General features: G+C 37.3%; 5 protein-coding genes across 6 annotated transcripts; 2 read left to right on the plus strand and 3 right to left on the minus strand.

Moving 5' to 3' along the window:
* The first annotated feature begins 10671 nt into the window (after positions 1–10671).
* LOC136237934 (uncharacterized) lies at positions 10672–12602 on the plus strand. The gene is made up of 3 exons (XM_066028243.1): positions 10672–12087; positions 12132–12320; positions 12375–12602. Exons 1-3 carry the CDS (start codon positions 10672–10674, stop codon positions 12600–12602), a joined length of 1833 nt encoding a protein of 610 aa, XP_065884315.1.
* Positions 12603–16011: 3409 nt separating this feature from the next.
* LOC136260228 (uncharacterized) lies at positions 16012–55113 on the minus strand. 2 transcript variants are annotated; one of them, XM_066053905.1, is made up of 8 exons: positions 54804–55113; positions 37693–38073; positions 33666–33926; positions 27217–27501; positions 19172–19324; positions 17734–17767; positions 17261–17606; positions 16012–16370 (listed from the first exon to the last, which is right to left on the minus strand). In XM_066053905.1, the coding sequence occupies exons 1-8, from the start codon at positions 54850–54852 to the stop codon at positions 16278–16280; spliced, it is 1602 nt and encodes a 533-aa protein (XP_065909977.1). In that variant the 5' UTR covers positions 54853–55113; the 3' UTR covers positions 16012–16277. The 2 variants fall into 2 exon arrangements, with proteins under 2 accessions (XP_065909977.1, XP_065909968.1); XM_066053896.1 differs by having other exon boundaries at positions 33657–33926; positions 54804–55111.
* An 8817-nt stretch (positions 55114–63930) lies between these two features.
* On the minus strand, positions 63931–117685 carry LOC136260220 (serine-rich adhesin for platelets-like). The gene is made up of 8 exons (XM_066053885.1): positions 117414–117685; positions 96736–97116; positions 94063–94332; positions 84428–84901; positions 67035–67187; positions 65593–65626; positions 65047–65470; positions 63931–64183 (listed from the first exon to the last, which is right to left on the minus strand). Exons 1-8 carry the CDS (start codon positions 117460–117462, stop codon positions 64091–64093), a joined length of 1878 nt encoding a protein of 625 aa, XP_065909957.1. The 5' UTR covers positions 117463–117685; the 3' UTR covers positions 63931–64090.
* LOC136241741 (uncharacterized) lies at positions 78296–82191 on the plus strand. Its single transcript, XM_066033040.1, has 2 exons — positions 78296–78926; positions 80212–82191. Exons 1-2 carry the CDS (start codon positions 78296–78298, stop codon positions 81237–81239), a joined length of 1659 nt encoding a protein of 552 aa, XP_065889112.1. The 3' UTR covers positions 81240–82191.
* Positions 81165–83677, minus strand: LOC136241750 (uncharacterized). The gene is made up of 2 exons (XM_066033052.1): positions 83037–83677; positions 81165–82756 (listed from the first exon to the last, which is right to left on the minus strand). Exons 1-2 carry the CDS (start codon positions 83675–83677, stop codon positions 81502–81504), a joined length of 1896 nt encoding a protein of 631 aa, XP_065889124.1. The 3' UTR covers positions 81165–81501.
* Positions 117686–121279: the final 3594 nt, after the last annotated feature.

Below are 121279 nucleotides of genomic sequence, written 5' to 3' on the forward strand. Positions count from 1 at the left end.
GAATTCAGCTACAAAGAAATCACCTGTAGAGAGATCAGCTAGAAAACAAGTCACCTTGTAGAGAGTTCAGCTAGAAGAAGTCACATTGTAGAGAATTCAGCTACAAAGAAACTACCATGTTTAGAGAGTTCAGCTGCAAACAAATCACCCCGTAGAAAGTTCAGCTATGAACAGATCACCCTGCAGAGAGATCAGCTAGAAACAAGTCACCCTGTAGAAAGATCAGCTATAAGAAGTTACCTTGTAGAGAGTTCAGCTACAAAGAAACCAGAGTTCAGCTGCAAAGAAATCACCTGCAGAGAGTTCAGCTAGAAGAAGTCACATTGTAGAGAGTTCAGTTACAATGAAACTCCCATGTAGAGAGTTCAGCTGCAAACAAATCACCCTGTAGAGAACTCAGCTACAAACAAATATGCCCTGTAAAAAGATCAGCTAGAAGAAGTTACCTTGTAGAGAGTTCAGCTACAACAAAACCATCATGTAGAGAGTTCAGCTACAAAGAAATCACCTGTAGAAAGTTCAGCTAGAAACAAGTCACCCTGTAGAGAGATCAGCTAGAAAACAAGTCACCTTGTAGAGAGTTCAGCTAGAAGAAGTCACATTGTAGAGAATTCAGCTACAAAGAAACTACCATGTATAGAGAGTTCAGCTGCAAACAAATCACCCCGTAGAAAGTTCAGCTATGAACAGATCACCCTGCAGAGAGATCAGCTAGAAACAAGTCACCCTATAGAGAGTTCAGCTAGAAGAAATTACCTTGTAGAGAGTTCAGCTACAAAGAAACCACCATGTAGAGAGTTCAGCTGCAAACAAATCACCCAGTAGAAAGTTCAGCTATGAACAGATCACCCTGTTGAGAGTTCAGTTAGAAACAAGTCATCCTGTAGAGAGATCACCTAGAAGTATCACCTTGTAGAGAGTTCAGCTACAAACAAATCACCTGTAGAAAGTTCAGCTACAAACAAATCACCCTGTAGAGAGATCAGCTAGAAGAAGTCCCCTTGTAGAGAGTTCAGCTATAAAGAAACCACCATGTAGCGAATTCAGCTGCAAACGAACACCCTGTAGAGAACTCAGCTACAAACAAATCGCCCTGTAGAAAGATCAGCTAGAAGAAGTTACCTTGTAGGGATTTCAGCTACAAACAAATCACCCTGTAGAGAGTTCAGCTACAAAGAAATCATCAAGTAGAGAGTTCAGCTGCAAACAAATCATCCTGTAGAGAGTTCAGCTATGAAAAGATCACCCTGTAGAGAGTTCAGCTAGAAGAAGTCACTTATTAGAGAGTTTAGCTACAAAGCAACCACCATGTAGAGAGTTCAGCTGCAAACACATCACCCTGTAGAGAATTCTGCTACAAACAAATCGCCCTGTAGAGAGACCAGCTAGAAACAAGTCACCCTGTAGACAGATCAGCTAGAAGAAGTTACCTTGTAGAGAGTTCATCAGCTGCAAACAAATCACCCTGTAGAGAATTCAACTACAAACAGATAACCCTGCAGAGGGTTCAGCTAGAGTCAAGTCACCCTGTAGAGAGAATCCTGTAAAGAGTTCATCTACATACAAGCAGATCACCCTGTAGAGAGTTCAGCTACATTTCAAGTCACCCAGTAGAGAAATCAGCTGCAAATTATCCTGTGGGGATTAATTGACATGTAATAAATATATTCTCTCTTTTTATATTATGAACTCTTGATATATGCATTATATATATAATTTGTAGATTTACTGATAAAATCAGAATGAGTTAAAGTATTTATAAAATCTGATTCATCTTTTTCTTTTTCCTGTGGTAAAGAAAAATATATAGGTTAAAAAGCCCCAAAGCTGGCCATAGGCCGGCTTTGGGGTATACAAATACAAAAAGAAGTGAAATCTAATCAAAAACAGCCAAGCTGTAAAAAAAGGAGTGCGGCCCTTGAAAAGGCTATGGTGAAAAAAGATGTGAAATCCAAGTTGGCGGCCAAGAAATGGCTGTGATGGTAGGTTAATGGTAAAAATTTTAATAACAACAATTCAGGTGAATTTTGTGCCAATTGACCAAGCGGCACCAAATTCACCTGAATTGTCGTTATTAAAATTTTTACCATTAACCTACCATCACAGCCATTTCTTGGCCGCCACCTTGAATTTCACATCTTTTTTCACCATAGCCTTTTCAAGGGCCGCACTCCTTTTTTTACAGCTTGGCTGTTTTTGATTAGATACTATAAGCGGCACCAAATTCACCTGAATTGTCGTTATTAAAATATTTACATAAAACACGAATGCGTACTCGGATAGGGCTGAAATTTGGCACACTTGAAGGGCTCATTAAGGCGGATCTCAGTACCAACTTTGGTAGGAATCCAACGAACATACAAGGAGTTATGACCGATTATGTGCGTAAAATAAGGTCGAAGGTCTGTCACGCCTACAGGGTAAACCCCTTGGAGGAATGAGTTGAAAATTTATATGTAGATGGAGTAACCATCGTAGGAGTGCCTTTTTGTGGTTTGAAAGGAATTGAGATAAAGACCATGGAGATATGACACAAAACCCAACCTGTATCAAAATTACGCGATCGATTTTTATGAATAAAAAAAAACTATTAGTTTTCACATCTACCAGGAAAACCGCTTAGAGCAATGAGCTGAAAATCAGTGTGTAGTTGGAATAATCATCATAGAAAGTCCTTGCAGTAGTACAGAAGAATCGGATTACAAACCACTGAGTTATGATTCGAAAGGCAACGACGTGTAGCAAATGCGAGATCGAGATACTATAATAGAACGAGATACTCTAATAGAACAGTCACCCTAATAGAGCATTCAGCTACGTTTATAACTTACTCCATTACTTACATTGCAGGATATTCTGTACGGATTTCAGCTACAAACAGTTAATCTGATAGACAATTCAGCTACATGCAAGTCACCCTGTAGAGAGTTCATCTAGAAACAAGTCACCCTGTATCAGCTAGAAGAAGTCACCTTGTAGAGAGTTCATCTACAAAGAAACCATCATGTAGAGAGTTCAGCTGCAAACAAATCACCCTGTAGAGAATTCAGCTAAAAACAAACATGCCCTGTAAAAAGATCAGCTAGAAGAAGTTACCTTGTAGAGAGTTCAGCTACAAAGAAACCACCATGTAGAGAGTTAAGCTGCAAACAAATCGCCCTGTAGTAAGTTCAGCTATGACCAGATCACCCTGTTGAGAGTTCAGTTAGAAACAAGTCATCCTGTAGAGAGATCAGCTAGAAGTATCACCTTGTAGAAAGTTCAGCTACAAACAAATCACCTTTAGAGAGATCAGCTAGAAACAAGTCACCCTGTAGAGAGTTCAGCTAGAAGAAGTCACATTGTAGAGAGTTCAGCTACAAAGAAACTACCATGTAGAGAGTTCAGCTACAAACAAATCACCCTGTAGAGAACTCAGCTACAAACAAATTGCCCTGTAGAAAGATCAGCTAGAAGAAGTTACCTTGTAGGGAGTTCAACTACAAAGAAATCATCATGTAGAGAGTTCAGCTGCAAACAAATCATCCTGTAGAGAGTTCAGCTATAAAAAGATCACCCTGTAGAGAGTTCAGCTAGAAGAAGTCACCTTTTAGAGAGTTCAGCTACAAAGCAACCACCATGTAGAGAGTTCAGCTGCAAACAAATCACGCTGTAGAGAATTCAGCTTCAAACAAATCGCCCTGTAGAGAGACCAGCTAGAAACAAGTCACCCTGTAGACAGATCAGCTAGAAGAAGTTACCTTGTAGAGAGTTCAGCTGCAAACAAATCATCCTGTAGAGAATTCAACTACAAACAGATAACCCTGCAGAGAGTTCAGCTAGAGTCAAGTCACCCTGTAGAGAGAATCCTGTAAAGAGTTCATCTACGTACAAGCAGATCACCCTGTAGAGAGTTCAGCTACGTTTCAAGTCACCCAGTAGAGAGATCAGCTGCAAATTATCCTGTGTGGATTAATTGACATGTAATAAATATATGCTCTCTTTTTATATTATGAACTCTTGATATATGCATTATATATATAATCTGTACATTTACTGATAAAATCAGAATGAGTTAAAGTATTTATAAAATCTGCTTCATCTTTTTCCTGTGGTAAAGAAAAATATATAGGTTAAAAAGCCCCAAAGCCGGCCTATGGGGGTATACAAATACAAAAAGAAGTGAAATCTAATCAAAAACAGCCAAGCTGTAAAAAAAGGAGTGCGACCCTTGAAAAGGCTATGGTGAAAAAAGATGTGAAATCCAAGGTGGCGGCCAAGAAATGGCTGTGATGGTAGGTTAATGGTAAAAATTTTAATAACGACAATTCAGGTGAATTTGGTGCTGCTTGGTCAATTGGCACAAAATTCACCTGAATTGTCGTTATTAAAATTTTTACCATTAACCTACCATCACAGCCATTTCTTGGCCGCCACCTTGGATTTCACATCTTTTTTCACCATAGCCTTTTCAAGGGCCGCACTCCTTTTTTTACAGCTTGGCTGATTTTGATTAGATAATCTATACGCTGAGCTATTTTAGAATGCTGTGTATACAAATGAATGACCTATTCTGTAATTAGCGTGGGATATACTGGGTGTAACGTAATAGTGTGATCAGGTGCTACTAATTTCTAGCTGAGATGCAGAGTATACATTTGATAGCATATTGTATGCAGTTGATGACCCCAGTTCCATTGTGACCGGTCACATGTTTGTCTGTGTGACCAACAAAGAGGTGGATACTTAGTCTGTGGTAGCATGAAAATGTACAAGTATAAAGTTTCTTGCTGAAAGAGCAACTAGAACAACAATAACACTGGCCAAGAATATTGAAATTTCCTGGACAAGAAAGTTGCAGTATGCAGGGCAGAATTTCCTACAAAATTTCCAACAGTTCCTGCAATTTACAGAAAATTTTCAGGAAAGTCTATAGGAAACTCTGCCCTATACTGGGGCTTTCTTGTTCAGGAAATTTTAATAATGATTCTTCCATTGTATCCCAGCAAAAACGATCCTGCAGGAGTCCTGCACATTCCTGCAAGATCCTGGAACACTACAGATTTTCTTGCAAGATCTTGCTTAGTATTCTTGCAGGATCATTTTGCCTGGGAAGTTTGCACAGCAAAGCATTGAACCTCAAACAATTTGAATATCAAGGTCATAGTTTTGACACACTGTACACAACACAATGCACATTTACTATACATGGTTAACTTTATATATATTGGATACACACACAAATAAAGCCATCTAATAGATTGATTTCATGTGAGAGACAAAGAAAAATCTATGGCTTAAATAATATACACATTATACATTAAAGAATCAAATGGTCTTCATTGAATGCTTAAAATGAATTCCTCAAAATTACCTCTTGTATTTGTGAGGTCAGTTAAAAGATATAAATTATTACCTTTTCATCTGTCAAATGCATCCATGTAAGGTACAGCACAAATGAACTTTTATGGATTCAAGTCAGCATTGAAGCAGTTTGATGGACTGTATGATACATGTACTGCACATACAGCTGTACATATACACAGAATTCAATAGTTTTTGTGTTAGTAATTTTTAAGAGGCACTGGCAACTACCTATACTGGAAAATTATATTCACAACTAGATCATGAAAATAATTAATGTTTTCTTATATACATCATTAATGTACAGATTCCCTTGTATGGTCATGCTACACACTGATTATATGTATCTATGATGGTATACGGCAATCATGCTACACAATATCACACAGACTTCACTTGGCAGATATCTGTGCTATGCAGTTAATTAGTACAGAAGACTCCTCTCTAGTAACCTACAAGTAACTGTACCATCTACAAGGAAATGCATCCCATTAGACTACACTTGTATATATGTGAGACAAGAGTAGTTGGACATTTTCTTAGAGCTGTACCAATGCCACATTTTACAGCCGGTACTGATATCCAATATTTTTTGTCTATTTCCGATACAAGTTTTCTATATATGATACTAAATATTCAGCCGATACTTGAAAAGTGTAACCGATATGTATTATTGTGATAATAATATTACACAGCATAATCACTACGGCTGTGTTGAATTTTCTAAAATTCCTAACCAATGATTGTTCACAAAGTGTTTTCATCCAAACTTGTCTGTTTTGGTCAGTGTATCTAGATTGAAATGTATCACTAAAAAGTGGTATAAAAAACCCTCAAAAAAAGGATTATCACCTGGAGAATTGAAACCAAGGCCAATTCATAGTACTCAAGAACCTTCCCACTTGTTTACAAAGTTTCTTATGAAAGTAAAGTGCTTTTAATAGTACTTACTGTACTTTTACTGGTACATATACACTACTTAAGTGAAGTATCTGTACTATAGGCTTGCAATTAACTGATACCGATACTCATAATATTGGTACTGATATCGATATAATATCGGTACAGCCCTACATTTTCTTCCCCCATATGTAGAGTACACCTACACACATGGTTATTGTGATGTAAAAAGCTTACATATGTGTTTACATAGTTATAGTTAGCAGTATCACACATATTTGGTATAAATCAATATTCACTGAATTTTGTCAACCAACAAAGCACAACAAATTATTGTGCAATTGCTCATGCTCATTGTACTATATAGTATGCAGTAATTAGTCACATGACTGTAAGGTTAATTGTTTAGGAATGGTTTCACTTATATGAAGCACACTTTCCGTGTGAAAAATTAATAGTCTTGTTTATGCATCCAATAAATATACTTTAACAGCTTTATTATAACTACCATAACAACCTATACACCTACATACACTGTTTATTTAAGGATGTTGAAATCTTCCTTTTTATCATATAAAGGTTAAAACATATTCACATATTGTTACTAATTAATTACTACAATGTTTAACAGGTATGCAGTAAACATGTTTCCACTATCACTATAGACACATGGATATCTGGTTCCAGAACTACTTAATTTGCAGATAATGTATAGGTATAAAAACACATGCATACAAGAAACATAATTATTAAAAACAATAAATAGCATTCACATTGATTGATTGATTGATTTGTGACTGGGATAGACAGCTTGTTGCTGATAGTATCCCAGGGAACTGAAACATCACAGCTCCAGTATAACAATGTACAATAACTAAATAGGTACACAAATACAACATAATTATAATTAATACGCATAAAATAATAAGTAGGTCCAGCCTTCGTTGACAGTGAAAATAATCAGAAAATTAATTAAGTGAATCAGATCCAATAATAATTGATTCCCATGCAATCCTTGATACCATTTCAAGTCTGTATATATGCACAGTTTAAAAGAATAAATTATGAAAGTACACATGCGTTTAGATTCTGACTAATGCGCACTCGTGACTACTAGATTGATAATTGAATGGAGGGTGCCCGCACAGTTTGCTTCCATCATTAACCTCGTTTAAATTCTTTAAACTCCATGTAGCATAGAAAGGCAGTTGTACTACCAACAGATCACTCCAACAATTCTTCTGAACTCAACATTGTCAATCTATCACTGCAGCAGTTTGATTTCACAAGTAGTGCTTTCACAACTGCAATGGCTATAAAATATCAGTTACAGAATTCTTTCTTCAGAGGAGAATATTTTGTTGAGCAAAGTGACAGCTTGAAGAGAGTGAATAATACAGAAGATATCAGCAATTTAAACAGTGTGTTTGAGTATCTTCAAACTCTGACTGATATTCTTCAAGATATTGAGGTATACACATAAGCTAGCAGATAGAAAGGCTGTGAAAAATGAACCCATAAAGTAACCTGCATACCTTCATTTCCTCTCGTAAATTAACACGTCACTATATATATAGTTTTGGCTGGTGGTCCACATGGAATCCCAAAGATTGAAACTCCATCTAGATGTGTGTAATGCATCACTTTCTGTCAAGGTAGTATAATGAAATCTCGAATTAAGGACACCATGTGAGAAGTTGATGTTCGTGGCTTTCTAAGTTAGCTGCCTGTGTCTTTCTCTTTGTACCGAGTTCTTATTTGCAATATGCCATGGTTTTCTTGAGTACACTGTTCTTTCACTCAGTAGCCTCAGTCTTTTCACGTGTAGTCGTGTACGCATACAATCACAAAGTGCTCCCACTACACTTATGATTAGTCACCAATCAACACAAATCACTGTATGATGCACTGAGTTATTTGTATGATGCCATAGGACTTTACAGGCTCATTTTTCGCACCATATAGTGCAGTTTGACCTTCTACCTCCACCATTTTATACTGTTGCTTACACACATGCAGTTACATGTTACTTTGAAAAATGCATATACAGTATAACTTCTGTATGTATCCATCATAATTATATGTATATAGCTACTTTGTTGCATTGAAAAAATGTCTTAAAAGAAGGATTTAAGGGGAATTGTGAAATTCAAAGTAAAAATACTGTGTCTTGCATCACAAAATTGTTAATCTATTAATTTTAGTTTACATGATGTGTCTATGCAAGCACAGTTCTTAAAGGCTTTGGCCTATTTTGACATTAAGCTTCAGTAATGTGACCATGTAAAATGTGGCCAGCATACACAAATATGTAGCTACAAAGTATAAAATTTTGTGACCATGACTGCTCTATTAGATTATCTTGCAATATTAAAAATTCAAGCAAAATCTATTTTGCAGCTGCCTTGCAATTGGTTATCTCAGTAGAAGCTTTGCCACAGTAAAGCTATGAAATAGTGGTGTTTAAAAGACACAACAAACCTGTCCATCGTAAGGATACATGCAAGAGACTAGACAAAATTAACTGTGTGGCTTGCTGCTGCTTTTCATACTGTAACCATTGGCTTTTAACTAAGACATTAAACATGGCAAAAATTTTAGCTACCAGTGCTAGAAAAGATTAAGATACTCCAACAGAGCAGTCACATTAAATTACTTGTGTAAAGTAGTTAAGAACTATAATAGGTGGTGATGTAACTATAAAGTGATGATGTAACTGAAACCATATAGAAACAATAAACAATTATTAGCAGTATAAATAACTGATTTTTTTGCTCTGTATTGCTGCTACATTTTATTCTGTGCTGGTATTGAATGAATTGTGCTGAGAGTCAAATTTACAGTAGAGGTCCTACCGAGATCTTGCAGGTCTACTTACTTCATTGAGTACTTTGCAAGAGAACTGGACTTTTTCTTGAGCAAGGAGGGCACTGAGGAAAAGGTCAGACAAAGAGGTACTGTACAACATACAGCCTACTGTAGCTAAACAGCTTCCAGGAACATTTTGGCTTTTAGAACAGAGTGCAGATAGAATGGACTCTGTAGTTGGAACAGTGAAAGGGACACCCTACCCTTTAAATTCAAAAAGGTTGAGACTCTAGCACATGAAGCACTTGGCAAGAGCCCTTGGCTTGCCAGCAGCAGCCCCAAGAAGTGACCTTGAAGTAATGATTGGTGGATGGATAACAGAACTCCATGGTGAAGGAGCACAGGCTCAAGTAGTGATTTCCCTGACTGAGGAGGGGAAAAAATTATCGCTGAGGGATGAAGAAGGGACATTTTTAGTCACTCCACCAATACCACCCTTGTCTAGTAAGGCATCTACTCCTAGCCAGGAGAACTATGACAGTGAGGAGGACACAGGAAGTCTTTCAAATGAGATGACACAGCTACACATAGTCCTTTCAAGGATGGAAGAAGAGAAGACAGCTCTGAAGGTAGAGCTCAATTCAGTGAAAGTAGAGTTTGATCGTGTGAAGGCTGAGCTGGGTAAAACCCATGATAGATTACTGGAACTGTGGCAGAAAAGCTGCCAGCAGTTGATAGAGTTTGATAATGCCCTGGCAGAGAAGGACCAGGAAATACTTTTGTTGAAGGAAAAGTTACAGATACGGGAAATGGGAAATGGAGCTAGCCCGTTGAAAATTATCAAATCTATCAGAGCCAGCGATTCAAAGTGTCAAATCTATCAGAGCCAGCAATTCAAAGTGGAGTCACTAAAACCCCCACTAGGGAGTTGGTAAGTGTGATAGAAGGTAAATCACAATTTGTTTCTGCAACAGGCAAAGGGGTTGATGTGACCAGAGAAGAATACCCTGCCTTTATCTCTACTCACCTTACAGGAACAAGACCATTGTCAGTCACAAAACAAAGAGGTCAGACCTTTGAAACACCAGCAACAACAACAGCTGATGAATCCTTACCTTTCAAATGTGTGAACACAACAACAACAACAACATCACCTGATGAATCCTTACCTTTCAAACAACTTGTTGCAACAACTAACCCTTTTTACACTACAACAGAATCATCTGGAGACCACATGTGTCAACTCCAAAGACAACAGTAATGACAGGTCACATACCTGTGGTGAGTCAGGGACATGTGAGTGAACTTGAAGGTGGTCAACTAAGAGATGTGGCCACTAACACAACAGGCTTGACTTCCAATTTTCAGTCTTGACAACTGGTAACCAATAAGTATGTATCTTTATCTAATACTCCTTTTATTAACAGACCTATCAGTTCTATTGGGGTAGCCAATTGTGACAGAATAGCTCCTGACAATCCTGTTACCACACTTCGTCGTGGAAAGGCATCACCAATAGACTCATTTACTGCTGAAGATATCACAATAACATTTGATGATTAGTTACTGACACTGGAGCGAGCAGCCACTTGGAATGGGTGGACACCAGATGAGACACTCATGCAACTTGCTGGTCATTTGAGGGGTAGGGCTTCACAGGAATGGAAGTTGCTAATACCAGAGAACAGAGCTTCATACCAAGTTGCTGTAAAAGCTTTAAGAGAGAAGCTTGATACAGGCAACCAAACTTTTGCAGCTTTGGATTTCCACCACACTTCACAACAGTCAAGTGAATCAGTATCAGACTATATCACAACGTTAGAGAAAGTCTTCCAGACAGGCTTTGGATGTGAACACCTTTCCATTGAGACTAGAGAGATATTGCTATATGGACAATTGCAGGAAGGTCTTCTGTATACATTGCTGGAGTCCCCATCTATCTCCGGGGCTCAGAATTATAAAGAACTCTGTCTGGCAGCTAGAAGAGAAGAGAGAAGACTTGCTGAGCTTAAGAAAAAGCAACAGTACTTGAGGGTTCAACCACCACCAACTGGCATTCCTACCAACAGTGGTCCTGCCAACAAGCCATCCTCAACAACACAGTACTGGCAAAGAAATTACAGAAGGACAGGAAATTATTACAAATCAAAGGCACAATCAGATAAAGACGGAACAAGACAACAGAAGCAGCTGAGATGTTACATCTGTGATAGTCCTAATCACCTGGCCCGTCAGTGCAAGCAGACTAAGACAGAAAGCACAGGAAAGAAGGAAGCACAAACCAAATCTGGAACTGGGACGAAGATGATTCAAACTGACTCTTACCTGAGTGCAAAGAAGAGTGGATCACGATGTGTAAAAGTGATGGTGGAAGGAGCTCCCATTGTTGGTCTGATAGATACAGGACCTGATATTACTATTATGAGAGGAGACCAGTTCTATGACATGGTGAAACAAGCAAATTTAAACAAACATCACCTTAAACCTACTGAACAGAGAGCCTGCGCTTATGATCAGAAACCTATCACTTTAGATTGTCAGATAGATATGAAGATTACTTTTGGTGAAAAGACAATAGTGAGTACAGTTTTTGTTAAGCTGGTAGCTCCTGATAAGTTGTTACTGTCAGAAAATGTGTGTCGAATGTTAGGTGTAGTGAGCTATCATCCTGATGTACAACCTGTTGATGAACCTGGAAGTGCTAGCACTGTGAATGATCCAGTTACAAAGGATGGACAGGATGCACTTAAACCTGCTAACAGTGGAGTGGTTGAGTCTAATCAGGATTTGCTGGATGATGAAAGCAGGAAGCCTGACCAAGAGGAGCAGCCATTGCAGAAAGTAGTTGTAGAGACCAACACTTCATCAGTTGCAGTGGTAAAATTACTTAGTGCTGTACGTTTACCTGCTTGTCATTCTGCAGTAATTCCAGTACAGGTCAAGGGTGTGACAGGCTCCATGCTAATAGAACAATGTGAGACCCTGAATGATTGTTTATGCATTGACCAGTCCTTGGTTGAGGCGAAAGAGGATGGTGTAACAACCTTGTGGATTACAAACAATGGCAAACTACCTATCAGCTACAAACTGGTGTTGAGTTAGCAGAAGCTTGTGAGGTGGACTTAGAATTAGATAATGAAGTAATAGTCATGCCTGATTGTTGTGAGGAAACATTTTGTGAAGATCATGAGAAGTTGGGACAGACATCTCCTAGATCCACTGGATTGGATACTAGTATACCGATAACTGATGACTTAAGGCTATGGATGGTGAGTTAATTGCCAAATGGCAACACTTTTTCCAAAGAGCACATTACATGGCAGCAGCAACAGTTGATTAGTAGCTTGGTAGGTGTAGAGAGGAAGTTATCTGAAGAGGAGTGCCTACAGTTAAGAGGATTGTTAGCAGACTACCATGACATATTTAGCTTAAATGATGATGAACGTGGCGAAACTGACTTGATTGAATTCAAAATAGATACTGGTGAGGCATACCCAAGGAGACAACCTGCTCGAAGAGTCCCGTTCTCAGCTTGGAGAGAGATAGCCTAGCAACTAGAGAAGATGCGGAAGGATAATGTGATACAACCATCAGAGAGTCCCTGGGCCAGTCCAGTTGTTTTAGTGAGGAAGCGAGATGGATCACTACGTTTCTGCGTGGATTATAGAGCCCTCAACTCAGTCACAAAACCTGATTTATTTCCACTGCCACGGATCAGTGTCTTGTTGGATCAGTTAGGAAGCTCAAAATATTTCAGTACCCTGGATCTCAAATCTGGATATTGGCAAATTAGAGTTTATCTTGATAGTCAGGAGAGAACAGCATTTATTACCCACCAAGGATTATACCAGTTCAGAGTAATGCCTTTTGGAGTTACAAATGCTCCAGCTGTATTTTAGAGATTGATGTAGCAAGTCTTAGCAGGGATGCAGTCAGAATCGGCAAACACTTTTGTTTCAGTTTATTTGGACGACGTGATTGTTTTCTCAAAGTCTCTTGGTGATCACATGAACCGGTGATCACATGAACCGGTGATCTCATGAACCATTTGATGCTGTGTTCAATTAGTTGAGGAAGGCTGGATTGATACTAAACGCAAGTAAGTGCAAACTAATGTGTAGTGATGTTGAATATTTAGGTCATGTGGTAACCAAGGATGGACTTGAACCGAACAAACATAACCTTGATGCTGTTAAGAAGTTTCTTCCCCCTGCCAACTTGAAACACTTACAACAGTAATTAGGACTGACATCATACTACTGTCGCTTTGTGCCAGATTATGCCAAGATAGCATTTCCGTTACATGCTCTCACTAGAAAGAAAGCACAGTTTTTGTGATCTGCTGATTGTGAAACTACATTTGAAGTGTTGAAACAGAAGTTGGTGACATCACCATTACTTGCATACCTTGATTTTGATAAGGATTTTACTCTAGAAACAGATGCCAGCAGGTTAGGCCTAGGAGCCAGACAAGAAGCTACATCCTGTAGCTTATAATTATGCGAGTCGATCTGTGTCTGCATCTGAAGCAAACTATTCCATCACTGATTTGGAAACACTAGCTGTTGTATGGGCAGTCACCCATTCCGGTATTATCTATATGGACACAATGTCAATATCTTCACTGATCAAGCAGCTGTTAAAGCCATCTTAGGTGCTCCAAATTTAACTGGGAAACATGCACGTTGGTGGAGTAAGCTTTATGGTAATGGAATAAAGAACATTAACATCATACACCGATCTGGGAAGCAGAATCTCAATGCTGATTGTCTTTCACAGTAGCCAGTAATGCCTGCTCCACCAACCGATGGACTTAATGAGGAAATACAAGTTGCACTGATTTCTTGTCAACCAGAAACCATAGACAATCTTCTGCATAATGAATCAGAAACTGAGGTTGGCAGCTGCAACAATACATTCTGCAATGAGCAGTTCAAGGACCAGCAACTGCAACCACTTATCTTGTACTTGAGAGATGGAGTGCTACCTGAAGATGCAAAGTCTGCTAAGAAACTTGTTGCTGAAGCTTCATTGTTTACCATTGTAAATGATGTTCTTTATTATGTAGGTCCTACTCAGACTGAGATGTCACGGGTGGTGGTACCACATCATTTGCTTAAGGTCATGCAAGAACACCATGATGGGCGGTTAGCAGAACATTTTCCAGGTCCAAAGCTGTACGAAACTCTAGTGAGAAGGTGGTGGTGGCCCCGTATGTACACTGATGTCCTGGATTATGCTAATAATTGTCCTCAATGTGCCATAGTACGAGGCACCGGAAGATGACAGAAGCCACCACTACACCCCATTGTAACAGAACATCCATTCCAGATAGTAGGAGTAGACATTATGGAACTATCTATCACTACCAGAGGGAACCGATATGTAATAGTGTTCCAAGACGTATTCACGAAATGGCCGATGGTTTTCCCAAAAGGTAGTGCGGATAGCTCAGTATACCTACATTTGGAGTCCCTGAGGCTTTGCTTTCAGACAGAGGAACTAACCTGCTATCATTTCTGATGAAAGACATTTGTAGAATGCTAGGTATTGAGAAGTTAAACACTACGGCAAGCCATTCCCAATGCAATGGAGCTATTGAAAGATTTAATAGAACATTAAAGATGATGCTTCGGAAGCATGCAGCAAAGTTTGTGGGACCAATACCTTAGTGGAGTCTTATGGGCATATCGTAATACACCTCACAGCTCAACTGGGGAGAAACCTTCCTTTTTGCTATATGGATATGGATTTGATTGTTGTACACCCACTGAAGCTGCCTAACTACCTACTAAACCACTTAAAGCTACCAATGTTAGTGACTATCGTGAACAAATGATGTTAATATTGTCATCAGCTAGAAGTTTAAGGAAGTGAACAGAGGCTCACAGAGGAGATACAAGGCCCAACGTGACAGATCAGCTAGAGATTTCAAGATAAGAGTAGGTGATTGGGTGCTAGTGTATTTTGCTCAGGATGAAACTAGGAAACTTTCCCAACCATGGCATGGGCCATATTGAGTAATCTCTCAGAAAGATCCAGACATTGTAGCCTACAAGATCTACTTTCTTGATGACCCACCAATTCAGATTCGTCAGTCCAGGGTTCAGTTATGTCCTACATCTTTTCCTACAAATTTCTGTTGGTATGGAAATAAAAGAGCCAAACCTGGCAGACCATCAAAGAAAGTTATGAAACATTTAAGTGATCTGCGGACTGAAATGAAACACCTTTGTACAGTTAACAGGACTGATAATACTAAACCTGATAATGCTGAAGCTGAAGATGGACTGTCAAGGCAAACTAATCAGACACCTCCACAAATTGATAAACGCCCCTATTTTCTACGAAGCAAGAGAATATCTGAAGAAGCTCGGGTCGAGCTTGCTGATGGGGGAGATGATGTAAAGTACAGTAGTTAAGAACTATAATAGGTGATGATGTAACTATAAAGTGATGATGTAACTGAAACCATATAGAAATAATAAACAATTATTAGCAGTATAAATAACTTGATTTTTTGCTCTGTATTGCTGCTGCATTTTATTCTGTGCTGGTATTGAATGAATTGTGCTGAGAATAAAATTTACACTTGTGTAAAATAAGTTTCATTCGCTGTAATTTATTTTACATTAATAAGTTACCATGAAATTTTTTTGCATGAAAATAAAGTATGCATAAAACAAGGTTATTTAAACATGTATATGTTGATCAAAAGCTTTGGCAGGCCTATATAGCAACCAGTGTATATGCATTAATTTGAGCTTTATGAGCTAGCTATGTATGGTACAACTGCTATAGAACCATCAATGTACTGTATAAAATTATTGTCATGCTATTTACTGTGAGTGCAGAAATTGGTAGAAGTACATAGTTATACCTAGCTGGGTGATTTTATGAGTGTGTGGACTAGTCAACTAATACAATCAAATTGGTGTACTGGACTGTATAAAAAAATAGTTGGTGTTAATCATATTTCTGGTAATTGCTAATTATCATGTGATGTGAACAATCAGAGTTGTGGTTGTCACGTATTGCAAACATAAACTAGTAAGACATCAGTATAATCAAGTACTAAAAACTATTCAGATCTGCACACATTACAGTAAAATGAGACTACAATAAAAGAAGACTATTAAAGGGGTAATTACAAAATTTTTAAAAATTGTTGTGGCTATGGGTGTGCATCTCAAGGTTAAAATAACAAGTCTGGCAATGCAATGTAGTTATGCAATTTGAGCATACGTTGAAGAAAGATCTTTCTCCAGATGAAAGGTATTTTCAGTAGTAGGTATATCCTCTAGAACAGCATAGTTGAGCTAAAGTGGTACACACATTCACATATTACTTGTGGTACTAGGAAATATACAAATACAAGACAAAATACGCTTATTAAAACTGTTATGACATATTTATATTGTCTAGGGGAGGATAAAGGAGTTATCAAAGGGAGGGGCACACCCAGGTAGGCAGTCGGGGGAAAATCTCTAGCTCAGTTTTACACTTACTGAGTGAGATAGCTACTTGAATGTCATTATTGCATTATATCTTCAGTGCCAATGTGCATGCACTTGGATACCTGGAAAGTGGAGGTGGGTGGGAAAGAGACATTTGCCCTAAATACACCATCCTGCATCCATGCACCATTGATTGTGTAGTTTAGACAGTCCATAAATATTGAGCACAAGCCTCACAGGAAAGTCTGTCAGTGGTAGCTATAACAGTGGTGCTAGTTCTCCTGCGCAATCACAGCTGGACCAGATACAAAATAGCTTCTTATGCTCTTGACTTAGCTAACTGATATTTGCTTATCAGACAATTTATAACACCCAACAAATAAACACTAAAACTTGCACAGCCTATACACACTAACGTAGTCACAAAGCAAAAAGCATGTAAACAAGTTGTTTGTGATGATTTAATGTACTGCAAATGTGTTCAGCATCTACTGTGATTAATTTAATTTCAATACTGTGTGTTTCTTTTTTAGGGAATAATATAATGGTACTTTGATACCTCCATGCAGAACATTTCATTATCATAAAACATAAAGGCAAGAGAAAAGGCACATGCTTCATAGAGAATCCGAATCTGAACTACACATAAGCATACTGACAGTATTTCACTTTTTATGTCTAAGCCATCGATTCTTACATAGGAAGTATATTGAGTAAACATCTATTGCTCAACAATGCACCATCATACTTACTCCTTGATTAGCAGGTTTTTTATCATCAACATCATCATCTTTAATTACATCATATCCAGTGACCAGTTGCTGTGGAGGACTCTCAGTGGTTTTCTTTTGTAGATCAACGACAGCATATTCCATTGGTAATGGTGTTGGCTTGGGCTGTTTAACAGAATCATCATTTGTTGTTTTAGTAGATAAAGCATATTCTTCTCCATTAGGTGCAGTTTGATGGGGAACAGTAGCAGTCTTGTTATGTAATTGCTGGATATCAGCATATTGTTCATTAACAAGTGGCTTAGACTGAAGAGCATAATTTTTTGTTGCTGTAGTAGTGCCTTCTGCTGTATTTCCTTCAGAAATACTGTAGTACACAGAAAAAAATAGTTTGTTTATACAACAGTATTGTCTAAAAGGTGAAATGATCAACTTACACACACAGTCTGTACACAAGTATGGTATAGCGTGCAGTGTATTTACTATACTATTACCTCTGAAAAGTTGTCTTCTTATAATCAACTGTATCTACAGAGGAACACATTTACGTCATACTGTAACATAAATTACAATGAATGCATAGCTTCTTGCTAATAGGGGAAGTAATTAAAAATTCTGACTATCAGATATATACATGCACTCAGTACATGCAGTGTACATCTGACTAATTAACTTGTTGAAAACTACACTTTTTGTATGCAAACACTGTGACGCTAAACAGTAGTGTCCTAATTATCAAAGTGTCCTGGTTTTCCAGGTCAATTTTAAGGAATATTTTGGGACCATTACCAAGTGTCCAGGTGTTCTCATTCTGATTAAACACAATTTACCACTGTAAATAAGGTTAACAGACAAGGAAGCCTTGGGTATAGTCAATATTGAATCCCAGTTAATAGAACTGGAACTACAATTGTTAATACTCAACACCATTGCACATGCAAATGGTGATCACACAATCTCTACTTGTGGCAGAAGGAGCGCTATTTGGAATTACTCATACTGAATTCAGTCATAAAGATTGAAGTTGTGCAAACATGCCAAGAACAGTTACCCACCCACCTGCCCTTTTGACTAATCACTGGCATCCACCCTCACTCAACCAATGCAATAATGCATGCTAGCACACTTTGTATAAATACATTATTTCACATTTTGGGCACCCAGGAGGCACAGTCAGGCTGCTTTATATGACTAAAATATAGCAATAGAAATACAGCAGCTAAATTCCTCACTAGAGCAAATGCAGGTGCATTTAGCATTTAGCAATGTCCTGGGCTGCCCCTTTTATCTCCAAACTATGCATAGCTCTAGTGCATGTCATAAAGCAGTAGTGCATGCAGACCAGCTGATGTAGGATGTTAACAGGTCTTATTACTATGTGACACTTTATTAGCATGGACTTAAGGATATCATGTATATCACATCAAACATGTTTACAAGCATTTGTACTTGTTATTCTTTGTGAAGACCTCTTAAGATGTGTGTAGTACAAAAAGTGTGTTCTTATGGCAGGTATCTTGTTTGACTTTATTTTAATTACGTATGCATTATGTGTGTAAGTTTGTTCTGATATAATTTGGCTAGCACAACCTTTATAAGATTGTGTAGCAATAATTATTTTGTGGGTGCCATAGGAACTTCAAGATGAGAAGCTACAAAAATAATATCCTGCTTTATTCAGTTGTTCTTCACTGCTCTTTCACCACACTCATGCTGTGACTATAAAGGTATATGCAACCCATTGCAGTAAGTTAGTTAGACACCATGACTAATGGAAATTAAGCAATTTCATAGTAGTACCCTCGGAATGCTACAGCCTCGGTCCTTCAGGGTTACTAAATCACTTAGATCACTTGGTCTTAGTGTCCGACTATTATTTATCGTTTCATCATGGGGTCAATGTCAACAGAATACACTGACAATCACAATTACCTTTTTTCTTATGATAACAAAACCAATACATGATGATGATGATGACAACTCCTGTAACAACTAGAGCCACTAATATTCCAATAAAAGCTCCAATTATTCCTCCATTGCCACCATCACTGCTGCTACTGTCATTGTCATTGTTACCACCGCTACCTGTACACGAATGTACATTGCAATAAAATCAGTAACACAATGTTATAAAATGTAGCTATTACATACAGTTTTGACAAAAAGGAGTTAGACCATCATTGTATAGTGCACTAGCTGCATTTTGGTAGACCAGTTTTCTCAATTCCATTATTAGTTTTTATTTGTTGAACAAAATATATATTGAAGAACTTTTTGTACGGAAAAGAGCAAATTACAGTATTTCCATTAAGTACAGTTGAGGTGTGATCTGTTATGTATAGATCATGATGCCCAAATGTACTTGATGAAATTTCAAAGCTTAATAAAGTACAGTTATGACTAGGCTTGAGGCAATTATGCCTTGAAAATTGCCTATTAATCCAGCCTATTATGCTCAATATTATGCTCTCAAAATCAAGATTATGCTCCAGAGCTGACTGCTTAACCTGCATTTCCTGACTGCTGTATTAGAGTGAGTGACTGCTCTATTAGAGTATCTCAATCTTAATTCCATAAGTGTGACTAATCAGTCAAGAAAAAGTAAAAATAACTACGATAACACTGCAAGGTTTTTAATGCAGTAATAATGTGCAGTGTATTCATGTTGTGCAGTACTTTTGGCGCGCGCATTGCACGTTTAATTAAATTCTTGAAAATTGTTCTATTATGCTGGCATAATGCTTGATGCTTTTGCTAGCCTATTATACTTGAAATTATTCCGGCATAATTGGCGCAAGCCTAATTATGACAGTAATTTAAATGTAAGGAATTAACAGTTTGTTGTCACAATCCCCAGACATTTGGACATTACCAACATATCTGACAATAGTAGCAGCAAGAGTTCAATGACATTAACTACATTTGCTGTGGAAACTCCCTTGGGGTAAGGCACTTCCTATTTAAAATTTTAGTTGAATCTGCGAGGACATCACCGAGATATGCACCTTCAAAAGTCATCTTATTTTCTTCGTATTTGTCATCTTAATCTTCTTACGAACATACAGTATTCCTAATTCTTTCTTTTTGCACACTTTATTTTTTTAAGGCTTTATAGCACAAGTGCCGAAAGTTTGTAGGACAGCTGGTCCTACAGCCTGTTTAAAGTTATTGCACAAAATGTGTTTGAAAAGGTGGAGAAAGGAGAAAAAAAATCCATGACTGGACCTGGACAGCCTCGAACCTGCAGCCATTCAATTACTGCTTGAATGCTTACAGGAGTCTGCCTGCCAGGTGGTCAGGATGTTTTCTCCTTGTCAATTTCAAGTATCAAGACACACGGTAGTGTGTCGTGCAGCCCAAGAAGCCGGCGCGCCACACTGTGAGTATATTTACAGGAAGAAAGAAAACACAATTTTCACACCTATGTAGCTTTGTGATCCCTTATCCGATTGGAACTAGTTTCACTATAGAGGTGCCTGCCAGGTAGGCCACGCCACATACCAAATTTGAAGGAAATCACCCCAGCTGTTTCTGAGATATGAGTGGCCAAAGTTTCGTTTTAATTTCTTCGTTTTTTTCCTTCTTAAGCCGTAGGGGGGCTACAGGGGCTTTGATTTCTTTTCGTACACTTTGCAAAAACTGCTGTAAAACACAAACTTGTAACTCCGATATTTGGCACAAGTAAAGAGCGTATAAAGGTACATTCGCGTACCAAGTTTGCTATGAATCTGATAAATATCCAAGCAGTTATGAGTGTTCATTCACGTAAAAAAAGATGAAACTTTTGTCACAGCTACAGGGTAAACCGAGTAAAGGAATAACTTGAAAATTCGTGTGTACATAGGCTGATCATCGTAGGAGTGCCTTTTGGTGGTTAGAACAGCAACAGACTTACAGTTACAAAGTTGTAAAGCAAAACCTGAGCAAATGTAAAATCGCGGGATCGAGATACTCTAATAGAGCAGTCACTGGGGGGCAAAAAAAGGTGCATAAAAAATGTCAAAAAAAATGAACTGATCATGACCAGAGTTTGAACCAACGACCTCCATACCTAACCACTGCACCACTGCTATCTCAGCTGATCACTTCACTTATTTTCTACCTTATAAATGAAAATTCTAGCTTAATAAGTAAAACTGATCTACCAATAGAAAATCTAATTGTTCTAGAACATTCTATGTGTGTTCTATTAGGTGATTTCAGCAAAAGCAAAAGCGTGCGCTCTATTAGAGCATTAGCACCATACTATTGTTGCAACACTTTGAGGCTCAGTCTAGTAGCTATTTCATCAAATCGGAGCTATTTTCATATCGATCAGTGGTATATTTGTAGTATTAACTTAGTTTCACCCCCAGGCGGTCTGTGAGCAGACTAATATGACCGACTCGCGCCAACAATCATCATCATCATAATCATCATAATAAGTGCTATGCTAGCAAATCTTGTGATACAACAGTCTGGAAATCATATCCCAGTACAAAGGTGCAGGATTTGCTTTGTTTAAAGTTGAGCAACTGCATCTTTTCATTTTTGCATGAAAAATTGAGATACTCTAATAGAACAGTCACTGCAAAACTATGATTGAATGCTCTGATTGATTAATTTGTGACTGGGATAGGCAGCTTGTTGCTGATAGTATCCCAGGGAGCTGAAACATCACAGCTCCAGTACAACAATGTACAATAACTAAATAGGTAGCTATACATAATTTTAATTAATATATATAAAATAATAAGTAGCTAGGTCCAGCCTTGGTTGTCAGTGAAAATAATCAGAAAATTCATTGAGTGAATCAGATTCAATAATTCAGTGGGGGTAATTTGTTCCAATCTCGGATGGTCTCTAAGTCTATGTCATTAATGTATAGTAAGAACATTAGGGGTCCAAGTACAGTGCCCTGGGGGACACTAAACAATACTTTCTTTGTGCTAAATGTGCAACCTTCTACTATGACTCTTTGTGTTCTGGAGGTGAGCCAGGTAGAAATCCACTTGCTCTAGTCAACACTATGGCCTTGACATAGCGTCAAAACCTTGGTTTTGAAAATACAAAAAGAAGTGAAATCCACTCAAAAACAGCCAAGCTGTAAAGAAAGAGTGCAGCCCTCAAAAGCCTGGGTGAAAAAGTTGTGAAATCAAAGGTGGCGGCCAAGAAATGTCTGCAATGATGTTAATGCTAATAAGTTTTAAAAATGGCTGTGCATTGTTAAAACTTATTAGCATTAACATCATTGCAGCCATTTCTTGACCACCATCTTTGATTTCACAACTTTTTTCACCCAGGCTTTTGAGGGCTGCACTCTTTTTTTACAGCTTGGCTGTTTTTGAGTGGATATGTATCCATACGAACTCTAGAGGGTGGCTTATTGTCTCAAAGTACCCCTTGGTGGAACCAAATGGACATAATAATTTTATTAAGGCTTTACAGACAAGTGCTGAAGGTCTGTAGAACATCTGGTCCTACAGCCTGTTTAGAAAAAATCACATTACTTGCACATGCTATAGTTGATTTGCTTCAAATTTGAAGGGCCATAATGTCTGCGTATTCATAGCACAAATTTTGTACAGGAAAAAGGGAGTTCTATGCAATTTGTTGTCATGCCTACAAGGTAATTCATATACTTGAAAATCAGTCTGTACATGAAATAACTGTTGTAGTGCAAACCTTACAGTATATGGTTTAAAAATATTGAAAGCATAGCTAAGGAGATATAAAGAAAAACCAACAAGTGAGATTGAGATACTCTAATAGAGCAGTCACTGACAAGTAAAAATGTGCACAAATTAGCAGGAAAATTTCTCCAGGGTTTGACTTCAACACCTATATTTCCAAACTCTTTACCACTCTACCACTGCTGTCAGTTGCTCATGTCACTTGATTTCTACCTTATAAATGAAAGTACACTAGAATGATAAAGTTTTATATTCTCAAGGTATCAGTGGAAATTATATGTGACTAAATTTTGGAAAATCACCCATATGGGTGTGCATGAAATAATTAGAATTTTCATGTTTAGTGGGTTGCTAATAAGAGATGAGCACAGTTTTGAAAATATTTCAAGAATTTTCTTGTATTGTAAGGTATTGAGAATGGCTAAAACCATCAATAAGTAGATTTGCACTATAAAGTTTGTGATTTGATCATTAAATATTGTAGGTGTCAAATGCGCCCATATGGGTGATTTTCCAAAATTCGGTTACATATTTGTATTGTATTAAAAGTGCTCAGAAAAAATTACGATCTATTGGAGTACTAAAATATTGAAACAACACACACACACACACACACATGCAGTAGTGTGTCATGCAGCCAAGTACAGCTGGTGTCCAAGTAGAGCTGGTGTGGGTGCATAAAAAAGACAAGTCTGTATTTTACAGCTTATTTTATGGAACCAAGAAAATTCCATTTTCATGTATCCATAGCTTGACAGTGCTTGAACAGTAATTAACCATTTTTGCTGTGGAAACTTCTTCACCTCCCATTCCAAATTTGAGTCGAATCTGCCCATCCATCATTTGGTATCACCTTTGATTTCACATTTTTCATCCTGGATTTTTTGGAGGGTTGCACCCTTTTTTTTTGTTTTTGCAAGGTACATGTAGCAATTGCAGCAATGCATTAGCTTGTGTATAATAAATATGTCACCATAACCATTTCATTGAACGTACAATGAAATGTATACAGTAACCATTCTTGATTAATGATTTTTAAACCAGGCATGCGCCTGGTTTACTGAAATTGTTTTCGTAAAAGTGTGTGTGTGTGTGTGTGTGTGTGTGTGTGTGTGTGTGTGTGTGTGTGTGTGTGTGTGTGTGTGTGTGTGTGTGTGTGTGTGTGTGTGTGCGTGTGTGTGTGTGTACCTATACCTATATTTGTCTGTATGCACCCACACGAGCAAAATTGTTAAATGGTAAAAAGCAGCCAGGGTGTAAGAATTGAAAGCTAAATGTTTATATTAAACTTCCACACACATAAACTTTGCTCTGTAGTGGTTTCTTCTCGGTGGTCTGAAATGCGGGTATGGTGACTCTTCGTGAACAGTCTTCCTTTTTGATTTTATAGACATTTAACAACTTCAAAACAACGTTGAAGGCCTCTTAGGCTACCAGAGATAGTGCATCCTTCAAGTTGAAAGGGGGACATTACATTACCAGTACTTACGCAAACAAAAATGAAGGGCAGCCTTACGGCTATCTCTAAACAATCTGCATGAGAAAACACGATAGACACACTATAAAACAAATGAGAAGATATTTTTGTGCATAATTTGGTAATTACAGAATTACAAAATAATTAATGAATTATGAAATATGCTAAATTACAAATCTAATTATCTAGCTGAATTAATAATAGCAATAGCATGAATAAAATATACATGGTTGATTAATTGCCTATTTAGTTAGAATGGGAAAGTATTAACTGCATCACCGCCTGGTTTTTAGAAGTAGCATAACATCAATTTAGCATCTAAAATCCACTGATAGAAAACTTGAATGACATGCATCTTATGGCTTGCTTCTAATTTTCGACTGCACACATTACGGAATGATGTATAACCAAGAACCTGAAGTCGCATTATTGTATATGTGCACAGAAATTGAATGGCACTCTGCAGAGTGCAACTTGAACATGAAACTCTGCAGCATGGTTCTATGGTAATGTCAAGGTTTATACTCCAACAACAACTAAGTCCTTCAAATGTCAGTAAATTAATTGTTTTACTTATAGGTAGCTAGATGCTAAGATTCTGTAGTACCTTGTACTGGTGAAGTTCAAATTTCATGGTAAATTCCCTGTAGGTGTGTTTTTGTTGTAGTAGCAATCATACTGAGTCATTCACTTATCAGTAAGTGCAGAATCCCACAAATGACCAAGCATTTTATGAGGTGGCATCATTATAGGGGTCGCTTGATCTGCACTTTGCTGTATTGCAAAATATATTAAACTTGCTTGAGGAATGAGTCTGCACCCATTCCAACTGTTGTACTGCTAATTCTCAAATGTTGTATACTTATAAACCAGTAATGAACTCCCTAACTCACTTCATACAGATTTATAACCTGCTGTGGTATAATTTTTAAGCCATGATAAGTTGTATGATTTCAAATAAATTGATACTAGTTACATATGTATATCATGGATATTGACCAGCAATCATAATCAAGACACATGCCAGTGTGTTGTGCGGCCAAGAAAGTCAGCACACTACACCGTGTGCATATTTACAGGAAGAAACAAAATGTGATCTTCATGCATACGTAGCTCTGTGCTCCCTTCTCGAATTGGAATAATTTTTACACTGCTAATGCTCACGACCTTCAGCAGTCCACATACCAAATGTATGCAAGATTGTCTAACGCAACTGTGAAATATGAGCCTTCAAAATTTGGCTTAATTTCTTCATTTCTTTGCTTCATTTAGGGGGTTCAGGGGCTTAGTTATTATTTTTCACACACTTTACAAAAACCATTATAAAATACAAATGTGTAGCTCAATTTTCTTGAGCGTTGGCACACTTTAAGAGCATATTGCAGCACAATCACATGCCAAGTTTGGTGCAAATAGTCATAGAGCTATGGACGATTATTTGCATTAAAAAAGGTTGACTTATTGTCACGCCAATAGGGTAAACCACTTATGGGATTAATTTTAAAATTGGTATGCATATAGGCTAACAAAACCTTTTGTGGTTTAAAATTGCATTGATGGCTATAGTGTTACAAGGCAAAAACCAAACAACTGTAAATCATGGGGTCAAAACACTCTAATACAACAGTCATTACTGCAGGATAAAAAAGTGCATGAAAAATGTCAAACAACTTAGCAGTATTCTAGCCAGAGACCTATATAACTATATGTAGCCATAAACAAGCAAGCACAACAATAATAGTATTAACATAGACCCTTTGGCTTTGATATCGAATCGGTACTGTATTGGTAGAGTACTAGTTTGTCTTACAGTATATCATTTTCATTGCATCTATGGATAAGAAGAACAATGATTTGCGTAAAAGCAAAGCTCAAAACCAGTTTATGGTTAGATTTGAGGCATATTTAAAATACAAAAAGAAATGAAATAACTGCCACCTTTGATTTCAAAACTTTTTTCACCCAGGATTTTTGAAGGTTGCACTTTTTTATGCAGCTTGACTGTTTTGTGGATTCAGTTTTCTCCTGGTACAGTAGAAAACTTTGGTGACAAATTCTGATTGGCAAAAACAACTTGGGAAAATTGCTGTGTTTTGCATGTGTCACTGCACTTTGCATATGGAAAAGACAGCTGTACTGTATTATACTTTGGTGGAAAAAACTTTGGAAAATTAAAGGACAGTTCACCAAAATTAATTTGCCAATGTTTTAATATGCTGCCAAAATTTTTTTCTACTATACAGTATAGAGATTTATTGTTTTAAATTAGGTATGGTGGTCAGTTTTGTATTATGTACGTACTTTATTAATTAATTAATTACTAAAGGTCAAGGAAGAATACATAACTTCAACAAATCACTTTAAACCATCAACAATGCTCAGAACTATCTTCTTGTCTGTTATACAGGTGTTTTCTTATAAACATTAGCCTTGAATCAGTTTAATCTTCATTTTGTACATTACAAGGGAACATGCCACCTTTTGATTTGAAGAGGTACACTACTTCTGGTAGTCTACAAAGCCCTCACTATTGTTTTTCAGTTATTGCAACACTTGTACAACCTATTAGGAAAGCTATTCACGCTATATTCAGAAATCAGTAATGCAAAAATAATGTGCTGTAAGGAAGACAAGAATTGAGACCACATATATATGCTGAGTACAAATTATGTTTTCTTTGGTCCTGTCAACATACCTACAATGTGGCTTACTGGCATTCCTGGCCACAAGACACGCAGTAGTCTTGAGAAAAGCAACAATATATATATATATATATATATATATATATATATCTATATCTATATTATACAATTCCTATGTAATCTTACCAATTGTCTGTGTAACCATTGAACTAGTGGACATCCCTTTTGTGCTCCTAGATATCGCTGTTGTACTGCTAGACATCCCTGTTGTACTGCTAGACATCCCTGTTGTACTGCTAGACATCCCTGTTGTACTGCTAGACAACCCTGTTGTACTGATAGACATCCCTGCTGTACTGTTAGATATCCCTGTTGTACTGCTAGGCATCACTATTGCTCTAGTAGACATCACCATTGTACTGCTAGATGTCACGATTGCACTAGTAGACATCACTGGTGCAGATTCTGAAGCTACATATAGGAATGTATAACAACAGGATACATGAATTTGATGATTGAGTTTGCATGAAATTTTCCAGAGAAATTCCCAATCCCAGATATTGTGGCTTCTTTGGCACTAGATTGCATACAGGTATTTCCTGAGAATCAAACCACTGCTGTCTGGGATTGTTCTCTGTATCCAAAGAAGTTTTATGTCACAGGTTTTGGCAATTGAATTCATTGCTTTGGCAATTGAATTCGTCACTTTGGCAATTGAATTTGTCGCATTGGCACAAGAATTTGTCATAATTAAATTGTCTTCAAGAAAGCAACTACTCATCACGAAGTGAATCATTTTCGCCATGGAGAGTTACGCTTGAGACACTAGAAGGTAATCGGAGCTGGTTGTATGCCTAGCTGATAGCTGTCTGGCAAGTTAATTAGTTTATTCGTGAGTAACCACGCCCATTACTAATGGCGTAGTACAGCTGCGAATGTTGCTGAAGAAGTTGTAGTGGAAGAATTATCACCTTATAAAGTTGTTTATGACAGTTGTACCTGAACAAGATCTTGTAGCAGCTGCTACATCATGTTTTTGTGTTTTTTCCAGCTGCCAATCTTGTTACGGATGAATTTTCATGCCAAAGTAATGAATTCAATAGCCAAAGCGACAAATTCAATAGTCAAAGCGATGAATTTTTTTGCCAACAGGACGAATTCAATTGCAAAAGCGAGGATATCAATTGCCAAAACCTGTAATACTTTGACTCGCTGAATTAACATTGCTGCTTTAGCTTCTCACAGGCGCTTAGTGGGATAGTACTTAGAAATACAAACACTAAATTTACGTTCTTGAGATTGAATGTTGAAGAACTTACACAGAAAATTATTCACTACTAAGTGGTGCTGGGTACTAGTACCAAACATGAAATACATGGATTCTTCTTCCAGTGTGGCACATGCCAATTATACTATGGGTACCTGTGCTTTTGCTTGATACATACAAGCTTGTACCGAGATAAAAAGGGCACAAAATATTTTGATAAAAGTTGTTAGAGTTTGAACCAGGGACACATGCAAATCCTTAACCATGCACTGAGCTACTGCTACAGTATCACAACTGTTCACCTCACTTATAATTTCTACCTTATAAATAGACATTCTAGTTTAAATAATAAAGTTTATAATGTAACAAAGAAAATTATATATAGAACATTCTATGAAGTCTTTGAAAAAAATGTACACTATATTAGATAAAGTCCGCAACACAAAAATTGATATCCACCAATCAGCTACATAACTATTGTCATGTGTTAGGCATTTAGGCAAAGTGTAACTTGAAAACCAAAGTGGCAGCCAAATTTGTCACTTTTGTCTGGTAGAAAGTGATGCAAAAGTCTTAAAATCACGTGATGTTTTGCTGCAGCAGTTTGTAGGTTTCTTCATATACCATGATATTCACTCAACATTGTTCAAGTAGTCTATCATCAACTCAAAGTATCAGTGGTTTGGTTTTATTTGTCATTTTCTGGTAGTAGCACAAACTGTTCAGCTTCTGATGACAAACAATACATTACTTCTTCTGGAACACACGAAAAGTAGAGCAGCAACTGTGACATGGGTCAGCAATGACCAGTACTAGGTAAAGTACCTGCATGTGGAGCATGGTTAAAATTGAAACTAACCATCTGGCTGAGCTATTTATATGCTAAAATTTGGCTAAAATGATGTGATTTTTGTAAACAAATACCAGAATGGTTGATGAATCAGTGAAACAGTCTCCAACAGCAAGGATACGAAGCCTAACAATATGGCTATCTTGTCCAGTAAATGCATAGAGCAACCTAATGCATGAAATAGGCACTAACATGATCGAAATTCAATTTGGAACAAATAAATACCCATGAAATTACCTTCATTTCTGAAAAGGAACCTTGCAGTATGCTTCTTTTGTCTGGGCCTGTGCAAGTGAGTCATACATGTATATTGTGATGCATCATAAAGAGAGTCTTAGACTGCTGGGCTAATTGAGATGCGAAACCCAATGTATACAAATTTATTTCCATTTCATTTTAAGTGATTTTAAAGGTCATTGGAATAGAGTATGGCTGTATTTTCCATGATTTGAAGTTCGATCATGTGAGTGTCAATTTCATGCATTGAATTGCTCTATGTATTTACTGGGAGAGATAGCTGTATTGTTAGGTGTTTATTAGCTTTGTATCTTTGTTGTTGGAAAATTCATCAACCATTCTGGTACAGTGTATTTGTTTACAAAATTTACATCATTCTGGCTGAATTTAAGCATATAGATAGCTCAGCCAGATGGCTAGTAAGCTTCAATTTTAACCATATTCCACATGCAGGTACTTTACCTAACACTGGCCATTTCTGACCCACAGTGCAGTTGCTGCTCTGTTTGTCCTGTGCTCCAAAGGAAGAAACATTTTGTTTGTTATCAAAAGCCACACAGATTGAGCTGCTACCAGAAATTGACCAATAAAACCAAACCACCGATACTTTGAGTTGATGATAGACTACATGAACAACGTTGGAAGTGAATATTTTGGCACACAAAGAGCCCTACGAATCACTGCAGCAAAAATCATATGATTTTCAGACATTTTTATCATTTTCTACCAGAAGAAAGTAACAAACTTGGCTGTCACTCTGGTGTTATACAAGTTACACTTAGCCTAACACATGACAATAGTTATGTAGTTGATTGGAGGATACTGATTTTTTTGCATATATTAGAGTATCACACAGTATGATAGTACTGTATATTAGGGATCATGAAGGTTTGGGTTTTTCTGGCCAAACATATCACTCTAAAACCAGCCCCACAATACCTTAATGGCACCTTGGCAGTGTTGGTTAGGTATAACTAAGCCCAAAAGTGTGATATATTTCCAAAAAGTTGCTATGAAATTTAAAACAAAATACTTGGTGGAGTTTTCCATTGCCTGACTGATTGACTGACTGACTGACTGGCTGACTGACTGACTAATGCCTCAAGGCAAGCATAGCTAAGGATATGAACTTAATTTTTTCACTGTTCAAAACCACTTCAGCTCAACAGGTGCCCTTTGGTATACCACAGTGCATGCTTCATGGACTTAAGTATGCACTATTTTGTGTCCCATTTATTTTTTTCTGAAAGTGCAAGGTATTGATTCATGGTAGCACTGTGCGATGGTTTCTCTACATTTTATGGGAATCATCCGAGTATTCTGTTGTGACTGGATTGATTACAGAGGTCCTTCTCCTAGTGTTCATTTGTAATGCTGTGTAACAGTAACATAGCCAAAAATGAATATAATAGCTACTTCACTAACTCAGTAATTGATAGTTGGGGCAGGCGTTCAGATGAAAACAATAAGCCTGCTTCCATTGTAATACAGTATCATACAGTATGATAGTAACTGTATAGTAGGGACCACAAAGGAGTAGGCATGGCCCACGGGATAACGTCACCCAAAAACCAGCCTCAATTTTCCCTGACGACGATGAGGCAGTATTGGTTAGGTAAAACTAAGCCCAAACAAGCTTTCAGATTGGCCCGAAATGCTTTCAACAAGTTGCTACCGAATATATATTTTTTAATTATTTGACGGAATTTTCTACTGACAGTAAGCAACTGACTGACTGATGCCTTCAGACAAGCGTATCTCGATAACGGCTAAGGCTACGGGCTTGATTTTTTTCACTGTTCGACGTCGCTTCAGCCTGTCAGGTGCCTTTTGGCATACCGCAGTACGTACAATGCATTCTTCATGGACTTACCAGTGTCCTCCTTTGTGTCCCATTCATCTTTGCTGACAGCAAAAGGTGTCTATTTGGCGGTAGCACGTGATGCCTTCCCTTCATAACGGAAATCGTCCATATTTTTCATAGTGGCTATTTTGATTGCAGAGGTGCTTTTCAAACAGTTCTTGATTTGTACTGCTGTGTAATGGGTTGAACATAGCCGACAGCGAAGCGTAATGGATACTTCACTTTTCAGACAATAATTAATATAATTGGGGCGTGCGCGCTATTTCTTTCTTTTGGAATGCATGGATTGTAGAGGTGCTTTTCGAACAGTTCTTGATTTGAAATGCTGTGTAATGGGTTGAACATAGCTGACAACAAAGCATAATGGATACTTCACTTTTCAGACGATAATTGATATAGCTGGGGCGCGCGGTGCCATTTAAGATGCGGTATGTGTGGGTTCACCAGTCACGGTAATAAAATTATTTACAAAAAAAAAGTTAACAAACAAGTACACAAAAAATTTGGAATTTTCAACTAGAGTAGGGACCATAGCACATCGATAAAAAGTACTGAAACAAGTTGGAGTAGTCTATGATATTAAATCACCGTAAAACAATAAGTTATAGTTATATCCCGGTACGAGGGTGATATCATTGTTATTACACGAGTCCGAGGCGGAGCCGAGGACGAGTGTAATAACAATGATATCATCCGAGTATACAGGATATAGCTGTTTTATATCCCAGTGCGCAGAAGTTTACGGATAGTAAATTAAGTTCTGGTTTGAGTTCCTGTCACTGTGCTCAAGATTTCATCCGAATTGTGTGGAGATTCTACTTCGTAGCCACAAGAGAGACCTTACATACTGCCTACAAACTGTAGCGAAGGGCGGTGTTATGAAGCAGCGGTTCCAGGTACGATTCGCCTTTGTCAGAAATTGGTATAGTGTTGTCGCGTGGTATGCAAGAGAAAAATAAAGACCAACAAGTGGCTACCATAGCCCAAGATAGAACGATGAAGCTAGAGGAAGTTAGTTCTTCACCATAGTGACTGTTGGGAGTGATTGCTGGAGCGCAAATCGTCACGTACTATTCTTGACATTTGTTAAACTATCGTATTGGTAACTTGTAGTGTTATTGTGTAAAGGATTAACAGTTTTCTTGTAAGATTTAGCTAGTTTTAAGTGCTGTATTGGTGTGTTTTGTATCAATATTTCCTTATTTGGCTCTTTGTTCCATCGGTAAACAATGCCATTCGCGGTTATTATGATGTCACGGAAGAGACTGAGTGGCTCCGCAACAGGGTGATAAGTTAGTTATCACTGGGTGATAACTAATATATCGTACAGTAGCAGCGCCGCTCTGTCTAGCTGTATGGTAGATATAATCCAGCGCGGCGCTTTGATACTCCCATGCACTGGGGTTTAAGAAGTGTTATATCCCTACTGTGCATTTCCATTATGGTATCTTGAGCACAGTAGGGATATAACACTTCTTATTGTTTTACTGTGATTTAATATCATGGACTACTCCAACTTGTTTCAGTACTTTTTATCGATGTGCTATGGTCCCTACTCTAGTTGAAACTTCCAAATTTTTTCATGTACTTGTATGTACATGGGTTCGCCAGTCACAACAATGTTATAAAAAGGTAAACAAACAAGTATAAGGAAAAATTAATAGTTAAATAAAACATGCAATTACAAAACAGCCATAACTTTTTTCCTTCAATAATCATCATTGTGTCTAGATAAGAAAAAATGTGGGCGAAAACAAACCTCAGGGCCTTACACAGTACAAAATGAAGTGTAATCCAATCAAAACAGCAGGGTGTGGCTTTCAATAGCCTGGGTGATAAAAGTTCTGAAATCAAAGATGGTAGCCAAGAAATGGCTGCAATGATGTTAATTACGCTAATAAATGCTAATAATGCACACAGCCATTTTAACATTAACACCATTGCAGTCATTTCTTGACATCCACTTTTGACTTCACAACCTTAGAATGGACCAAGCATGGAGCTAAGCATGTGTGAAAATTACATATTCTTCTTATATGATTGGTGTTGCACACCAGCTTTCTTGGGCCCCACATGACACACTATCTTCTACAGGGTAAATTGCTTATGGGAATACTTGAAAAATGCTGTGTACATAGTCTAACCACTGTGACAGTACTTTTTTGTGATTTAGAGTAACAATTAACGAAATGCAAGGCAAAAAGTCTTCTATAGATTAGATAGAAATGTAGGTAAAAACAGTCTAAAAGCCAGCTTACAACTAGTTATGAGGTAAGAAAAATTGAAAAGAAATGAAATCCATGAAAAACTAGACATGGTGTGGGTCTTCAAATTGTATTTTGAAAGTCGTGTTGTATTTTCATAGCTGCTTTTTTTGTCATGAATACATTATGTGTATATAAGTGTACCTTCCATTTCTTTAGTCATCACAGTCACTCTAGTAGGTCTACCATTACCAGTTGGGCTTTTAACATGTACAGTGATACCATATGAGGTGTTACTGGTCAATCCAGTGAATGTAATGAATGTCTTGTTGATCATCCTTATTGTACCATGAGATGGTAATATTGTAGCAATGTATCTTGATGAACCACATGATGGAGGAAGTGATGACAGAGAAATTGTAATGGTGCTAGTGTTAGCATCAGTCATTAATATTGTGGGTGGATCAAATGCATCTGTAAAACAGTACATACATATTATAGTAAAATAAAAACATATAGACAATGTTTATTAATTATTCTATTTGGATAGCCAAATTGCAAAAATGATATCACAAAAATAATGTCTGCTATATAGTACACTAATCATGTCCTTTACAACTTCTTAATGTTGGTAGTACAACTAATGGTCCTTGAATATAACTCCCGTCCTATATAGAATGGTGGTTGGGTTTGGTAAATGTACAGGTTCCCATGCAGAGCACTTCCAGTATTCTCAAAGTCCTTTCTACCTTTCTACTGGTATAAAACTGTAAACCTAAGTACCACACTGCATGGTGTCATTTACCAACCAACCTAATGGCTTGGGGATGACCTTTTCATGTTATATGTGCCTTTACTATGCTTACCAAGTGATGTGGTCTTCTGTAATATGCTCCGCACAAAGGATTCAGTACACAAAAAGTGGATTCAAAATATTGTACATGTAATAACTGCAGTTCACACCACCCCAAGAGAGTGGATCCATAATAATAAAAAACAAATTTTATTTTAGGCGCATGCATTATATTATAATCACATTATTTTTTTGTGAAATTTTATTAGGCGTATGCACTTAACAACCAGACTGCATCCTCATCTGGGAGAGTGTATCTTTTGTGCATTCTTGTCAGGACAAAACCTCCAATGTTGTGGTTTTGCACCATACATGTGAACATTGTGTTACAGGTTCCCACTAAGAGGACTGGCTTGGGGGAAAGATTCACTAATCATGCACTCACCATTTTATATTTTGGCTTTGTACTTCATGAAATTTTGCATTGTACACTACTAGCAAACCTCTAGCATTTCTTCTCTTGTATAGCTTCATCTCATGTTGAAGCTTTGTGTTCATCCACATGCGCTTATGAGCCATGATTAAGTATGAGAAATGGGTATGTGCTTAACAGGAAACATGCGCTTAATAGATACGTGCACTTAACAACCAAACTCTACGGTATTATATAGTAAGTAGTAACATCATGGACATATACAGTACTTAAAGTTATAGGTAGCAAGCCTGGGACAAAATTTATAATATAATATGTAATATAATAATTGCAATGATGTTAATACTAAAAATGCATGCAGCCATTATTAAAATTTATTATCATTAACATCATTGCAGCCATTTATTGGCCGCCACCTTTGATTTTACAACTTTTTTCATCCAGACTTTTTAAGGCCACACCATTTTTCACAGCTTGGTGTGGATCTACTATGTGATGAAACATATATACCTTTATGGAAAAGTCTTAATGTATCTAATGTCAAATCTAGCATTAAAACTTAGATCAGGACACATGATAGAGTATCATGCAGCCTAGTACAGTGAGTGCGGATGTGTGACAGACATGTGTGTATTTTACAGGAACCAACAAAATCACACATTCATAGCTCAATAGTGTCTGAACAGAATTTAACCAGTTTTTGCTGCAGAAACTCCCTCGGGGTAGGGCACCTCCTATTTTAAATTTGAGTTGAATCTGGACATCCATTACTGAGATATGTGCCTTCAAAGTTTGTGCAATTTTCTTTGTATTTTATTTCATATTTTTTCTTATTTTTGCTCCACTCACTATAACTTGTGCATACTTTAGTCGATTGACTTCAAGTTTGGAGGGCAGTAAGAAAATAATGCAGCACATTTACAGCCCAAGTTTTGTACAGATATAACTAAGACCAATAGAAGTATGTGTGATTAGAAAATTACTAGGCTTGAGTACATTATGCTTTTTAAATTACCTACCGTATAGTAAAAAACTTTGGTGGTAAAAAAAGTGTGACAAAACCCCTCTGCTGAAAAAATTGGTGGAAAAAACTTTGGCGATTGAAATAATATTCGTCAAAGTTTTTTTTACCGTCAATGTTTTTACTGTACAGTACATAAGGATGACAAGGTGTCAACTTATCAGTTAGTAGTGTAGTAAGTGTATAGGTAGCTAGTGTTGTTTTTGTAGCAGTACTTTTGTAGCTACTGATCTAACGACTTGCTAGCAAAGGCGTGCTTTGCTATCTCCTGCGATGCCGAGAGTGACTGTATTTACTTTTTTATTAGCAGAGGTTATTACGTATATCAAAGTATTTGGCCAAATCCATCGCGAGACGATGAACTAGCTGACGTGCAAACGGGAAGCCGGTTGGAAATTCTATCCCACGGAGTGCTTACAACTGTGGGACACATTTTGAAGATCTTTAAAGTCAACTCGATCTTTATTGCATGGTGGTACGAGCTGACCTTCATCTCAAGGTCTAGTTACTTATTCTGCTTGTGTGATCATCTAAAATAATTGGCAAAAGAAGTTTGGCGAATTGAACATTATTTGCCAAATTTGCCAAAGTTTTTTACCACCAAAGTTTTTCACTATACGGTATTATTCTTTCTGGCAATTCTTTTTTTATTCACCTGTTATTCCCAAAATTATTCCCAAATATTCCTGGAGTAATCCTGGAATTGTAAAAGTCAAATGGATATTCTTCTGCAGCTGAAAATATAACCACTTGCAAGCATAAAAACCATATCCAATTAAGGTCAAGATACTCTAATAGAGCAGTCACAACTATACTTGTCTGACTGTCCTATTAGGGTACGTGACTGCTCTATTAGAGTATCTCGATCTTTTTGCCCAATTTTGTGCTAGCAATGATTGTGGATGTTCCTTTCCTTTATTTTACACGAAAAATGTGTGAATTCTAATTAATTATTCTGGAAGATCACCCTATTATTCCGGAATTATTCCTGACCACCGATTATTCCAAAAATTATTCCGGCATAATGTACGCATGCCTAAAGATTGTAAAAACAACTTGTTGTCCCTACAAGGGTAATCCACTTGACGGAATAACTTGAAAATTGGTCTGCAGATAAAGTTGCAAACCTTTTGTGGTTTGCAAGTACTGAGAGTGTTAGTTAAGGATATATAAAGCAAAACGAAATAGGTGAAAAAAGCGTGATTGAGATACTCTGATAGAACAGTCACTGAGAAGTAAAAAGAATGTGTGCAAAAACGTCAGGAAAATTTCTCCAAGTTTCGAACCTGGGACCTCCACACCTATATACCCAAGCCCTTTACCATGCACTCTGCCACTGCTGTCAGTTGCTCGCCTCACTTAATTTCTACCTTATAAATGAAATTTCAGGTTTAGTATGCTAGAATGATAACTCATAGATCTATTCGATATACGTTGCACTGAAGTGCTCAGAAAAAGAATGTGTGCTACAAAGTACTACAAAATCACTACAAAAATTACTACAACCATTATGAAAATAATCTATATCAAGTGTGTTATGCAGCCAAGTACAGCCGGTGCATACTTGTTTTACGGAACCAAGAAAATGCTGTTTTCATATATCCGTAGCTTAATAGTGCTTGAACTAATTAACCGTTTCTGCTGTGGAAACTTCCTCAGGGTATGGCAATTCCCATTCCTAATTTGAGTCAAATCTGCCCAGCTACGTATCATTGGGATATACGGGCCTTCAAATTAAATTTCAGTCATCTTATTTCAATTCTTCATAAACTATACATATATTATAAGCTACACAGTCCCTTCGACAACTTCTGTAGCAAAGGGGAGAAAAGTTGAAAAACCTACTTTTAGTCAGCCTGCCTGCAGTGAACTGAGTGCAGTAGATCCCATATAATGACTGCAATCTTTACTGAACATGCTAGAGCATAGTACATCAGCACAACTGCTACCATTATTCACAATTGAAGAAGTTATGTATATTCTATACACTCACCAAATAGTGTAATAGTTCCCAGGTTGCTCTTAATGATAGGTTGATCATCTAATAGAAAACTACACTGATATGATGACTGGTTATAACTTTTATCCACTGGACCAATTAACAGTACACTATTGATACTACTGTTAACATCTGGATTGGTCAAATCAGGTACCCACAATAATTTATCACCAAGATTATTATTGATATCAGTTGCATTTCTAGTTACATCACTGATAACAGAACCATCCTCAGCTCTACTAATAATCCTCCAGTTTGGCAGTGCGGTGTTAGGCGGAGCTCCAGTAAAACCACAAGGCATTTGTATGGATAAGGGTTGTTTTTCTTTGATAAGACATTCTGTGACATTATTAGGACCTTTATTGATCAATAAGCCTGTAAAGTTAAGGAAGTAAGTTACAGGTACACTACATAGCTATGTATTTATGGCTACTGTTAAAATGGTCTTTAATATACACTGTACCATATTGTTACAACTAAATCAGGATAATTTACTGTCAAATTTTTTTTTGTTACTGGCTGAATTGACGAAATTAAAATGATGAATAATTTTTAACTATGAACATGTAAATGGTTAGCCAATGTTGTCACAGATAATTTTGTTTAATTACTTCCAATGAACTTTTCTGGACCCAAATGGCCCACTATCTGCAATGATTCCCTCACCGCAGGTGATAACTCTAGCTAACACAGGAGTTGAGGAAGAATTGAAGAAGGCCAAAACTACTAAGAAGCATAGTCTGTATCCCAAGTGAGTACAGGGTATGTAGCTGTTACAAGTAACTTAATTATATCATATAACAATACGTGTGTGGCAAAACCCAGCTACACAGCACCATGAGGTGCTGATATTAACTATATAGCCCTGCACTTACAATTCTATACATGGTAACTAATCTACCCAAGTACTTATGAACATACTTGTCTCTGCAGTATTGCATATTCATAATGCTTGGGGAAGAGTGATGTGTATTGCTACATTTATGAGAATCAGTGTTGCAATGGTACATTAGACTTACCAGCCCATTCCCTGTGATTAAATCCTCCAAACATGACTGATTTACTCTAGCCCATGGATATTTCAGTAAACAAGCCAGCTAAAAAAATCTTGAAAAACCAATTTACTCTGTGGTATTCAGATCAATTGAAGTAGCAGCTAGATGTCCATGGAGAATGTTGTCTTGGAACCTGTCAACTTAAGTATTCCACTAATGAAGGAGCTGGCTTGAGAGAATGGCACAGTAAGTGCTTGACGGGCACACATCTGATGATGAGCTTGATGACTTATTATAATATGAGAAATGTCTCAATGATCATGATATGATCATTGTCCAATGTCCATCATAGGCATAGCCAAGGGTGGGCATTTGCCCAACTATCACATTTTCTTGCCCAACCATCACAAATGTTTGTCCAACCATCACAAGTGGCTTAAGGATTCACACAAGGATTCACAGCAGCTCACAAACAACCCTAGTGTAAACATGTACCTCATTTGTTAAACCATGACTTTGAACAAAGGATCAAGAGATAGAGGGTGCATCACGTGATCCATTAGGCGGAAAACCCTTGGAAAGTCCCCATAAGGACACTTCATTTAGATGCATGTGCCACTCTCCTTGGTCTGGTTTAAACTCGAAATTTAAAATGGAGTTGAAACGTATTACTGTATCTCTAAGCCACAGTGCTAGTGATAAGCGTCAGTAGGATTCACTATGGATAGTGTTGGCAGCAAAAGATTTCGCTACAGTGGACTTGTGAAGCATATTTTTTGATAAGGAAAGTGTATACAGCGTATATAGGCTACTGCTGATGACAGAAAATGGGAAAATGCTCTTCTAGATAACAATAATTAATGGAGGTTGCTGGAGCTGGGAACTGAGAAAGGTCGAGTCATTATGAAGTGTCACGTACACCATTTGTACAAGTTGTGGTTTATTTACCAGATTTATGCAAAATATACATTGGCTGCTACAGTATGACGAAGCTTTCTTGCATGCTGATGTTTGTGATAAGACCTATAATAATTCATAAATTTGCACCCCCGGCATTCACTTGGGGCCGTATGGCGTTTAGTTGGAAAGCATAGCATATCATGGTAGTTGGTCTGTAAGCTATACTGCTAGTTGATTGCAGTAAGTATGTGATGAACTGTTCATATTACATTGTTGGTTCTTGTGGTAGGTCCAGCAGTTTAATGTCACGTGATGCTCAGCTATGATGATTGTTGGTGGATGTCTGGCCTAGGAGTTTAATAGAATAGCATATAGCTAGTAAATGTTTGCATGCATGCAAACAGTATTTGTTTACACTATAGTGCAGGTAGCTATAGGCCACACTTTCATATTTTTCTTTGATGATGCCTCACATGAAAGTGAGTGTGTTTCTTGTGCGTGTAGCTACTAAAGTTTAGGTTATGCCCAACCATCAAATATTGGCTGGCTATGCCCCTGATGTCCATACGAGGCAATGTCAAATGATGACCTCAGCCAATACCTTAAATCACTGAAGCTGGTAACTGGTACTTTGTCCCCATCTAAAGGACAAGTGACTACTCCAGGGCTGCTCAGTCAGTGTACACAAATAGCATCTGGTATGGAGCCTAAATTTCAATCGCAACCTAGCTACAAGGAATATCCTTGTTAGTGAATGGAACCAGGTACTTTTGTATGAGCCAGAATTTATATGACTCAGATTACGGGGACATGCCATAGTACCAATCGAATTGAAATGGACAATAATAAGCAAAATGGACAACCAAAGTGAAATTAACAATGATTATACATCATACTTCATATGGACGATGATCATACCTCAGTATGGATGAGTTTATCCTTAGAGAATGAAGAACCTAGCAATGATGAAGAACTTGCTAATAATGAGGAATTCACTGAAGATAAAGAATCTCAGGACTAGGCTGATTATCAGAACAGCAGAATCTCAAAAGCTGGTGCATAGAATTAAGAGCAAATTTGTCTTAGGCTTTTTTTCTTGTTTTACTCTATTGTATAATATTCTTTCAGTGATGATGATATCCATTAGGCATTAAACAGTATACATAACCATTAAATAAATGTAGAGGCTATTTAACACTGATTGTCGGTGTCAATAAACACCACCAAAAACTATTGACATCGACCAAGCAACTCAAACATCATACACACTAGTTGTATGAAGGTAGGTTTTTTTTGGTGAGTTCAAAGGTTGAAGAAAGCAAAGCGACCATCTCAGTGAAGCTGATAGCTTACCAATAACCATAGATATAATCTATGCAAAAACTTATCTTCATACAGACAGTTGAAGACATTAATAGTGTATAATTATGTCAAAGCTATGATTGTCTGACTCAACAGATGATTTTGTTGCTACACTATTGCTAGCTAACTAGCTATACCATTCAGAAGAGCTATCAACAAGGAGGATATGCTGTCTATGGCTACAGATAAATTATGTGAAAGACTCATCTTCATGGGGTATGGTAATGCCATAAACGGCTTGCCACATTCAGGGCTAAAATTGGCACTGCAGTCTGGCAGTGACTGTACACTATAGTAATAGCTACGTAGTGCTAGCTACCTAGTAGAAATCACCACCCTTTGGTCACTTGGTTTGGGCAAAACACTTGAAATTACACTTATACACAGTGTACATTAGCATTGCCGTTAGACTCCTTGCAGTCTGGAGTACTACTGCCGTAAAATATTTCCATTAATTTTGAAAGTGATGAAAATTTGTTGCATTGAAGGTTTATTAGATGAATATTATTTGAAGAAGTTGAAATTTTCTCTATGAATTTTTATATTATATGACAAGTAGCCTCAAGATTTCGAAAAATTTACCAAAGGTTTTGAAAAAAAATAATACTGAGCAGTTAATTGTAAAAAAAAGAATTTAAAAGGAATTTAAAATACTTTCGGCTTTAAATACAATTTTATTTTGGCTTAAAAATTCTATATGTATATGTAGGTATAGTAGTATTATTTGACATGGCTTAAATATTATACTTTCAGCAAACAATGCCATAGTTACTCTTTACACATGGTATGTACAGCCAAGAAAGCTGGCACACCACACTATGTGAATATTGATCAAAAGAAAGAAATTTGACATTTTCATACATGTGTTACAGTAGCTCCACAGTTCCTCTTCAAAACACAACATTTTTTGCTTTAAATGGAACTTCCTGCCAGGTAGTGTAGACAATGCACCAAATTTGATCAAATTCAGTCCAGTTATTCCAGAGATATGGTGGCCAATATTTCAATGTGAGGGGTTTTATTAAAATGCTATCCCACTAGGGACCTGTGAGAAGGCTAAAGCCTGTGAATACAGGGAGTCAGAAACATGTAACTGAAACATGAACAATGCAGAAAAAAATCCCAGACCTAGTGGTGATTTGATCCCCCGCAACATGCAGTCTAGGCATGTGCCAGAGGAATAACAACAGCTGGGATCTGGGATCTCCTCTGCATTCAACCTGTACTTAATCCTTGACTTCTCGCCAGCAAGAGGGTTATTTTAAATGCTATCCCACTAGGATTTACAGGGACCAATAGTCTCCTACTTCCTTTCACACACTTTGCAATATAAAAAGCAAATAAGCAAGTTGATTGTCTTGAAATTTTATATTGATATAGCTAGAGTGAATAAATTTTGCTACGAACCTGATAAACATTCACAATGTTATGGACATTTCTTGGCATGGAACAACTTGAAAATTGGTGTGTACATAATAATAAATTAACCATCATAGCAGTACCTTTTGAGAAATTGCAGTAACTTACAGCTACAGAGTTACAAAGCAAAGTGTGAACTTGCGAGGTTGAGATTGTCTAATAAAACAGTCACCATGCTATCAATTTCTACCTTATTAAAGTTAAAATTTTAATAAATCATCAGTGGTGATTCTAGAGTGTTTTAGAAAAAATTCTAGGTGCATTTGTTTTAAAAGTCCTAAAAATGTACACTCTATTTGAACATTACAATAATATTAACAATAATTTATAAAAAACATGCAGTACAATGTAGTTATAAATTATGTTTTTAGTAATAACCATCATTATATTTGTAGAAATGTGAGTAAAAACTCCAAAGCCAGTTGATGGCTGGCTTTTGGGGCCACATAAAACACTAAAAGCAGTGAAATGAGTTTAAAGCAACCCTTGACAATCACAACTTACTTTTATACTGAACCGTTATAGTTAGGAGTGTACTGCCTAGTTGTTTTTGTGTGGTGTTAAGTTTCATATCATTTTCAGATCAGCAAACTATAATACCCTGCATTTTTCTACCTTAAAATGTTTGAACTTCCAGTGCATGGAATAAATGTTTAATAATGGACAAGTATAAGGAAAATTAGGAATTTAAAGTTTGATTAGGGATCATAGAAAATAAAAGTATTGGATATGGTAGAAACTAAGGGAAATACAGTAGTTTCTCCATAAATCAGGGGCAGATAAGTACTGAGAATGCTTCATTATAAATGTTTATTTGAGTCCAAATAGAGATCTGTGTGTTTAACATGCTGGCTTGTTTGACTCATGTTTCACTACGTTTTCAGCAATCTCTATTCCCAAGTTGTAATTTTTTTTACACTAGTTTGTTTACTTTGTATAAATCCATTTATACAACATCATACAGTAAAGTAGATAGCTAACATCACACAGTATGGTAGTATTGTATATTAGGGATCATGGAAATTCAGATTTTCTTAGCCAAAAAATTCCCCCAAAAACCAGCTTCACAACTCCATCCTGGCACCGTAGCAGTATTGGTTAGACATAACCAAGCCCAAAAGTGCCTTTAGTACAATCCTAAAGACTTCCAATAAATTGTTACAAGTTTTAAAAAAAATTAATGGGGCGAGCCTGAGTAAGCTCCACAAATGGCAATAGTCACTTCGTACGTCCGACCTGTATGTTTGACCATTCCCGAGAGTTTATGTAATGAACACAGAAGCCCCACACTGGTTGTAATTGCTCACGTACGTACAACCATTCCCAACAGTTTACGTAACGAACATAGAAAAAAGTGCCACATGACTTAGAATTTGTCATTTGGCTCACAACTTCTTATCTATAATTGACATGGACAAAGAAGACCGTCTTGGAAGAATGCCAGGAGAGAACGAGACAGGGCGAGGAGGGAATACTGGTTGGTGAATGGTACGTATGTCGCGTTCACGAAAATTTCCTGTACAAAAAAGGCCGTATTTGCACCACATGGTTTGGAATTTGTCACATGGGTTACAATTTCTTATCTACATACACATGGACAAAGAAGATCATCTTAGAAGAAGGCCAGGAGAGAACGAGACAGGGTGAGGATGGCAGCAGAAATGCCAGATGAAGCAGAAGTAAGTAGACACTTTGTAGATGCTATGCACATTTGCAGAAGAGAGCATGCAGTTGGCCAATGAAACTGCAGAAGACAGAGAGATAAGATTAGACGATCAACACCAGCTCATGCATATAGGTCATGGCACCAGTAGCACCAATGCTGCACAGTTTCTGTTTTAATCAACCGAGTGGCATTGAATTTCATGCATTCATTATGTTATTCTGTTCCTTTTAGTATTTCCCTTTCCATGCCGCTTTAGCTTAGACCTTATGCAGCTTAGGCAGTCGCATATGGCCGAGGTGTTGTAATTGTTTTGTTTTGTAACTCCATCAGTATTGATGGTTTCAAAAGAAATGCATATGTGACTGTCTCTGGGAAACCAGGCTTATTGCCCATTTAAAAGTATCAAGAAATGCCAGTTTTAAATATTCAGAGTGTTGTAGTTGGCCAATGGTGGTAGCTACGCATACCAAATTTTTACACGTTTTACAATTTCTACCTTCCAGATCATCCACTGAAGAAGTAGTCAACAACTAAGTTTCCCGCCATTTTAGATAGTTTTTAAACTGAGGTTGACTCTATCAGGCGAGCTCCAAAAAGAGTGGGAGCTGGAAGGTGGGCAAGATGGTGTTCAAAAATTGAAAAGGAACGCGTTGGGATGAATTAGGCCAAGTTATGGGCCATTCAGGGCTCAGAACTGGCTAAAATGAAAGGAAATTTACAGCACAGGTCATTGTCCAATACCATGGAGCTGTATAGCCACACACAGCCATCTCCTGGTGGCCAGAGCTCCAACAAGACCCCAGACCACTCGTACAATTTGCCACTGTGCTTGAAAAAAGCAGATCACTTTACTCTGGTCGACTGTGAAAGTGAAATTTGATAGTGCATTCATTAAGCTTTGTGTTTGTGTGAAAAAATCAAACTTCCTGTCTTGGGCGATAAGACCGGTTTTCGCAGATCTAGTCACATATGTGTAAATTGTAGTGAATTAAATGTGAAGTGTACTAAAAACAGCTAGCAGTGAATACATTTTAATGCTAGCTAGCAAATTTTCAATCTTGCTCAAATTTGCTTTCTGTTTCACTTACAAAACAAAAACACAACATATCTCAACCATGCACACAATATTGTGCAACTCAACTTGCTCAGGCTCGCCCCATGATGTTTTGAACATCTGTATAATTCAATGGAATTTTCTACTGCCTGCCTGCCTGCCTGCCTGCCTGCCTGCCTGCCTGCCTGCCTGCCTGCCTGCCTGCCTGCCTGCCTGCCTGCCTGCCTGCCTGATGCCTTCAAGCAAGCGTAACTCAATAACGGCTAAGGCTATGGGCTTGATTTTTTCACTGTTCAATGTTGCTTCATCCCAAGATGTGCCTTTTGGCATACCGCAGTACATACAATGCACACATCATGGACTTACCTTTGTCCTCCTTTGTGTCCCATTTCTTTTTGCTGACAGCCCAAGGTGTTGATTCACGGTAGCACGATGCATGGCTTCCCTACAGTACGTTTGTAAACAGGAATCATCTGTATTTTCTGGGACAACTGGATTGATCACAGAGACGATCCTTCGTTTGTAATGCTGTATAGCTAACAGGCTGAAAAAAGCTGAAAGTGAAGCATAATGATGGCTACACTTTTGAGGCAGTAATTGATAGTTGGGCGCACACGAATCGTCGTATTTTTGTGTTGACTGGATTGTTGCAGAGGCACTTCTTCTACTGTTTTTCATCTGTAGCACTGTGTAACAGGCTGAACACAGCTGAAAGCGAAGTGTAATGGCCACCGCACTTTTGAAACAGTATTTGATAGCTGGGGCACGCGTCATTCAGACAAAAACATTTATTCTGCATTAGCTGGTGCCATCCTTTCTTTTGATGCGGTATGCATGGGTTCACCAGTCATAATAATGTTACAAAATAAGTAAACAAACAAGTTTAAGGAAAAAGGAATTTTAAGTTCAACTAGGGATCATAGCAAAAAAAAGTAGGGAAACAAGGAAGGTCACCTACACCTGCAGATATACTAGTGAACATTTAATCCCTAATTCAGTCTTGGTCTTGGGATATAGACTGAATTAGGAATTAAATGTTCATTAGCATATCTACAGCTGTAGGTGACCTCCCTTGTTCCCCTACTTTTTTTCTAATTGAACATAAAATTCCAAAATTTCCTTAAACTTGTGATAACAAGAGGTGCTGATGGTTGTGGGTACTCAGGCAGTCTACCTTGAAATCTCAACTACAGCAGATCCAATGCAGAGCATCACACTTTGTAACAAATACATGAACTTGTAACCAACAAGTATAAGAAAAAAATCAGGAATTTTAAATTAGAGTAGGGACAGTGTATAGTGCTGCAATAAAAAGTACTGAAACAAGCTGGATCGGAGTAGTACGTAATGTTCAAATACTGTAAAACAATAAGAAGTGAATATCTCTACTGTGCATCGAGTGTAGCACAGTAGGGATATTCACTTCTTATTGTTTTACAGTATTTGGACATTACGTACTACTCCAATCCAGCTTGTTTCAGTACTTTTTATTGCAGCATTATACACTGTCCCTACTCTAATTTAAAATTCCTAATTTTTCTTATACTTGTTTGTGAACTTTTATTGCAAGTTCATGACCACTAAATAGCCTGCTTTTCACAAAACCAGTCATAATATTTTAAAAGAGTTAATCACAGCACTATTATACTAGATTATGACTCATACAATAACAACTGATCAGTGGGCGTGGCTCTACATAAGCTTGCAGACAATAATGGGCGTGGATTTGTGCATACCTACGGACTGATGAATGGGTGTGGCTACCATATGTCTACAGACAGCAATTTATGTAAGTGGGCATGGATTTGTGCATACCTACACTGATGAATGGGTGTGGCTACTATATGTCTACAGACAGTAATTTACATAAGTGGGCGTGGCCCATGAAAGAAACAGAGCTACACTATGATGTGTAGTAACACGTCCACTTTTAATTTAGCATGTGAAGTCAGACCTGAATAATCTGTAAAGCAGGACCTGGATGACCTGACTCGGTTTAACATTGTTACTAATTAAACTATATTTATTGACATACACATTGCTATATAGTTCGCCGTGAGTTGCTCTCTCTGATCGATATCAACAGCGAGTCATGTATGCATGTGTTTTTGGTGCAACCGGCGACCACTTGTATTCGAATAGTTTGATGAAATATACACTGGTAGATGGAAGCCGTACTGTAGTCTATTAACACTCAGTGGTAGAACCTTGACTGATGGCCATGCATGGTAAAGAAGGATAAAAGGTAAGACAATAGCACAAGCATGGTATGTTTATCAATATACCAAAGATTTTTTCTTAGTGAAATAGAAACGTTTCTGTGAAAGCATTAGGGCTGTAGCTGTAGCCAGTTTTCCGCTACGCTTGACTGAAGGCGTCAGACAGGCAGGCAGGCAGGCAGTAGAAAATTCTGTTGAATTAAAAAAAAAATTTTGTTGCAACTTGACGGAAATGTTTCAGGTCGATCTGAAGAAAATTTTGGGCTTGGTTTTACCCAACCAATACTGTCATGTAGTTTGGAGGAAAAATTGTGGCAAGTTTTTGGGTTATATTATATCACGGATCGTCCCCACACCTTCAATGTCCCTACTATACAGTACTATTGTACTGTATGATACTGCCAAGTGCCAGGAAGGTATTGCGAAGCTGGTTATATTTTGGCCAGAAAATGCACACCTCTGTGATCCGTAATATGCAGTACTACCGTACTGTATGATATTAATAGTGACATGCATTCCCATACATCTATTATGTTTTGCAAAAAAATCTTTATGGATTGGCAAATAGTGGCATAAATGATATTTAATTAATTATTATCCCTTTTACGTCTGAATTTCCCTGCGCACTTTACAAGGCGCCGAATCATGCTGCATAAGCCTCACTGTACACTAAATCATTTGGTTACTATACCTCTATGTAAACACTGTGGACTAATGATCTTGACTAGGTTGTTTTGTTTATGTAAATAAAACCACAAAGTAATTATAAGACAACAAAACTACAAAATATGCTAAAAGCAGCCTTGAGAAACAGGTGTCCACTAATAAACTATCTACAAATAAGTGTTACAATGTATGAAACTACAGTACTTTATATTGTTTCCTTACTAAATCATCATCTTCATGGCTAGTTTCTTTGAGTTTTATCACAAATCCAGTGTCACGCATGCGTATATGCACACAATTGAATTATGCCACACGTCTGAAAAACCATCATCAGCTATTTGCTGGTTGTCTTAGCCTATCTATAATGATATATCTTTGTTCAAAACATTACTATTAACTCAAATATAAATGAAATAGCCCTATTTTTGAGAGAAAAGTTTTACCGGGTTATGTAATAAACCCACAATAGTGCGCAAACTATCTGGTTATCCCAGAAACAGGACCTCTGTGGACGTACCCACTTCAGGGTTAGCGCATCGTACTATGAAACACACAATAGAAGCACTAGCATGTTGGAATTGCACTCAGCGCGTGTTTTATATTGTCGTGCCAGAAAAATCCGGTTACAGCCATGAAAGGGTTTTAATGGCAGTCATTTAAATTTCTGACAAGCCCTAGCTAGTCTTACAAGATGTGTGCATAGCAGAGTGGCCATGAACCTGATGGCCATATTTGCCTGTGAAGGAGAAATCCATAGCTTTTGTGTACAGGCTAAATGTCTTTCTATACTTCATATATGTAGTAACTGCATACAAGTTTTGAGGGTACCCAAATTACCACCTGAGCACATTATAATACTAAAAGTAGACATGATTCTTATTAGCAAAAATAACACGACTTCACATCAAATAATACTAGTTACACTTTTTGTAGCTGCAATTGTATAAACTCTTTGAATTAAACCTTTAGGAAGAGTCCTCCCCACATTGGCTTTCTGCACTTCACAGAACAATTCACAGTCTGTTTTGGTGTGAATATTTTCTGATATATCCCAGGGGGAAAAAGAAAAAGGAAACGTACACTAATGGAATCAACAACCACTTTCTCATAGCTTTGGTTGCATTCAACAATCAAAGTTACGAGAAATTGTGTACTATTGAGTTCCATTCTTCTCCTCCTCTAACCAGGTATATGCACAAACACTTAATGGAATTCATAGAATATGATTAAGAAAAGATGAAGGTAGTTATAAAATAGCCCAGAATGTGTAACAAGAGTTCAATTGAGATGATTTAACAGAATAACTATTTTGAATGAAAAAATACGTACTATGAGATTAAAAACAACAACAAAAAAAACCAATAAAAACAAACAATCACCTTGTCTGTATCAATTAGCAAATTAGGTACTAATAACAATGGACAATATCTGCAATGATGATGGGTGATGTCATAATTGATAAAAGGCCTTGATATAGTAGGGGCTTCAGAGAATTTGGTACAGCCATGGAAATGCATATTGTTTGCAGTTTTTTACACATGAAATCAGGAGATGATAAAGGTAAGAAGTTGCAAATGTATTGTGATAATTCTAAATGGGTTCCAACAATGAAAGCACACTGAAATTCTCAACTGTGTATATTGCATTATATTCTATATGTCTCCTGTTTAAATGCTATCATAATAAAATTAATGCTACCATCCCAGTACAAAGTCCCTACAATAGCATGGCTTTTGTGCTTATCAAAAAATATCATTGCAGATGTTGCCCATTGATGATGGAAATGTTAATGATGTACATGCTTGAATTCCATATTAATTTTTAGCATGGAGTTCGCAATAATTAAACATAAAAAAATGTACACAAAGAAGTGCAGACAAAATATTGAATTGATTCATAGACGTCCAAATAAACATTCCTCTTTAGGCTTGAAATTAATTTGCTCACAAGCATGGATATGGACAGACACAAAGAGACACGTACACGTAATCACAAGGTTTTTCCTGAACTGATTACGGTATATACAGGGTACATGACAAGCTTGGGCTTGAAGATATAAAAGTAATTGATATACTAACCAAAACAGCTGAGCTGTGAAAAAACAATGTGGCCCTTAAAAGAATTCCTGCATGTTGTGAAAAGATATGGTATCAATAGTGGCAGCCAAGAAATGTCTAGTGATATTTATGTCGTTAACATTAATAATGCTGCACTTATTCTTGGTAGAACAAGTACACAAAAAATTAGGAATTTTCAACTAGAGTAGGCATAGGCGGTGGAGATGGGGGGCAGGGGGGCCATGGCATAACAGAAATGCACAGTAGGGATATAACACTTCTTATTGTTTTACTGTGATTTAATATCATGGACTATTCTAACTTGTTTCAGTACTTTTCATCGATGTGCTATGGTCCCTACTCTAGTTGAAAATTCCTAATTTTTGTGTACTTGTTTGTTAATTTTGCAAATAATGATTGTAACTGGTGAACCCATGCATGCCACTTCTAAAATGGTACCACGCACCCCAGCTACATCAATTATCGTCTGAAAAGTGAAGTACCCATTACGTTTCGTTAATTGTCAGCTATATTCAACCTGTTATGCAGCATTTCAAATCAAGAACTGTTCGAAAGGCACCTCTACAATCCTCACAGAAATGGCACCGTGCGTGCCTCAGTTATATCAATTATCATCTGACAGGTGAAGTATCCATTATGTTTTGTTGTCGGCTATGTTCAACCCATTACACAGCAGTACAAATCAAGAACTGTTTGAATAGTACCTCTGCAATCAAAATAGCCACTATGAAAAATACGGACTATTTCCGTTACGAAGGGGAAGCCATCATGTGCTACCACCAAATCACTGTCAGCAAAGATGAATGGGACACAAAGGAGGACACTGGTAAGTCCATGAAGAATGCATTGTACGTACTGCGGTATGCCAAAAGGCACCTCTTGGGACAAAGCGACGTTGAACAGTGAAAAAATCAAGCCCATAGCTTTAGTTGTTACCAAGTTATGCTTGTCTGAAGGAATCAGTGAGTTACTAAGTCAGTAGAAAATTCCATTAAATAATTTTTAAAAAAACTCCATAGCAACTTGTTGAAACATTTTGGGTCGATCTGAAAGCTTGTTTGGGCTTAGATTTACCTAGCCAATACTGCCTCATAATCATCAGGGAAAATTGAGGCTGCTTTTTGGGTTATGTTATTTTGTGGGCCATGCCTACTCTTTTGTGGTCCTTACTATACAGTACTATTGTACCGTATGATATCACATCTTTTCACATCAGCAATCTGTAAAGGCTACACCCTGTTTTACAGCTCAACCATTTAGAGCTAGTTGCATCAGACAGTATGGTAGTACTGTTTAGAATGGTTCTTCCTTAAAAATGAATGGTACAGGCAGCCTACGTGACTACAGTTGCATGGCTAGAGGCCAAACAAAAGAGTGCATGCCACGTGCAGCCTTTCTGATTCCGATAAGTGTCTGTTCTCTAGCTGCACTCTGCCTTTCCTTTTATCTTTGATTACATGGTCGTCTTCTTCTTCATGCAACAAAACTATACAAAGGTGTTAATATTCCATATTGACACTTTGCATATTTGGATGCCACAAAACTATTTGAAGTGTTTAAACTACACTGTAAGAGAGAAAAAATAGTATTTATTTATTTAATTAATTATTACTGGACAGGCAGCAGAGCTGCTGTGCCCAGGAGTAGAGATACCTGTAGCTGCACTTGTTACTTGTTTTGCCAGTAGTAAAACAATCCATTTGTGACCACACCCTTAACAATCAGAACACATCCTTACCATGCCTCTTGTGATGCCCCTTACTGACCTAGCTGCAATCAGCTGCAGTTTTGCTATAGAAGCACTGAAACATGTCTCTTAATCTATTGCCTAGTTTGCTTGAGGTAAGCAACAAAATCATGATGCATTAATGAAGCAGTCATACCCACACATACATACTAGTGTATTTAAACATTATTATTTTAATCACGAAGTAGGATTCCAGTGATAAAAATAGTGATAAGGATGATGGTAGCTATTACACCTATGTGGGAAAATCCTTTGAACATTCCCATGTAGAGATTTTCCCACACAGATATATAGTGTAATGCTACTATTATCGCATTTTGCTTTTTATTGTTGGAACCCTACTGTACTTTATTTTAAATTAATAAATATCATTGATTGTACTAGTATTATTTTATCAAAATTAGCTGGACTTAAATGACCTATGGTGATGAAGGACAAAACAATTAGTATAATATAATACAGGTAGTCTAATAAATCTATGAATGGACATAATTATATCTTATGCTTTAATAAGCATGGGTAAGGTGGATGCATACTAGCATAGCCTCTACATAGCCAATAGGGATGGGCAATTATCATGATAATCGAGATTATTTTATTGGCAATAGTCGGCATTGTGTATTTTTCATTGACTAGTGATATTCAAAACCGGCAATTATCATGCAATAATCGTGATAGTCAGAGAAATATTTGTAAATTTTCGATGTAATTCTACCACTTAATTAACAACTCATAATGTGTTTAGTGTTTTTCATTACAAGAGTTGAGTGGACAATAACTGTGATAATCGTGATATTTGTTCATGACAATAATCGTATAGCAAAATATCAATATCACCCATCACTAATAACCGACATACTGTATAGTATCACATGGCATGCACAAGCTGGAGTGCTTTTCTATGTTACATGTATTTGCCTGTATCACACTGTTAAAATTATGTGCATTGCCATTAATTTTGATATCAAGTGAGTAATGTCATTTTGGTGCAACACCCATGTTTACAGGATATACACAAGTTGATAACATTTTGATACTCATTGAGATACTCAAATAGACTGTGTATAAAGCCACACTAGTTGTATGGCTGTTAACAGAAGCCAAGAAAGTATCACTTAAGCATTACACACACACTATATATAATATTATTACCTAATCTGTCCATAAGACAGGTCTATAAAAGGCTTAGCCAGTACAAGGGTGCTTCCCTAAGATACCAAGTGTATGCAGACACATGGCTGGTAAGGTAATAAAAAACTGAAGTTGAAATGTAATATTATATATATCACAGGTAGCTAGAGTACAATGATAAGAGAGAAGTGACGCATCAAAAAGAGCAAAGAGCACTCCACTTTTGTTGAAATAATGAATACCAACATATGTATTACCAATAGTGGCCTACAGCATGCTGTCTCCTTCATGTACGTACCTGTGGACAAGTTGATCACATTAAATTACATTTCTATATAATTCAGTATTCATTGCATATAGTGTAATATTTTATATTTAGCCAGCAACTGAAATTATACTGGCAAGTAGCTAAAGGTGTAGCTTGCCTCCATAAGATCACTATAATATTGTCTTGCATCTATAATGATTGACTAGTACAAGAAGTAGCTACATCCAGCAGCTATAAAATTTAATAGTGAGTCATGTTTGGGTCATGCATACGTATGTGTAAATATGTTTGTTTATACTCTATGTTGTAGCACTGATAGTTGGAGCCACTAAATTACAGTACCACAGGAGCTCATAAACACCACAAGTTCAAATCTATCTATATCTGAGACCACTAATTATATTCATACAGGTACAACGCCTAGGGTGTGTTTATAATTTATAAACAACCTATTAATAATTTTATCACTAATTACATTATTTACTAATTGCTCATAGACCATTTCCCATAAGATTAATATTCTTAATAATGTTTGACCAACCTACATCTCATGTGTCTGAGTAGTGTTATTTATTAGCTATTAGTCACTATCCCACTAAGGACCTGCAAAGAAGGCCTGTGTCAGAAACATGTTTCTAAAACCGGCAGCTATTGAATGCAGAAAAAAAACAAAACAGAGCAGGTGGTAGTCTCGCGTGGCCAGACCGCTTTTTTCCGTATATTGGGTGGGAAAAAAGGGTCTGGTGCAACTCCAATAGCTGTTTACTTCTGAGCCGTCCCAACAATCTGGGGATGCTAATTGAATAACATTGGTCACAAAGGAGGTGCCATGACGTCAGTAAAACTATGAATTATTCCTACACTCCTGCTCCGGTTGTCAGTCTTGTTACACGATGAGGATTAACTTTCAAGACGCTATAAAAGAGACATCGGAGCAAATTAAGATTCGTTTAAAGGATAAACAGATCTCTAGTTAACTTACTGACGTCATGGCACCTCCTTTGTGACCAATGTTATTCAATTAGCGTCCCCGGAATGTGGGGACGGCTCAGAAGTAAACAGCTATTGGAGTTGCACCAGACCCTTTTTTCCCCACCCAATATACGGAAAAAAGCGGTCTGGCCATGCGAGACTAAGCAGGTGGTGATTTGATCCACACAGCTTGCAGACTAGGCAAGTGCCTGAGCAGCCACACAGTCTTCATTCAACCTGCTGCGGTATATATACATCAAGACTTCAGTCTGGTGTAAATTTGACTGCGACTAGATAATTAGACCACCAACACGCTTAGCTGTAGCTAGCTGAGTGTACGCAGCCAGGATGGATGCCAGACTTAATCACATGCAACAGCTCAGCACTCTGCTGAGAGTTTGTAAAAATCAGAGTAGCTACCTTTAACACACATCATAATTTTATACTAAAGTACGGTGTAAAACGACATAAAACGAATATTAGCTAAGTGCTGGAGCAAGACCGGTTACCAGAGTGCACATCACCTCGTAGCTAACTATATATTATTTTAATTTTATTATTAGCACTTTACAGTGACCAGCACTGAAGGTCTGACAGCAACACATGATACGTAGCAATAGCTCCATACCTGCTGAGGTAGAGTAAAGTAGAACGACGACAAAGAGCACAAACATCATGATGAATGGCGCTTTCTTCAATCTGCTAGCCAATGTATCCACAGACTTCAACTCGGGCTTGCTTCAACTTGAACTCGGCTAGTAAGGTCCGGATCCTGATTGTGTGCGGAAAGGTATCCGGAATAGGAACGGACAACGGACAACGGAGGCTAAGCCGGTGTCGAAATTTCATCAGTCATGACCTGTGACTAAGACTCCCCGCTAGGACTAGTAAGAGCCTGAGTGGGTGAACGATGTGCCCTAGCCAAGGACACGACTTAGTGACGAGAATCAGCGAGGTGGCGAGGAATATTTTGTCCTTTTCGACTGTGGGTTTGAAATTTTCGTCCTTGATGGTTGATGTGGCATAAATTTTTGTAATGGCCTTTTTTGCAATTGTTATTCATCAAGGAGGCAGCACACGCCCTGCACACCGTACATCATAAACACACACACACATATACAGTAATTACTTAAATATGTACGAACTAACAGGGTCCGCAATCCGAAAAATCAACTTTCACAAATCGATCCCCCTACCATTGTGGGATGTTCATTGTAGTATCCCATTGCTAGATCCACCATGAAACCGGAGGCACGGTAGTTGCCTTCACAGAACTATCGATTTTAGTATTTCGTGAGATGCAAAAATTATTTTTTAAATTTCGGGTTCCACACAAAGAACAGGATAGAACTTGCTGCTTAGCTAGATATTATCTAGAGTTAATGTAGTTAAAAAGTACGCACAGTAATAAGCAAATGATTCACTGGGTTACCGGTACAGGGTTGCTTTCTCTCAAAAATCAGAAAACGAAACACGAATTTTCGAATTCAAACTGCCCTACCAGCCAAGACAAGAAAAGCCAACTCTTCCTCATAGTGATGTGATAAGGTTGGATGCATAGTCTGTCTATGCTGTTAGTTTGGAAAGGATCTGAGACTTCTCACCATCTGGGTGAAGAACGTCAAAATTTTCGTGCGTCATTTCAAGGGATTCTCTCAATGGTACCAAAATGCTTTCCGGTACTTCTGATGCCACACTGGTCACTTAATTTTGTTTAGAATGATGATAAATGATGGTTCAAAACGTTTGGTAGTAGTAGTAGTTGGTGTTTCTGTGATTTCATATGATGCAGTATACCAGGAGCTCCACCCAGCTCGGATAAAAAAAATGAAAAATTTTGTGCATTTTTCGGTTTGTTTTGGGATGTTTTGCAGCATAATGGTGATGTAGGGTGATCTAGTGAAGATTTGAAGCTGCTGTGGAGCGTTAGAGGTGAAGTCAAATTTGGACGATTTTGCTGCCTCCCTTGATGCATAGCTTAGAACGAGGCGTGGAAGCTGTGGATGAAATAACAATTGACAACCGCTGTTACCAAACGTTCAGGGACATCTTTTGCCATAGTTATAGTCTATAATTGATGATTGTTGTGGCTGCAAAAGCGCTGGAAATGGGTAGAATTCGCAACACAATTCTTTGATGCTGCAAAAAATTTTGAAGCTCGTCACCCAGATGGTGAGAAGTCTCAGATCTTTTCCAAACTAACAGCATAGACAGACTATGCACCCAACCGTATCGAAACACTATGAGGAAAAGTTGGCTTCTCTTGCCCTGGGTGGTAGGGCAGTTTGAATTCGAAACTTCGTATTTCTTGTCCGGTTTTTTCAAAGAAAGCAACCCTGTGCCGGGCACCCAGCAAACCATTTACTTATTTCTGTGCGTAGTTTTCAACTACAACAACTCTGGATACGATTTGGCTAAGTAGCAAGTTTCATCCGGTCCTTTGTGTGGAGCACGAAATTTTAAAAATAAATCTTGCATCTTGTGAGATACTGAAAATGATATTTCTGTGAAGACAACAATCGTGCCTCCGGTTTCATGGTGGATCAAGCATTGGGATACTACAATGAACATCCCACAATGGTAGGGGGATTGATTTGTAGAAGTTGATTTTTCGGATTGCGGACCCTAACTAACATCACTAAAATGGTCTTATTAAATAAATTATAAACTATTTCGAAATTGAGTAAACGTTTTTGGGTTATATAAGGCTGTTGGCAGAGCATTCCACAAGGTGGTTCCACGATAGTAGAACTGCGTTTTCCATAATTAGTGTTTGTTTGGCCTTGTGTTTTAGCCTTGATTTGTGACTTTGAGTAGATTTACCTAAAGTGAATACCTGTGTATGTGTGTCACCATAGGAAATGGAGAGACAATGATAAGAACTTATATTCTTGAACTTAATTTAGCCGTACAATGCAAACATATGTATACCGGGTATTTGATGAAGAGTACATAATGAAGCTACAGTATAATGTACTCTTGACATTATCTATAATGGTCAAAACAACCAATTCCGCTTTCTTGGGTCATTCGGCCGCATTAGTAAGTGACTATCCAACTACTGATCATGATAGGTGTTTAGCCCAAGCAAACTTGATTAGCTATTTTGTTTCTCATCCCTGCCTGCAATACTTTTCACCTTACTGCCTCAAATTTTATCATTGCTACTTGTCTCATGTGTAGCTGAGGGAGTAGTTTACAAAAGGGATCTCCAATGGCAGCACTATAACTACCAACACAGTTACATGTACTAGATGTGAGGGCCTGGGGACACAGTTGCCATGTGGCCACTCAATGGTTTACAACTTGTTGCTGTAGACCTTCAGTGCTGGTCACTGTAAAGTGTTAATAATAATAACTCAACAGTTTGTCATAATCATTTCATCATGTGGAATATGATTATGGAATAGTAAATCAGTTACTGTATAGAGGGGAACTTTGGCAATTTGCTACAAATTCACCACAGTTTAAACCACCAAGTATGTATACTTTTAGCACCTGAGATTAGCATTTTTATAGCTAAAAGATTGAGCTTGAATTTGCCAAAGGTTTTTAATTTATTTTGTGAAATGCAATTTATCTGGTTAGTTACCATAGTTTATCCCCACCAATGTTTCCCTTTATACGGTATATTTGCAAAACCCTGACAGCTACCTAGTAGGTCTACACATTATTTTTCATGAAATTCAGGCCAGAAAGTCTACCTATTCCCATGAGCAAATAACTGCAAACTAGCAGTACAAGCTAATACCTCAGGTTTCCACAATGTCAATTGTTCTCTACATCTCCCAAAACTCCATTCAATGTTCTGTTTTATTTCCTAACAATAAGAAGTCCACATGGATATTTTTAATGGTTGGACAACTAGGCCATACTTGACCACTCTATTAGAGTATTCAATCTCTTAAAAACAACTTATAAGAAGGCCCATGTTCCCTTTGTAGACACTTCCCTGAGAGATGAATATTTACATTAATAAATTTTTATGCTGTAGTGCATGCTGTGTCACTAACTTCTTTCCTGTGCCAAACTAATTTGTGTGTTAGGTTCCTCATGCAAACTTAGAAAAGGAGGGTTTCCTGAATCCATGCACTGGAAAACCCCTCCCTATTATGCTCCTGTAGCTACTCTATTGTGGTGCTGAGAAGACTGACCATAATTAATTCAGCACAGAAAACCTCTCTTGTTTCTTGTTCAAAAAGCATGATATTAAAAATGCTCCAAATCACAGCAACATTAGTCTATAGTTATCTGTTACTTAAAAGGTTAGCTAAGGTCTTGTAAAAGCTATAATAGTTTTGAGCATTTTTTGCTCAAAACTGCACTAGGTACCTTTTACTACTTACAGTAGGTACCTATAATTTCCTACTACAGTTGTGCTGACATGTAAAATGTGTGGAAAAGGTACCTTTTTTGCAAATCCGGTCACTAGAAGATGAATAACTATATACATATATAGCTATTATTGTATGAGGCTACAAAAGAGTTAGAACAAATAAAGGGCTTGGGCTATAATACTGAAAACTTATGAAGCCTGACACAATCACACAACCTGTGTTACCCTCCTTATGAAGTTTAAATTCTGGGAATAAGAAAACAGGTTGTCAAGCCTCAGAAAACAAATCATGAGACATTTACTGATTAAGCTTAATAGTAACAGACTTGAGTGCCACATCCATACCTTTATTTGACATGTTGTGTCAAATTATGGTATCATTCCAATAGTCCTAGTGCTGTTTCCATAATACCCACCACTATATAAACACAGTTATTATTTTAGATATTTAACATAGTCCATGTATGTACATGTTTTGTATGTCAGCGATATTGAAAACCAATATGTACACGTGGATAGTTTATTCATAGGCACTGTGATATTCAATACATGTGCATAGCTTATTCACAGCCTCATTGAATATTATATTTCATGCTTTTCAAGTCTGTAAAGGGAAATGTGTAACTATATCTACTGGTACACTAATTCCTGTTCAGTGTGTTACTATAGTTTTCTTAGAAACACATCTACTGAAGTGTAAATGCTCTATGTATGATATGTAGCATCTAAATAACCTCCTACATATGTAGGTTAAAATGTACATACTTACACTAATAACCATCAAAAATGCCCTAATCTGGCTCAGGCATTTTCTTCCAAATAGAATCTAAAATGTACACATCAACAAAATATCTTGTGTATCATAGAGTCCTATATCCATTCAAGAAAGAAGTCCTAGAAAAAGTTAAATTCTAAATTAAACTTCTTAATTGCCAAGATCCACTGTACTTTCCATTGATAGTGGTAACAGTGCTCATTTCATGATCAAACCTTATTATATTTATGCACTATATAGTTTTGTAAACAAGTCAAGGTAGGATACACACTGATGCAACAACCGACATTTTTTGCTTGCTGGCTACATCTGATAACACCTGTGTCATGTATCAAGCCATCCATCTGGTAATAGCTCTTTATTAAGCAAAATAATCTTTTTGGTATACAATTTAGTGTATATATCTAGTAATTTTTACACTGATAGCTCCATGTACGCATGTAGAAACACTTCTATGATATCACACTGAATATAATCTGTCACTTATGGATTTCCTTGCTTCCATGAATGATCCGTGATTACCAAAATTTATGTTTATTATTTGTTAAGATTATTATCATGCACCAGTAGCATGTGAATGGAGGAATTTAAAACATGTGATAGGAAATATAGTTGGTTTAGTATCACATGTGAGCAGAGATTGTTAATTCATATTTATCTAAAAGGTATATATCCTATTTCAGTAATTGATGTACTGATGTCATGAGTACATCAACTAAGTAATGAAACATGCCATCATTGACATCATATGACATCACATCACACATGGCAACACTAATGGTGGATATTAAGTGCTCATTATATGTGTCCTTTTACAGCACACATGCAAATAGATGTGTGATAACTGTGTGGATACTACCACAAGTACAATACTATTTGTGTGATTAACGTTTGCATATAGCATAATATTTATTTATTTATTATCTAATTCATCCAAATAGGAAGGGGTGGTACCAAAAGGCTAGGCCTGCACAGGGGTGCTTCCCCTATTATGTACTAGAAAAATCTTCAAGTGACAATTTTTAAGAAAACATTCAGGGACCTAGATTGGACCTGTCACAGAAATTTTGTAGATTTGATTAGTGGAATTGTTCTCATAGCAAATATTTTTCAACCCCATGCAGTCATATGGAAAAGACTGCTGTTTACACACACTTTTGTTTAAAATAACACTTGCAATTAATTCCATGCACATGCAGCACTAGATGTTTTCATATTCAAATGGTTTCAATTAAGATTGTATGGAATGCTAAATTGCTTTGAGGACATCTACATTTAGTATACATTATTTGTTACCCAAAACTTGATATTTTTAAAATCTCTGATCTTGTATATACCTGTGCATGCATTTCATTGCACCTCTTAGCATGTACATGCAGCTGTGGATATAATAATTATACAGAATTCAATAGTTTTTATGTTAGCAATTCTTAAGAGGCATTGGCAACTACCTATACTGGAAAATTATATTCACAACTAGATCATGAAAATAATTAATGTTTTCTTGTATACATCAAATGTACAGATCCCTGTGTATGATCATGCTACACACTGATTATATCTATGATGGTACAAGAATCATGTAAAGCAATATCACACAGACTTCACTTGGTGGATATCTGTGCTATGCAGTTAATTAGTACAGAAGACTACTCTCTAGTAACCTACAAGTAACTGTACCATCTACAAGGAAATGTACTTGAAACATCCAACTAGACTACGCCTGTATGTATGTGAGACAAGAGTAGTTGGAAATTTTCTTCCCCATATGTACAGTACACCTACACACATGGTTATTGTGATGTAAAAGGCTTAAATATGTTGACTACATAGTTAGCAGTATCAATCGTATAAATAAAAGCACAACAAATTGTGCAATTGCTCATGCTCATTGTACTATATAGTATGTGGTAATTAGTCACATGACTGTAAGGTTAATTGTTTAGGAAATGGTTTCACTTATATGGAGCACACTTTTCATGTGAAAAATTAATAGTCTTGTTTATGCATACTTTAACAGCTTTATTATAACTACCATAACAACCTATAAACCTACATACACTGTTTAATAAGGATGTTGAAATCTTCCTTTTTATCATATAAAAGGTTACAACATATTCACATATTGTTACTAATTAATTACTGCAATGTTTAGCAGGTATACAGTAAACATGTTTCCACTATCACTATAGACACATGGACATCTGGTTCCAGAACTACTTAATTTGCAGATAATGTATAGGTATAAAAACACATGCATACAAGAAACATAATTATTAAAATAATAAATAGCATTCACATTGATTGATTGGACTGGGATAGGCAGCTTGTTGCTGATAGTATCCCAGGGAGCTGAAACATCGCAGCTCCAGTACAACAATGTACAATTACTAAATAGGTACACAAATACAACATAATTATAACTAATTTGCATAAAATAATAAGTAGGTCCAGCCTTGGTTGACAGTGAAAATAATCAGAAAATTCATTGAGTGAATCAGATCCAACAATAATTGATTCCCATGCAGTTCTCTTGATACCATTTCAAGTCTGTATATATGCAGTTTAAAAAAAATAAATTATGAAAGTATGCATGTGTTTAGATTCTGGCTAATGTGCACTCATGACTATTGGATTGATAATTGAATGGAGGGTGCCTGCACAGTTTGCTTCCATCATTAACCTCGTTTAAATTCTTTAAACTCCATATAGCATAAAAAGGCAGTTGTACTACCAACAGAGCACTCCAACAATTCTTCTGAACTCAACATTGTCAATCTATCAATACAGCAGTTTGATTTCACAAGTAGTGTTTTCACAACTACAATGGCTATAAAATATCAGTTACAGAATTCTTTCTTCAGAGGAGAATATTTTGTTGAGCAAAGTGACAGCTTGAAGAGACAGAAGATATCAGCAATTTAAACAGTGTGCTTGAGTATCTTCAAACACTGACTGATATTCTTCAAGATATTGAGGTATACACATAATAGCTAGCAGATAGAAAGGCTGTGAAAAATGAATCCATAAAGTAACTGCATACTTTCATTTCCTCTTGTAAATTAATATGTCACTAAATATATAGTTTTGGCTGGTGGTCCATATAGAATCCCAAAGATTGAAACCCGTATGCATCACTTTCGCTAGCAGAACTGTCAAGGCAGTATAATGAAATCTCGAATTAAGGACATCATGTGAGAAGTTGATGTTCATGGCCTTCAAAGTTAGCTGCCTGTGTCTTTCTCTTTGTACTAAGTTCTTATTTGCAATATATGCCATAGTTTTCTTGAGTACACTGTTCTTTCACTCAGTAGCCTCGGTCTCTTCTCGTGTAGTTGTGTATGTATACACTCACAAAGTGCTCCCACTACACTTATAATTAGTCACCAATCAACACAAATCACTGTATGATACACTGAGTTATTTGTATGATGCCATAGGACTTTACAGGCTCATTTTTCAATTTTCACACCATATGGTGCAGTTTGACCATCTACCTCCACCATTTTATACTGTTGCTTACACACATGCAGTTACATATTACTTTGAAAAATGTACATATAGTATAACTTCTGTATGTAACCATCATAATTATATGTATATAGCTACTTTGTTGCATTGCAAAAATGCCTTAAAAGAAAGATTTAAGGGAAATTATGGAATTCAAAGTAAAAATACTGTGTCTTGCACCACGAAATTGTTAATCTATTAATTTTAATTACATGATGTGTCTATGCAAGCACAGTTCTTAAAGGCTTTGGCCTATTTTGACATTAAATTTCAGTAATGTGACCATGTAAAATGTGGCCAGCATACACAAATATGTAGCTATAAAGTATACAATTTTGTAACCATGACTGCTCTATTAGATTATCTTGCAATATTAAAAATTCAATCAAAATTTATTTTGCAGCTGCCTTGCAATTGGTTATCTCAATAGTAGCTTTACCACAGTGAAGCAATGAAATAGTGGTGTTTAAAAGACGCAACAAACCTGTCCATCATAAGGATACATGCAAGAGACTAGCCAAAATTAACTGTGTGGCTTGCTGCTGCTTTTCATACTGTAACCATTGGCTTTCAACTAAGACATTAAACATGGCAAAATTTTTAGCTACCAGTGCTAGAAAAGATTAAGATACTCCAACAGAGCAGTCACATTAAATTACTTGCATAAAATAAGTTTCCTTCGCTGTAGTTATTTTATATTAATAAGTTACCATGAATTTTTTTTGCATGAAAATAAAGTATGCATAAAACAAGGTTATTTAAACAGATATATGTTGTTCAAAGGTTTTGGCAGGCCTATATAGCAACCAGTTTATATGCAATAAATCAGTTTGAGCTTTATGAACTAACTATGTATGGTACAACTACTATAGAACCATCAATGTACTGTATAATATTATTGTCATGTTATTACTGTAAATTTAGTGCAGAAATTGGTAGAAGTACCTAGTAGGTGGTTTTATGAGTGTGTGGACTAGTCAACTAATACAATCAAATTGGTGTACTGGACTGTATAAAAAATAGTTAGTGTTAATCATATTTCTGGTAATTGCTAATTATCATATGATGTGAACAATCAGAGTTGTGGTTGTCATGCATTGCAAACATAAACTAGTAACTAAGACATCAGTATAATCAACTACTAAAAACTATTCAGATCTGCACACATTACAGTAAAATGAGACTACAATAAAAGAAGACTATTAAAAGGGTAATTACAAAAATTTCAAAAATTGTTGTGGCTATGGGTTGTGCATCTCAAGGTTAAAACAACAAGTCTGGCAATGCAATGTAGTTATGCAATTTGAGTATAAGTTGAAGAAATATCTTTCTCCAGACGAAAGGTATTTTCGGTAGTAGGTATATCCTCTAGAACAGCATAGTTGAGCTAAAGTGGTATACACATTCACATAACACTTGTGGTACTAGGAAATACAAGACAAAATACACTTATTAAAACTGTTATGACATATTTATATTGTTAGGGGAGGATCCAGGAGTTATCAAAGGGAGGGGAACATCCAGGTAGGCAGTCGAGGGAAAAATCTCTAGCTCAGTTATACACTTATTGAGTGAGATAGCTACTTGAATGTCATTATTACATTATATCTTCAGTGCCAATGTGCATGCACTTGGATACCTGGAAAGTGGAGGTGGGTGGGAAAGAGACATTTGCCCCAATTACACCATCCTGCATCATGCACGATTGATTGTGTAGTTTAGATAGTCCATAAATATTGAGCACAAGCCTCACAGTAAAGTCTGTCAGTAGTAGCTATAACAGTGGTGCTAGTTCTCCTGCGCAATCACAGCTGGACCAGATACAAAATAGCTTCTTACACTCTTGACTTAGCTTTTGCCTACCAAACAGTTTATAACACCCACCAAATAAACACTAAAACTTGCACAGTCTATACACACTAACGTAGTCAGAAAGCAAAAAGCATGTAAACAAGTTGTTTGTGATGATTTAATGTACTGCAAATGTGTTTGGCATCTGCTGTGATTAATTTAATTTCAATACTGTGTGTTTCTTCTCTAGGGAAATATGGTACTTTGATACCTCCATGCAGAATATTTCATTATCATAAAACATAAAGGCAAGAGAAAAGGCACATGTATGCTTCATAGAGAATCCGAATCTGAACTACACATATGCATACTGACAGTATTTCACTTTTTATGTCTAAGCCATTGATTCTTACATATTGAGTAAACATCTATTACTCAACAATGCTCCATCATACTTACTCCTTGATTAGCAGGTTTTGTATCATTGACATCATCATCTTTAATTACATCATATTCAGCAACCAGTTGCTGTGGAGGACTCTCAGTGGTTTTATTTTGTAGATCAACAATAGGGTCTTTAATTACATCATATTCAGCAACCAGTTGCTGTGGAGGACTCTCAGTGGTTTTCTTTTGTAGATCAACAACAGCATACTCCATTGGTGATGGTGTTGGCTTGGGCAGTTTACAAGCATCATCATTTATTGTTTTAGTGGATAAAGCATATTCTTCACCACTAGGTGCGGCTTGATGGGGAACAGTGGCAGTCTTGTTATGTAGTTTCTGGACATCGGCGTATTGTTCATTAACAAGTGGCTCAGATTGAAGATCATAATTTTTTGTTACTGTAGTAGTGCCTTCTGCTATATTGCCCTCAGAAATACTGTAGTATACAGAAAAATAGTTTGTTTATACAGTATTGTCTAAACGGTGCAATGATCATTATACATACACAGTCTGTACACAAGTATGGTATAGTGTGCAGTGTATTTACTATACTATTACCTCTGAAAAGTTGTCTTCTTGTAATCAACTGTATCTACAGAGGAACACATTTATGTTATACTGTAACATAAATTACAATGAATGCATAGCTTCTTGTTAATAGGGGAAGTAATTAAAAATTCTGACTATCAGATATATACATGCACTCAGTACATGCAGTGTACATCTAACTAACTAGTTGAAAACTACACTTTATGTATGCAAATACTGTGATGCTAAACAGTAGTGTCCTGATTATCAAAGTGTCCTGGTATTCCAGGTCAATTTTAAGGAATATTTTGAGATCATTACTAAGTGTCTAAGTGTCCTCATTTTCAAGCATCCTGATTAAACACAATTTACCACTACTGTAAATAAGGTTAACAGACAAGGAAGCCCCGGGTATAGTCAGTGTTGAATCCCAGTTAATAGAGCTGGAAACCACAATTGTTAATACTCGACACCATTGCACATGCAAATGGTGATCACACGATCTCTACTTGTGGCAGAAGGAGCGCTATTTGGAAGTGCTCATACTGAATTCAGTCATAAAGATTGAAGCTGCCGCAAACATGCCAAGAACAGTTGCCCACCCACCTGCCCTTTTGACTAATCACTGGCATCCACCCTCACTCAACCAATGCAATCATGCATGCAGTAGTTCACTTCGTATAAATACATTTTCACATTTTGGGCACCCAGGAGGCACAGTCAGGCTGCTTATAGCAATAGAAATACAGCAGCTAAATTCCCCACTAGAGCAAGTGTAGGTGCATTTAGCACTTAGCATCTAGCAATGTCCTGGACTGCCCCTTTTATCCCCCAAACTATGCATAACTCTAGTGCATGTCATAAAGCAGTAGTGCATGCAGACTAACTGATGTAGGATGTTAACAGGTCTTATTACTATGTGACACTTTAATTTATTAGCATGGATTTAAGAATATCATGTATATCACATCAAACAAGTTTATAAGGATTTGTACTTGTTATTCTTTGTGAAAACCTCTTAAGATGTATGTAGTACAAAAAGTGTGTTCTTATGGCAGGTATCTTATTGACTTTATTTTAATTATGTATGTATATGTGTGTTTGTTCTGATATAATTTGGCTAGCACAACCTTATAAGATTGTGTAGCAATAATTATTTTTGTGGGTGCCGTAGGAGCTTCAGGATGAGAAGCTACAAAAATAATATTCTGCTTTATTCAGCTGTTCTTCACTGCTCTTTCACCACACTCATGCTGTGACTATAAAGGTACATGTAAATCAATGCAGTAAGTAAGTTAGACACCATGACTAATGGAAATTAAGCAATTTCATAGTAGTACCCTCAGAATGCTACAGCCTTGGTCCTTCAGGGTTACTAAATCACTTAGTTCACTTGGTCTTAGTGTCCGGCTATTATTTATCGTTTCATCATGGGATCAATGTCAACAGAATACACTGACAATCACAATTACCTTTTTTCTTATGATAACAAAACCAATACACGATGATGATGATGACAACTCCTGTAACAACTAGAGCCACTAATATTCCAATAAAAGCTCCAATTATTCCTCCATTGCCACCATCACTGCTGCTACTGTCATTGTCATTGTTACCACCACTACCTATACATGAATGTACATTGCAATAAAATCAGTAACACAATGTTATAATATGTAGCTATTACATATAGTTTTGACAAAAAGGATCATTGTATAGTGCACTAGCTACATTTTGGTAGACCAGTTTTTCCAATTTCATTATTAGTTTTAATTTCTTGAACAAAATAAATATTAAAGAACTTTTTGTAAGGAAAAGAGCAAATTACAGTATTTCCATTAAATACAGTTGAGGTGTGATCTGTAATGTATAGACCTGTGCCAAAAACAGCCCAGCTGCAAAAAAAGGTGAGGCTAAGAATGCACAAGTACATGTTCATGGAGTAACCAAAAGACATGATATCAAAATCTGGCCAATAAAGCATTTACAGTATAGGCAATTTTGTGCATTCATTTTCTATATGCTTCACATTATCACATCCAGCTAGCTGTACATGTGTGCTTGCAATATAAACAATACTACTGAGATGATAAAAGATATTACACTGCATTGTTACCAAAATTAATTTAACTAAAAATTTACAATTGGTTTCTACTTGGCCATCTTTTTGCACTGTATATTAAAATAAAAAGATGGCCAAGTAGAAACCAATTGTAAATTTTTAGTTAAATTAATTTTGGTAACAATGCAGTGTAATATCTTTTATCATCTCAGTAGTATTGTTTATATTGCAAGCACACATGTACAGCTAGCTGGATGTGATAATGTGAAGCATATAGAAAATGAATGCACAAAAGTGCCTATACTGTAAATGCTTTCTTGGCCAGATTTTGATATCATGTCTTTTGGTTACTCCATGAACATGTACTTGTGCACTCTTGGCCTCGCCTTTTTTTACAGCTGGGCTGTTTTTGGCACAGGATATCACTACTTTTTGTTGACTAGAGAACATACAGCTAGGTATTATATTACATACACTGTAAATCCAGAAGTATGAAGGTCACACTGTTGGTATGACTCCTGCGGTCGCTTAGTGTTCAAATTCCCACTAGGACTCACGTGATATCTCGCGTGATGTTTCACGTAAGATAAGAACCGGCAAAGTCGAGGCTACAGTCTTAACTGTTCTTGCTGAAGCAGTGGGTTGGTGATATAACTAGTGTAGTCAAAATCTGTGCGTGACAAGTGGAGCCAAATCAGCTGCGAGTTGTTGCTGAATGTATGCCTCGGAATGGACATGAAACCTGACGGCACTGAATGCATCACACTATTCTCCCAGTAAATTTCTTGGTAAGTTCGTGTATAGTTAAGTCATTGTAAACGGCTATATAATTACCGTCATATTTTTAGACAGGAATCTCCCATGCTATAGTAGCTTCCTGGTTATATACTATGCTTGTGCATGTAGGCCAGAGCAAGGGGGTGTCACTCAGGCTCTTGCTGTAGGTCGATCTGTGACCGCGGTAAAACTTTAAGTCAACGGTCAAGGCCACAAAATAGCTCTTACAGTAGGTCAAGGGTCAAGACGATACGGAAGATTTGAAACCCACAATCGAAAACTATACATAGCTACTATCAAGTTTACGGAATTATACGTAACTCACAAGAAGTAAGGATCTCCAAGAAGATGTTTTAAAGCTCCAACAGGCATTTCGCCGTAATTATAATGATTTTTCTCTCCCAGCTGCTGGTAGCATGCACTAAGAAATTATCATACTAGGTTACAAGTGCAGGTGCGTATAGGAAAATAGAGAAATAAGTGGAGGTCAAAAGTTCAACAAGAAATGCTCAAGTCACGATGATAAATGCTGCAAGTCAAAGGTCAAGGTGAAAATTGGTCAAGACTTTGACCGCGGTCGCAGATCTACCTACAGCATGAGCCGACGTGACACCCCCTTACCAGAGCCTCGTAGCTGGCTTGTTTTAGCTGCGTGGGTCAGACCATGAACAAGTTGAGCTGAACCCAGAGAAAACAGTTAAAAATGAAAGAGGATATTTTCTCAACATTTCAACCAACCAAGATGGTTGGTGATGACAACAAAGATGTCAAGAGCAAACAAGTGTTTCCACCAACAGTTCAGGAAAGGTTAATAGGCTATGTACTTTTATGGCTTCCTATAATGTATGGTGAAAACTTTGGCTATAAATAGTGTGTCAGGCATTTGAATGATTAGCGGGTAAGTCAATACTACAAATGGGTTAATATTTTTGAGGGCTCAGCTCAATGCGTACATACAGTAGGCCGTAATTACTATGCATCGATTGATTGATGTGATAATAATATAAGCAGATCTGAGACAACCATGGACCCTACTATATAGTAAATGGGCAGATATATAGAGTTATGTATACTCTGATATAATTGTTGAGTGTCGTAGTTTGCCAATGGTCAAAGCTAAATTAACCATTTTAGACAGCTTTTTGTGATGTTGAAGGTGTCAGGCAAACTCCAGTTAGGGGCAGGCAATAAAAGATTGTTTTTTAAAGCAGGAGAGGAACATGCTTAGGCCCGCAAGGTACAGGCTTAATCTACTTACCCCAGTAGATGCACCATATTATATATAATGCACATATCAATTGTAATGTATTGCCCTACTAACCCCTCCCTCCCCATCGGGCATATATAGGGCTATAGTGGGCACAACCGAATGTTAAATGCCCCATGGTAGGACAAACCTATTGTGTCTAAACCACACCATTGGCTCCAGTGGCAATGTGTGGGATTTGACATAGCATAGAAAAAATACTTGGGTGTTTAATGAATGATTGTCAAATTCCCCATAGTGAAGCAGCAGTTTCATGTCAATTCGCCTTGTAAAGCCCCACTTACAGGCATTACATCCAAGGGGGGAACACATTGGTAGGTGCATAATGAGTTTACATGTTAAAATTTAGTCTGTCTTGCTTTTTCATGCTTATAGCAGCTAATGTGCTTATTCTCAAACAATCAGGACTGGAAATACTACAAATTGTCATCTACTTTTATCTATCAACTATCCAATCACTGCTAGTTTAATTAAAATTTCCTTTGCTGTTGTGTAACTTGTTTACCATTGTGCTATAACCATTAGTCCCTCCTAGTTTATATGTCTCCTAGCAATAAAAATTGTTATGTCAACAATCTAGGTGAGAACCACAAAACAAGTCAAGTAATATATTCCAAAAGTGGTCATCAACTGCTGCAGTATGCTGAATACATCTTGGGAATGGCTATGTGGGATGCTCACTTTCACAATAATCATAATAGTGGAATTAAGTGTTTGTTGACATGTTAGTCTGACTATATGATTACATGGTTTTAGTTGCTGTGCCTTACCATACTGTATCCCTTTCTGTATGTGCAGGGTAGATACTGATGTTGTGACTGTTGGCGGGTGAGTTTATGGTCAATGGACAAATCACGCAAATGGTGAAGAAAAATTAATATGTGGTAGCTACCAAGACCCCACTACTATATTATGAACTCTTGGTGGTACTTCATAGCCAAACGCCAGTGTATCTAATTTCTTGTGCTATTGTATATAGTAATTTTTTTAATTTTATGGGATCATCATAATGTAAATGTTTACTATTACAGTATATTCATGCTATCATTAAAGAGTTTCGGTCTATAATTGTGGGTTACTGAAAGGTGATGCGCTAATGCTGGCTTTTTAAGTAAACACTGAAATTTCACAGGCACTGAAGGGCTGGGGCGGGATTAAAGACGTGCACGGGTAATGTAGCAGTAAGTTACTTCAACTATATCACTACAGTGGGTATGAAACAGCTGGCTATAGGCTATGTACGGCCCTACATGGGCCGCGGAGTCATGCTATAACGAGTCAGTGGAGGCATACCATGGCGAATTTAGCTAAAACAAATCAGTGACTGGACTCACAATTAAACCAAGAGTTGACAGCACAATGAAATCATCCAGCTCGCTATGGCTAACCACTTCCACACTGTTTGGGTTTGGGAATTGAGGCGGGCGCCTCACATCTCGACGTCATGGCGGCAAGTTTGAATCTTCAAAGAGCACAAAAGCTATCTCATAAACCAACGAACAACTCTTAGCGAAATTAAATGTTAAGATACATTATGTAAAAAGCCCCTGATAGCCGCAGCCTTTTTACAATACGACTTCGTGGTTGAAAGAAAATCGCTCCAATGGGATGTGATGACGAAGAAAATGAAAAAAAGAACGATGTACATTTGAATAAATAATTTAATTAATGCATTGTAAATGGGTGGGCGATGGAACAAACTACTCCAACAATTCTCCTGACTTTTCATGTAGTAGTTACTCATTATACAAAGGTTACATGCCCTTGGTTTCGAGGCGGAATCTTTTAGTAAGGCTGAGATTTCGCCATGCGGATTTTAAAAGATTGCGTAATCAATCCCTCATGTAAATGACTCACAGTAGTGGGCGCGTGTTTATTATATTTTGTGGGCGCGCGCTTTGTGCTTCTTGGCCTTGCGACTCACTACCGTGAGTCTTGATCATGATGCCCAAATGTACTTGATGAAATTTTAAAGCTTAATAAAGTACAGTTATGACAGTAATTTAAACGTAACGAATTAACAGTTTGTTGTCACAACCCCCAGGACATTTGGGCATCACCAACATATTTGACAATAGCAGCAGCAAGAGTTCAATGACATTAACTACATTTGCTGTGGAAACTCCCTTGGGGTAAGGCATCAAATTTAGTTGAATCTGCCAGGACATCACCGAGATATGCACCTTCAAAAGTCGTCTTATTTTCTTCGTATTTGTCATCTTAATCTTCTTACGAACATACGGTATTCCAAATTCTTTCTTTTAGTACACTTTATTTTATTTTTCTTAAGGCTTTACAGCACAAGTGCTGAAAGGCTGTAGGACACCTGGTCCTACAGCCTGTTTAAAGTTATTGCATAAAGTGTGTTTGTAAAGGTGGAGAAAGGAGAAAAAAAATTCATGACTGGACCTGGGCAGCCTCGAACCTGCAGCCATCCAATTAACACTCGAATGCTTACAGGAGTCTGCCTGCCAGGTGGTCAGGATGTTTTCTCCTTGTCAATTTCAAGTGTGTGTCGTGTGGCCCAAGAAGCTGGTGCATCACACCGTGAGTATATTTACAGGAAGAAAGAAAATGTAATTTTCACACCTATGTAGTTCTGTGATCCCTTATCCGATTGGAACCAATTTCATTACAGAGGTGCCCACCAGGTAGGCCATGCCACATACCCAATTTGAAGGAAATCACCCCAGCCGTTTCTGAGATATGAGTGGCCAAAGTTTCATTTTAATTTCTTCATTTTTTTCTTCTTAAGCTGTAGGGGGGCTACGGGGGCTTCGATTTCTTTTTGCACACTTTGCAAAAAATGCTATAAAACACAAACTTGTAACTCCATTGTATCGATATTTGGTGCAAGTAAAGAGTGTATAAAGGTACATTCGCGTACCAAGTTTGCTATGAATCTGATAAATATCCAAGCAGTTATGAGTGTTTATTCACATAAAAAAGATGAAACTTTTGTCACGGCCACAGAGTGAACCAAGTAGAGGAATAACTTGAAAATTAGTGCGTACATAGGCTGATCATCGTAGGAATGCCTTTTGGTGGTTAGAACAGCAATAGACTTACAGCTACAAAGTTATAAAGCAAAAACCGAACAAGTGTAAAATTGTGGGATTGAGATGCATTCACTGGGAGGCAAAAAAAGGTGCATAAAAATGTCGAAAAAAAATGAACTGATCATGACCAGAGTTTGAACCAACGACCTCCATACCTAATGCCTGCATCCTTAACCACTGAACTACTGCTATCTTGGCTGATCATTTCACTTAATTTCTACCTTATAAATGAAAATTCTAGCTTAATAAGTAAAACTGATCTACCAATAGAAAATCTAGATTGTTCTAGAACATTCTATATGTGTTTTATTAGATGATTTCAGCAAAAGCAAAAATGTGCGCTCTATTAGAGCAATAGCACCATACTATTATTGCAACACTTTGAGGCTCAGTCTAGTAGCTATTTCATCAAATCGGAGCTATTTTCGTATTGATAAGTGGTATATTTGTAGTATTGACTTAGTTTCGCCCCAGGCGGTCTGCGAGCAGACTAGTATGACCGACTCGTGCCAATCATCATCATCGTAATCATCATAATAAGTGCTATACTAGCAAAACTTGTGATACAACAGCCTGGAAATCATATCCCAGTAAAAAGGTGCAGGATTTGCTTTGTTTAAAGTTGAGCAACTGCATCTTTTCATTTTTGCATTAAAAATCGAGATACTCTAATAGAACAGTCACTGCAAAACTATGATTGAATGCTCTGATTGATTGATTTGGGATAGGTAGCTTGTTGCTGATAGTATCCCAGGGAGCTGAAACATTGCAGCTCCAGTACAACTATGTACAATAACTAAATACGTAGCTACACAAATAAGACATAATTATAATTAATATACATAAAATAATAAGTAGCTAGGTCCAGCCTTGGTTGTCAGTGAAAATAATCAGAAAATTCATTGAGTGAATCAGATTCAATAATTCAGTGGGGTAATTTGTTCCAATCTCAGATGGTCTCTAAGGTCTATGTCATTAATGTATAGTAAGAACATTAGGGGTGCAAGGACAGTGCCCTGGGGGACACCAAACAATACTTTTTTTGTGCTAGATGTGCAACCTTCAACTAAGACTCTTTGTGTTCTGGAGGTAAACCAGGTAGAAATCCATTTACTCTAGTCAATGCTATGGCCTCGACGTAGTGTTAAAACCTTGGTTTTGAAAATGCAAAAAGAAGTGAAATCTATTCAAAAACAGCCAAGCTGTAAAAAAAATAGTGCGGCCCTCAAAAGCCTGGGTGAAAAAAGTTGTAAAATCAAAGGTGGTGGCCAAGAAATGGCTGCAATGATGTTAATGCTAATAAGTTTTAACAATTGGTGTGCATTGTTAAAACTTATTAGCATTAACATCATTGCAGCCATTTCTTGGCCGCCATCTTTGATTTCACAACTTTTTTCACCCAGGCTTTTGAGGGCCGCACTCTTTTTTTTTACAGCTTGGCTGTTTTTGAGTGGATATGTATCCATACAAACTCTAGAGGGTGACTTATTATCTCAAAGTACCCCTTGGTGGAACCAAATGGACATAATTTTATTAAGGCTTTACAACACAAGTAATGAAGATCTGTAGAACATCTGGTCCTACAGCCTGTTTAGAAAAAATCATATTACTTGCACATGCTATAGTTGATTTGCTTCAAATTTGAAGGGCCATAATGTCTGTGTATTCATAGCACAAATTTTGTACAGGAAAAAGGGAGTTCTATGAAATTTGTTGTCACGCCTACAAGGTACTCCACATACTTGAAAATCAGTCTGTACATGAAGTAACTGTTGTAGTGCAAACCTTACAGTATATGGTTTAAAAATACTGAAAGCATAGCTAAGGAGATATAAAGCAAAAACCAACAAGTGATATTGAGATACTCTAATAGAGCAGTCACTGAGAAGTAAAAATGTGCACAAATTTACAGGAAAATTTCTCCAGGGTTTGACCTCAACATGTAGCTATATTTCCAAACTCTTTACCACTCTACCACTGCTGTCAGTTGCTCATGTCACTTGATTTCTACCTTATAAATGAAAGTACACTAGAATGATAAAGTTTTATATTCTCAAGGTATCAGTGGAAATTATATGTGGCTAAATTTTGAAAAATCACCCATATGGGTGCACATGAAATAATTAGAATTTTCGTGTTTAGTGGGTTGCTAATAAGATATGAGCACAGTTTTGAAAATATTTCAAGAATTTTCTTGTATTGTAAGGTATTTTTGAGAACGGCTAAAACCATCAATAAGTAGATTTGCACTATAAAGTTTGTGATTTGATCATTAAATATTGTAGGTGTCAAATGCACCCATATGGGTGATTTTCCAAATTCGGTTACATATTATTTGCATTGTATTAAAAATGCTCAGAAAAAATTATGCTCTATTGGAGTACTAAAATATTGAAACAACACACACACATGCAGTAGTTTGTCATGCAGCCAAGTACAGCTGGTGTGGGTGCATAAAAAAGACAAGTCTGTATTTTACAGCTTATTTTACAGAACAAAGAAAATGCCATTTTCATGTATCCATAGCTTGACAGTGCCTGAACAGTAATTAACCATTTTTGCTGTGGAAACTTCTTCACCTCCCATTCCAAATTTGAGTTGAATCTGCCCATCCATCATTTGGTATCACCTTTGATTTCATCCTGGCTTTTTTGGAGGGCTGCACCCTTTTTTTTGTTTCGCAAGGTACATGTAGCAATTGCAGCAATGCATTAATTTAGCTTATGTATAATAAATTGTAAATTATGCCACCATAACCATTTCATTGAATGTACAATGAAGTATATACAGTGACCATGCTTGGTTAATGATTTTTAAACCAGGCACGTATCCACAGCTGGCCAAAGGCTGGCTGTGGGCACATGCCTGGTTTACTGAAATTGATTTCGTAAAAGTGCGTGTGCGTGTGTGTGTGCGTGTGTGTGTGTGTGTGTGTGTGTGTGTGTGTGTGTGTGTGTGTGTGTGTGTGTGTGTGTGTGTGTGTGTGTGTGTGTGTGTGTGTGTGTGTGTGTGTGTGTGTACCTACCTATCTACCTATATTTGTCTGTATGCACCCACATGAGCAAAATTGTTAAATGGTAAAAAGCAGCCAGGGTGTAAGAATTGAAAGCTAAATTAAGTTTATATTAAACTTCCACACACATAATCTTTGCTCTGTGGTGGTTTCTTCTCGGTGGTCTGAAATACGGGTATGGCAACTCTTCATGAACAGTCTTCCTTTTTGGTTTTATAGACATTTAAGAACTTCAAAACAATGTTGAAGGCCTCTTAGGCTACCAGAGATAGCGCATCCTTTGAGTTGAAAGGGGGGCATTGCATTACCTGTACTTATGCAAACAAAAATGAAGGGCAGCCTTAAGGCTATCTCTAAACAATCTGCATGAGAAAACACGATAGACACACTATAAAACAAATGAGAAGATACTTTTGTGCGTAATTTGCTGTTTAAAGTTGTTTGTTATAGTTATGCTTCATTAGCAGCACATAGCAATGTAATTACAGAAATTCATGAATTATGAAATATGGTAAATTACAAATCTAATTATCTAGCTGAATTAATAATAGCAATAGCATGAATAAAATATACATGGTTGATTAATTGCCTATTTAGTTAGAATGGGAAAATATTAACTGCATCGCCACCTGGTTTTTAGAAGTAGCATAACATCAACTCATTCAATTTAGCATCAAAAATCCACTGATAGAAAACTTGAATGACATGCATCTTATGGCTTGCTTCTAATTTTTGACTGCACACATTGCAAAATGATGTATAACTAAGAACCTGAAGTCACACTATTGTATATGTGCACAGAAATTGAATGGCACTCCACAGAGTGCAACTTGAACATGAAATTCTGCAGCACGGTTCTATGGTAATGTCAAGGTTTATACTCCAACAACAACTAAGTCCTTCAAATGTCAGTAAATTACTTGTTTTGTTTACAGGTAGCTAGATGCTAAGATGCTGTAGTACTTTGCACTGGTGAAGTTCAAACTTCATGGTAAATTCCCTGTAGGTGTATTTTTGTTGCAGTAGCAATCATACTGAGTCATTCACTTATCAGTAAGTGCAGAATCCCACAAATGACCAAGCATTTTATGAGGTGGCATCATTATAGGGGTTGCTTAATCTGCACTTTACTGTATTGCAAAATATATTAAACGTGCTTGAGAAATGAGTTGCACCCATTCCAACTGTTTTACTGCTAATTCTCAAATGTTGTATACTTATAAACTGGTAATGAACTCCCTAACCAGCCTTATGCAGATTTATAACCTGCTGTGTTATAATTTTTAAGCCATGATAAGTTGTATGATTTCAAATAAATTGATACTAGTTACATATGTATATCATGGATATTGAGCAGCAATCATAATCAAGACACATGGTAGTGTGTTGTGTGGCCAAGAAAGTCAGCACACCACACCGTGCGTATATTTACAGGAAGAAACAAAATGTGATTTTCATGCATGCGTAGCTCCGTGCTCCCTTCTCAAATTAGAATCATTTTTATACTGCAAATGCTCACCACCTTCAGCACTCCATATACCAAATGTATGCAAGATTGTCTAACGCAACTGTGAAATATGAGCCTTCAAATTCGGCTTAATTTCTTCTTTTTTTGCTTCATTTTTTTCTTCATTTTTTGCTTCAGGGGTTTAGTTTATTTTTTCACACACTTTACAAAAACCATTATAAAATACAAATGTGTATCTCAATTTTCTTGAGTGTTGGCACACTTTAAGAGCATATTGCAGCACAATCACATGCCAAGTTTGGTGCAAATAGTCATAGAGCTATGGACAATTATTTGCATTAAAAAAGGTTGACTTGTTGTCACACCAACAGGGTAAACCACTTATGGGATTAACTTTAAAATCGGTATGCATATAGGTTAACCAAAACTTTTGTGGTTTAAAAATCGCATTGATGGCTATAGTGTTACAAGGAAAAAACAAAACAACTGTAAATCGTGGGGTCAAAATACTCTAATAGAACAGTCATCACTGCGGAGTTAAAAAGTGCATGAAATTAATGTCAAAACAACTTAGCAGTATTCTAGCCAGAGACCTATATAACTATATGTAGCCATAAACAAGCAAGCACAACAATTATTAGTATTAACATAGACCCTTTGGCTTTGATATCGAATCGGTACTGTATTGGTAGAGTACTAGTTTGTCTTACAGTATATCATTTTCATTGCATCTATGGATAAGAAGAACAATGATTTGCATAAAAACAAAGCTCAAAGCCAGTTTATGGTTAGATTTGAGGCATATTTAAAATACAAAAAGAAATGAAATAACTGCCACATTTGATTTCACAACTTTTTTTCACCCAGGATTTTGAAGGTTGCACTTTTTTATACAGCTTGACTGTTTAGTGGATTCAGTTTTCTCCTGGTACAGTAGAAAACTTTGGTGACGAATTCTGATTGGCAAAAACGACTTGGGAAAATTGCCGTGTTTTGCATGTGTCACTGCACTTTGCATATAGACGTTTTTCCAGTGTAACGGACTAACTTAGTAAAATCCGGAAATGCGTTACATTGGTAGGCAACTATGCCAACCACTTGTGTGGTTGTAGGTTGTAATAACCGCGAGTCTAAGCAAAGCCTTATCGGTTTTTATCGGTTTCCAAAAAGAAAAGAAGAGGAAGAGCGTCGTCGAAAGTGGATTGCCTTTGTTTCAAGGAAGAACAGCGATGGTTCGGCTTGGAAACCGGGTAAAGGAGCCCGGGTTTGTTCAGAACATTTCATAACGGGCAAAAAGTCTAACGTGTATACTAACCCTGACTACGTACCATCTATTAAAGCCAAGAAGCCGCGAACTGCTGAATGTAATGCCACCCTGTCTCGTTTTGAACGTGCTAGCCGTCGAGCCAAATCACAGACGGAGAGGAGAAGGAAAGAAGAGAGAGACGCGCTGGAGCTTAGAAGAGTGGAGGAGGAGAAGAATCGTCGAAGCATTCGTGGTTTTAACAACGACCACATGTACACTGGCCCATACACTCGTCAAGTAGAGAACGGTGAAGAATCAAGGGAAGAACCACCGATGGAAGACTGTATCACTGGGGCAGAACTCGAGGTAGCGGAACTTGTAGACGACACGAGTTTACTGATAGATTTGCAGCCAGAATTGTTACAACCAAAGCACGATATTGCCACAGATTGTTGTATCCCAGCAGAAATAGGTATGGTAGTTGTTAGTTCAGTACAGTAATTCCTAGCTAACTGGGTAATTTCAACTCATCTGCACCCAATAGTGTTTTCTGCCTAATTCAGCCCGGCACCAGCCAGGAAATATTTAGTTCCAAGTTGACTAGAGTAGACAGATTTCACTGTAATAATGATTGCACGCTTGCACCTAAATACTCTTATGTACTTATGTGTTTGAACTTGGAACTTAGTCTCACGTAGCCAGACCTTTTCCACGCAGGGGCTTATTGATTCCAATAAGCTGCTGCTCGTAAAAGATTCTGGGAGATTTGGAATAACAAACTTGTTTTAGCACCTACAAGTCTGTAGGGTGTTACATGGTTAAATGGTTATATTCTTCATGTCGCAATGCAATGTCACAATAATTATATGCAGACTCTAATTAGTTTTGAATCGAACTCAACGGAGACTGCATATATATATACCACACCTGTGGTTGAGATCAAAAGCGCCGCACTGTGGTATATAACTGATATACCAGGCAAACTGTGGTATATAACTGATATCCCACGCTTTGTGCATGGCTACGCTTACCATATATAGTGTAACTTCACACATTCCGCGAAATTCTTATCTAATAACAAGCACCTAAATCAACCAACAATTATTCACCTGAGCAATTTTCGATGAACTCTCGTCTCCTTCACTAACTTCAATAATCGCGAGTGGGCAGGCGTGGCACCGCCATAGAGTCTATAATATAAAACGCCTGATCCATCAAGGATTTCAAGTCTCTAATACTGACAAGAGCCTAGAATCACTCCTAATTGTGAGTAAATGGGCGTGGCACCGTTGAATCTAAAATGTCTGATCCATCAAGGATGTCTACTCAACAGGTGCTGTTTCACTATACTTTGCCATCTATAATCGTTTCATCTACTGGGCTGTAGAATATAACAGTTATAACACGATTACTCGGGATATGACAAAAATATAAGCACTCGCACCTGCAGTGCTTGTGCATATATATTTGTCATATCCCTTGTAAGCGTGTTATAGCTATAAAATATATATTGTGACATTGCATCATGCACTGCAACCACTTGTTTCATTAACACCCTACAGATTTGCTACTCCAAATCTCCCAGGCCCTTTTGCAAGCTGGCACTTTAAATGGAATCGATAAGCCCCTGCACGGAAAAAAGGTCTGGCTACGTGAGACTACTTGAAACTATTAACAGCTTTGGACAATCCTTAGTTTTTTGAACTTGAATTGTAAATATTGCTTTGTTTTATTTATTGTTATATTACTTCTTATAGAGTGCCAAACAGAAGTAACTTGGAACACAGTTGAACAGCGGATCAACCTGCTAGAAACATTGTTACATCAAAGGCCTGAATTCAGTGTGTCAACAATACTGAAGGGAAATGATAAACTGACTCGATTTTATACGGGAATGCCAACTTACAACAGTTTTGTAGCTTTTGTAAACTACATTGAACCCAAAGCTCTACATTTGCAACCTTGGCGAGGAAGTGAAACCGCCAAGCTGGATGAAGCTGTTTCAGCAGAAGTGTCGAGTTCACGAAGAAAAGGGTTTTCGTCATTGCCAGTGGCCGAGCAGCTGTTTGCAGTATTGATCAAGTTACGACGAGGGCTAGAATCTCTTGATGTTAGCATCAGGTTTAAAATCAGTGAGACTACTTACAGTAGAATGTTCACAACTTGGATAACATTTTTATCGAAAGAACTTAAATTACTTTTTCCATTTCCATCAAGGCACCTAGTGCAACAGTGGCTACCCGATCGTTTTAAGAAGTTCAGTAACATCCGTGTAATCATCGACTGTTATGAGATTGAGTGCCAGAGGCCATCTGGCTTGCTCAATTCCTCAAAGACCTATTCACAGTATAAAAGTCGTAATACCTGGAAAATTCTTGTAGGATGTACACCCACGGGACTGATAAGCTTTGTGTCAGAAGCATGGGGTGGAAGGATATCTGACAAAGAACTAACTGAAAGGTCAGGTCTGTTGGACATGCTAGAACCAGGGGACATGATAATGGCAGATAAGGGATTTGACATTCAAGAAATGGTAGCAGCTAGAGGAATCCTAGTAAATGTTCCTCCTCGGTTAGAATCTAAGCAAAAACAAATGCCAGCCTCAGATGTCGAGAAGACCCGGAGAATAGCTGAACTACGCATCCATGTGGAAAGGGCAATTGGAAGGGGACGTCGTTTTAAAGTCTTGAATGAAAAGTTCCCTAGCACAATGTATGATTTGGTTAGTGATGTTAACTCAGTATGTATGTATATTACTAACTTTGATAATCCCCTGGTCGTTTAATTAATGACTTTAATGTTGTAATATTTGAAATATTGTAAAACAGTGTAGTGATACACATACAAAGAAAATACACAAGTACAAATAAGATAAAATCACTTATCACTTGCCATTTTCCTTGTAGCACCAATGGACCAGACTTTGTCAATATATTGGATTGGTCTTTGGCTTATCTTAGTTTGTTAGCAACAATAATAATGCTAGGAATTTTTTATGTTGCTTCTAATCACTAATGAAGAGAGCCTGGGTGTGAGAATACAAAGTTTTATGCAGTCACTCCAAACTTCTCTAGGAACATGCACCTCGACAACAGTTCTGGTACAACATGGTAGAGGTAAAACTGTTCTAGTTTCTCTTCTAGGTTCTTCCAGTAGTCTGCATCAGCCAAAATCCTGTCTACCACCACAACGCCATTGCTGTACACAATGAAGTCACACCACTCAACACCTAATATTGCCATTTCTCCCTGTACTTGTGCATAATATCCATGGTTGGTAGGAAGGTGTAAGAGGCCATCAGATCCTTTCTTCATGAAAAAGGCAGGAAACTGTTCTGCTATCTCAGTGGGAGTGAGTTCAATTGTGATGGTACTCTTAATACTATATGGACACTTTATTTCAGGACAGCCATAACAACAAGTGTCAGTACTCCTACATAATATCTTCCCATCTGATGATGCTCCTAGGAAACTTTTGTCAGGTAGAAGATGTAACCCCGTCGGTTGCACTATCATGTCTTCACCAATAGATTGCCTGTTTTCTAAATAACATTGCCTGGCCTTTGCTTCGTTTTCTTTTCCCCACCGCATTGCAGGAGGTATGTGCTCCATGGGTACATTATATCCCATAATGTCTATAACTAGTCTAGTTGGATCTGTTGCAGCTCGTCTCTTCAATATCTCACCAAACCGAGAACTAGTGAGCCTTCCATTATGTAGCACTATCCACAGTTCACTATCAGACTGCGTACGAGTAGTAGCTTCTATTGCTTCCACTTGACTGTTAGAAAGCTGCATGCTACTAATGAAGCGATGACAATCAACTACAGATGGATCAACTTGTACAGCATGTGTTTCACTGTTCCATGTTTTGTGTGAGAATAAAACATGATTCCAAAGACTAGGATTATTGATCTCTGCAGCAGGCTGCAAACATCTAGGGTTTGGCGAGTCACGCCAAAACTGCTGTAGGCCTGTATTGGGTACAGAATTCTGCAAATCTGTCAATAACAAATGTAAATGGTTTCGATCAATTTCAACGCGATGTTCTGGTAAACGTGGATCAAATGAGCTTCTCTTGATTTCACTAACTCCTTGTGTTTCAGATCTAGGGGTGTCACCATGACTAGGTTTCACAAATTTCATATTCCGTGCACATTCTGGAGAAACGATTTTTTTTGGCGGTTGATGCCAAGCCATAGGTTGCAAAGTCTTTGATAATTCTGATGGCAATTCCTCATCATTAGCATGATAATCAATAAAAAACAAAAGAGCTGCAATGTGATTGCATGCCTGACCTAACCTATAAAGTACATAGTGTACATAATACATAAATTTTGCACCTATCATTGTATTGCCTTTAAACTATTATATATATATGGGACTATGGTGGGGATTTGACATAGCATAAGGCCCAGTTTCAACATGGGGATTATTTGATGCTGTATAAAAAGTACAAAAACAAAAAATACTTGGGCACTTAATAAATAGATGTCCAATACTTTTCCCCTGTAAAGCTCCATCTATGCCCAAGGGAGTGGGGCGATACAATTATAGGTGCATTACACCCACTGGTCACTTACCCTGATACACAAGAACATTTCCCAGCATACACGTCGCCATTGTCACCATTGACTGCAACATACACCTCAAGTGGAGTCTCACAAGACAAGGAATGATATACATAGGCTCGGAAGTACAGGACTCTCAAATTCAAATCATTGCTGACAGGACATTGATACAGCCATACATTCTTTACAAAGCCGTCATAAAAGAACTTAAAGACTTTCAACTGCCTGTACGCATTCATGCTTTGCATATCAAACGTCTTGTCCCTTCCATACACAAGATATACTACCAAATTCATTAAGGTGAACTCCATCAGTATTCCAGACAACTTCTTTTCCCACCAAGTCACACTCGCAAAAGATGGCAAGCTGCGAAGGACGCGCTTTGTTTCTTCAGTCAAGTAAGATATGGTGGTGATATCATCTGACTCGGGATTTCCACACTGCAAAGCCCCAATACGAGCCATCCCCATAATTCGATCGATGATGTCATCCTTTCTAATGGAACCGGTTAAACGAACGTGAACTTCCTTAGCGAGCGTCTTCAATTCTTGCACCTTCAGCTTCTGCAACAATGTAGCAAGCAACTCTACTTCTTCATCAACCAGCTCCTGGCCTCGGAAAAGTAATTCCTTGGCTTCACAGAGCGCCGCCATTGTTGCGTTGCCTACCAACGTGACTAATTCCGGATTTTACGGACAACTTCGTTATACTGGAAAAACGTCTATAGAAAAGGCAGCTGTATTATACTTTGGTGGAAAAAACTTTGGCAAATTAAAGGACAATTCACCAAATTTGCTGATGTTTTAATATGCTGCCAAAGTTTTTTTCTACTATACAGCATAGAGATTTAATGTTTTGAAATTAGATATGGTGGTCAGTTTTGTATTATGTACATACTTCATTAATTAATTACTAAAGGTTTTCATTGTCAAGGAAGCATAACTGAACAAATCACTTTAAACCATCAACAATGCTCAGAACTATCTTCTTGCCTGTTACACAGTATGTTTATGGTGTTTTCTTATAAACATTAGCCTTGAATCAGTTTGATCTTCATTTTGTACATTACAAGGGAACGTGCCACCTTTTGATTTGAAGGGGGTACACTACTTCTGGTAGCCTACAAAGCCCTCACTATTATTTTTCAGTTGTTACAACACTTGTACAGCCTATTAGGAAAGCTATTCACACTGTATTCAGGAATCACTAATGCAAAAATAATGTGCTGTAAGGAAGACAAGAATTGAGACCACAGATATATGCTGAGTACAAATTGTGTTTTCTTTGGTCCTATCAATATACCCACAATGTGGCTCACTGGCATTCCTGGCCACAAGACACACAGTAGTCTTGAGAAAAGTAACAAAATATATACATATTATACAATTCCTATGTAATCTTACCAATTGTCTGTGTAACCATTGAACTAGTGGACATCCCCATTGTGCTCCTAGATATGCCTGTTGTACTGCTAGACATCCCTGTTATACTGCTAGACATCCCTGTTGTACTGCTAGACATCCCTGCTGTACTGCTAGACATCCCTGCTGTACTGCTAGACATCCCTGCTGTACTGCTAGACATCCCTGCTGTACTGCTAGACATCCCTGCTGTACTGCTAGACATCCCTGCTGTACTGCTAGACATCCCTGCTGTACTGCTAGACATCCCTGCTGTACTGCTAGACATCCCTGCTGTACTGCTAGACATCCCTGCTGTACTGCTAGACATCCCTGCTGTACTGCTAGACATCCCTGCTGTACTGCTAGACATCCCTGCTGTACTGCTAGGCATCACTATTACTCTAGTAGACATCACCATTGTACTGCTAGATGTCATGATTGTACTAGTAGACATCACTGGTGGAGATTCTGAAGCTACATATAGGAATGTATAAATAACAACAGGATACATGAATGTGATGATTGAGTTTTGTACACTGCATGAAAATTTCCAGAGAAATTCCCAATCCCAGATGTTGTGGCTTCTTTGGCACTAGATTGCATACAGGTATTTCCTGAGAATCAAACCACTGCTGTCTGGGATTGTTCTCTGTATCCAATGAAGTTTTATGTTACAGGTTTTGGCAATTGAATTCGTTGCTTTGGCGATTGAATTTGTCACTTTGGCAAATGAATTCGTCCTTTTGGCAATTGAATTCATCCCTTTGGCAATTGAATTCGTCCCTTTGGCAATTGAATTTGTCCCTTTGGAAATTGAATTCGTCACTTTGGCAATTGAATTCGTCGTGTTGGCACAAGAATTCGTCATAATTAAATTGTCTTCAAGAAAGCAACTGCTCATCACGAAGTGAATCATTTTCGCCATAGAGAGTTACGCTTGAGACACTAGAAGGTAATTGGAGCTGGTTGTATGCCTAGCTGATAGCTGTCTGGCAAGTTAATTAGTTTGTTCATGAGTGACCATGCCCATTGCTAATACTGTAGTACAGTTGTGAATGTTGCTGAAGAAGTTGTAGTGGAAGAATTATCACCTTTTATTGTACTTTGAGTGAAAAGATTAAAGTGAAAAGTGTACTTTTATTTCCATATTGTACACCTGGCTGCACACTTCAAAGCTGGTAGTGTGCTGTATTTGTTTCAACTGTGCTGTATTTGCCCAAGTGTGCTGTATTTTCCCTTTGATCCCAATACAGCACTATTGAAACAGTAAACAAGTTGACCAAAGCATGACCAATGCTAGACACATTATCGCATTCCTTTCATCAAACCACTGCAATGTTATGAAGCCATTCAACAATTATGATGTATCATAAACACATAGAACAATCCCATGACCTAAACACAAGTGGGCGAATTACCCTGAAAGCCATTCATAGCGAATAGCGAATGCAGTTAGCCAGGGAACAGAGTAAATGGTGTTATCAACACTACAAAATGACTCCTGTCCACATTGTAAAGCCAGGTGGAACATGGTAAGTTAATTCGCTTCCAGTTGTCTTCGTGGTATCGTTCCCAGTGCCACACCATGGCTTCTATAAATGCACTCTCACCAGCTAAACACAATAGCAAGCCTCTTTATAACAAAGTCACAGACTTACTCATGGGCATTAAGCCAGGCCTCAACCGAGGAACAAGTAGTTGGCCACTTACTGTTGCTCTTGGCAGCTCAAATCAATTAAAGCTACGTAGCTAGCTAGCTTCATCACGCTGAATCACTGCAATACACATGGTCTTGAACTTATGCGGATAGGCACTTACCTTCTGCTACTTGGCGCGTCACCCCCACTCTTCGCAGCCACTACTTTAGTACAATAAACCAGTTAAAGCACCTCCATTGCTCGTGCAACATGGAAAAAATAGCACTCGGGCATGGTTTTGAACCTAATACAGCACTCGGCTTTGCCTCGTGCTGTATTAGTCTCTTGCCCACACCCTCGTGCTATTTTATCCATATTGCACTCGCGGTGGTGCTTTAACTAGTATATAAAGAGTTGTTTATGACAGTTGTACCTGAACAAGATCTTGTAGCAGCTGCTACATCTTGTTTTTGTGTTTTTTTCCGGCTGCTAATCTTGTTATGGATGAATATTCGTGCCAAAGCGATGAATTCAATAGTCAAAGCGACGAATTCAATAGCCAAAGTGACAAATTATTTTGCCAACGGGACGAATTCAATTGCAAAAGCGATGATATCAATTGCCAAAATCTGTAATACTTTGACTCTCTGAATTAACATATGTTGCTTTAGCTTCTCACAGGTGCTTAGTGGGATAGTATTTAGAAATACAAACACTAAATTTACGTTCTTGAGATTGAATGTTGAAGAACTTACACAGAAAATTATTCACTACTAAGTGGTGCTGGGTACTAGTAACCAAACATGCAATACATGGATTCTTCTTCCAGTGTGGCACATGCCAATTATACTATGGGTACCTGTGCTTTGCTTGATACACACATGCTTGTACCGAGATACTGTAAAAAGGGGCACAAAATATTTTGATAAAAGTTGTTAGAGTTTGAACCAGGGACACACGCAAATCCTTAACCATGCACTGAGCTACTGCTACAGTATCACAACTGTTCACCTCACTTATAATTTCAATTTCTACCTTATAAATAGACATTCTAGTTTAAATAACAAAGTTTATAATTTAGCAAATATAGAACACTCTATCAAGTCCTTGAAAAAATGTGCACTCTATTAGATAAGATCCGCAACGCGAAAAATCGATATCCACCGATCAACTACCTAACTATTGTCATGTGTTAGGCTAAGTGTAACTTGAATAATACCAAAGTAGCAACCAAGTTTGTCACTTTCGTCTGGTAGAAAATGATACAAATGTCTTAAAATCATGTGATTTTTTTTTGCTGCAGCAGTTGTTAGGTTTCTTCATATGCCACGATATTCACTCTCAACATTGTTTAAGTAGTCTATCATCAACTCAAAGTATCAGTGATTTGATTTTATTGGTCAGTTTCTGGTAGCAGCACAATCTGTGTGGCTTTTGATGACAAACAAAATGTTTCTTCTTCTGGAACACATGACAAACAGAGCAGCAACTGTGACATGGGCCAGCAATGACCAGTACTAGGTAAAGTACCTGCATGCGGAGCATGGTTAAAATTGAAACTAACCATCTGGCTGAGCTACAGTGTATCTATATGCTGATATTTGGCTAAAATGACATCATTTTTGTAAACAAATACCAAAATGGTTGATGAATCAGTTAAACAGTTTCCAACAGCAAGGATACAAAGCGTAACAATATGGGTACCTTGTCCAGTAAACGCATAGAGCAACCTAATGCATGAAATAGGCACTCACATGATCAAAATTCAATTTGGAACAATACCCATGAAATCACTTTCATTTCTGAAAAGGAACCTTGCAGTACACTTCTTTTGTAAATATTTGTGCTAATTGTTCACTCATGTGTGATCTGGGCCTGTGCAGGTGAGTCATATATTGTGATGCATCATAGAGAGAGTCTTAGACTACTGGGCAATGTATACAAATTTATTGTCATTTGATTTTGAGTGATTTTAAGGTTATTGGAATAGAGTATGGTTGTATTTTCCATGATTTGAATTTCGATCATGTGAGTGTCGATTTCATGCATTGAATTGCTCTATGTATTTGTTGGGAGAGATAGCCATATTGTTAGGTGTTTATTGGCTTTGTATCTTTGCTGTTGGAGAATTCATCAACCATTCTGGTATTTGTTTGCAAAATTTATGTCATTCTGGCTGAATTTCAGCACACATGCAGAGATGGCCAATAAGCTTCAATTTAACTATGCTCCATATACAGGTAATACTGCCCGTTGCTGACCCACAGTGTAGTTGCTGCTCTGCTTGTCATGTGCTCCAGAAGAAACATTTTGTTTGTCATCAAAAGCCGCACAGATTGAGCTGCTACCAGAAAATGACCAATAAAATCAAACCACTGATACTTTGAGTTGATGATAGACTACTTGAACAATGTTGGAAGTGAATATTGTGGCACACAAGGAGCCCTACGAATCACTGCAGTGAAAATCATATGATTTTAAGACATTTCTATTGTTTTCTACCAGAAGAAAATGACAAACGTGGCTGTCACTCTGGTGTTATTCAAGTTACACTTAGCCTAACACATGACAATGGTTAGGTAGTTGATTGGAGGATATTATCACACAGTGTAATTATGGTAGTTCTGTATATCAGGGATCATGAAGGTTTGGGTTTTTCTGGCCAAAAATATCAATCTAAAACCAGCCCCACAATACCTTAATGGTGCCTTGGCAGCATTGGATAGGTACCGTATGGAGGGAAAATTTTGGAAGGAGATATTTTCAGAAATTTCCAAAATTTTGAACACTATCTGAAAATTAATTTCCGACATATTTTCGTTTTGACAATTTCAAAACTGACTTCAAGTAGCTATCTAACTAATTGGCTGTCATGTGGAAGTACTTGAAGAAAGCGCAAACAGCAAGTAGCAAGCCAGAAAGTAAAGAATCCTCGGAATCTAAGCTAGCCTGCCTACCTGAGGAAAATGGCCCATTATCACGATCCGTACCAGCAAGCGCTATTTCAGCAGCCAACATGTCTGTGTCAAAATGCATAGAGCGAACCAGTCAATCATCGAAACGAGGGAAGTATCAAAGATATAGCAATACAGAAAGGACTGAGATCAGAAGAAGAGCAGTTGAAATGGGAATCACCCCAATGATCAAATATTATGAAGGATTGAACCAAAAGTGCCCGCTACCATCTAGCAGTGTTTACACATGGAAAGTTCAGTATGCAGAAGAAGTAGCTAAGTAAAGCAAGAAGGAAACCAGTGGGTAACAATTTGCCCAGCAAAATAAAAGAGGAAGGCGTTGTTGCTTCATGAGCAGTCGGAAAGCTACATTGAACAGTATTTAAAAATGCTTCAAGATAAAGGCAGTGTGGTGAATACAGACAGCTCTTGTTATGGCTTGTGCAGAAGGCTTTGTTACCAACCATGACAGCAACTTGCTAACCACCAATGGAGGCTATATCACTATTACTAAGGATTGGGCCAAGTCCTAGCTACATAGAATAGGCTTTGTCAAGAGGAGAGTTTCCACTTCAGCTAGAGTAACACCTGAAGCATTTGATGAGCACAAAGCACAATTTTTATTTGATGCAAAATGTTCTGTTGGGATGGAAAAATACCTGACAGTTTAGTTATAAACTGGGATCAAACAGAAATTCAGTACATTCCTGTCAGTTTATGGACAATGGAGAAGGAAGGTGCAAAGCGAGTTGAAATCACAGGGCTAAAGGATAAATGACGATGGCTATTTTCTACCTCCACAGATAATTTATCAGGGAAAAACAGACCGCTGTTTACCAGCAACCAAGTTTCCTGGTGGGTGGCACATCACTTACACAGCAAATCATTGGGCTAACGAGAAGACTACTTTAGAGTATATATGCAAAGTTTTGCTACCTTGTATAGACAGATGGAGGCATGAGTTGCATTTGTCAAGTAACTTTCCAGCACTCATGATTTATGACAAGTTCAAAGCCCAATGCACAGATGTGGTTATAAAAGTACTGAGGGATAACAGTGTACACATACTGATGATTCCTGCTTGTTGTACGGACAGACTACAACCTCTCGATGTGACAGTCAATAAAGCTGCAAAGGAGTTAATGAGAAGTAAATTTCAGAACTAGTATGCAAATCAAGTGAACACCCAAATTGCTGCTGGAAATTCTAATGAGATGGTTGATCTGGCTTTGAGCATTGTCAAACTCTTGGGTGCACAATAGTTACGTGATTTGTATGATTACATGCTGGCAAGGCCCGAAATAATCACTAATGGTTTTAGGCGGGCTGGATTGTTGGATTGGGTACAGTGCATGCATAATGTTTGTATGCCGTAATATGTACAGTACACTGTTCTCATTATTGTATATACCATTTCTTTATATTTTTCATGTGGTCTAGTTATGCATATTTCTTTGACTTGAAAATGAATACCATTGTCAATTTAAACCTTTTGGATTTGTGCACAGCCATCAATAAATGAGTGTGGCTCTACGCATTCCTACAGACAGAAACCCATGATCCTAATAAGTGGGCGTGGCTCATGAAAGAAAATAGGCTGCAGCAGGACCTGATTAAGTGCATATCTCAAGCATTCAGATTCATCAAAATAATGTTTAATTACAAAAAAATGATAATACACTGAAATATGTAAGTCAACAGGTATGTCCTATATACGTAACAACTAGCCTGATAAAATATAGCTATACAATACGCAATTAAGAATTGTGACATGGAAAAGGTGTCATCATTCCATCTTTAAAACATTGACAAAGGCGTCTTCGCATTTCACTCTCCTTAACTTGTAACTGATGGGTTGCAAGAAAATACAATAGCAGTGGCAGCGGCTACCGCAAAGATACCACAATTGTTAGATCCAGGTTCTTGCTTTTGCATTGGAGCCAGTGATAATGATGTGCTATCATCATAACTAAACAAGCTCAAAACAATTCCCTTTACTTATTCACTGATGCAAGTATACACGGAAACATAAACCATATTGCTACCAGAACTGTTCACATTGCTAACAGTAATCCAGTGGTTTCTGTGGCAGAAAATTATTCGTATGCCAGAATTAATTTTGCCTTGACTACCCTGGGTTTGTGTAAGTGTTGATGTAAGACCATTAATGCTCGGAAATTGATTTTGTAAGAGTTTCTGAGCTAAATTAACATGTTTGTCATTTAACTGACAGCCAAATATAAGCACAGTCATTCTATCTGCTTCAGAAAGTTGAACATGGCACATCTTCAGCCACACAATTTTATCTACATCCATCACACTGTCGTCTGGTTCAATAGCTATGCATTGGTTTCCTTCCACTGCAATGTTTGGCTTTGTGGTCTGTTCTGCAGGCTCTTTAAATCACCATTGCTCTTCGCTTGCACACTAGTGGAGCCACACACAAATCAGAACTATGCGTGGCCACAGAGTTGCCTAGTGGTGGTATGCACTTCTCAAGACATGGCTTCTTCACTGTTCCTTCTTCAATGGCTTCATGTGGCTTCTGCACTGTCCCTTTTTCAATGGTTTTACAATGGAGGATTTGATTACAATACTAGGTGGATCCTTTGGTCTTTTCGGTAGAAGTCTCCTGATCGTTTCAATCATGGCTTGATTACCTCGAAATGTTAGTTTACAAGGAACGTCAAGTCCTCCTTGAGGTAAATCAGTAGAATATCTTCTCACACCATTGACAGTACAATTGATCGTCCCTCCACTAGACAGGAATAAGTGACATAGAGTGGATATTGTTCTCGGTACGTGGCCAACAATCCTGTCATACTTTCTTATAGCCACTGCATACAAATTGTGATCATTGCCCGGCTCTATCTCATGTTGAACACACTCACCTATAACCGGTGCCCAAATTTCTTTGTTAATATGATGCCCTCTAATGACAGTATCAGTGCTAAACTCCATGCTTTCAGTTTGTTTACTCAGTAGCCGCGTTATCACTCGATGAAGATAGCTAGCTAAATGGCATTTTGACAGCTGTTTCACTACGTAGGGGTGTCTATTATCTATGACTACACTGTATAATTAAATTTTACCATGATATTACTGCTATAAAGCTACAGACGTCTCTATGATGAATTGTCTGAGTAGCAGCTAGCTAGCTATTTCCGAAATTAAAATTTTGAAATGCAATTTTCATAGAGATTTCCGAAAATTTATTCTTCTGAAAATTTCTCTCCATACGGTATAACCAAGCCCAAAAGCGTCTTCAGTATGACTTGAAATGCTTCCAAAAATTTGCTATGAAAGTTAAAAAAAATATATATATATATTTAGTGGAATTTTCCATTGCCTGACTGATTGACTGACTGACTGACTGACTGACTGATTGACCGACTGACTAATGCCTCGAGGCAAGCATAGCTAAGGATACAGATTTGATTTTTTTCACTATTCGAGACCACTTTAGCCCATTGGCATACCACAGTACATACAATGCATGCTTCATGGACTTACCTGTGCCCTATTTTGTGTCCCATTTATTTTTTTCTAATAAAAGTGCCAGGTGTTGATTCGCGGTAGTGCTGTGCGATGGTTTCTCTACATTTTATGGGAATCATTCGAGTATTCTGTTGTGACTAGATTGATTGCAGAGGTCCTTCTCCTAGTGTTCAGGGCCACCCAGAGAAATTAAGGGGCCCAGGGCAAAAAGTTAAAGTGGGGCCCCAGGGGCAAGGAGGTTTCCACTCTGAATCACAACTTCACCCATGCTGTAAGTCGAAGACCAAAAAAAAAAAAAGTCATTACATACTGATAATGACAATAGCTACCCCTCACCAACCATATCTCCTTATTTATAAGCTTGCTACACTGCTCCTCTGAAGAATACTGTGACTGCTCTATTAGAGTATCTAGATCTGACTGCTCTATTAGAGTATATTGATCTTTTAAACAGGTATTCAAGGGGCCCTTCATGGGGCCTCCTGGGACCCCTTTCAGGCTGGGGCCCAGGGAAAAATGCCCCCCCCCATGGGTGGCCCTGCTAGTGTTCTTCATTATTTTGTAATGCTGTGTAACTGTAACATTACCAAAAATGAATATAATGGCCACTTCACTAACTCAGTAATGGGGCAGCTAGCAGGTGTCCAGATAAAACAATAAGCCTGGTGCCATTCCTTCCATTGCAATGCAGTATACGTACATGGGTTCACCAGTCATAATAATGTTACAGAAAGGTAAACAACCAAGTATAAGAAAAAAGAAACAAATAGTCAAATAAAATATGCAATTGCAAAACAACTATAACCTTTTCCTTCAATAATCATCATTGTGTCTCTAGATAAGAAGAAATGTAGGCAAAAACAAACCCTGGGACCTTACACAGTACAATATGAAGTGTAATCCAATCAAAACAACCATGCTGTGAAAAGGGGTGCGGCTTTCAATAGCCTGGGTGAAAAAAAGTTGTGAAATCAAAGGTGGCATCCAAGAAATGGCTGCAATGATGTTAATTACGCTAATAAATGCTAATAATGTGCATAGCCATTTTAGTATTAACACCATTGCAGTCATTTCTTGGTATCCACTTTTGACTTCACAACCTTAGAATGGACCATGCATGGAGCTAAGCACGTGTGAAAATTACATATTCTTCTTATATGATTGGTGTTGCACACCAGCTTTCTTGGTACCACATGACACACTATCTTCTACAGGGTAAACTACTTATGGGAATACTTGAAAAATGCTGTGTACATAGTCTAACCATTGTGACAGTACCTTTTTGTGATTTAGAGTAACAATTAAAGAAATGCAAGGCAAAAAGTCTTCCATAATCATTATTGTGCCTGTAGATTAGATAGAAATGTAGGTCAAAACAGTCTAAAAGCCAGCTTACAACCAGCTATGAGGTAAGAAAAATTGAAAAGAAATGAAATCTATGAAAAACTAGACATGGTGTGGGTCTTCAAAATGTATTTTGAAGGTTATGCTGTATTTTCACAGCTGTTTTGCCTTTCATGAATATATTATGTGTATATAAGTGTACCTTCCATATCTTTAGTCATCACAGTCACTCTAGTAGGTCTGCCATCACCAGCTGGGCTTACAACACGTACAGTGATACTATATGAGGTGTTACTGGTTAATCCAGTGAATATAATGAATGTCTTGTTGATCATCCTTATTGTACCATGAGATGGTGATATTGTAGCAATGTATCTTGATGAACCACATGATGGAGGAAGTGATGACAGAGAAACTGTAACGGTGCTAGTATTAGTATCAATCATTAATATTGTGGGTGGATCAAATGCATCTGTAAAAGAGTATAATACGTATTATAGTAAAATAAAAACATATAGACAATGTATATTAATTATTCTATTTGGATAGCCAAATTGCAAAAATGATATCACAAAAATAATGGCTGCTATAGTGTTAGCACTGATCATGTCCTTTACAACTTGTTAATGTTGGTAGTAGGTCTAATGGTCCTTGGATACAACCCCCATCCTATATAGAATGGTGGTTGGGTTTGGTAAATGTACAGGTTCCCATGCAGAACACTTCCAGTATTCTCAAAGTCCTTGCTACCTTTCTACTGGTATAAAACTGTAAACCTAAGAACCACATTGCATGGTGTCATTTACCAACCAACCTAATGGCTAGGGGATGACCTGTTCATATTTACTAGTGCCATAGAAAGGTGAGTGCATGATTAGTGAATCTTTCCCCCAAGCCAGTCTTCTTAGTGGGAACCTGTAACACAATGTTCACATGTATGGTGCAAAACTGCAACATTGGAGGTTCCATCCTGACAAGAATGCACAAAAGATACACTCACCCAGATGAGGATGCAGTTTGGTTGTTAAGCGCATACACCTAATAAAAGTTCGCAAAAAATTAATGTGATTATAACATATAATTATTAAGTGCGTGCACCTAAAATAAACCTTGTTTTTGGTTATTATGGATTCACTCTCTTGGGGTGGTGTGAACTGCAGTTATTACATGTACAATATTTTGAATCAAGTTTTTGTGTACTGAATCCTTCGTGTGGAGCGTACTACAGAAGACCACATCACTTGGTAAGTATAGTAAAGGCATGCACTTTGGCTTTGTACTTCGTAAAATTTTGCGCTATACACTACTAGCAAACCTCTAGCATTTCTTCTTTTGTATAGCTTCATCTCATGTTGAAGCTTTGTGTTCATCCACATGTACTTATGAACCATGATTAAGTATGAGAAACAGGTATGCGCTTAACAGGAAACATGCGCTTAATAGATACGTGCGCTTAACAACCAGACTCTACGGTATTATATAGTAAGTAATAATATCATGGACATATATAGTACTTAAAGTTATAGGTAGTAAGCCTGGGACAAAATTTATAATATAATATGTAATATAATAATTGCAATGCTGTTAATACTAACAATGCATGCAGCCATTATTAAAATTTATTAGCATTAACATCATTGCAGCCATTTATTGGCCACCACCTTTGATTTCACAACTTCATTATTCCAGCTTTTTAGGTCACACCATTTTTCACAGCTTGGTGTGGATTTTCTATGTGACAAAACATATATACCTTTATGGAAAAGTATTAATGTATCTAATGTCAAATCTAGCATTAAAACTTAGATCAGGACACATGATAGAGTGTCGTGCAGCCAAGTACAGCGAGTGCGGATGTGTGACAGACATGTGTTGTTTTTACAGGAACCAACAAAATGCTGTTTCACACATTCATAGCTCAATAGTGTCTGAACAGAATTTAACCAGTTTTTGCTGCAGAAACTCCCTTGGGGTAGGGTACCTCCTATTTTAAATTTGAGTTGAATCTGGAGAGCCATTACTGAAATATGTGCCTTCAAAGTTTGTCTGATTTTCTTTGTATTTTACTTCAAAAGCAATTTGTTGTCATTCCTACAAGGGTAATCCACTTGACAGAATAATTTGAAAATTGGTCTGCAGATGAAGTTACCATTGTAGTGCAAACCTTTTGTGATTTGAAAGTACTGAGAGTATCCAAGTTTCGAACCAGGGAGGGACCTCCGCACCTATATACCTAAGCCACTCTTCCACTACTGTCAGTTGCTCACCTCACTTAATTTCTACCTATTAAATAAAATTTCTGGTTTAGTACCCTAGAATGAACTATTCTAAATGTGTTCCACTGAAGTGCTCAGAAAAAAAATGTGCGCAACAAAGTATGACAATCACTACAAAAATTATGAAAATAGCCTATATCAAGTGTGTCATGCGGCCAAGTACAGCCGGTGCATACTCGTTTTAGGAACCAAGAAAATGCCATTTTCATGTATCTGTAGCTTAATAGTGCTTGAACAGTAATTAACCATTTCTGCTGTGAAAATTTCCTCAGGGTAGGGCATTTCCCATTCCTAATTTGAGTCAAATCTGCCCAGCTATTATTGGAATATACACACCTTCAAATTAAAGTTCAGTCATCTTATTTCGATTCTTCATAAGCTATACATATATTATAGCTACACAGTCCCTTCAACAATTTCCGTAGTAAAGGGGAAAAAGTTGAAAACCTACTTTTAGTCTGCTTGCCTGCAGTGAACGGAGTGCAGTAGATCCCATATAATGACTGCAATCTTCACTGAACATGCTAGAGCATAGCACATCAGTACAACTGCTGCCATCATTCACAATTGAAGAAGTTATGTACATTATATATACTCACCAACTAGTGTAATAGTTCCCACTTTGCTCTTAATGATGGTATGATCATCTAATTGAAAACTACACTGATATGATGACTGGTTGTAAGTTTTATCCACTGAACCAATTAACAAGAAACTATTGATACTACTGTTAACATCTTGATTGGTCAAATCATGTACCCATTCTAATTTATCACCAAGATTATTATTGATATCAGTTGCATTTCTAGTTACATCACTGATAACAGAACCATCCTCAGCTCTTCTAATAATCCTCCAATTTGGTAGTGTGGTGTTAGCAGGAACTCCAGTAAAACCACAAGGTATTTCTATGGCTAAGAATTGTTTTTCCCCATTAAGACATTCTGTAACATTATTAGGACCTCTATTGATCATTAAACCTGTAAAATAAGGAAGTAAGTCACAGGTACACTACATAATAATTACTTGCTATGTATTTATGACTACTGTTAAAATGGTCTTTAATATACACTGTATTGCACTGTTACAGCTAAATCAGGATAATTCAGGATAATTCACTGTCAAATTTTTTTTGTCACTGGCTGAATCGACGAAATTAAAATGATGAATAATTTTTAATTATGAACAAGCAAACGGTTAGCCAATGTTGTCGCAGATAACTTTGTTTAATTACTTCCAATGAAATTTTCTTGACCCAAATGGCCCAATATCTGCAATGATTCCCTCACTGCAGGTGATATCTCTAACTAACAGAGGAGTTGAGGAAGAATTGAAGAAGGCCAAAACAGCATAGCAAGGGGGTGTCACTCAGCTCTTGCTGTAGGTAGATCTGCGACCGTGGTAAAACTCTAAGTCAACGGTCAAGGCCACTAAATAGCTCTTACAGTGGGTCAAGGGTCAAGACGATACGGAAGGTTCGAAACCCACAATCGAAAACTATACGTAGCTATTATCAAGTTTACGGGATTATACGTAATTCACAAGAAGTAAGGATCTCCAAGAAGATGTTTTAAAGCTCCAATAGTGCATTTCGCCGTAGTTATAATGGTTTTTCTCTCCCAGCTGCTGGTAGCACGCACTAAGAAAATATTATACTAGGTTATAAGTGCAGGTGCGTATAGGAAAATAGAGAAATAAGTGTAGGTCAAAAGTTCGACAAAAAACGCTAAAGTCACAGGTCAAAGACGATAAACGCTGCAAGTCAAGGGTCAAGGTGAAATTTTCCCCGGTCAAGACTTTGACCGCGGTCGCAGATCTACCTACAGCGTGAGCCGACATGACACCCCCTTGCATAGTCTGTATGTAGGGCTGCACCGATTCTAGTATCGGTATTGGTATCGGGCGATACTGCTGTTTTCATGAAGTATCGGAATCGGCCATTATATTGTTGCAGATACCGATTCTTTTCACGCGTGCGAGAATAAAATAACGTTCGTTTATATTGGCTTATTTTACTAGCACAGTGGACGCCTAAAAGTATCAAGTATAACACTATAGCTAACTACCAGCAATATTACTGATCTATGCATGCTGATACCTATACGTGTGAAAATGCTTTACTGAGAAAAAGATCGATATACTCTAATAGAACAGTCAATAACTCTAATAGAGCAATCAGGTAGAAGTGACTGTTTCAGTAAAAGAATATTTTGTTCTTGTAAGCACCACTATGATATCATCTACACTTCTCCAGAAGAATATTTGAATATCCACTTGTTTGCATTTCAGTGACTTCCTTCTTTGTGAATCTTGATTGGCTACTTCATTATAAAAACATGAACCATACTGAAAAAAGCGTGTGCAAGAATACCATGAAATACACTATATAATAAATGTGTGCACTATATCTATGAAGTAGCTACTTTAAGGTACTTGGTATCAGTACTTGCACTTGCAGATACTTCCCAGCTGAGTACTTGGTATTTGAAGTATCGGTAAAAAGTGGAATCAGTGCAGCCCTATCTGTATTCCAAGTGAGTATGTAGCTGTTACAAGTAACTACTGCATGTTAATTATATCATATATATATATGACAATATGTGTATGGCAGAACCCAGCTACACAGCACCACGAGGTGCTGATATTTACTATATAGTCCTGCACTTTTTCAGTAAACAAGCCAGCTAAAAAATTCTTAAAAAACCAGTTTACTCTGTGGTATTCAGATCAATTCAAGTAGCAGCTAGAAGTACAAAATGGTGTGTCCATGGAGAATGTTGTCTTGGAACCTGTAAACTTAAGTATTCAATTTCAAGGGCGGATTTGGGAGGGGGGGTGCATGGGCCTCCTCCAAAATTTTATCATGTGCAAGCTAGGAAGCTTCTAGAAGTTTCAGCAATTGCATCTTATACGTATGCATGGGCAATGAAAAGATGGAAAGAGAAGGGAGAATGGCTAATCTTTACTTAGAATTACTAAGAGGGGTTAAAATTATACTTTTGGTGTGAGACTTAACCTAAAAACTGCTAAAAATTGAAATGCTCTAATAGAACAGCCAACTACTGCAATAGAACATCCATCATAATGTTTTTTCAAGAAGTTTCCAGTGTGTTTTCTTGACCTGTGCACTGCTATCTTACCATTGCTCCAAACATCCTGCAATATACTAATCACTTTCTGAGAACAACTTTTGTCAAATAGTTTAATGTTATTCAGTTCTTGCTATATTGATGCTTGGGTTAACATGCTTAAGTAAAACAGTTAATTTCTTAGCATGTATACAGTTAACAAGGCTGTAGTATTTGAGAACTGTTTGTTTTTGCTTTATCAGTACCAAAGTTCCATGCTGAATCTAGCATCAATTGAAGCTAATAAAATTTAATTTCATACAGGGTTTGCACTCCCAACCCCCTTGAAGCTGAACTTTATAAGCTCAAACGATACCACAGCATTTACACTGTCATGTTATAAGGGGAGAGTTGGGTCCAAAAACTAGTTGCATATGTAAGTGACTTTCGACTCTGGTTGTAAAAAATTAATATGGTGATGGAGCCATATATATATATATATATATATATATATATATATATCTGTAGTTGAAAAAGTCAAATTGAAATAGTAACAGAACAGTCTGTGTATATACTACAAAGTTGAAGTTATTTTTGTGTGCATTTTAAATCTCTACAGTGACCTTAAGATCCAATCCTGTGTATGTCTTTAACAATCCACTATTATGTATTGCCTTATAATCCAATAGCATTTAAAGGTGTAGTTCTGTTTTTCTAAAATTGCTTACAACTGAACTCTTCCATCTTGTACCCCCACAATCTTTCAGTACAGTACAGTATTTGGTTAAAAATAGCTTCCAGATTCAACCTTGTGATAGCTATATTCTAAAAATTTCCAGAGGAAGCATCACCCCAGACCCCCCTAGCTGGAAAATTCTATGTATGCATACTCTACACTCCGCATGGTGAGTGTATACTTGCCCTCTCTTCATTGTTACTCTTTGGACATTATAGTTTGAGCCATGAGACTGTAAAACACACTAGCTATACCTTAAGCCAAGCAATACACTAATTTAGCGATCTTGAATATTTATGAATTTACCATATAAATTTTATTAATTTGTGAATTGATATAATCAATTACCAAACTCTAAATTGTTAAATTCAGTGTACCACTAAGTTAAGGTATTTCAAACACAAAATTAATGGCAAGTATTGATCATGTATAGCTCCATCCTTCTCCTTTCTGTTCTTTATGTAAAGAATATATTATTAGTTACTGGTTGTGCCCTTATATGACAACAACTAGTATTACAACTGTTCTGGAATAATAGCGTCATTTCATCATTATTACACTTAGGTGACTCACAATGCTTTACAAGCATTGTGAATCATTTAAACAAAGTGGCATCATTTTTCAGTCAAAAATATTGCCAAAATTTAATACCTAATAGGTTAAACTTGCAAAACTTTTCTGTGGGGGCATGCTCCCAGACCCCCCTAGATAGAGCATGCTCTGCATGCTGAGTGTGCTTTGCACACTACAGCTATGTATAGTAGTTGTATTAACCAGTTGTCACTTTTCTTAGCCAACCAACCATTGTTAGCACCCCTCCTTCTGAAATCCTAGATCCGCCCCTGCATTCTACTAATGAACTTGAGAGAATGGCACAGTAAGTGCTTGATGGGCACACATCTGATAATGAACTTGATGACTTATTATATTATATGATATGGACAAGGAAATGTCTCATTGTCCAAATGTCCATACGAGGCAATGTCAAATGATGACCTCAGCTAATACCTTAAATCACTGAAGCTGGTAACTGGCATGGTACCATCTAAAGAACAAGTGACTACTCCAGGGCTGCTCAGTCAGTGTACACAGATAGCATCTGATATGGAGCCTAAATTTCAATCGCAACCTAGCTACAAGGAACATCCTTGTTGGCGAATGGAACCAGGTAAAAATAGCTGACTTTGGCATGAGCCAGAATTTATATGACTCAGATTGCTATTGTGTAAGGGGACATGCCATAGTACCAATCAGATCGAAATGGACAATAATCAGCAAAATGGACAACCAGAGTGAAATGAACAATGATCATATATCATACCTCGTATGGACAGTGATCATACCCCAGTATGGATGAGTTAATCCTCAGAGAATAAAGAACCTAGCAATGATGAAGAACTTGCTAACAATGAGGAACTTGCTGAAGATGAAGAATCTCAGGACTAGGCTGATTATCAGAACAGCAGAATCTCAAAAGCTGGTACACAGAATGTTTGTCTTGAGCTTGTTTTACTCTATCGTATAATATTCTTTCAGTAATGATGATATCTGTTAGTACTAGTAATAGCATGGGTAGCAGTGAAATTTGGGATAAATACCACGAGTGTTGCATACTTGCATTGAAAATGGGTAAAATTTCATGAGGTAAAGCCAAGTGAAATTTCCATTTTCAATACAACAAGAGTGGTATTTATCCCAAATTTCACTGCTACCCATGCTATTCCGAGTTAATACTATACTCGTATTTTGGTTGCCAAGCAACAGTTGCTATGGTATGGTTGCTATGGCTCAAATGGAGAATCAAATCAAAATAGTTCATAGCAACCATTGCTAGGCAACCACCAATGTGGTGACCTTAGCAAACATTGCCACGAAGACTATTTCTAAGGTAATAAACATTTTGGGCAATAGCAAACCATACCATAGCAACCATTGCTAAATAACTGTACTACATACTCTAGCCAATGAAATTGCAATTACAACTTTTCACTGCTACCAGTGAAATTTGGGATAAATTTCACTGCTGCTATTGGGACTTTTGTATGGTAGTGAAACAGGTATGGTATTAGGCATTAAACAGTATACATTACCATTTAAATAAATGCAGAGGCGATTAACACTGATCGTCAGTGTCAATAAACACCACCAAAAGCTATTGACAGTGACCAAGCAACTCAAGCATCAAACACATTGGTGTATGAAGGTAGGGTTTTTTGGTGAGTTCGAGGGTTGGAGAGAACAAGGCGACCATCTCAGTGAAGCCAGTAGCTTACCAATAACCATAGATATAATCTATGCAAAAACTTACCTTCATACATACATGCAGTTAAAGACATCATTATGCTTAAGGTTACGGGGTTACCCATTAAATAATTTTGTAGGCGCTTTGCTTATAGTTCTGTTTTAACCGTTTTGCACGGAAGAACTCACTAAAATAACATGGTATATTAACGTACAAGAAATACCAAAAGCGGCGATACACTCAACAAGAGATGCGCTTGTACAGAAATGCAGGCACTAAACAGCGAAACTGTTGAGTTGCTATTCATCAAAAACCAGGTTTCATGGGAAGCCAGACCATGATATTCAGCATTAATAAGCTATTACTTAGTGATTTCTAGGTCCTCACGAACGAATTGAGTTGTTATCCGATTGTAACAGCACTGTAGTGCACTCGCGGTATTTCCGTAGCAGAACTAATCGCCATTATCCTTGAAAGATACGATAATTAACCAGCTTCTAGTCAGTTTTCCCACAAAGTCTCCTCGACAGGACCTAGATAATATAACCACCCATTGACACTGCCATAAAAAAATTAGTGCTAATTGGCTGACAGCTGCTATTTTTGATGAATAATAACCACATTAAGCAGTAGCGCTTAACGCCACATTGCGGGGACTTAATTTTACGCTTGACTACCTTCCGCAGTAAATTATTAGCACTCACTTTGTATGATTCCTCCGCTATTATCACGTGGCTATACAACGCTTTAAAGTTAACAACCTTCTCACTAACACCTGCTCGAGTTTCGTGCCAATATTGCACCAACCATTATCGCGCATCGAAAAATAATAACCTATTATTAAGCGCCTAACCCGTAACCTTAACAGGCAAATTTCTGTGTTAACATTAGGGCTGTGTTCAGTCTTTGTTTCTTCTTCACAGGTCTTCTTAAATATAGCATTTTTTTCAACTACTTAAGGTTACGGGATACTGGAGACTGTCAAACAAAAATTTAATTTCGTAATTAAGGCAGCTTGGTGTTGTTGTGTTGTGTATCAGCTGGTAACAGGCTTAAATTGTTGGGAGAATCATAGTGTGCTGACTGGATAGGTACAAAGTACAAGAAAACACACGTAACAGTACAAGATAACATAGAAACAACACACTTAGCAACTGGCGCACCTGTAAGTGTATGCGTAGTTTTGCTGACTAATGGCGATATTTTCCTGAACCAAAAATCAGGACTGTCAAACTAGTTGTTAACATTTTGTATAAACAGACTACTAGTTTGGCTTCTTGTCTAGGTCCTGACGGAGCCTTTTGTTAGAAATAATGTTTCTAGTACTTGTGATATCAATTTAAAAATAAATTTTGTGACCACAGTGTCTTGCCTTAGGCCATATTGTAGTCATATTTCAGCAACTATATGCATTATTCACAAATCCTCTTGTCAGTCCCTCACAAGTGATGTTCTTCAAATCTTAGAATTGTTAGTAAGTTCTCATGGCTCTTCATTGGCCTGATTTTTGGTTCATAGTTATCACTAATTGGCATGGGGACAACTCATGTTTCCATAACAACATTTGAATTTCATGTCAATTAATGAGAAGTTAAGAATGCATAAATATTTGAAAACAATGCATTAAGAAAAATCAAACCCCTAATCATGAAAAATGATTGATAGTGTACATGTGGGGTTTACAGTATCCCGTAACCTTAAGCAGTACTACTATACTATACTGTTTGATAGCATAAAAATAATCTTGATTCTTGCACAGTGTATAATTATGTCAAAGCTATGATTGTCTGACTCAACAGATGATTTTGATGCTACACTATTGCTAGCTAGCTAGTTATACCATTTAGAAGAGCCATCAACAAGGAGGATATGCTGTCTATGGCTACAGATAAATTATGTGAAAGACTCATCTTCATGGGGTATGGTCATGCCATGAACGGCTTACCACATTCAGGGCTAAAATTGGCACTGCAGCCCGGCAGTGACCGTATACTATAGTAATAGCTAGCTAGCTACCTAGTAGAAATCACCACTCTTTGAGTCTTTGGTCACTTGGTTTGGGCAAAACACTTATACACAGCATACATTAGCATTGCCATTAGACTCCTTGCAGTCTGGAGTACTACTGCCATAAAATATTTCCATTAATTTTGAAAGTGATGAAAATTTGTTGCATTGAAGGTTTATTAGATGAATATTATTTGAAGTTGAAATTTGTTCTCTATGAATTTTTATTTTATATCACAAGTAGCCTCAAGATTTCGAAAAATTACCAAAGGTTTTGAAAAAAATAATACTGAGCAGTTAATTGTAAAAAAAAAAGAATTAAAGAGGAATTTAAAATACTTTCGGCTTTACATACAATTTTATTTTGGCTTAAAAATTCTATATGTATATGTAGGTATAGTAGTATTATTTGACATGGCTTAAATATTACATTTTCAGCAAAAAAACGCGATAGTTGCTCTTTACACATGGTATGTACAGCCAAGAAAGCTGGCACACCACCACACTATGTGAATATTGATCAAAAGAAAGAAATTAGAGATTTTCATACATGTGTTACAGTAGCTCCACAGTTCCTTCTTCAAAACACAACATTTTTTGCTTTAAATGGAACTTCCTGCCAGGTAGTGCAGACAATGCACCAAATTTGATCAAATTCAGTTCAGTCATTCCAGAGATATGGTGGCCAATATTTCAATGTTAGGGGTTTTATTAAATGCTATCCCACTAGGGTTTACAGGGACCAATAGTCTCCTACTTCCTTTCACACACTTTGCAATATAAAAAGCAAATAAGCAACTTGATTGTCTTGAAATTTTGTATTGATATAGCTAGAGTGAATAAATTTTGCTACGAACCTGATAAACATTCACAGTGTTATGAACATTTCTTTGCATGGAACAACTTGAAAATTGGTGTGTACATAATAATAAATTAACCATCGTAGCAGTACCTTTTGAGAAATTGCAGTAACTTACAGCTACAGAGTTACAAAGCAAAGTGCGAACTTGCGAGGTTGAGATTGTCTAATAGAACAGTCACCATGGTGTATATAGTGCTATCAATTTAAAGTTAAAATTTTAATAAATCATCAGTGGTGATTCTAGAGTGTTTTAGAAAAAATTCTAGGTGCATTGTATTAAAAGTCCTAAAAATGTACACTCTATTTGAACATTACAATAATATTAACAATAGTTTATAAAAAGCATGCAGTACAATGTAGTTATAAATTCTGTTTTTAGTAATAACCATCATTATATTTTTAGAAATGTGAGTAAAAACTCCAAAGCCAGTTAATGGCTAGCTTTTGGGGCCACATAAAACACAAAAAGCAGTGAAATGAGTTTAAAGCAACCCTTGACAACCACAACTTATTTTATACTGAACTGTTATAGTTAGGAGTATACTGCCTAGTTGATTTTGTGTGGTGCTCACTTTCAGATCAGCAAACTATAATACCAGATAATACCCTACATATTTCTACCTTAAAATGTTTGAACTGCCAGTGCATGGAATAAATGTTTAACAATGGACAAGTATAAGGAAAATTAGGAATTAAAAGTTTGATTACGGATCATGGAAAATAAAAGTAATGGATATGGAAGAAACTAAGGGAAATACAGTAGTTTCTCCATAAATCAGGGGCAGATAAGTACTGAGAATGCTTCGTTATAAATGTTTATTTGAGTCCAAATAGAGATATCTCTGAGTTTAACATGCTGGATTGTTTGACTCATGTTTTATTACGTTTTCAGCAATCTCTATTCCCAAGTTGTAATTTTTTTACACTAATTTGTTTACTTTGTATAAATCCATTTATACAACATCATACAGTATGGTAGATAGCTAACATCATACAGTACGGTAGTATTGTATATTAGGGATCACGGAGATTTGGATTTTCTTAGCCAAACAATTCCCCCAAAAACCAGCTTCACAACTCCATCCTGGCACCGTGGCAGTATTGGTTAGACATAACCAAGCCCAAAAGTGCCTTTAGTACAATCCTAAAGGCTTCCAATAAATTGTTACAAATTTAAAAAAAATTAATGGGGCAAGCCTGAGCAAGTTCCACAAATGGCAATAGTCACATCGTACGTCCGACCTGTATGTTTGACCATTCCCGAGAGTTTATGTAATGAACACAGAAGCCCCACACTGGTTGTAATTGCTCACGCACGTATAACCATTCCCGACAGTTTATGTAATGAACACAGAAAAAAGTGCCACATGGCTTAGAATTTGTCATTTGGCTCACAACTTCTTATCTATATTGACATGGACAAAGAAGACCGTCTTGGAAGAATGCCAGGAGAGAATGAGACAGGGCGAGGAGGGAATACTGGTTGGTGAATGGTACGTATGTCGCGTTCACAAAAATTTCCTGTACAATAAAGGCCGTATTTGCACCACATGGTTTAGAATTTGTCACATGGGTTACAACTTCTTATCTACATACACATGGACAAAGAAGATCATCTTAGAAGAAGGCCAGGAGAGAACGAGACAGGGTGAGGATGGCAGCAGAAATACCAGATGAAGCAGAAGGAAGTAGACACTTGATAGATGCTATGCACACTTGCAGAAGAGAGCATGCAGTTGGCCAATGAAACTGCAGAAGACAGAGAGATAAGATTAGACGATCAACGCCAGCTCATGCATATAGGTCATGGCACCAGTAGCACCAGTGCACACAGTTTCTGTTTTAATCAACCAAGTGGCATTGAATTTCATGCATTAATTATTTTATTCTGTTCCTTTTAGCATTTCCCTTGCCATGCCACTTTAGCTTAGGCCTTATGCAGCTTATGCAGTCGCATATGGCCGAGGTGTTGTAATTGTTTTGTTTTGTAACTCCATCAGTATTGATGGTTTCAAAAGAAATGCATATGTGACTGTCTCTGGGAAACCATTCTTATTGCCCATTTAAAAGTATTGAGAAACGCCGGTTTTAAATATTCAGAGTGTTGTAGTTGGCCAATGGTGGTAGCTACGCATACCAAATTTTCACATGTTTTACAATTTCTACCTTTCAGATCATCCATTGAAGAAGTAGTCAACAACTAAGTTTCCCGCCATTTTAGATAGTTTTTAAACTGAGGTTGACTCTATCAGGCGAGCTCCAAAAAGGGTGGGAGCTGGAAAGTGGGCAAGATGGTGTTCAAAAATTGAAAAGGAATGTGTTGGGATGAATTAGGCCACGTTATGGGCCATTCAGGGCTCAGAACTGGCTAAAATGAAAGGAAATTTACAGCACAGGTCATTGTCCAATACCATGGAGCTGTACAGCCACACACAGCCATCTCCTGGTGGCCAGAGCTCCAACAAGACCCCAGACCACTCGTATGGCTTGCCACTGTGCTTGAGAAAAGCAGATCACTTTACTCAGGTCGACTGTGAAAGTGAAATTGATAGTGCATTCATTAAGCTTTGTGTTTGTGTGAAAAAATCAAACTTCCTGTCTTAGGCGATAAGACTGGTTTTTGCAGATCTAGTCACATAATAATTATGTGTAAATTGTAGTGAATTAAATGTGAAGTGTACTAAAAACAGCTAGCAGTGAATACATTTTAATGCTAGCTAGCAAATTTTCAATCTTGCTCAAATTTGCTTTCTGTTTCACCTACAAAACAAAAACACAACATACCTCAACCATGCACACAATATTGTGCAACTCAACTCAACTCGCTCAGGCTCACCCCGTGATGTTTTGAACATCTGTATAATTCAATGGAATTTTCTACTGCCTGCCTGCCTGCCTGCCTTCAGGCAAGCGTAACTCAATAACAGCTAAGGCTATGGGCTTGATTTTTTTACTGTTCAACATTGCTTCACCCCAAGATGTACCTTTTGGCATACCGCAGTACATACAATGCAATGCACACATCATGGACTTACCTTTGTCCTCCTTTGTGTCCCATTTCTTTTTGCTGACAACCCAAGGTGTTGATTCACGGTAGTGCGATGCATGGCTTCCCTACAGTACGTTTGTAAACAGGAATCATCTGTATTTTCCGGAATGACTGGATTGATCACAGAGACGATCCTTCGTTTGTAACGCTGTATACAGTAGCTAACTGGCTGAAAACAGCTGAAAGCGAAGCATAATGATGGCTACACTTTTGAGGCAGTAATTGATAGTTGGGGGCACATGAATCGTCGTATTTTTGTGTTGACTGGATTGTTGCAGAGGCACTTCTTCTACTGTTTTTCATCTGTAGCACTGTGTAACAGGCTGAACACAGCTGAAAGCGAAGCGTAATGGCTACTGCACTTTTGAAACAGTATTTGATACCTGGGGCACATGTAATTCAGACAAAAACATTTATTCTGCATTAGCTGGCGCCATCCTTTCTTTTGATGCGGTATGCATGGGTTCACCAGTCATAATAATGTTACATAATAAGTAAACAAACAAGTTTAAGAATTTTAAGTTCAACTAGGGATCATAGAAAAAAAGTAGGGAAACAAGGGAGGTCACCTACACCTGCAGATATACTAGTGAACATTTAATCCCTAATTCAGTCTTGGTCTTGGGATATAGACTGAATTAGGAATTAAATGTTCATAAGCATATCTGTAGCTGTAGGTGACCTCCCTTGTTTCCCTACTTTTTTTCTAACTGAACATAAAATTCCAAAATTTTCCTTAAACTTGTGATAATAAGAGGTGCTGATGGTTGTGGGTACCCTGGCAGTCTACCTTGAAATCTCAACTACAGCAGATCCAATGCAGAGCATCGCACTTTGTAACAAATACATGAACTTGTAACCAACAAGCATAAGAAAAAAATCAGGAATTTTAAATTAGAGTGTATAGTGCTGCAATAAAAAGTACTGAAACAAGCTGGATTGGAGTAGTACGTAATGTTCAAATACTGTAAAACAATAAGAAGTGAATGTCCCTACTGTGCATCGAGTGTAGCACAGTAGGGATATTCACTTCTTATTGTTTTACAGTATTTGGACATTATGTACTACTCCGATCCAGCTTGTTTCAGTACTTTTATTGCAGCACTATACACTATCCCTACTCTAATTTAAAATTCCTAATTTTTTCTTATACTTGTTTGTGAAGTTTTTTTGCAAGCTCATGACCACTAAATAGCCTGCTTTTCACAAAACCAGTCACAATATTTTAATAGAGTTAATCACAGCACTATTATGCTAGATTATGACTCATACAATAACAACTGATCAGTGGGCGTGGTTCTACATAAGCTTGCAGACAATAATGGGCGTGGATTTGTGCATACTGATGAATGGGTGTGGCTACCATATGTCTACAGACAGTAATTTATGTAAGTGGGCGTGGATTTGTGCATACCTACACTGATGAATGGGCGTGGCTACTATATGTCCACAGGCAATAATTTACATAAGTGGGCATGGCTCATGAAAGAAAGAGCTACGCTATGATGTGTAGTAACACGTCCACTTTTAATTTAGCAGACCTGAGTAATCTGTAAAGCAGGACCTGGATGATCTGACTCGGTTTAACATTGTTACTAATTAAACTATATTTATTGACATACACATTGCTATATAGTTTGCCGTGAGTTGCTCTCTCTGATCGATATCAACAGCGAGTCATGTACGCATGTGTTTTTGGTGCAACTGGCGACCACTTGTATTTGAATAGTTTGATGCAATATACACTGGTAGATGGAGGCCGTACTGTAGTCTATTAACACTCAGTAGTAGAACGTTGACTGATGGCCATGCACAGTAAAGAAGGATAAAAGGTAAGACAATAGCACAAGCATGGTATGTTTATCAATATACCAAAGATTTTTTCTTAAGTGAACTAGAAATTTTTCTGTGAAAGCATTAGGGCTGTAGCCAGTTTTCTGCTACAATTGACTGAAGGCGTCAGGCAGTAGAAAATTCCGTTGAAATAAAAAAAAAATTGTTGCAAACTTGACGGAAACGTTTCAGGCCAATCTGAAGAAACTTTTGGGCTTGGTTTTACCCAACCAATACTGTCATGTAGTTTTGAGGAAAAAACGTGGCTAGTTTTTGGGTTATATTATATCACGGATTGCCCCCACACCTTCAATGTCCCTACTATACAGTACTATTGTACTGTATGATACTGCCAAGTGCCAGGAAGGTATTGTGAAGCTGGTTATATTTTGGCCAGAAAATGTACACCTCTGTGATCCCTAATATGCAGTACTACCATACTGTATGATATTAGTAGTGACATGCATGCCCATACATCTATTATGTTTTGCAAAAAAATCTTTATGGATTGGCAAATAGTGGCATAGATGATATTTAATTAATAATTATCCCTTTTACGGCTGAATTTCCCTGCGCACTTTACAAGGCGCTGAATCATGCTGTATAAGCCTCACTGTACACTAAACCACTTGGTTACTATACCTCTATGTAAACACTGTGTGGACTAATGATTTTGACTAGGTTGTTTTGTTTATATAAATAAAACCACAAAGTAATTATAAGACAACAAAACTACAAAATATGCTAAAAGCAGCCTTGAGAAACAGGTGGCCACTAATAAACTATCTACAAATAAGTGTTACAATGTATGAAACTACAGTACTTTATATTGTTTCCTTACTAAATCATCATCTTCATGGCTAGTTTCTTTGAGTTTTATCACAAATCCAGTGTCACGCATGCGTATACGCACACAATTGAATTATGCCACACGTCTGAAAAACCATCGTCAGCTATTTGCTGGTTGTCTTAGCCTATCTATAATGATGTATCTTTGTTCAAAACATTACTATCAACTCAAATATAAATGAAATAGCCCTATTTTCAAGAGAAAAGTTTTACCGGGTTATGTAATAAACCCACAATAGTGCGCAAACTATCTGGTTATCCCAGAAACAGAACCTCTGTGGACGTACCCACTTCAGGGTTAGCGCATCGTACTATGAAACACACAATAGAAGCACTAGCATGTTGGAATTGCACTCAGCGCATGTTTTATATCGTCGTGCCAGAAAAATCCGGTTACAGCCATGAAAGGGTTTTAATGGCAGTCATTTAAATTTCTGACAAGCCCTAGCTAGTCTTACAAGATGTGTGTATAGCAGAGTGGCCATGAACCTGATGGTCATATTTGCCTGTGAAGGAAAAATCCATAGCTTTTGTGTACAGGCTAAATGTCTTTCTATACTTCAAATATGTAGTAACTACATACAAGTTTTGAGGGTACCCAAATTACCACCTGAGCACATTATAATACTAAAAGTAGACACGATTCTTATTAGCAAAAATAACACGACTTCACATCAAATAATATTAGTTACACTTTTTGTAACTGCAATTGTATAAACTCTTTGAATTAAACCTACCGTTAGGAAGAGCCCTCCCCACATTGGCTTTCTGCACTTCACAGAACAATTCATAGTCTGTTTTGGTGTGAATATTTTCTGATATATCCCAGGGGGAAAAAAGAAAAAGGAAACGTACACTAATGGAATCAACAACCACTTTCTCATAGCTTTGGTTGCATTCAACAACCAAAGTTACGAGAAATTGTGTACTATGGAGTTCCATTCTTCTCTTCCTGTAACCAGGTATATGCGCAAACACTTAATGGAATTCATAGAATATGATTAAGAAAAGATGAAGGTAGGTATAAAATAGCCCAGAATGTGTAACAAGAGTTCAATTGAGATGATTTAACAGAATAACTATTTTGAATGAAAAATACGTACTGTGAGATTAAAAAAAACAAAAAAAACAACAACAATAAAAACAAACAATCACCTTGTCTGTATCAATTAGCAAATTAGGTACTAATAACAATGGACAATATCTGCAATGATGATGGGTGATGTCATAATCGATAAAAGGCCTTGATATTGTGGGGGCTTCAGAGAATTTGGTACAACCATGGAAATGCATATTGTTTGCAGTTTTTTACACATGAAATCAGGAGATGATAAAGGTAAGAAGTTGTAAATGTATTGTGATAATTCTAAATGGGCTCCAACAATGAAAGCACACTGAAATTCTCAACTGTGTATATTGCATTATATTCTATATGCCTCCTGTTTAAATGCTATCATAATAAAATTAATGCTACCATCCCAGTACAAAGTCCCTACAATAGCATGGCTTTTGTGCTTATCACAAAATATCATTGCAGATGTTGCCCATTGATGATGGAAATGTTAATGATGTACATGTTTGAATTCCATATTAATTTTTAGCATGGAGTTTGCAATAATTAAACATAAAAAAATGTACACAAAGAAGTGCAGACAAAATATTGAAAGTTCCATTGATTCATAGACGTCCAAATAAACATTCCTCTTTAGGCTTGAAATTAATTTGCTCACATGCATGGATATGGACGGACACACAGAAACACATACATGTAATCACAAGGTTTTTCCTGAACTGATTACTGTATATACAGGGTACATGACAAGCGTGGGCTTGGAGATATAAAAGTAATTGATATACTAACCAAAACAGCTGAGCTGTGAAAAAACAATGTGGCCCTTAAAAGAATTCCTACATGTTGTGAAAAGATATGGCATCAATAGTGGCAGCCAAGAAATGTCTAGTGATATTCATGTTAATAATGCTGCACTTATTCTTGGTAGAACAAGTACACAAAAATTAGCAATTTTCAACTAAAGTAGGCATAGGCGGTGGAGATGGGGGGCAGGGCGGGCCATGGCCCCTCCTTTATGGGACAATGTTTGCAAGAAAAGATCGAGATACTCTAATAGAACAGTTAATTCTAGATACTCTAATAGAGCAGTCACAGTGTTCAGAGAAGCAGTGTACTGTAGCAAGCTACTTAGCTATGTATGTGTAGTTATAAATAAGGAGATATAGTTGGTGGAGGGCAGCTATTGTCAGCAGGTAGTTACCTTCTTTTTTTTCTTTGGTCTTCAGCTTATAATTACAGCTGGCCTGGCCCCCTCACTCTTTGGCCTGCTCCAATGCCCCTGAGAGTTGGGACCATAGCACATCGATAAAAAGTACTGAAACAAGTTGGAGTAGCCTATGATATTAAATCACAGTAAAACAATAAGAAGTGTTAATATCCCTACTGTACTCAGTATATCATAACGGAAATGCGCAGTAGGGATATAACACTTCTTATTGTTTTACTATGATTTAATATCATGGACTACTCCAACTTGTTTCAGTACTTTTTATCGATGTGCTATGGTCCCTACTCTAGTTGAAAATTCCTAATTTTTGTGTACTTGTTTGTTAATTTTGCAAATAATGATTGTGACTGGTGAACCCATGCATGCCACTTCTAAAATGGCACCGCGCACCCCAGCTATATCAATTATTGTCTGAAAAGTGAAGTATCCATTACGCTTCGTTGTCAGCTATGTTCAACCTGTTACACAGCATTTCAAATCAAGAACTGTTTGAAAAGCACCTCTACAATCCTCACAGAAATGGTGCCGTGCGTGCCTCAGTTCTATCAATTATTATCTGAAAGGTGGTGAAGTATCCATTATGTTTTGTTGTCGGCTATGTTCAACCCATTACACAGCAGTACAAATCAAGAACTGTTTGAATAGTACCTCTGCAATCAAAATAGCCACTATGAAAAATACGGACGATTTCCATTACAAAGGGGAAGCCATCATGTGCTACCACCAAATAAACACTTTTCACTGTCAGCAAAGATGAATGGGACACAAAGAAGGACACTGGTAAGTCCATGAAGAATGCATGGTATGTACTGCGGTATGCCAAAAGGCACCTCTCTGGACAAAGCAATGTCGAACAGTGAAAAAATCAAGCCCATAGCTTTAGCTGTTATCAAGTTATGCTTGTCTGAAGGCATCAGTGAGTTACTTGGTCAGTAGAAAATTCCATTAAATAATTTTTTTAAAAACTCCATAGCAACTTGCTGAAAGCGTTTCAATCTGAAAGCTTGTTTGGGCTTAGTTTTACCTAGCCAATACTGCCTCATCATCATTAGGGAAAATTGAGGCTGCTTTTTGGGTTATGTTATTTCGTGGGCCACGTTTACTCTTTTGTGGTTCTTACTATACAGTACTAGTGTACTGTATGATATCACATCTTTTCACATCAGCAATCTGTAAAGGCTACACCCTGTTTTACAGCCCAACCATTTAGAGCTAGTTGCATCAGACAGTATGGTATAGTACTGTTTAGAATGGTTCTTCCTTAAAAATGAATGGTACAGCCAGCCTACGTGACTACAGTTGCATGGCTAGAGGCCAAACAAAAGAGTACATGGCAACCATATGCCACGTGTAGCCTTTCCGATTCCGATAAGTGTCTGTTCTCTAGCTGCACTCTGCCTTTCCTTTTATCTTTGATTACATGGTCGTCTTCTTCTTCATGCAACAAAACTATACAAAGGTGTTAATATTCCATATTGACACTTTGCATATTTGGATGCCACAAAACTATTTGAAGTGCTTAAACTACTGTAAGAGAGAAAAAGAGTATTTATTTAATTAATTAATTATTACTGGGCAGGCAGCAGAGCTGCTGTGCCCAGGAGTAGAGATACCTGTAGCTGCACTTGTTACTTGTTTTGCCAGTAGTAAAACAATCCATTTGTGACCACACCCTTAAACAATCAGAACACACTGCCTTGCTCTTTACCATGCCTCTTGCAATGTCCCTTACTGACCTAGCTGCAATTAGCTGCAGTTTTGCTATAGAAAACACTGAAACATGTCTCTTAATCTATTGCCTAGTTCGCTTGAGGTAAGCAACAAAATCAAAATGCATTAATGAAGCAGTCATACCCACACACGCATAATAACCAAAAAAGTTAAACTAGTGTATTTAAAAATTATTATTTTAATCATGAAGTAGGATTCCAGTGATAAAAGTAGTGATAACTATCATAAGGATGATTACACCTATGTGGGAAAATCCTTTGAACATTCCCATGGAGCGATTTTCCCACATAGCTATATAGTGTAATGCTACCATTATCGCATTTTGCTTTTTATCGTTGGAACCCTACTGTACTTTATTTTAAATTAATAACTATCATTGGTTGCACTAGTATTATTTTATCAAAATTAGGTGGACGTAATGACCTATGGTGATGAAGGACAAAACAATTAGTATAATATAATACAGGTAGTCTAATAAATCTATGAATGGACATAATTATATCTTATGCTTTAATAAGCATGGGTAAGGTGGATGCATGCTAGCATAGCTTCTACATAGCCAATAGGGATGGGCAATTATCATGATAATTGAGATTATTATATTGGCAATAGTCGGCATTGTGTATTTTTCATTGACTGGTGATAATCAAAATCGGCAATTATCGCGCAATAATCGTGATAATCAGAGAAATATCTGTAAATATTTGATGTAATTCTACCACTTAATTAACAATTCATAATGTGTTTAGTGTTTTCATTACAAGAGTTGAGTGGACAATAATCGTGATAATCGTGATATTTGTTCATGGCAATAATCGTATAGCAAAATATCAATATCACCCATCACTGATAACTGACATACTGTATAGTATCACATGGCATGCACAAGCTGGAGTGCTTTTCTATGTTACATGTATTTGCCTGTATCACACTGTTAAAATTATGTGCATTGCCATTAATTTTGATATCAAGTGAGTAATGTCATTTTGGTGCAACACCCATGTTTACAGGATATACACAAGTTGATAACATTTTGATATTCATTGAGATACTCAAATAGACTTGTGTATAAAGCCACACTAGTTGTATGGCTGTTAACAGAAGCCAAGAAAAGTATCACTTAAGCATTACACACACTATATATAATATTATTACCTAATTTGTCCATAAGACAGGTCTATAAAAGGCTTAGCCAGTACAAGGGTGCTTCCCTAAGATACCAAGTGTATGCAGACACATGGCTCGTAAGGTAATAAAAAACTGAAGTTGAAATGTAATATTATATATATCACAGGTAACTAGAGTACAATGATAAGAGAGAAGTGATGCATCAAAAAGAGCAAAGAGCACTCCACTTTCGTTGAAATAATGAATACCAACATATGTATTACCAATAGTGGCCTATAGCATGCTGTCTCCTTCATGTACGTACCTGTGGACAAGTTGATCACATTAAATTACATTTCTATATAACTCAGTATTCATTGCATATAGCAGACCTTCAGTGCTGGTCACTGTAAAGCATTAATACAATACAATAATACAATAGTGTAATATTTTATATTTAGCCAGCAACTGAAATTATATTGGCAAGTAGCTAAAGGTGTAGCTTGCCTCCATAAGATCACTATATAATATTGTCTTGCATCTATAATGATTGACTATCACAAAAGTACAAGAAGTAGCTACATCCAGCAGCTATAAAATTTAATGGTGAGTCATATTTGGGTCATGCATACATATGTGTAAATATGTTTGTTTATACTCTATGTTGTAGCACTGATAGTTGGAGCCACTAAATTACAGTACCACAGGAGCTCATAAACACCACAAGTTCAAATCTATCTATATCTGAGACCACTAATTATATTCATGCAGGTACAACGCCTAGGGTGTGTTTATAATTTATGCACAACCTATTAGTAATTTTACCACTAATTACATTATTTACTAATTGCTCATAGGCCATTTCCCTTAAGATTAATACTCTTAATAATGCTTGACCAACCTACATCTCATGTGTCTGAGCAGTGTTGTTTATTAGCTATTATAGTCACTATCTCACTAAGGACCTGCAAAGAAGGCCTGTGTCAGAAACATGTCACTAAAACAGCTATTGAATGCAGAAAAAACAGAGCAGGTGGTGATTTGATCCACACACAGCTTGCAGCCTAGGCAAGTGCCTGAGCAGCCACACAATCTTCATTCAACCTGCTGCGGCATATATACATCAAGACTTCAGTCTGGTGTAAACTTGACTGTGACTAGATAATTAGACCACCGACACGCTTAGTTATAGTAGCTAGCTGAGTGTACGCAGCCAGGCTGGATGCCAGACTTAATCACATGCAACAGCTCAGCGCTCTGCTGAGAGTCTGTAAAAATCAGAGTAGCTACCTTTAACACACAACATAATTTTATACTAAAGTACGGTGTAAAACGACATAAAACGAATATTAGCTAAGTGCTGGAGCAAGACCGGTTACCAGAGTACACATCACCTCGTAGCTAACTATATATTATTTTACTTTTATTATTAGCACTTTACAGTGACCAGCACTGAAGGTCTGACAGCAACATACGTAGCAATAGCTCCATACCTGCTGAGGTAGAGTAAAGTAGAACGACGACAAAGAGCACAAACATCATGATGAATGGTGCTTTCTTCAATCTGCTAGCCGATGTATCCACAGACTTCAACTCGGGCTTGCTTCAACTTGAACTCGGCTAGTAAGGTCCGGATCCTGATTGTGTGCGGGAAGGTATCCGGAATAGGAACGGGAAATGGACAACGGAGACTATAGTATGTTCACGTTGAGCTGAATCCTGAAAAACAGCTAAAATTTAAAAGCGGATTTTTTCTCAACCGAGTTAACATTTCAGCCAACCAGATGATTATTGGTGACAGCAAAGGTGTCAACAACAGACATGTATGGTTTGGCTCCATTACAAGTTCGGGAAAGGGCTGTAATGGACACTGTACTTATATGGCTTCCCCATAGGAAATGTATTGTGAAAATTTTGATTGGCTGTAAATATTATGTCAAACATCTGAACAAAAAGATTTCAAAATATTTTTAGCGGATCAAGCAGTACTACAAATGAGCCAAATTTCAAGATCATGTGTAATTGCATCCGTGAGTTATTAAATGTTTTTGAGGATTCAGCTCAACGTGAACGTACTATAAGCCGGTGTCGAAATTTCATCAGTCATTGACCTGTGACTAAGACTCCCCTCTAAGACTAGTAAGAACCTGAGTGGGTGAACGATGTGTCCTAGCCAAGGACGCGACTTGGTGACGAGCGAGGTGGCGAGGAATATTTTGTACTTTTCGACCGTGGGTTCGAAATTTTCGTCCTTGATTCAGTTAGTGTTGACGTGGCATAAATTTTGTAGTGGCCTTTTTTCAATTGTTATTCATCAAGGAGGCAGCACACGCCCTGCACACTGAAAAAAGTACATCATAAACACACACACGTATACAGTAATTACTTATGTACAAACTAACATCACTAAAAATGGTCTTAAATAAATTATAAACTATTTCGAAATTGAGTAAACCGGCGTTGTTGGGTCATGTAAGGTTGTTGGCAGAGCATTCCACAAGGTAGTTCCACGATAGTAGAAACTGCATTTCCCATATTAGTGTTTGTTTGGCCTTGTGTTTTAGCCTTGATTTATGACTTTGAGTAGATTTACCTAAAGTGAATACCTGTGTATGTGTGTCACCATAGGAAATGGAGAGACAATGATAAGAACTTATATTCTTGAACTTAATTCAGCCGTACAATGAAAACATACACTGCACATGCGGAGTCTATACCAGGTATCTGATGAAGAGTACATAATAAAGCTACAGTATTATGTACTCTTGGCATTATCTATGGTCAAAACAACCAATTCCACTTTCCTGGGTCATTCGGATGCATTAGTAGGTGACTATCCAACTACTGATCATGATCAGTGTTTAGCCCAAGCAAACTTGATTAGCTATTTTGTTTCTCATCCCTGCCTGCAATACTTTTCACCTTACTGCCTCAAATTTTATCTTGATTAGCTATTTTGTTTCTTATCCCTGCCTGCAATACTTTTCTCCTTACTGCCTCAAATTTTATCATTGCTACTTGTCTCATGTGTAGCTGGGGGATAGTTTACAAAAGGGATCTCCAATGGCAGCACTATAGCTACCAGCACAGTTACATGTACTAGATGTGAGCGTCTGGGGACACAGTTGCAATGTGGTCGCTCAATGGTTTACAACTTGTTGCTGTAGACCTTCAGTGCTGGTCACTGTAAAGTGTTAATAATAATAACTCAACAGTGAATTATTTCATCATGTAGAATATGATTATGGAATAGTAAATCAGTTACTGTATAGAGGGGAACTTTGGCAATTTGCTACAAATTCACCACAGTTTAATCCACCAAGTATGTATACTTTTAGCACCTGAGATTAGCATTTTTATAGCTAAAAGATTGAGCTTGAATTTGCCAAAGGTTTTTTGTGAAATGCATTTTATCTGGTTAGTTACCAAAGTTTATCCCCGCCAATGTTTCCCTTTATACAGTATATTTGCAAAACCCCTGACAGCTAGCTAGTAGGGCTACACATTATTTTTCATGTAATTCAGGTCAGAAAGTCTACCTATTCCCATGAGTAAATAGCTGCAAACTAGCAGTACAAGCTAACACCTCAGGTTTCCACAATATCAATTGTTCTCTAGATCTCCCAAAACTCCATTGAATGCTCTATATTATTTCCCAACAATAAGAAATCCACATGGATATTTAATGGTTGGACCACTAGGTCATACTTGATCACTCTATTATATATATCCTGACCGCTCTATTAGAGTATTCAGTCTCTTAAAAATGACTTACAAGAAGGCCCATGTTCCCTTTGTAGACACTTCCCCGAAAGATGAATATTTACATTAATTTAATTGTGCTATAGTACATGCTGTGTCACTAACTTCTTTCCTGTGCCAAACTAATTTGTGTGTTAGGTTCCTCATGCAAACTGGTTTCCTGAATCCATGTATGCACTGGAAAACCCCGCCCTATTATGCTCCTGTAGCTACTCTATTCTGGCGCTGAGAAGATTGACCATAATTAATTCAGCACAGAAAACCTCTAAGGTCTTGTAAAAGCTATAATAGTTTTGAGCATTTTTTGCTCAAAACTGTACTAGGTACCTTTTAATAATTACAGTAGGTACCTAGTACAGTTATGCTGGCATGTAAAATGTGTGGAAAAGGTACCTTCTTGCAAATCCGGTCACTAGAACATGAATAACTATATACACATATAGCTATTATTGTATCATTATTGTATTTGTAGCTACTAGCAGAGTTAGAACAAATAAAGGGCTTGGGCTATAATACTGAAAACTTATGAAGCCTGACACAATCATACAACCTGTGCTACCCTCCTCATGCATTTTAAATTCTGGGAATAAGAAAACAGGTTGTCAAGCCTCAGAAAACAAATCATGAAACATTTACTGATTAAGCTTAATAGTAACAGACTTAAGTGCCACATCCATGCCTATATTTGACATGCTGTGTCAAATTATGGTATCATTCCAATAGTCCTAGTGCTGTTTCCATAATACCCACCACTATATAAACACAGTTATTATTTTAGATATTTAACATAGTCCATGTATGTACATGTTTTGTATATCAGCAATATTGAAAACCAATATGTACATGTGGATAGTATATTAACAGGCACTGTGGTATTCAATACATGTGCATAGCTTATTCACAGCCTCATTGAATATTATATTTCATGCTCAAGTCTGTAAAGGGAAATGTGTAATCATATCTACCAGTATTATTTCCTGTTTGGTGTGTTTTCTTAGAAACACATGTAATGCTCTGTGTATCTGACGTAGTATCTATCTCAGAAAAATTAACCTCCTACATAGGTTAAAATGTACAGTACATACGTACTTACACTAATAAACATAAAAAATTCCCTAATCTGGCTCAGGCATTTTCTCAGTAGATATCCAACTAGAAAATGAATCTAAAATGTACACATCGACAAAATATCTTGTGTATCATTGAGTCCTATCCATTCAAGAAAGAAGTCCTAGAACAGTACTAGATCTACCCATTTCATGATCAAACCTTATTATTTATATGCACTATATAGTTTTGTAAACAAATCAAGGTAGGATACACACTGATACAACAACCGACATTTTTTGCTTGGTGGCTACATTTGATAACACCTGTGTCATTTATCAGGCCATCCGTTTGGTAATATAGTATGTGATATTTTTTTATTAAGCAAAATAATGTCTTTGGTATACAATTTTATATCTAGTAATTATTACACTGATGACCCCATGTACGCATGTAGAAACACAACTGTGATATCACACTAAATATAATTCGTCACTTATGGATTTCCTTGCTTCCATGAATGATCTGTGATTACCAAAATTTGTGTTTT

Source organism: Dysidea avara, chromosome 1 (genome assembly GCF_963678975.1).
Source record: "Dysidea avara chromosome 1, odDysAvar1.4, whole genome shotgun sequence".
Lineage (NCBI taxonomy): Eukaryota > Metazoa > Porifera > Demospongiae > Dictyoceratida > Dysideidae > Dysidea > Dysidea avara.

Bases quoted from the DNA above. Each gene is read 5' to 3' on its own strand.
- LOC136260220 (XM_066053885.1), bottom strand. From the start codon at position 117,462: ATGATGTTTGTGCTCTTTGTCGTCGTTCTACTTTACTCTACCTCAGCA. The intron at 84,902-94,062 runs GTACACTTATAT...TCCTATATGTAG, and splicing joins GATGACTAAAGATATGGAAG to CTTCAGAATCTCCACCAGTG. The intron at 67,188-84,427 runs GTAAGATTACAT...ATTCATGTATAG, and splicing joins AATGGTTACACAGACAATTG to GTAGTGGTGGTAACAATGAC.
- LOC136260228 (XM_066053896.1), bottom strand. From the start codon at position 54,852: ATGATGTTTGTGCTCTTTGTCGTCGTTCTACTTTACTCTACCTCAGCA. The intron at 17,768-19,171 runs GTAATTGTGATT...GTTCCTCTGTAG, and splicing joins TTGTTATCATAAGAAAAAAG to ATACAGTTGATTATAAGAAG. The intron at 17,607-17,733 runs GTAATAGTATAG...TGTGTACTACAG, and splicing joins AAGAAGACAACTTTTCAGAG to TATTTCTGAAGGAAATACAG.
- LOC136237934 (XM_066028243.1), top strand. From the start codon at position 10,672: ATGCAACTTGCTGGTCATTTGAGGGGTAGGGCTTCACAGGAATGGAAG. The intron at 12,088-12,131 runs GTAACAACCTTG...ACTACCTATCAG, and splicing joins TTGAGGCGAAAGAGGATGGT to CTACAAACTGGTGTTGAGTT. The intron at 12,321-12,374 runs GTGAGTTAATTG...ATTACATGGCAG, and splicing joins ATGACTTAAGGCTATGGATG to CAGCAACAGTTGATTAGTAG.
- LOC136241741 (XM_066033040.1), top strand. From the start codon at position 78,296: ATGCCAACCACTTGTGTGGTTGTAGGTTGTAATAACCGCGAGTCTAAG. The intron at 78,927-80,211 runs GTATGGTAGTTG...TACTTCTTATAG, and splicing joins TTGTATCCCAGCAGAAATAG to AGTGCCAAACAGAAGTAACT.
- LOC136241750 (XM_066033052.1), bottom strand. From the start codon at position 83,677: ATGGCGGCGCTCTGTGAAGCCAAGGAATTACTTTTCCGAGGCCAGGAG. The intron at 82,757-83,036 runs GTAAGTGACCAG...TGTACTTTATAG, and splicing joins AAATGTTCTTGTGTATCAGG to GTTAGGTCAGGCATGCAATC.